This window comes from Cygnus olor, chromosome 23 (genome assembly GCF_009769625.2).
Source record: "Cygnus olor isolate bCygOlo1 chromosome 23, bCygOlo1.pri.v2, whole genome shotgun sequence".
NCBI classification, from domain to species: domain Eukaryota; kingdom Metazoa; phylum Chordata; class Aves; order Anseriformes; family Anatidae; genus Cygnus; species Cygnus olor.
In genome coordinates, this window is record NC_049191.1 from 4,686,965 (window position 1) to 4,808,860 (window position 121,896).

Genomic DNA, 121,896 nt, shown 5'->3' on the forward strand with positions numbered 1-121,896 from the left:
AACGATAGTTGTAGTGCTCCTAGCCTAGGAACTCTATATAGAACAGAGTGATTGAATGTTTGGCCTCTAAAAAGAGGAAAAAAAAAAAAAGCACACAACAAAAAACAGATGAATAATGGAAAACAAATCCTTTCTCTGGTGAAAAGCCAAACCTGTGTTTTGAAAATTAAATGTTTTTTTGGGTTAAGCAGTGAAAAAATGGACTTGATCTTTGCAACAGCTTGGATTTATTATTGGAACCATTTGGCTGTGCCATAGAGGAGAGGAATTTTCTGGTAATTAGAGCAAGAAGCTGGGAGTCAGAAGCGGTAGGGTCTGTTTCTGGCTCGGGCACTAGCACGCTATGTAGCCTTGGGAAACATGCTGCCTCATTTGTACCTTGGCTTTCCCATCTATAAAATGGGGCTAAGGAAATAATTCAAGCTCACAAATTGCATGCACTAATTAAAGAACATTTCTACAGCACCTTGAGGTCTTTACTGCTACAGAATGGATTTGCACAAGCATGCGCTTCAAACGCTTTTGAAAAATCCTGCCCCAAACATTTACAAACCCGATTGCCCAAATTCCTAAACCCATGTGTGGGCATCTAATTGAAAATGGTCCGATTTCCAGAAGTTTGTCTGCTGATGGAAAAGAACGCGCTGGGGAATGTTTCCTATGCAAACAGAGGGATCACGGGACTGCCTCCCAGCGGGATCCTGCCACTCGCCCGAGCCGATTTCACAGCCCCCTGGCTCTCCAGCCCTAACCCGCGGTCCCCGCGGGCTGCTCCTAGAGAGGCAGGTGGGGAACCATCGGCTTGCTCAGCGCCTGCAACTGGTGGTCTCCAGGGGGTGCGGAAAGGCTCCTCGCCCTGCTGGCTTCCTTAGGAAAGCAGCAGTCAGGATTAATTTGAGTAATAGCTGCACATCCTTACAGGAGTTACCACCGGTATCCCTGAGGCCCCGTATCTGATTTGGCTCGGGGATCCCAGCGGTTCAGTTTCTAAACCACCAGCTGTCAGCGTTAGAGCTACTCGGCCGCCCCTGCCTTCGGACGATGCCGTGGTGGGTGAGTAAAAGGAATGCCGTTCGCCTTGGATGCCGTCCCTCCCAAAGGCAGAGGAAATGTGCACTGACAAGGCAGGAAATTCTCGCGAACCACAAGGACCTGGAACTTGCCTCCTGGCTTCCTGTGGGCCTTACCCGACTTTCAGCCTGGGTGTTTAAAGATTATTAATAGCGCTAGTTGCGTTAACAGGTTTATGTTTTTCTCCTTCTGTCAACGAGGTTATTTCTTCATGTGAGACCTGCTGGCTGTTTTTGTTCCAAGCAGCCAGGGGAGGACCCAAGAAAGTGGCGGTGTTGTGGCACAGCGATCCCTCCGAGCTGATGGGCAGCCAGGCGGGGATTTCGCCTCGTGGAAGGCTCTCGGTCACAAGTGGACAGGCTCTGAAGCCTCCTCTGCAAAACAAATAGCTCCAAACTGGGACAGGCTTAGCACAGCGAAGGATTTTGTTTCACAAGTATTCCTTTTCAGCAGCGGTGCGCTTCTGGATGCAGCCACTTTCTCCTCGCTGTGGCTGCTCGTTCCTGTCCCTGCACTGCTCCCTTCTCTCATCCTCTTGTAAACTCTGCATGGCTGCAGGGTGGCCCAGTGAGAGAATTGACCTCAACTTGAAAAGAAAAAAAGCACAAAATCCCTCTTTTAAACTTTTCTTTATTTTTTTCTTCTTTATTTCAGCTCAGTTCCCTAATCCGTATTTGAGCTGCAGAAGCAAGTCTTAGAGACCGTGAGGGGTGGAAATATGGAAGCTGCTTAAGCAAAAAAGCAGCTTGTGCAACTAGAGGCTAAGTTGAAGCTCTCTTTTGCCCTGCCCTTGAGTCATGAGGACCTCAAAGTGAGTCTTGGCTGCAGCAGCGAGCAAGACATATGTGTGTGGTTGGGAGTTTGTGTCCAAGGAGACAGTTTGTGTCTTCAGTGTTTGGTCGCTGGGTAGAAAGCTCTGCTATTTGTTGGGCATGAAAGCTCTGCCATGGTCAACAAGCTCACAGACTGGCTCTAAGTTTGCAGGAAAAAAAGGTTGTAAGGAGACTGGAAAGTGCCAGGTTCTCTACATTTCAGAAGGAATGTGAATTTTTAAACTAAGTCCTGGACGTTCAAAGATCAATGCTTTACTTTTTATTCTTTAAGGCATATCTTTGTGCAACATGGCAATGTGTGCTAGTATAGGAGAAACTGGTCATCGTTCTAGGCAGAGTATAGGACAAATCTGACCACGGTGCCACAGGCGACAATGTTTTGGTGGTTCAGGTTCTCCTGAACTTCCTAATGTCTCTGGGAGACATGCATTCAGACATAGGGAAGAGAAGACGTAGTTTTTAAGTGTGCTCAGTGCTTTCTGTAAACATGATTCCATCTTCTCCTGCTTTCCTCTTCAGCTGCTTGTGCTTGGTGCCTACCACAACACATCTGCAGCTGGCGTATAGGCAGCTATTCTGCTGTGTTTGGAGGAAAGGTGAATTTTACCTAGTGAAGCAAAGGAAGGAGCAGTTGGGAACACTCGTGCAGCTGATAGCACACAGGATGAGGAGAGCAGGCTGTCCTCTGCAATGTCTGCACCGATATTCACAAGGAGTTAAACAGAGGTTATGGAGTGACTGGATGGTGGGCTGGTTCTCTCTTGAGCAGACTTTTTCACATGAAGAAGTACAGAGATGAGTAAGAGTTCAACTTTGTTTATTCCAGACTTATTTTGGAGTGTAAAATGTATTGTAAACAACTTTCTTCACAGAAAAGTATGTGCATGAAGCCTGTTCTGATTTATTTTTTCTGTTGTTCAGATTTAGCCCAAAGTGGTCCTAGTTTTCCCCAAATGTTACTGCTTTTAAAAATAAGCCCAACATGTAATTTCACTTACTGTATGCCGTGTGTTTGTCACACAGAACAATAGCCACAGCAGAACATTAGCTCCGAACGGCCACCCTGAATCTGAGCTAGCAGTGCTTCCAGTGCAGAGTCGGAGCAAGAACCCTTAACCCTGAACAACGCAAACAGATCTGGGATTCCTCTCTTGGTCTGGACCCCCCAATTCCCTTTACTGGGTGCCTGGGACAAGAGCTTGCTTTGTTCATCCTTCCTGTCCATTGTGTGGGGAGTGAGGAGGAGGAGATCAGAGACATTCTTTTCTTATGATCCGGCTGAGTCTCTCTTTTTGTTGACTTCATAACGCATGGCGGAGCAACTGTAGCTCCCTCCTGGGACCAAGCTCGACCCATCAGGCTTCCTTTCTCCTGACACTCTGCTGACCTTCATTTCACTCTTAACTGCTCTGTCAACTCGACAACTCCAGTGTGTTCCCTGACCTTGCAGCATCACTGCAGAAGTCTCTGAGAGTGACTGGGAGCTCTGTTGGTGGTGGACTGGCAGCACCAAGGCCTGAAGCATGTGAGTCTTCCTTAGAGGTCAGATTTTGGATTCATCTGTTGCTTGTTTCGTCCCAATTAACTGCTGAGATCAGCTGAGGTCCCACCCAATGTGATAAGGCTTAGAGGTGCAGAATACTCCTGGTATATATCTACAAGTAGCCAGCCTGCTCATGTGGAGTGATGACAAGTCACTGCTCCCTGCTGGTGCCACACTGAGGCGTGCTGGGGGTGCTTGTCCACCTCTCCTCCCTCAGTCATCTTCCCTGGTAGTTAGGTTCTGCCTCACCCTTCCCTCTGCAGCCTACTGTGACACAAAGAAGAGGTCTTCTCGACCTTCCTGAGTGTTTCTCTGTCCTTCCTTGCCCTCTGCTTTCATGTTGCATTCTCCTCTCCCCAGGAAGGCAGCTCCCAGCCAGCCTTGCTTTGTCTCCGTTTGAAAAGGGTCATGCAGAGCCCTGGCAGTGCCAGGGGATGTCTCCAGTGCTGTTGTTCCCATCACAGAAGTGGCTGAAGGTTATTTGTGTTTCTTTTCCCCTTATTTCTCCTGCAATGTTTCTTACAAAGGTTCCTTGTTTTGCAGATAGGCACTATCCACCTCTTCAACCACTCTCTTGGCCATCTCTTCTATTGCCAGTAATGTGAGCCCTCCTGTCCTGAAACCCTCCTTGGCAATGGCCAGGGTGCCTAAAAAGACCTGGACTTGTGATTTCTGTTGTCAAATGTCATGGAGAGAGAGGGTGTGCAGGTAACTCTTGGCGTGGCCCCTCCAGGAGTGCAGAGCCAGCTAGCAACAAAGTGAGGATGGAACTTTTAATCTCCAGGAATGGCTTTGGTAAGAAAGAGGAAAACCTATTGTGTTTAAATTTTTGTTTTTGTCTAAAGATTGCAAAGCATTTTATTGGATAGCACTTGACTATTTTGCATATATGGGAAAATGAGGCACACAGGAAGATTATTTGACTTATCAGGGGCCAGGTGATGGCTGTTTTAGGGAGGTTAGCCTATGGAGCAAGCCAGAGTCTACCACTTTTTCTGTGCCAGGTCCATGAATCCTATTTGCTTGTGTGAAAGCTGTGAATCACGCTGAAGCATTCACACTCCACAGGTCTAATCAGAGCTGTCCTGAGGCTAAGGGCTAAGTGCATGAGAGAGCGTTGGAGCTGAGTAAAAATATTAAAGAGGAAGATAGGTGGGTGGTTGCTTCTATTGTGTGTTTTCCTCTAGCCAGACAGTCTCGTGTGATCTCCTTGATTCCTGTGGGTGAGTCTTGTCTTACACTGCTGTACGTGAAAGGAGATACGCATCCCGTACTGGACTGCTGAACAGTCCCCAGGGCTGGCAGTCCTGCACACTTCTAAGCCTCCTGCCTATAATTGCCTCTCAGGGATAATATTATCCACACTGTATCGTACGGAAGATCTCGTGAATGTGTTGCAGTGCCTATGCCGAACACCCACCTCCTGTGCAGTGCAGATCCTAGCGCTGGGGCTTCTCCAGTATCCCACAACATCTTTGCCCTCTTTGGCCCACGTAGAAGTTCAGGAGCAGATGAACTCTGAGCACATCCCCTTGGCTCTGTCTGAAACCAATATTTGGGACCTGTGGGACAAACTGGACAGCAGGAGCTCAGTCTTATCCTGTTTTGGTGGCTTTATAAAGGAAACCTTTATCCATCTACCACGGCAGGCTTTGCATGGCTGGCTAGATGCATCTGTGGACCGGGAAATCGCATTCCTCTAACGCATCGAGGACGGGTGGTTGGTGCCAGAAGCAGGATGCTGGGTTTATCAGGCCACTGCTCTGACTCTGGACAACAATCCCTGTGTTCCCCAGCCTGACTGATCAGTGAAATCTTTTGTCTGATCTCAGCATTGCTTTTAGCAGCTGGCTCCAGGGAAAAGGGAGGAACGGCCTCCTGCAGAGCCGGGCCCTACAAAGCAGCCTGTGTGGGATGGAGGGTCCCCTGCTCGAAGGGGTGTGTGTGAGTGTGTGTGTGTGTGTGTGTGTGTGTGTACACGCGTGCAGCGGGGGGAGCACTTCTGGCAAGCACTGAGCTTGTCCAAATAAACAAAGGCTAAAAACAGCCCGTCCTCAGCCTCTTGAGAAACCCTGCAGCAGATGTTGCCAGTGACTGTAGGTCCTTGTTGGGAATCCCATGGATAATAATCATTGACAGCAGGGAAACACATGGCAGCGTATGGCAACGCAGAGAGGGCCCTCTTTGTTCGCTGAAATCACTGGAATATCTGTCTTGTCAGGGCTGATGAAAAAGCACTGGCTGGTTCAGGCTCTGAGCAGGGAGCGAGCAGAGCTGCCTTCGCTCTTGGCTCGCTCGGACACTTGCTGTGTGGCCCCGAGCAAGTTGCCTCTTTCCTCTGTGGTTCCTCCTGTTGCACTCTGAGGTCAGTGATAGAAAGCTGCTTCCCCGGGGGGGTTGTGGCCAAACTTTTAAACTTCGCAAGGTGCTTTGTGGCTGGAAGGCACCGTGTGCACAATTGGTAAATGTTCAATACTAGCATACCATTTACACGTGGCTCAAAAGAGGAGAAGGGGCTGAGAAGTCCAGCTGAAAGGCTAGCTGGTTACAAGGCAGATTGTTTTGCCACCAGTGAAAATGAGAAATGAAGCAAGGAGAAAAAGAGGCCGGCTGGGTACGATGAGAGATTAGACTGGAACACGCTTGGACTCTCTTCCATGAAATGCTTTTCCCTCTTTTTGCAGCACTGTGAGTTCAGTTTTTTGGCTCTGCTACTGGGTGATTTGTGTTTCCCCCTGGGTCTGTGTGCAATAACCACATCAGTCCCGTTACACCTGAACACCACGTAGCAGCCTGGTCGGTGACAAGGACTTCTAACCATTGTCTGAAATGATGTTTTATGGGTCGGGGGCGTCCCAGGGACACAGCAAAACCTTTTGTGTGAGAGGTGAGAGAGAAAGCAGATGTGAATCGGTGTGTTAGTGGAAATTTCTTACAGAGGGGCGTCCACAAAGAAGGATGCATCGTGAACAGGTGCTGCTATAAAAATACACAGCTGCACATATGGGCCTCAGAAACACAACAAGCTGGCACCAGCACCTTTCTCAAAACAGGCTTTTCTCTTTTGCTTCATTTTTTATTCCTTCTTGATGCTTTTCCAGCCTCCCTCACAGGAGCTTATAATCTGTCTACTTTATCATTTATCATGCCTTCTAGTCTCAGACTCGCTGCAACTCACATCCCTCCAAATGAAGCAGTAGCAGATTGTTCCCATCTGATCCCATTCCTGCTAATGCTGAGAAGTTATAATTGAGATAAAAAGTCCCATGAGTGGTAAACACGCCAAGAAGCACCAAAAGGAGAGCATGTGGGGCTAAGGTGAAAAGACAGGACCGTTTTGCGTGATTGGAAATCAAGCTAGGAGTATGCGGTGGGAATTACCTCCTGACAATGACTGTGCCAGTTTTACCATGGCATGGTGCTGTCTTCTGAGGTCTTCTGCTTGGTACCAGCACATGTGGAAGGATGCTTGGAGTCTTCCTGCTCAGCGTGGAAGTCAGTGGTTGAGTGATTCTTCACAAGCTGCTTGTCTAGCATCAACAGAATCATGCATCACAAGGTCGAGAATACCCTGAATCACTGGCTGCTAGTGAGGATGTAGGATTTGGGTCAAACCTTGTCTTCACTGCTGCTTACTGTGTCACCCTGAAAACAGTTGTTTCTCTCTCATCTGTGAAAAGGGGGGCACATACTGCTTTTGGACAGTGCATTGAGAGCTTGGATATGGCCATTCCATGGTTTTTTGGAAAGCCTGGCAGCTCCCTTTAGCTGGGTAGTGCTGGTCACAGAAATCCGTTGATCAGAAACGTGGGGTTAGTGCAGTGGGAGCTAGGCACCTTGGGAGTGGAAGGTCAAATAGCTGCTGCTTTTCTAAATACCTGAACCTTGAAGTTGACAAGGGAACTGTAGGAAAGTGACTGATTCTGCAGAAAATCCTTTTCTTCTCCGACTTCTCACACAAGTTTTTATTGATCAGATCTGAATGACTTCAGTAGTCCAAATAGGCTCCTGCAGTTCTTAAGCACTCTAGAAAGCCTCACCTGTGCCTTGTAAACTCTATTCATGCAGAAGCGCATCAGCAAACAGTCCTTTCTGGTTATCGCACAACACAAACCTTCCTCTCAGAAAGGAGAAATAGGACCTGATTATCTCCTTACCTGCTGTGGTCATGTTACACCACAGATCTGTCGATTCAAGCAAGTTATTCTTTATTTACATTAACCAAAACCACAACTGGCCTACAAAACCTAGAATATGCTTTTTTTTCTGCTAGATCCCCTGCTGTCCTGGTTGTCCCAGTGACTGGTTAGAAGCTTTTCTGGTGGGGTGCTGGGGAGGAGAGATATCACTCCAGTGCAACCCGCGTTTTGAAATATCTTGGCTCTCGTTTGCCTCGGAAGGTTATAAATACTGTTCCCAGGACAAACATTCTCCATGTCTGAGAGCTAATGAGCCAAACAGCTGCTCTGAGGCTGTCCACCTCTGACACCAGTAAACACTAAGCCATGTGAAAAAGATTTTAACATGCCCAGACGCTCCAATATAAGAGGTTGTGTGTGTGTCTAAAACTCAGCTTTCTTGCCACATCCATTTTGCACCTTCAAAGGAAAAGCCCTTTACTGACCATCTTCGACACCTGTAACTGTCAGAACAAAACTGGCACAGACCATAATCTCTTTGACACCGGTGCAAATCCAGCTGTTTTCAATAAAGTGCACTATGTTTACGGAAGGAAGAGAGCATAAAGTGTCACAAACATCTCTCTTAGGAAAGTATGCGCTTTTTGTAAGGGGCCATCTGAAATGTGCCACATGCAGACAGTATTCACCGATATCCTCTGGCTGTCTGAGCAGCTTCAGGTCCAAAGCACCAGTAAATCCACTTTAACTGGCTGACTAAACTGGGCTTATGGCTGCTTTGCACCACCAGAACAATGAAAGGTGTCCTGGCTCATGCTGACGCATCTGAGCTAAAGCATAAAAGAATTTGTAAACAGGATCTGGGAAGAGTTTGAAGAATCAAATAACTTTGTCCGTAAATTTATATCAACACAACACAAATGTCCAGGATTCGCTTCAGAAGTGACATAAACAGGAGACTTAACCATATGTCAAACCTGAATTGGTCAGAAAAAATGTGCAGGTGATGTTACAGTCTATCTTGAAGTCCTGAGGAGCTGGACAAGTGTGCAAATGTGAACATTTTGTGTAGAAGTCTCTGCTTCTCAGCCATCCAGGATCACCAGGACCACCAGGCCTTAATTCCAGGACTTTTTCCCATTAAGTGCTTTCCATCTCCCAGATTCCAACCAGTGGTAAACCTGGCCCACTGAAAATAAGCTAAATGCAGTTGCACCTAATTGTACATAACCAGATCCAGGAGAGCAAGAGCTTTGTTATCGGGTGGATCTCAAAATTACATCTGATTCAGGTTTCAGCAGTAGCTGCATAAGTATAGAAGAAGCTCCTTTGACTCTGCCTGAACTCCTGGCACCAGTGAGAGCAGCAACAGTTGTATTCAGGGGCACCGATTCCTGATCCGGGGCTGTGGGAACCATTCTTTTTGCCTCATGCCTGAGTCATGTTGACTTAAACCCAGATGACTGTTCAGTTCAGGCGATGTCAAGGCAAAGTTGTGAACGAGACCTTTTCATTCATGTTCCCAGTAAGCATGTATCTTCTTAAAATGAAAAAAAAAATAAACTAGGTCAGTTGAGCACATTAAATAGTTTTGCCTCTCTTGTTCTGGGCTTTAAAAAATGTCCCAGTTGCTTAAGTGAAAATTGCTGTGACTTAGAGAAATGCGTCCCAAGGCTCCTCGTTCCTTTGTTTGCCTGTCATTAATCATCGTAAAAGTCTTTCTCTAAGAAATGTAATTGGTCAGTTTGCTTTTAGTAACTTGGGGTTGGATGCTGATCTTAGTTCCTCCGCTTGCATCTGGCATTAGTCTGGTGAAGTAAGTGGAGTGACTCAGGATTTATAGCTGTGTAAATGGGAGCAGAGGCGATCATCTGAAACCTACTTGGTTCTTTAGCATCTGGAGATCATATATTTATTAAAAACAAAAAAAAAAAAACAAAAAAAAACAGAACAAAACAAAACAAAAAAACAAACAGAAAACAAACATCTAGTGATAACTGCTCTTTGAATCCCAGTCATGACATTCTTTCTAACAGGGAGACGGGGTAAGGGTGGGAAGAGAACAAAAGCATTGGGGAGTAAAGGAATTAAGAAGTCTGGCCTTCATATGCTCGTAGACATGGGCAGGATACATTCCCATTCTGGGTTTTCCCTGCTCCTGACCCCTTGGATTCAATGGAATTGCTTCTGATTTACACCCATTTGAGTGGAACAGAATCATTCCCTTTTCTTCAGCAAAACAAACATTTGTTACTTGGAAAGAAAAACAGAGGAATCTTAAAATGTGACCCGCAGCTGAGCGGAAATTCTCAGTAACGCAAGAATTTGGGTTTTTCTAGTTTGTAAACAAAGAAGGAGGGAGCGTGTTGATGGACGCCATGGGGACTGCAGCGGGACAGTTCGTGGGGCTGTGTAACCGGGAGTCATCCTGCCACGGGCACGGTGGTTCCAGCGAGGTGCTGCAGGTATGGGGAGGAGCAGGATGCTCCAACAGAGGAGGGCTTTGAGCTCTGGGGATGCAGAGAGCAGCTTCTCTGCTGGCTCTGAGCCCTCAGTCAGGCCACAACCTTGATCAAAACAGCCCCAGCTGCTAGAAGAAACTGAGATCCAGTGCTGAAGCGAAGGTAGGCAGGGGTCTAAAGATGCAGACAGATGCTTAGGATAATTTCCACAAGCTCCCTATCAGCTCGAGTGCCAAAAGCCTTAGGGGAATTGAAGAGAGATCCTCAACTGGTGGAAACTGGTGTAGCTCCTCCCAGGGCCCACCTCTGGTCAGTCTTTGCTAGCTCTCTCCAGGTCCGAGGTTCCCATAGCTCTCATAAATAAACTCCACGGTCACCTATACTGAACAGTTTTGCCTTGCTTCCCCTCCATAAATACACCAGCACTATCTTGCAATGCCGACTTAACCTAAGCTGAGCCGCAGAGCTCCCTGACTCGGGAGCTGTCAGCGAGGTACGGAGAACCCAGCACAGCTTCCCTCTACCAACAGAAAAGAAATACACATGTACATTCACACGCACACTGCTTGCTTAGCACAGTCCATTAAACTCAGCATGAACTCTGGGCCCAGCCGTAACCCATGATATTTATGAATATCTTCCTGTAAAGGATGTGGAAGAAGAATACAGCTGCTGTGGAGCCCCTACCCTCCCTCCCCTTCGCTCATATCTCACACGTAATCTCAGCACTGTTCCACGTAGCTGGGGCTGGCAGAGCAGGGTCAGCTCCTGGCTGCTTCTCCATTCTGCGTAGGAAAGAAGAGGACAGGACAGGAGAAATGCTTTTGCCCTCCATCCCATGGCCTGGGAAAGGCCCAAGTCCCACTAGGAACATATCAGTAGGACTTTCCCACTGAAGCCTGGCTCCAGCACGGGCTGCGGCCGTGCTAGCTGCTGGCCTAGGAGGTGTTGCTGGATCTGCACAAAGCAGGGGGAGATTTGTGGCTGGACCTGCCGCAGCCCCCAGCAGGATGCTCTTTTTCGGAGCAGTTGCAGGGGCTGCAGCACAGAGGCTGCTGCAAGGGCTGTGGTTGTCCAGTGCCTTTTGCATCCTTCCCTGAGAAAAGGGCAAACATATGATACCGAGGAAGAGTTGTTACAGCTTATCAGCCTGCATGACACAAATATGCTTCTTCCAGTTTAATTTTACAGTATCTGTGTTAAAAGGGACTGTCCCTAGTACCTGGTCCCTCTAGTCGTCTGAGGAGGGAGTGTGATAGAGAAAAAACACGGGGATTGATGGTTGCTGACTGTTCTTACTTCAACTCTTCAGGTGCCACCCAAAATCCAGAGGTTTGCACTGCCCATTTTGCTCTTACCTGGGGCAGAACAACCCAGGATGCTCCCAAATTAGGAGCCCATGTCCTTAAAAGCTGTACATGGAACGGTGTGCCCAGGAGCCCCAGCTGCAGATGTGTCTCTCTCTTGGGAAACAGAAAGGACCTGGTTCTGATCTTGTATTTAGGAGAGGCTTGACTGGTACAGAGACCGTGCTGAGGTGTTGGTGGTGCTGAAGAGATTGGGACCAGACCTGTTGTCCCCTTGTAGCTTCATCCTGCCAGGAACCGATGGGAGATGTTGCTGGAATGTGCGAACAGGAACACCCACATTCATAAAAGAGCTCAACCACCACCAAATGAAACTATCAACCTAGCAAGAAGATGGGAGTTGCCATACCCTGACCTCATTTAGTGGCCTCATCTGAGAGACTCTAGTGACAAGATTATTTTAAGGCGCCTTTTCCTGTGCTGCTGTGTTCTGCCTCCCAGCTACAAAGCAGCCTGCCCGTGCCAAGCACACTTAGCGTGTCCCACACTGCTGCTTCCCTGCCATGCCAGTCACCTGCCTCAAGGGTATTCATAGGGCACAACGGCTTCAGGAGGCAGCTCAAGGAGACAGAAAACCCTTTCAGACCATCTCCTTCCCATCCCTGCTGTGCCCCATGTCACTTTGGAGTTATTGGCACAGACCAAGGGCTCTCCCTTTTGTCTGATAAGTCATTGTGTGGGGTAACACTGAAGGGTCTGCTCTCTCCCCCCCTCCTTTTGAATAAGCTGCAAAGAGCTTCCGAACTGTCCAATTAAAATAACCCTGGGACAAAAATAGGATGAGAGAGTGCTACTTTAAAAACAAAACAATTAAGCAAAGCCTATCCCTTCCCCTTCCCGGAGGCTCCTATGGAAGTGGCGGCTTTTGAGCCAGAAATCACTGCTGGGTTGGGTATTTCTGGCACTCGAACCCAAGGCAAGCGATGACCTCCCAGTGCTGGCTTTGGAGGAGAGGCTGCACCGAGCGATGGCAGCAGATGAGACCAGGCTTGCAGGCACTGACACGTCTCCCCTCAAGGCTAATCTCGCCGTAGCCTGTGGAAGAGCAAAAATAAGATTGAGTGTGGGAAAGAGCTGAGCAGATGTTGGCACGAGCTGCACCAGCAGCCAGCCAAACCTGGTGGGGGGCCGTGCAGCAAGCACCATTTCGGGCCTCAAGATGGCGAAGGGAGAATGGGTTTGGTCTTGGGCTCACGGATCCGGGTCTAACACCAGTTCCCTGAAACCTGGTGCTGACATAGCTCCACGGCTGCGGGACCCCTGGCAGGTAAGGGTTAGGCTGTCTGCCTGCGGATTGCGTGGCTGCACTCCTACCAGGGATCCTCAGGTCGCAGGTTGAAGACCAGCTGCTGCTGCCGAGAATGCACACAACCAGTAGCTACACTGAGCAGTTGTGTCTGGAGTGTAAAAGCCTTGCCGATCACAACAGTGCTGCTATAAATGTGCTTCTGTATTTCAGAACTCTTCGCTTGAGCTGCGGGATGACTGTCCGTAAAGTTACGCTCAAAATGCCCAGGGATCGAGTGCTGGGTACATAATTTCAGAAGCTTATCCTGCAGGGAACACGTTACTTGAGCCCCCCTGCCAGCTGAAATCATTCTCGGGTGAAACCAGGGACTAGCATAATCACTGCGGTTGTCACAGGAATGCCAGGGGTAAACTTCTGGCTTCAGTTACATCAGTGCAGCACCAAATTAACCTCATGCTTCTGTTCCTGAGGTCCCTTTGTTGCGGTTGATTTTCCTGCCACAACATTCTTCCTTTCAACTCTTTTAGCTCATGTGAAAGATGAAAAAGGGTCTTACAGTCTTGTCATGAGGCTGGCTCTTTGGGATTCCCTCTTGACTCAGCACTGCCTGGGCTCTTCCCTTGCCTCTTTGAGTGGTATCCCTATGAAACATACCTAGGGCTTAAAATAGTCTTGCAAGCTCTTCCCCATGTGCGTTCTGGAAAAGCGAATAGCCCTTATGCAAGCATGGGAATTTGTCTTACTCCTTTTGTTTCTCCAAACTCTGGTCACAGGATAGCAATACAGACTAAGCTGACATATTATTCTGAGAAGAATTTGAAAAGCTGGAAATAATTTTGTTTCCTTTGTTCTAGGAAAGGGATCCACATGGCCCTGCCAGCCCTCCTTGTTCGGGGCAGAATGAACGGGTTGCTAGCATTCGAGCCGCGTCCTGGCCCTTGCTGTTTCCTCTGGAGGAAGATGAGCACAGCAGAGGAGGAACTTCACCGGTCAAGGGGGCTTGCACAGGGACAGCATGTTTCAGTGTTTTAGCAGAAAGGCAATGGCATTGGTGAGTCTGTGCAGTCGGTTATTTATTTCCCCACGTGGAACATCAGGGACAAATAGAGCTCTGACGGTTAATGCCAGAGTTGAGAACATTTCTGTGGTTTTTGAAGGTGTTGAGTGCCAAGTGGCCAAGAGCTGCCCTGGCAGGAAAAGTCTTTTTTCCTTACCTCCCTGAAACATAGCCAGGCTCCATAGTTTTCATTTTTCCTATCCCCCCTTTTTTGAGGTCAGGAAACTTTGGGCTCAAAATTTTAATAATTTTAGAATCCCCAATAACTGTTTTTTAACAAAGCCTCTTGACCTAACAGATTGGCCTATCTCTGCCAGGCAGGTCATTAATTTCCAGTCTAATGCACCAGGGAGAACATTGTGAAATGACTGCATAAAGAGGCATTAGAGTAAAGATGATTTGGGGCTATTTGCCTGGCAAAGAAATTGAACTAGCTACGGCTTTTCTTTTACCTGACTCATGACTGTATTGCAGGGGTCAGATTGGAAAAACAAGTGAATATTATTCACCTACAGCCTGCTTTCAGACCCATCTCTGTGCACCTCTGATGCCAGAATGACATCATGCTTCTGGGGGTGAAACAATTTAAACTATAGAGATGAAAATTACTGGTTTCGATGACTTCCTTAAAAAAAACAGCAACAACAACATCAGACTGAGGCTTTGTAAAACTGTTTTGAAAGTGGCTGTTGCTGCATCTCTTGTGTAAAATGGTAAAACCGCTGAGTAGTCTATCAGAGTGGCTGTTTTACCAGCAACAGAGTGTTTTAAAGGCTGTGGCAAAAGCCATACTGCATAAAAAGGCTGTGAACTTAAAGTGCTTTAAGCAGGTTTGTAACAGTAATGCCATTGTGCCTATACATAAAAGCGTATGAAAAAAGCAGCATTTGTAGGCAGAACTAATAGCGTTTCACTGCTAGCTAATAAAACTGTCACCTCTAAATACACCAAGAGGGATTCTAACATTACACGAGTTTCTGGGGGAGGAGCTAGGGAGCAATTGTTTGGGACGGGGCTAGGGGAGGGGAGAAGCGGCAGGTTGTACTGAGAAGTAGCAGGCATCATGCAACATACAGGCAGAGCAGAGGGTGACCACTGCACAGCACTGACTCTGCTCCCATCAAAGTTCCACTAGATGCCTCGTGCAGGTTGCAGCCTGCTGAAAAACATCATCTTCCTCAGCCTGTGTAAGTTCAGGCTGTCTGAAGGCAGCGATGGCTGCAAATACAGCCTCTTTCCTTACCAATTTTTTGTGAAATTATGCCATTTTTTATAACAAGTCTATTCGTGGAGCTTTGGACTCGTGTCTTTTTTAAACATTTGTGATATGAGATTTCTAAAAAATCTACTACTGAGAAAACAAATGAAAAAAAACACAACAAAACACAATTGTGAAAGACCGGCCTCACAGATGAGTGACTGTAGGGAAAGTAAAGAATTAAGAACATGTAAGTGAAAGTCTGACACCACAATTCACAACTTACTTTGCATCATTGTTTTTGTGTCAGCGTATAACTTACAGCAGGCTCCGCAGATCTTTGGAGGAAGATCAAGTTCTGTAATTAGCAGTGAAATAGTTGGCTTAGAGCTAATTGAAAGGTGTCTGCATTCCAAGGCTAACACTCCCTTCAGCTGAGAGAAGTCTCTGCCTCTCTCAAGGTGCGAGACTTGTGTTAACGCTGGCTCACAATTACAGCCCCAAGGGCTAGAAAGCTAATCAGACTTGGTGCTGGGATTCATTTGTGCCATGCGGGAACAGGCTGGGGGGAGCCCTGCCTGGCCTGAACTTGTGGACCCCACTGACCTGTGCCTCCGAAGCCTGCCCCTCTTCTGCGTTGGGATCAGCTGTGAGAGAAACCAAATAACCCAAGGATCCCCTCCAACCTAAACTGATCACCGATTCCCTATAACAGGCTGGAGCTTTTCCAAAGGAAAGGTGTGGGCTGGAATCCCAACCCCTGCCGAGGGAGGCACAGGTCCTGCAGGCCGCTCACCCCTCCAGGCCCTGCCAGCCTGGTGGAGCTCAGGGGCCTGTGGCTGCCTGTCGGGCTGGGTGAGGTGTGCGGCTGGGGGAGGTTTGGGGACACCCGTTCAATTCAGGAGAACTGCTCTGAGGGGCTGAGTCCTGGGTTTTCAGGGCAGAGATCCCTGGGGCTTAGGTGATGCCAGAGCTCTTAGTGTCTATGCTCACTGCACAGTCAGGGAGTTGCAGGCCCGGTGATTAATGCAGTAGCCAAAAAATAGAGAGACCTCTCTTTAGCACCCTCTCTTTCATAAGTCCTATTATTGTGAGCAAGTCCTTTTGTGCCCCATCCGTGGAAGTCCAGTGAGGACCAGATCCTATAAAGGACGGAGTGCTTCTCAGGTACGTCAGAGGTGTGCACCAGAGAAGTCCTCTAGATCAAAAGGCCTCCTTAAATGAGCCTACCCAAGTCTGCCTTAACTATACCCTCCCTCCCTGCATTTTTCCTTCAGGATAATTAAGCATGCAGTAAGTTAAGAAGTGGAAAAACCCCAGGAAGCATCTATTTCACAGGTGGGTGCAGCTGACTCTTTCCTCCTGGGGCCTTTTCCTCCTGCGGATCTGTGCAAGCCAAAAGCCTGGGCACAAACGCTCCTGGCCATGGCTGTGATTCACAACCGTACCCCAGTTTCCCAGGCAGCAGGCGTCTCAGAAGATCACTGGTTATTACGCTACCCAGTGGAGACCTGTGCTCGCCTGCGGGTGATAGGGACGTTGTTATTGCACCCTGCCAAAACGGGGGCACAGAGAGATTGCCCTTGGCTTTGGATTGCCCGTGAGGTCTGGTTTTCTTGGCAGACCATTGACCGGGTTTTTGGGCCCTGGGGCACTGCCTGCATGAGCACACCGTGGTGCTGAGCGTGTCCTGGTGCCCACACTGCCTCCGGGTGTGGGGCTGCAGCCACAGCCGGGGCTGGAGCAGCGTGCCCAGGTTAGGCAGCGAGGCTGCAGCAGGGCTGCCTGTCCTACCAGGGGCTCTAGTCCAGGGCCTGGCTGTGCACAAACTTCTGCCCTCCTGGATGAAGGGAGATGTTCTCTGCTCACAGCTGTAGCTATCAAAAGCTTCACCCCTTCTGTAGCCAGGATCCTTCAAGGAAAATAAAATATGGTAATGTTTGGGAAGGTGTTTTTTTTGCCATGTTTACAGGAGGTTGCAGCCGGCCGGGAGGCAGAGCACACAAGCTGGGCAGAGGAGCCCTTGTTGCAGGATCTTGATCATTATTTGCATTATTTGGGTGAAATCCTCCTGCCTGAGTTATGCAAGAAGTCGGGTCAGCTAGCTGTGGTGGTCCTTGCTGGCCTGAGAGCCTCCCAGCTGGCTGTGTCCTGGCTCGGGGCGAAAGGCCAGATTTCTCACAAGAACAGAAACAGGGCAAAAGGGAGGGAGAGGAATGTCAAGTGCTCCGATTCAAACCCAAGGCCTGCTTTTCTTTTCTTTCTAAGAGCTCAATGCTGTGGTACGCTGCTCTGGGATGACTTCTCGTTGCAGTTACGTCCTTAGAGGTGGTGACTTTCTTACTCTTCACCTGTTCTGAAGCAGGTGAGCAGTATGGTCTGGGTAATGGTGTTATGCATCGATCGATGGGGTTCAGTGTCGTTCCTGGTAGCCCCCCTGGGTGCCCTTGGTTTTGTGCTCCGTGGTAAGCTGCAGAAGTGGCTCTTTGCCTCCCGCTGTGATCAGGCTCTGGGGGTACTTTTTGTCTGGCAAGCTCTGTACCTAAGCACTGTCTCTTTCCAAACTTGTGATGCCAAGAGGCATTATATATTTTCTTCCTTTATAAGGGCATTGAGAGGCACTCCACCCATCCCAAGTTTTGTGACCCTCGATAGGCTTTGATTTCACAGTAAATCCTCAAATAAAAGGAGTGTTCCTCCCAGCACTAAAATAACCAGAGACTTCATCAGTGAACTCTGCAGCCGGGGACAAAATTTGTGCTGTGCTCGGCTCCCATAGAAGATGGGCACAACAGCATGCCCTCGGGCCGTAGGATCTGGTGAGGGAGGCTGAGAGGGGAATCCTAGGTCTGCAGAAGCCACAGGGTGTTGTCTGTGCGGTTGGGATCTCATCCCAAGGCTGTGCTGAAGCGGGGAGGGAAGGCTTTTCCTGCCCTTTCCATCCTCAGGGCAGGGTAACCTTTCCCACCCAGGCTGGAGTCGGATGTGCTGCAGCATTTAGCCTTTCCTGAGCTGTGATGCTGCCTTCGTGTGCTGCTTTCTCATGACAATTCACACTAACATCGTGGTACAGTTGATGCATATGGAGCAAAGGAGCTGGATGGAGCCATCAGAAGGCAGCTCAGGAGCTTTGGTCTTCCTCCACTGATTATAACGAGAGCCTAGAGAGATTAGGCTTCTCTTGTAGATGCCTTAATTAAGTGCTGAAGGATTAGGTGGCACGAATCTGATCCCAGACATCTGTCTAGGCTGGGGCTGAATTAGCACTGAACTTGAACTGCAAGGCAGTTCTGGAAGAGACCACCGCAGCCAGGGGGTCAGAGTGATTACCTCTGATCCACTCCATCAGTGGCTTTTGCTCAGACCGGCCAGCCATGTGAACAGGAACCGTCCTGGAAGGAGCAGTCCTGAGAGCCACCAGCGTGTCCCATGGGTGACTGAAGGGCTGGGAGGCAGGGGACAGTCCTGGCGGACTGAGTGAGCACCATGCCCTTTACCATGCTGCTTGCTCTGTTTTTTAATTTTGGTTTCCGCAGGGAGAGTGCCACTGAGAGAGATCAGAGCCAAAAAAACCCTGTGTGTTTGCCTTATTTTTATTCTTTAAGCTTATGTGATGTTTAGCAATTATCTAAATGTCGCCTTCTTTAATTACCGTGAATTCAGGAGAGCCACTGGCTGGGCAGGGTGAGTGAGCCCAGAACGTAACAAGGTGAATTAAACACCCAGTATTCTTTGCTCGGGGGAGATTTTAAGCAGGGTTGACATCTTCATCCCTTCACCTGAAACAGCTCATGCAAAAAGAAGAGCTGTAAATTGGTGTTAGCTTGGGTTTTTTCTCCCTTTGATCATTTGGAGTCACTCAGCCCTCGTGTTCTTCTTTTGGCTCCTGGCAGGTGACATCCTCGCTGGGGTGAGCAGCTCAGCTGCTAGCACCAGGGTGAGCTTGGGTTGTCCCAGTGCCCTAAGAAAGGATTGGGCCATGAGCACAGGATGCTCCCAGCGATCTCCAGCTAACATTGTCCGTGCCCTGCTGCTCCCTGACCTTTTTTTCAGTTTATAGTAAAAAGGTGCCTTTGTGTTAGACTTGGTCTGGGCTCTGAGAGGCATCGTGGGCTTTTCCATCCCCAGAAATCCTCATTTGGAGGGTTCTGGCACAGCGCCTGGTGCTTTGCAGTGAAGAGCCTGGGGCAAGGTGTTGGTTCTGTAACTCTCTAAAGGTCCACGGGCGTCCAGCCGCTCGTCTCTGAGCAGGGACGGGCACAGCAGGCTGGCAAAGGCAGAGCTAAGGTGGCTTGAAGGCGGAGCAGGGTTGCAGCTCAGGACTCTTTGCTGATGTTACTGTCCTGGGAAAGTGAAAGCAGTCAGGTGGATGATGATGAGTGGCCTGGTAAGGGCGTTTTATAATTTAATTATTCTTTATTTTTGTTGTAGGTTGGAAACTTAATCTGCTGTTGTATTGCTGGTCCAGAGCTGAGTATTCTCCGCAAAGCTCCTGACAGGTGAGTGAGTATTATGGTTTTGCTTGAACAGTTCATTTGAGGTCATGCAGCAGATTTACACCAAAAGCAGAATTTGGAAAATCCCAGCTCAAGGTGAAACTGTTGCTCTTGGGCAAGGAGCAATACATGAATCGATCTATGCATTAAGCACTGTCCTTTCAAAAATACTCAAATATGACGCTTTCAAGTGCCCAGTATGGTTTGGAATTCGGCTGTGGTTTATGTTCTTGCCGTGTGAGATGAGAACAGAGGTGTGTAGCACTTTATCCCTGTCTTATTTATGAGCTGTGGGAGAACATCTTGCAAAATGTGAGCAGCTAATTTTAGGCGGCAACATAGTTTAAGGTGCCAAGCCTTCCAAAAAGGGAAGGAATGTATATCCAGCTAGACAGCCTTCAGCTCCGAGCTGCTCTAGGGCACTGGACATTCCTGCACCCCAAGGACATTAAATCTCCTGCGTGCAGACAGAATCTTTAGTTGTGACATGAGAGGTAGCTGTTAGGGAGGTGATTGTGAAATCCCTCTTCTTACAGAAGAGGAAAAGGAGGTGCATCTGAGGTGTTTTGCACCGTGCTAATGCTTTCCAGCCCCAAATCCCCAGGAGCTTTCCAAGTGTTAATTAATTAAGAGTCAGAGTTGTCTGATTTCAGCAGTGGACGAACAGCAGCATAGGGAGTGGGGAAGCTGAGATGATTTGCACAGAGACCTAAAGGGACTGGAATAAAATGCAGGGCTCGACTGCCAGCTAACATGCTTTATACTTGGAGGGGGGGAAAGAAGGAGGCTGAATGTATAGGACCTGCTACACACTCCCTATAGTTTTCTTTGTCTTCTGTCCTACTTCCCAGCACACTCTGCTTGGATGTGGTAGGGACCCTATGGCACAGCACATTCTATGTATGCTCCTGCCCTCTGCTTTATGTTGGCCCAAAGTAAGGTAATACGCAGTTCTGGCATCACTTCTACCCTGGGAAGGTCCCCGAGCCAAAGGCACGACTCCATCTTCTAAGGCTACTCCGTGCGCAGTGCAGAGGACCACTGTCCGGTACCCAACCTGCTCTGTCCCATCCCAGGCCAGCGAGGACTAAGAGTGCCCTCTGCTGCACTCATTCTCCTCGTCTTTTCATGGCAGCGTTGTGCTTGCTATTTGAGAATAAACAAACCAACTATTTAGTACACAAAGCAGCTCTTTCATATTCTAAAGGTCTTTTTGTGCAGGTGGTGCAGAAGCCAGGTTCTATATTTCAGCGGCAAACAGAAAAGATCATGCCCTGAGATAAGACCGTGTGCTATCCCGTATCAATCCTGAGGCACAAATAAAGTGCTACAGGGAGCTGCTGTCCTTTATCAACAACCTTCACCCTGTAGCTTTTCATTGCCTCGTAAAACAAACTGCTCCTCATTGCAGGAGTCCAGACATCTGTCTTCATAGTCATGAAGCTTTCATTTCTTGGAGCTGGTGGCAGCAAGCACTGGTGATGCGCAGTCAGATGTGGTACCTACTTGCTGCTAACAGTGCTGAACTTTCCATCTCTCACTCCTGTTCAAAGCGGAAAAAAGAAATGCGAGCCATAAAGCTGTCCTTATTCAAGTTCCCAGCTCTTGCAGCCAAAAAAGAATGGATGTAAGTAGGGGGGGAGCTCAAGAAAGCTGTCCCAGGCTTCATACTTTTGGAGTTAGAGGGATAAATTAAAAAATAATAATCCTGCTTTTACTGGGATGTGATTTACCCATGCGGAAAGTAACCGATCTGCAGGCTCCGCCAGCAGCCCCGTAACTGCCAGGGCCACAGGAATCTGCTCGTGTTCCCTGGAATTTGGACATTTTTTGTTGCACCCATTTCGGGTTGCTTTCCAGATTGTCACTCAAGTGCAGGGCACGCCCCCTCCAGGAGGCTATTTAAAGAGAAGCTGATGTGCAACTTTCTCCAGAGAGAGACGAGAAACTCCGAAGGAGAAGGGAGTGAGAGTGAGCGAGTCAGCCGGCAGCCCGAATCCCGGCAGCCCGAATCCCCTCCCTCCCCTTGACTCGGGATGTCCGGCAGCGTGGGGACGGTGACCTGGACCCTGTTCCTTCTCCTCCTCCTCGCACCTGGCTGGGTACGTATTGCCCTGCAGCCGCTCCGTTTGCTCTCTGGGCATTGCAGCTTCTTGCTTTGATGCATGCGAGCGCTTCAGGCTGAGTACCCCTCCGCAGCTGCCACCTGCCTCCGGAGGTTTCCCGGAGCGTGGCTGGTAGCAGGGCAGTGCAAACGCGCGGCGTAACTCATCGCGCTCGGGGCTGCGCCGTGCGTAACGCCCGGCATCTCGGGATCTCTGAGCTCCTGGCAAATGTGGATGGGTTTTGTTTCACTTCACTCCTGGGAGCTAGAAGCCAGCCTTGGTTTACGAGAGGGAAGGATTGGACAGAGAGAGGTGAGATCGCTGGGTTTACAGCACTGCAAGGAGTAGCCTCATCCCAGTTTCTTACCATCATCATCCTCCCCCAGCTGCCACTGAATCTACCCATTTGTCCCTGAAAACAGTGATCCGAGGAGGAAATTAGACTGCAGCCTCTCCAGGGCAGGGCTTGTATCTGTTTTTTGTGTAAAAGTGCTTGCACAGAGCAGCTGATTCTGCTTACGACTTTTGTGTGCTGCTACAGCACCAATAATAGCAGGAACATTGCCGCAGTCATTAATGTCCTCATTACCATGAGATCTAAATTGCAGTAAGGGCCTTTCGGATTGGGGAAGAAGTCAGGTTCACAGGCAGAGCCACTGCTTTGCCAGGCTGGTTGTGCTGATAGCTGCAATAACGTCTGGCTGATAAGCTCTGATTGCTCCTGGCAGCGCTCAGCAACGTGCCAGCCCCTGTCCTTCCGGGAAAGGTGTCCTGGGCACCTGGCACAGCTGAGATCTGAGGGTAATTTCTGCTGTTTGGGGTCGTCATCTTGTTTCTTGCGCTGGCAGCATCGTGCCAGCCATATAAACACCAGCAGTGAATCGCGTGGCTGTGTCACTTCATCGCTGATCAGGGATGCTGTCACTTGCCCTAAACCTTGGAAATGGGGCTTTCGGCTTTCTTCTATTCCAAGCTCTGAGAGTGATGTTCAGTGGACAGAACGAGGGAACGAGAGCTCTTCCTCCTGGATCTGCCTCTCGGGGTGCTCAGAGGTGAGAGCAGAACCAGGGTGCCAGCAGTTAGGTTTGGCTCAGCCTGGGGAAGTCTCTGTGCCTCTGCTCTCTGCCTGCAAAACCAGGGTCGTGGTTCTCACCCCTGGGAAGGGGCTGTGCATGGGGCGCTGCCGCAACCTGGGAAGGTGCCTCGAGCCCTGTGGTACAGGGAAGGCAGGTGTTATCCCTGATAATTGGGTGTTTGCAGTATGTGAATAGCTGTGTTTTGACTGCTAGTTCTATACCAGGCTTGGAGTATGAAAGAGAACCAATTATGTGTTTATTGCATTACTTCTACCTCGCAGCATTAACCCCTGGCTCCCAAGGCGCTTTTCAAGCAGCCAGCTCAGCTTCAGAACGCCGCTTCCCAGCCCTTTGAAGGCAGTCGTGAGCCCAAATGCATTTTATAAATGCTTTTTGGTTTCGCCCTCTGAGCTGGTTCCCTGGGCTCGTACGGACATAGAAGAGGAATGAGAAGCCATCCCTGGCAGTGCCACTGAACTGCTGCAGCGGTGTGGGCTCTTGTCCCCCAACTCACACCTTCACCAGGGTGTAGGGGAGAGGTTTTAGGTGAATGTGAAGCAGGAGGCACGTTCTCACCTCTTTTCCCCCCAGGTAGCTGGGTTCAGCCCGCAGGGCAGGCAGGAAGCTCGTTCTGACTCAGCTGAGCGGACAGGACCCGGGAGGAGTGGTGGGAACACGTGGAGCACAGACACGGGATTTCTCTGGCCAGGATGAGTTTATTCCCACTGGGGCGTGACCATCGCTCAGGGTCCCGTGAGTGGCGGGTTCACACGTGGTGTTTGAGATCAACACGAGAGCTGCCAGCAAAGCCGGGAGCAGCGGGAGTCAGTATTCTGGGCTTTAGCCCTAACTCCATAGCCTTGGTCTGTCATCCTGGTTCCACTGCTCTTCAAGTCCCCTGAAATATGTTAACAGAAACAAGATCGAGGCTGTTGTGAGTCTGAAGTTAGTGGTGGTAAAAGAGTGTAGTTTTAGGGACAGACCCATCAGCAGAGGGGAATGAAATGTCAGGTCTTTAGGTGGAATCCCTCCGCACCCAGGTGCTAGGTTAACAGTTGGACTTGATGATCCTGGAGGTCTTTTCCAACCTGAAAGGTTCCACGATTCCATGAGATGTTGGTCTTTGTGTTTGGGTTGGTAGCAGAGCCTGAATGTGAGCACTTGCAGTTCTTTGGGAGCGTTTGGGTGGTTTCCACGCAGTACTGAAACAACTCCTAGAAGCAGCCCTTGAAAATAATACAGGCTGGAGAGTGCTCCGTGGAAATGCAATATAATCCATCATTTAAGCTCCTTGAAATTGCTGTGAAAGCAAATTAAGTAATGGAGAACTCTAGGAAGTTGGTTCAACGTTGACTTTCTACCAGATGTTCCCAGCTCGAGGAGTTCCCCTCGCCAGCCAGTTATTCAGTGCTCGCAGTCGGGAGCGCATGAGCCAAAAAAGATTTCAGCTCATTCTCTGCTCTCCTGGGCCTGTGAGAGGAGCAGGAGTTATAAATAGCGTGAGCTGACTTTGCTCAGCAATAAAACAAGCAAACAGGAGTCCCAACACACCCTGAGGCCAGGTGGATGGGGTGAGGAAAACAGGCCCAGCTGAGCTGACTGATAGGAAAATCTCTAAATGGTGAAAAAAAACCCTGCAAATGTGGCCAAAATGGGCCTGTTAAGCTGCGCTTTTGTGCCCGGGTGGGGGAAATGAGGCACAGAAGAAACAGGGGTGCAGTCAGCCAGCAGGTCTCTGATCCATTGGGGGGCCTGAACCCAGATGTCCTTGTGCTGAGAGCAGCCGTAATGCAAGGAGGAAGCGGAGCTGATTGCACACAGAAGGTAAAGCCAGGTGGGCTGGTTTCTTTGGGTTACTTCTCAGAGGAAATAAACAGCACCAACAATGATTAATGAAGGCGAGAAAGAAAACTTGGTTGGGTTTAATCCCATTGGATTCTTTGTTGTCCTGAAAGAGGTTGTTTTGGTTTGGCTTTCAGTAGGAGAGATATTTTGAGAGTGCTTCTTTATATGGCCTGTGGCTGACATCGCGCTGGAAAATGCTTGTTGTTGTTTTTTTTCAGTGCATGAATTGCATCTTAATATAGGCCCCGTGTTAGGAATGCTTTGCCTCTCTTATGATCTCATGTGCCCCCCACCCGCTCATTCATGGTTAAATAACACGTCCTCTTGGCAGCTCCGGCAGCCGCATACATGAAGAACAGTAGGAAAGCAGTTCTGTATTTTTAGCGTCTTTTAATGCACTTCAGCAGCTGGGGAGGGCTCCAGATGACATGCCAGCTCGCAGCGAGTGGTCCGAGGACCGCAGTCTGAGAACAGCTGGGCTGCAGGCAGGAGAGGCTTAGTTCCAAAATACTTTGCACCAGGAGTTTTCAGGGAGAATTATGCTGGTTCCCTCTGAGCAGGGTAAGGCTCTGGGAGGTCTTGTGAGCGGAGATTTAGGCTGATCCCTTTCCTATGCCACACTGTGGCGATTGTTGCAGAAGTGTAAAGCAGTTGGCATCTCCTGCCCCGTGTGAGCTAAAGTCAGAACAGCTGCTTTGGGCAGCAGTCAAACAGCTGGAAAAGCTTTACTACTGTTACTGGTGACAAACACAATATCCAAGGAAGCTGTTTCGCAGGCAATGGCTGGATAGGGCATAACAAGTGCAAGCAGAGCTGTACCAAGATGGTTTTGCCTCCTGGCTCTCTCTGACCCAGGTGTCCGTCCTCCCCAGTGGCTGCAGCCCCTTCCTGGCTGGATGTCTCGGTCCTGTTGGGCTCCTTCCTCTCCACCCACCCTGTTTGCAGCTCTGAGCGCAGATGCATGCGTCGTGCAGGAGCTCGCAGCGATGCAGGACCCCAAAATGTCTCGCAGGTGTCAGCTGCCATCTGCACACAAGGGTTGTACCAGCCCTGCGGCAGCTCCCCAGGGCAGCGCTGCGGGTTGGTGCCCTCACATCCCTCTGAAACTACCTGGGGAGCTGTAGCGGGCAGAAGCTGAACAGGGGACCAGGGTCAGTGCCCGGATTTTTCCGAGGAGGTGTAAGAGGATCCCAGAGACCGTATGCTATGCATCTTTCACAGCTGTGGTTTTAGATCTTGCCCAAATCTGGGGACACGCAGAGCTGAGCCTGGTGCATGCACTGCGAGCTGATTCAGGACAAGGAGGCCCCAGAGTGAGGCACTGGAGAGCCCCTGGGATTTCTGCAGAAGGCAGCCCTCCTCCAGCCACAGCCGCGTCTCTGTTCAGTGTCTGGAGTGGCCCAAAAGCCACGGGCGGGCTCCAGCAGGTGGGCAGCCCTTGGGAAATGCTCCAAGCAGGGCAGCCGCCAGGGCCCAGGGTCCCAAGGAGGGTTGCTTGAGTGTGCTCCCTGCAAAGGGGAGGGGAGAGCACTCTTCTGGGAATACCGAAGACAGCGCAGGATCCAGGGGGCAAAATGGGACTCAGGGGTGTTTCATTCAGTTTTCAGCCCTGCTGGTAGACTTTGGGCAAGGCTTTTCTCTCCATGCCTCGCTTTTCTCATCTTTGGGCTGGATCTAATGATGCTACTGCAGAGCGCTTTGATGTCTTTTCCTGAGCAGGGCCGTGTAAGAATTGCTCGCTGCTCGTGCTTACTCTTTTATTGCTTCCAAGGCAGCGGGGGGCTGAGCTGCGCGTGGGACTCCAAGCTACCGCTTGCCTCGTTTGTTCTGGCCCTGCTCCCCAGAGGCTCCTTTTCCTTGAGCTCCAGGTGAGTTAGGGATGAGGAAAAGACTGGCCTCGTGCACCCTCGGGAGCTGCATGTGCTGGCTGCACCCTGGGGCACCCCGGCGAAGCCGATCTGCCCTCCCTGCTGCCGGGGGCTGCGGAGGCGAGGGGGTGGCCGTGCTCGGAGCAGCTTCGTGTTTTGCATTTCTCTGCCTGGCTGGTTTGTGGGAGACTCACTCTCTCCGTGGCTTGTCTGCCCTCCAGGTAGAACCGCAGGCCTGCACGTACCCATGCCAGTGTCCCTCGCAGCCTCTGCAGTGCCCTGCTGGCACCAGCCACGTGTTGGATGCCTGCGGTTGCTGCAAGGTGTGTGCCAGGCAGCTTGGCGAGCTCTGTTCCCTTCAGAAGCCCTGTGATCATCACAAGGGACTCTACTGCGACTTCTCCAAAATCCACAGAGGCAGCGGGATCTGCTTAGGTGAGAGATGTTTGTTCTGTTGTTGTGCAGTTTTCCTGTGGCCCCTGCAGCCCCCCCAGAAAGCCCCTGGCGCTCAGAATTTCCCACAGCGCTTGGGGATTCAGCCAGCGTCACGTTGTGAGACCTGTGCCAGTCCTGCGAGTCCACCGATACGCACCCAAACTACTTCCTTCTGCAACGAAGGCCGTTTCCAAAGGCACGGCTGGGGGCTTGGGGCTCCCCTCTGTCCCTGGGACATTATGGGAAAGCCTCTAACCCTGTAGTGCCTGCGGGTAAATATCAGCCAGCTGGGCCTTTATTGGAAAGTGCTGCTGCTTGTAAAACCTCACCCAAAATCTCACTGCCTTGCGCTGGAGACTGGCATTTTGCACTCGACCGCTTACGTGCAAGAGGCGTAACGCATTTCTGGCTTTAGCACCTGGGTGGAAATAGGTGAACAGGTCATTTGTAAAACGGCGTGCACGTGGAACCTGAGAGTCACCGAGCCAGGTAAACACAAACACAGACCTGTTCTCCCCAGGTTAATCCTGGTGCCTCTTCCCAGCATGGAAAGAATTGTTGCTCTGGTCGTTCAGTAGCTATTTTTAAAGCATGCAGAAATGTATTTTGGTATAGAAGGAAAAAATGTATTCTGTCCGTCTCCTGTTCGTTGTTAAAACCAAGATTTACCTGCCTGTCTCTGCCAGGTGCTGACTATTTTTTTTTTAATTCAAGCTTTTCAAAATAGTCAGGAAGACCTGAGGGCAGGAAGGTCGGTGTGAACGCTTCGGGAAGTGTTCAGCCACTGCACATGGCTTCTGTGGAAGTGCTCAGACTCTGACCTGAGGCAGGGCAGTTGGGAGTTCTGGGGGAACCACACTGTCTTGCAATGCCAGGATCACATACAATTGTTTCTTTTTAGCCTAATTAATGACTATAACTTGTAGAAGGTGTTTTCTCCTTCTTTTTGGGATGTTTCGGTAAGTTATACTTCATTTCTTTCCCCAGTTATTGTGATCTTTAGAAGCCATGTGAGCTTCCTTGTGCTTTCTGTAGGCATTGGTGCACCTAAGAGCTGATGACTGAAGCTCAGTAAGGCCAACGTAGGTCTGATAATACCCAGTGGGTGTAAACTGCCTAATTAAGGCTGGAAATGAAGTGTGCCTTTGCAGTAGGAAAGGTAGCTGAATCATTGGGATGATTTACTCGGGTGTGGAGAAGGCCCCATCTCAAAGACTTTGCATGAAGACTGGATGTTTTTCTTAAAAAAAGAAAAAAAAAGAAAAGAAAAAAGAAGAAAAAAATGCTTCCTATTCACTGTGAGGTACGGGCTTGATGCACAGATCTCAGAGTGAGAGTCACAGCTCTCTGCTCTGTAGAAAATCAGACTTGAAGGTCACAACGGTCTTTCCTGCCTCTAAATGAGAATTTAAAGTCTTCATGGCGAAAACCCCAGGTGAATACAGAGCAGGACATCTCCCTAAATTGGACCGAGGATTTGGGACATGTCCTTGGGCAATGTTTTTGTAACGTCCACGCTGCTTTCTTGGAAGATGGGGAATTCTGGAGGCAGTGAAGGCAGGTGAAGCTGAAGTGATAAATGCAATGAATGGTAGGATCGGGTTGTGTGAGTAGAGAAAAGAGGGCTTAGAGGAATCCAAATAGGAAGATACAGGGGGAGCAGGAGGAGCAGAGAGGTGTTAAAATAGCATGGGGAAAGCTCGTGGGTTGGGTGCCAGTGGTGCCAAATGGAGCTGGTAAATAGCAAAGAGCCCCCTCTGTCCACTGCTGCCATCCCTTTTGGTGCCTTATTGCGTCGGGTCAACGGGAAGGCGAGGTCGCCGTAGGGTAGGAAGAGGCATGACGAAATGATTGGGTTTTGAAAACATCATGAAGTCCCCGAGCAGACTGCCACGCGTTGGGTGGGGAGGGAGCGGCGTCAGCGGCTCCTCGGGGAGGGAGAGGGCTCGGGCTAAACAAGTGAGAGAGGGTTTAAAAATAAGTCTGAATGGCCCCGCAGAGGGAAAGTGGACGGCTTCCACTCTGATGGAAAAAGTGAAGGGGTTGAAACTTCTCAGTAAGAGCACAGGAGTATTTTTATACCAATGGCACTGAAAAGAGCTGCGAGTTGAGATCCAGCGCTGGTGAGAAACGAGGCAGTAGCAAACCAGGAGGATTTGTGTCCCCTCGAGGACGAGGAGGGATGGAAAGAGGCTCATTTTTTGGGCCAAACACTTGGTCGGAGACAACGTTCTGTTCCACGGGCAAGCAGGACTAAGGGGAAAATAGATCAGGTTTCCTGGTAAGCCTCCTCAAGCCGCCAAGAATCCTTCATTTTAGTTACTTCCCAATAAATGTTTGCATGGATTTTTTTTTTTTAGGGATCAGAATCGCAGAAAGCGGCAGCTGACTGTCCAAAAGCAGGATTTCTGTCCTGTGAACAACTTCTGAGATTTCAACATTTCGCTTCAGACTGAAGACAAAAAAAAAAAAAAATTAAAAAATACCAACACTTTCCGTGAATTATTTGGAATACTTGTTTGGCTGTGCCAGAACTTTCTAATTTGGTTATACCAAAATGTTTCATCTTGATATTTATAGTATCTAAAATAATTACCCAAGGAAAACGTTTCCCACGGTGGATACTGTCCAATGAGTATTTTGGTTTAGACATGAGCTATTGTAAGAGCATAAAGGAAATCTTTGGTATCAAGTTGAAATGCTTCAGTTGTTTCTCATTGAAAACATTCACAAAATTGGTCTGTGCTTGCAAAGCTTTTAATCAAATCAGAATTTTCTGCTGGAAAACTTCTACAGGAAAACTTTGGGCTAATACAAATGTAAGAACTCGTGAGCGTTGTTCACACCTGCAGACTGAGGATTGCTCCTGTGTGTACGATATTGTCGTGATTCCCCTTTTTGCTCATTTAAGTTTTATTGGGAAGGAGTGAAAAACTCAGAGGAGGGCTGGCAGGGAGAGGTCTAGAGATCAGAGTGAACTGAGAGAAAGAGAAAAATTGTGGCAGGAAGGAAGACCATCAGAGGAGTGCAAAAGGTCATAAACTCAGTGTGGTGTTTTGTAGGTCACCTTTAGATCTGTGGGAGAGCTGCTCTTAGGAGAAGCCCGTAGCCTTTTGGCCTCTTAAGACAACTAGGAGCAGAGCTGCTGGCTCCTGTGCCTCGAGGAACGCATCTTGCACAATGCCACGGGCTGGGCACTCTGAGCCCCACGGGAAGACCTCTGACTCGACGTGGAGGGCTGTGAAGAGAAAGCGTCACTTGGTGGCTCATCCAAGTGGGGCAGAGGGTCTGGTGGAGCGTTTTGGGAGGTCTGGCGCGGCTGGAGCCACTTCCACAAATCAACGTCAGTAACATCCTGGGGTCAGGGAGCCAAATACTCAACGTGCCAACTTGTGCTGCAGCCAGCCCTGGGATCGCAGAGTCGGGGAGGGTCTGCACGTGGGGCTTGCCCATCGCCAGCAGCCCCTTAGCCCCCGAGGCAGAGGCCGTGCTGCCAGCCCCTACCATCAGCTCAGCTTCTCCTCTTCCTCTTCCTCCAGCTCACGAGGGTGCGACGTGTGACCTGCTGGGCAAGATCTACCACAACGGGGAGAGCTTCCAGCCCACCTGCAAGCTGCAGTGCATCTGCATGGACGGGGCCATCGGTTGCATCCCCCTGTGCTCTGACGACCTGCGGCTGCCGTCCCCCGAGTGCCCCAACCCGCGGCGGGTGAAGTTTCGCAACAAATGCTGCGAGGAGTGGATCTGCGAGGAGGGCAGCGAGGAAAACCGCTTCGAAACAGCCATGGCAGGTGAGAGATGGGGGGGCTGCTGTGACGGGCAGGAGCGGTTTGCTGGGGGATAGAGGCAGAGCTGAGCTGCCTTCACTCACGTCTTGCGTCACTTGAGCTGGTGACAGCTCATCCCCTGGCACAAAGCGAGCAGTCTCCTACTCATCGTCCTCTAGAGCTGCCAGGCATCTGCTGGGGACGCGTGGCTCCTGTAGCACCCTGGCCTGAGTGTCTTGCAGCACCTAGAGCAGCAGAGGGAAAGTCAGGCCTCAGAGGAGCTGTAAGATGGCAGGATTGAACCAACCTCCCTGGACACTGCCCACCCCAGCTGCGTTCCCAGTTAGCTTCATCTGTTCCAGGCTGAGGGACGGAGGTGCAGCCTTCTGGGTGCGTGGCTGTGTTGTGGGCACAACGCGTTGAACTCCAGAGCTGCTGAGGCCTTAACGGCACTGAGTGGAGGCTCACACGCCCCCTGATACTGCAGCAGAACTGGCTGCCATCAGACTGTGGCAGGAGCTGTCCCTGTGCTCGCCTCTGTGCTCCTTCTGCCAAGAGCTGAGCGCCTCGTGGGGTGGGTCAGTGCCAGCTGCTCACCTTTGCTACTGTCCCTGAAGAGCTGGACCAAGCTGGGAGCAGCCACGGTCGTCTGCCCGGCTGTGTGCCACGCTTTGTCCCAAGCCCTGAACCTTGCCTTGTGTCTTTTCCTCTTGGCTCAGTTTTCAGGGAGGATCCAGCACGCAAGCCGGAGCTGAACAATGTGCAGGAGAACTGCTTGGTGCAGACCACCGAGTGGAGCGCCTGCTCCAAGAGCTGCGGCATGGGCATCTCTGCGCGGGTCACCAACAACAACCCCCAGTGCCGCCTGGAGAAGGAGACCCGGCTCTGCATGGTCCGGCCCTGCGACTTCCCCACGGAGAAGACCAAGGTACCGGCTCGGGGAGTGGGGACACGACACCGGGAGTGCCAGGGACCACCTGGTTAGCTGCTCGTAAGGCATAAGCCTCTCTTCTGGGGTTTGCTCCACCGTCTCTGTGCCTTCCTGCCCAGAGACAGACAGTGCACAGGGCTAGGTGGGCATTTGGTTACATTCCTGTTAGCCCATTTGTTGCTGCTCTCTCTCCCTAGAAGGGGAAGAAGTGCGTGCGGACCCCGAAGCCACGCCAGAGCCTCCACTTCGAGTTTTCGGGCTGCACCAGCACCCGTTCCTACCGGCCCAAGTTCTGCGGCAGCTGCACGGACGGCCGCTGCTGCACCCCGTACGTCACCAGCACCGTGGAGGTGGAGTTCCGCTGCCCCGAGGGGGACTTCTTCCAGAGGAAGATGATGTTCATCAAGATGTGCTCCTGCCACTACGACTGCCCCCGAGACAACGACATCTTCCTGGCCACGTACCACCGGAGGATGATCGGAGACCACGTCAAGACGGAGCGGCAGTAGCCCCCTGCGTGCCAGATCCACGGGCCGAGGTGTCAGGGGGGCTCTGCATTGCTTTTGTGGCTGTGTCCCGGGACATCGCAGCCTCTTCCCCCTCTGTGAGGGGCTGTGCTCTTCACGGCAGCGCCGTTCGCCACCAGTGGTCCCGGTGGCCGTGCTGACAAGCCAAGGTGCCTGGGGGAACAGCCCCTCCTGTCCCAGGCTGCTGACCTGCAGCCCGTGGTTGCCCAAAGGTCAGCGAGGGAACTGGAAACAGGCTCGAGCTGCAAACTTGATCCATGTTCCCATAGACGAGACGGGAGAGCGGATCAAAGCCGCATGGCTCCAGCCTGTCTCCAGCTGAGAGCACGCTGGGTACAGTTCCCCGTGGCCGCTGGCCTGCCAAAACCGTGGCAAACCCAGAGAATGAGACGGGGGAAGTCCGGGAGGCCTGAGCTAGCGCAGGGCTCTGCAGCCTCTTTTCCAGCAGAGCGGGGCTCTGGTGGGTGCGGATGCGAAGCGTCTTGGTGAGGAAAGTGGTCCTGGCCCCCTGCTGAGCTCCTGCTGAGCCTTTCATTTATTTTTGGCTAATTGGACCCAACAAGTTGGCAACATCTCTCCCCCATCCCTCTGCCCACCTTTCCCCCTGCCACCTGCTTTCCCACCGGCAGCTTTGTTCCAGACCAGTTTGCTCCCGGAGAGGCCGGATCCTCCACTGGGTGGCTTGTCCTACAGGCAGCTCCAGGCTCTTTTTTTTTTCCTATTCAATTCCTTTTAGCCTCATGTGCCCGTGAGGATGACAGCAAAGAGGCAGAAGGGAGCAGTGAGCTGTGCAGTGTCCTTGCAGGAGCCCCGGTGTGGCTCGCGGCCTCCTTCAGAAGATCCAAGCCCAGGAAGGATTTCCTGTGGAGAAGAAAGGATTCAGCCAGGCTGCAGCTCTGCCTCTGGTGTTGGCTGCGCTCCTCTCCCTGGTGCCTGTTTCAGACCCAGGGAGCTCTTCCAGCATGAGGTGGGGGTGAGCCAGGCTGCCTGTCTGAAGCGTGTCTCCTGTGGGGGCTGCTCATGGCAGATTTTAGCGCAGCGAGGAGCGTTTCTCTGGTCCCAGTCTGCAGTCACTTCAGAAGTGGCCGGGGGAGCCGGGCTTTGCTGGCTCACGCGTGCCCGGCGGGGCTGCGGCTGCGTTTCGGCTCTGGAGTCTGCTGCCTGTGGGTCAGGAACTGGAGGAGCACGGTTCAGCTCATTCATCTCCCTGGGGAGTCTCAGGGGCTGGCGAGAGCAGTGCCTGGGTTTGTAAACGGAGCGGGGCTCTGGCGTTAGGCAGGGCCAGGGCCAGTCCTTGGTGCTGGGGTTCTCCACGTTCCCTGCTCGCCACGGACCCGTGCTGAGCCTCGCAGCCGGTAGCGACCCGGAGCCGGCCACTGGCATCCCCGTGAGCCCCCGGCCAGGCTGAGGCTGCCCCGTGCATCTGGGCAGCTTCGTGTTACCTGCCGAGGCCACCCGACGCATTTAGTCTGCTGATTTCAGCAGAAGCATCCAGGTGAGGGCCTGACCTTGCTCCTTAACCCTTCCCTGCCTTCACCCTTCTATCATCGCTGCAATGAATTCCTGTCCCAGCCGGGCAGGAGCAGGGGCTGCGCTGCGGCACTGAGCCCTGCTCCATCACCGCTCCCGTTTTGGGGCAGAGCTCAGTGTCAGAGGAGAAACCGAGCTGCTCACAAACTTGGCCACCAAAACGCCGCCACGAGGCCAGCGTCCTGCATCCGCCTCTCGCTCTCAGCCTGCGGAAGCTCGCGAGCCTTCAGCCTCCTGTTACGTGTAATCAGTTATAACTGTAAATAATTCACAGGATTATTTCTGAGGTTGTTTCTTTCCTTTGTAAAGCTCTTTGTACAGTTTTTGTACCCTGTTATCGCAACCTTGCTCGGGGCCTCTTCGTGATGGAGATTTTCCCCTTGCCCTCCACTTCGGGTCTTGACTTTTCTCCTGCTGTTTACACGGCTTCTGAGCGTAAAACTAAGCCAAGGCTGCATCTCACTCACCGCTAATAAATCTATTTTGTATATCCCTGGCAGCATCCCTCTGGGCATGGCCCCAGCCCCTGGCCCTGCTGGGATCGGTGCCCTCAGGGCTGGCAGCAGAGGGGTGGGGGGCCCAGGAGGCGTCCTGTTCCCCCTCCCAAAACGCAGTGGTGCTGAGGGCAGGGTCACGGGCACCTTGGGGCACCCAAAGCGTGGGTGCCGCTCTGGGGGTGACGAGCGGAGCCCTCCCTTCGCTGCTTAACGACCTGAAGCCCTTAATACCCGGTTAAAAATAACCCCGGCGGCAGATGTGCGCAGAAGTCGGCGATAACAGGGCCAGAACGCGAGGGGCTTTGTGGCGGCTTAGCGGCTCACGCGGCCGGCCCCTCTTGTGGCTGCCAGCTCTGCCCCCTCCCAGGCTCCCTCTGCTGCTGGGGTGGGCTTGGGGCTCCCTGGGGGCGAGCCCCCGGCACCCCAACTGTGCGCCCTCGCTCCTGCTGCACCCAGCCTTTATGCTTTGGGATCCCAGGGAGGAGTTGCTGCCATGGGGGATTTTTGTAAGGTTTTTTATTACCCCGCTGGGGCCCTGTGCCTCCGCCTCCCTAAGTGCCAGTGGGGACACCAGGGCCCCCTGGGGGCAGCACCCCCAGCCCTGGGGCCGAGCTCCCCGTGGGCAGGGCTGGGAGCGAGGTTCCGGAGGCTGCTGGGGTCGAGGCACCCAACGTGGCCTCCGTCCTCCGCGGCCCAGTGGCAGCACGAGGCCACCTCCGGGGCTGTCCTGGGGCCCCACCGCCCCTTATCGGCCCGTACCGCCCGCCGCCTGCGCGGCCGCGATAACCAGGGCGGGGCCCTGGGCGGCTGCCGGGGGTAAGGCAGGGTTTGGGGGTAAGGCAGGGTTTGGGGGGGTCCTCGCCCTGCCGAGGAATGAGCGGCTGAGGCCGAGCCTCGGCCCCGTGAGAAAACACAGAAATCGCTAAAAATGAGCCCAAAACCTCCCCGAGCCCGGTGCCCTGGCAGAGGCCGGAGCAGGGAGGCCAACGCCGGGCCTCCGCGTGGGGAGGGGCCGGGAGGACCCCGGGGGAGACCCCGGGGGGATCCCCGAGCGCTCCGCTCCTTATATGGTTCGGCGACGTCACGGCGGCGCTCGGAGCCCCTCGCCCCTCTCGGGGACATCCCCCCCCCCGCCCCGTGACGTCACAGCGCCACCTGCACGCCCCGCCCACTGCAGCGCCGCGGCGGCGGCCCCGCCCCCCCGGTGTCGTGGGCGGGGCGTGCGGCGAGGAGGGGGCGTGGTCTGGCGGTGCGGAGGGGCGTGGCCTGGCGGCGCGGGAAGGCGTGGCGCGCCGTGACGTCACGGGGGCGGGGCCGGCGGCGCAGGTGGAGGCAGCGCGGAGCGGAGCGGCCCCGGGCCGGTAACGGCGGGGACCGGGGGGGGGCACCGGGAGGTTCCGGAGCCGGGGGGGGGGGGCGTGGGGTGCTCGGGGGGTGCCCCCCGTAGTGGGGGGGTCCCCGGTGGGGCCGGGCCGGGCGCGGGGTGGGAGCTGCGGGGGGGTCCCGGTGAGCACGGGGGAATCCCGGGGGTACCCCGGGGGTACCGGGGGGCAGCCCCACGATCCCCCTCAAACTCGGGGTCGCCCCCCGAGGGTCCTTCCCCTGCCCGGCTCCGGCTCCCCAGCGCTCCCCCCCCCCGCGCCCTCCCAGCCCCTGCCCGCAGCCGGGTGCCCGGTGCCCCCTCGGTACCCCGGTCTCCGCCGGGCAGCCCTAAAGCCCCGCCGCCCGGTTTGTCCCCGCGCCGGGCGCTTCGCCTCCCCGCTTCTCCTTCCAGGCCGCGCTGTCGCAACCCGGGGAGCGTGCGGCGGCACCGAGCGTCGCGGCCGGTCCCCGTCCTCTCCCCTCGTCCCGCGTCCCGCCGGCCTGCGCGGCCCCGGTGCGGGGCCGGGGCCGTGCCCCGGTGGGGGCTCGCCGGGGCCCGTCGGTATCTTTAGGGCTGTGTTGCAATGGGGGGGGTGTGCCTTGGCTCGCCGCTGCGCCGCAGCCGCCTCCACGCCGCGGGGTTGCCGTACGCCCAGGCTCTCCCCCGGGGCCGAGGGCTCCGAGGCCGGCAGGGCCGGTGTCGGGGCGCCCGGTGCTGCGTGGGGACTGGGTGGTGCTGGGCCCAGCTCGGCACGGGGCTGGTGGCAGGAGACCGGTGCCGTGCCCTGCGTCAGGTCACGCTGCGCGAAGGGGCGCCTTGCCACAGGGCCGTGACTTGGCACGGGGCACGCTCGTGTCCCCTTGTACCAACGTGAGCAGAGCTGGGGGGAACGGCTGGGGGGGAAGGGCTGGGGAGGCCGGAGGGGCAGGAGTCCCTGCCAGCCCTCCGCTTTCCTGCGCTGAAGCAAGTTGGGGTCTTGCAAGGTGCTCCCCAAAACCCTGCCCTCTGCTGTGCCCATCTTGAGGCTTTAGCGGAGGCACAGCTGTGGCTGAGAGCCGGGGCCGGTGCTGCTGCTCTCCTCCGTGTCCTCTTTCTGCTGGGTAACCGGGTTAGTCGTGGGAGTAACTTGCGACCGCGCCAGAGTTTCAGGTGACACGGGGCTGAGGTTCCCTGCGCTGCGTAATCCTGCCTTCACCCTGCGTGTGCCCACGGGTGTGCAGCTCCGCTGCGCCTGCCCCCCCAGGCAGAGCTTGGGTAAGTTGGGAGCGGGGCCCTTTGCCCCCCTCGGGTGCGCAGCTCCTCTCCGAGTGCCGGATCCTGCTCAGACGCGTTCTTCCCCAGCTCAGCTCAGCACCGCGGTCCCTTGTGTTCCTCACCCGATGCGGGGCACGTGCTGCTTCTGCGAGTCGTGATGGAAACGGGGAGTTAGCGGCAGCGAGAAGTTCCTCCGCACATCCAACTCCTTCCCCGTGGCTGGGCTCAAGCTGTTCTGCCTGTGGCACGAGCCTCCCCCGGCTGCGCGCTGTGCCTTCCCTTTCCCTTAAGAGCATCTCCAGGCCTGCTTGAGAGGGTTTGAAACCCTGCCGAGACGGAAAGTGCCTTCTCATCCGCGGCGGGGCCGCTCTGCGACGTGATCGGAGCGGCCGCCGCCTCCCGGTGCGCAGCCTGGCTGCTGCGGGAACTGCCTGCGAGCAGCGGCACCGCGCCACACGTCCCCGGCCGGCGCTGGTTGCTCGTAGGGCGAGCGGTGTCAGTGGTTCTCTGAGACAGAGGTCGCAGATCAAATACCCAACAGCTTTTTTCTGAGCTTCATCTGTGGCCGTTCCCCGGGAGGAGAGCGGGCCGCTGATGGTCCTTACCCCGCAGGGCAGCATCCCGCTTTCGGTGCGGGGCGGTGTTTTAGCTTTGCTGCACGTTCCCAGCTGGCTATGGGAAGAGGCTGGAAGCTGCGGGTTTGGGGTTAAAAGCAGCTCTTGGCCACGCTGGGTGCCGGGGGCTGGAGGTGTGGGAGCTGTCTGCAGCGTGATTCAGGAGGGGGGATGGACTCACCCACCACCACCTGGAGGCTTCCCGTTCAGCGTGCTGCCCAGAAAGGCTCCGGATCCGCCAGCGGTCCCTTCTGTGCGTTTTGCTTCCTCCAGTGACTTGTGCAGGGCTGAGTCAGGCCTCGCAGGGAGGTGCTGCAGCCTGCTTGCTCAGCTGGGACCGGTGCAGGGGCAGCTGGCCCTGGGGATGTCCCCTTGGTGCAGCCTCATGTGCTGGCTGCAAAGCTAAGGCTCAGCTCGCAGACCCCGCGGTCCCTTATGCCCTGAGCATCGGGGCTGAGCCACCCTGTCCCGTCCCATCAGGGTGGGCTCCGTGGGTCTCTGTGCCGCAAGGCTTGCAGGGTCCCTACGAAGCGGCCGGCCCGTCTGCCTGCTTTTCCCCACTAGAGGCTGCTGATGAACAGAACATTTTCTTTCCCTGGCTCTGATGGAGCAGCGGGGGCTTAGTTTGCAGGGCTGAGCGGGTGGCGGCTGCCCGGAGCATCCCGGCCTGGGCTTTCCTGCTGATTCACCATGGAGATGCGGCCAGGTCCAGGGCACATCTGCTCCCCTACCAGGCCCATAATAGATCTCCGCGCTTCATTAGGTCTCAATTAGGCAAATGCATGGGGTACGATGACATTGCCGGGGGGACGCGGAGCCGCAGCTGATGGGATGTGCGGTGCGGGGACGCCAGCTCCGTCCCTCTGCCTCGGGGGTGCCTCCGGGCTTCTTCCAGCTGGTCGTGGCAGGGCGCTGAATGTGCGATGAGCTGAGCCTTTGGGTCGTTTCCCACAGGATGTGTGCAGCGATAACCACTCACCCCTCCAGCATATCCCCGCTGGCGGAAAAGCCGAGGGTTAGCTGCGCGTCGGGAGGAACGCGTCGCCCCGGGCACAGCGCGGCGGAGCTGCCGCGTGGCCACAGAGGAGATTCTTCTTCCAGGGCAGCTGGTTGGGACCTCGTGCTTGGGCAGGCTGCTAGGAAAGCAAACCCAGACCCTGGGAAGGTGATTAACTACGTAACAATTACACGTGAAACGGAAGGTGCTGCTAGCTGCGGTGGAAGGTGCCCGAGCAGGGATCCCGGGGCGGGCGTTGCGCGAGCCCCCGCTGCGGGGTGAGGGCAGTGCGGTGCCAGCTGGCCTCGGCGCCGCTTCCCTGGCAATGGCAAGGCAGCGCTTTACATAATCTGGCACTTGCAAAACAAGCTCGAAGGCCTGGAAAATCCTCCTGCTATTGTTGCTGCTCAGAGTGTGCTAAACTTCCTGGTTTGGTCTGCAGGTCTGATTATTTTCTTTTTTTTTGAGACTGCAGTGGGGAGAACTGCCCGTAGCGAAAAGAAAAGGGCGTTTGTGGCGTTTAATCCGCGCCTTCTCCTTAGATGAAACTATTTTTGTTGCTCACAAGAGGTTTTGAGCAGCTGCTCGCAGCTTTATAGGGCTGCAGAGGACTCTTCGTCTATCCAATTAGCATGGTTTGTCTGCTGTCCCCTCCCGATACCCCTGGAGAAAAGCCTGAACCATCGGCCGTGCCTGCGGAGCGCCGGGAGCGGTGCACGCACACGCACCAGCTGGGCCCCCGTGCCGAGTCTGGTCGGGCGCAGACGGGGCCAGGTGAAATGGGTTTGCGTTGCCCAAGCCTCACCCTGCTGTCCTTGGAGAGGGAAGGCTCTGAAGCTGTCCCTCGCTGGGGGTTTTGAGGCGGAGAGGTTGGAAGGGAGCTTGGAAGGCGACCCAGCCCCGCTCCAGCCCGCGGGCTCGGCGGCGCCTGGCCCCTCAGAAGTGCTTCAGGTTGCAGGGCCTGCCCCTGCTCTTCCATTGGCTCATCCTAAAGCCCTTTGCCAACACAAATAAAGCTTCTGACGTCCTCTGCGCTATTCAATTAAATTAATGAATCCTATTAAAATGTTCTCTGCTCCTGTTTGTAAATGGGTGACTAAGGAACCGGCGTTTCCCTGCAGCTCCTGAGAAAGTCTTGTTTGGTGGCGAGGAATGAGGTTAAGTTCTTGCTGGTCCGCTTAGCAAGAGGCAGCTTTTGGCATCCCAGTAAGCAGCAAAACAGAAGGAACCTAGGCCTGACGGCACAAACACATCCCCTGATCAGAGGCAGCCTCTAGCTCCCCTCGTGTAGGTAATTACATCTGGCCACGCTTGACCTGAGCGGGATTTGAGCAGGGGGCGTGAGGCTGGCCGCGTGCTGCGAGTCTCTGGAGTGACCCCGCTGCCACGGCGGTGGGTTGGAGGTGTTGCAGCCTCCTGGGAGATGCAGAGCAGCTCGGAGCTTGCTCACAGCCTGGCGAACCTGGTATCGGTGCTGAGCCCTGCTCGGCATGGCTGGGAGCCGCAGTGGACCAGTGCCCGGAGCATCGTTGCAGCCCTTAGCTGTTAAAGCAGCTGCATCAAAGCATTTGAAGGCTGCCTCTGCGAGCTGACCCCTGCTTGGTTGCTGCCCCCCAGCTGCAGCGATGGTTTAGCTGCTCGCCAGGCGGCACCGGCCTTTAGGGGCTTGTATTTCTGTACCTGCTCTCTAAAAGTCCTTGGGGATGGGGTAAGCGTTTCTTGGCATTTCAAAACCCAGGAGAGCTCTCCCCCTGCATCAGGAGCTTGTATCAGGGCGAGCGCCCGTCCGGAGTCGCCTCTGTGCATCTGCACGAGCTCAAACACTGAACACGCAAGGAGCAGAGGCAGAAGCCGGCCCGGCCCCGCGCCACGTTGGGCTGGAACGTGACTCGGTGCGGCCGTGTTGGTGCTGTGCTGCAGGCGCGCGTGCCCGCCGTGGGGGTAAGCCGCTCCCGTATGGCGCGGGTCGGCCTCCTCCAATCTGCGGCTGCGAGGCCCCGCTGCGGGCTGGCAGATGGGGTCGGCGCCGCCTGGGGATTTCCTCGGATGCAGAGTGGAGGCTTTTAATAGAAAATGCAGTTGTGTGAGCCGTTGCCTAACCCGAGAGCTGTCCCTGAGAAATACTGCCTGGCGGCTGGGCGAGAAGTCCGCTCCTTCCTGATTTTTCACCTGGTTTTGAAGAAAAATAAAATAGGGTTTGGAGCTGTCGCTGGGAATGGCAGCGGGCTCAGGAGCGGCGTCCCCGCTGGAGGCAGCCTGGCACATGTTACCTGGATCAGGAATGCTGCTCAGCCCCGCGTGCCGGTCCGATCCTCGCCGGCTGTGCAGTGCTGACAGATTCCTTCTAGGAACGGCGGCGGGGCCGGTGTGGGTTTCCCTCGCTGCCTGCTGCCAGCCCGCAGCACCCCGTGTCCCGGCGGCGGGGAAGCCCTCGCGGTCGCATGCGGCTCACGGCGCCCTTTGATCCACCCGAGCTGGCTTTTGGTGGGAAAGTACAAAGAGAGCCAAGCGCAGGATGGGTCCGTGCTCCTTTTTCCTAGTGCCGGTGCTTTTCCCCCACTGCTGCAGCAGGAGGCAGGTGCGGCTCTGCAGCTGCACGGCTCTGGCAGTTTGCATCTCGCTTCCCCTGCAACTGCCTTCGAATTTCCCAGCTCTCTGGCCCCTGTGCTGCTGAATTTGGGGCTGTTGGCGGAGCTCAGCAGGCCTTGGTGACTGTATCCCAGCGCTGTACCTCCAACCACCTGGCAGTGCTGGGCTGGATGAAGGAGCTCATTTGCACGGGGCTGTTAATTCTCTATGTTTTAATCTCCGCGACCATCTGTGTTCTTGCCTGGGCCGGGGAGACGGGAGCTCTTGGGATTTATTCCAGGAGGCGAATGCGGAGAGGACTGTTTATTCTGTGTCTGTTGAAAACTGCCCCGGGTCAAAGCAGGACAGCCTCATTAGCTCTGGGAACAGTTGTTCCCGCACCTTCAGGCAAGGAAGCCTCTGTGTGTCAGCGTCTGTCCCCAAAACGCATTTACTGAAAATGAGGGTCTTCACGAATGCTTTCCAGTGAGGCTCCGTGATGGTGCCTAGAGGGCTGCGAGGTCCCTCCAGGTCAGGCTGTGTTGGTCTGGGGAGAGGCAGCATGCTGAAACGTCTCCTGGCCATCCTAAAAGCCCAGCCCCGGGCTGCAGCAGCCTCTGGGGTGTGAGCCTGCCCCTCCGGCAGGTGCTGCATCCCTTGCCCCGGTGAGCACCACGGCTGGAGCTCAGCTTTGGGCTTTAGGAGCTCCTGCTGAGACCGAGCTCCTCAGACAGGGGTGCTCGCCCGTAGCTGTGAAACCAGGTACCGGTACCTGTAGGTGGGCTGCAGCAGCCTCTCCAAAGAGACCCGTGCAGGCTGCTGCTGCCAGAAGCGTTTTAGCAAGCAACGCCTGAAGTCTTCCTCCTTTTGGGTTCTCAAGTTGTGGGTTGAGGCTCTGCAGCTGCTTGCAAGAGCCCTGGCCAGGCTCCTGGTGACCGCGGGCCCCGCGTGTGGCACGGGCAGAGGCTGCTGCAGGGCCCGGCTCTGTCGAGGAACACCCGTCCCATGGGGCTGCACGGCCTCTGCTGGGGCTGCCGCCCACACAAGAACCCAGAGGGAACAATCCCTGCCCTGTAATTAAGCTCTTCTGCTCCTGCTCACCGTGCTAATGAGCAGTCTCGCGGATGTGCTCCTTGCAGCCACAGCGCTCTGAGTCCCACGTGTGGCTTGGAAACTGGAGGTGGCTTTCGGAGAGACATCTGCAGGGGGCAAACCCAAATCTCCATCCCATCGGGGCAAGTCATGTGGGCTGGGAACCTTGGATTTAAAAGGCTTTTCCCGGAGTGTACCTTAATGGACTGCACCCTTGTGTGCTGTAAATTTCTCTGCCAACGTACACCTTGCCTCTTGCTGCGAGGAAAACCCTTCCTGCTGGCAGGGCTGGGTGAGGTGGAGGTGTTTTCCCAGCCCTCAGTTGAAGGGCCGAGGCTGCCTCTTGACAGGAGAGCTCTTCTTCACCTGCTCGCCAGGCTTTCCACACCAATGGATAACAACTCTTAAAAATAAACCCTTAAAAACAACCAGTGCCCTGGCTCCAAGTCCTCCTGTTCCAGCTGTTGGGGGCTTCAGTCTCGCTGGAGATGACAGCCCAGGGACCTTCAGCATCGTGTGGCGGGTGTGACGTCCCGTGGACACATCCCAAAGGGCAAGCACGAACTTACGCGTGTCCCTCTGGCGTGGCATCATGCTGAGCATCCCATGCATGCCGTGAACTCTGCTGTGTGCGCCCGTGTCAGTGCACTCGTGTCTGAGCAGCTCCCCGGCCGGGCTGTGCTGGGGCTGAGGACCGAGCCACATTTTGGAGCCCCTCGTGGGCCCTGGCGTGTGCCGCCGGAGCACGCAGCCGGGCTGGCTGTGGCTGAGGGACCCGTTGCTCTCTTGGATCTCTTCATTTAGTTAATGAACCTTTTGTTGAGAGGATTAGGGTTTAGAGGCCTCTGGCAGAGCGTTAATTAAATTAGGTCTGTGGGTGTTTTGTTGAGTTTTTAAAGCCCACTAGAGGGCTCAGCTGAAGCCCTTTGGAATTGGGGCCGGAGGCACGCTGTGTGTCCACCCCCTGCCTGGTGAGGTCTAAAAGAGAAGTTATGCAAGGCTGGAGGAACTGGACGGCCCCAGAGAAGCCGGTCTGCAGCCTCGGCCAGAGCTCTCCCCTTCTCCAGCTTGGCGGTGCCGGGGCCGTGCTGTGCCACCTCCTGGGGCTCCCAGGAGGGTGCTGGACGCAGGACGTCAGCGTCACCGCTCGCTGCATTATCAGCGTTAAGTAACGCCAGGCTACTTTTTTTTTTTTTTTCCCCTTCCCTGCTTCGTGTTTACATTTCTAAGAAGTGGCCCAACGTGAACGTCCGGTTCCACCTTCTGTTCTGGGGAAAGTCAGACGCTCAAGTTCGCTTACGCGAACGCTGCCGCGGCGCTCGCATCGAGTACAAGTGTGAGCACTTGCTGGGCGGCTGGAGGGATTTTTCTGGCGTGTTTGGGGGTTTTCGTGTTTGGCTGGAACTGCTTATTAACCGGTGTCTCTTCTTCTTTCTCTTCCATACGCTGCCCCATGATGGATTGTGGTGCCTCGCCTGCGTGGTCTGCCCGGCTGCCTCATCTCTGGGTAAGTACCTGCTTCCTTAGAGCAACGAGGGGAAGCAGCTGAGAGGAATCACTTCGGCTTAAATAACGAGCCCACTTGTTCCTTCCGTCTTAAACTCTACAAATCACTTGGACTTAAATAATGAACCCACTCGTTCCTTCCGTCTTAAACTCCAGAGTGTTGTTTGTTAACAAAGAATGGGGATTATCGTGTGTGTGTACGCGCATGTGTGTTAATGTTTTGGGCACTGAGAAGCGTTTCATATAGCAATTTCCAGGCTCTTTGTAGGATGTAGAAGCCCCCAGCAGCAGTTGTTCTTGCCAGCCTGGCCTGCTGGGCGCTGACCCTGTGCTGGCAGCACGCTAAGCACCAGCAAGCGAGGAAATGGAAGTGAAAATTGTCCTGGTAGTGGAAAGCAGCACTCGCTGTTTCTCCCCAGATTCCTCCTGAGAGCTGTTGATGGTGAATCTGTGCTGTGGTTGTGTAAGAGACTCTCTGAGGGCTGGAGCCCAGCGCTGGGTTGGCTTCCCCTCTGCAAACCTGCAGATGTGCGTGGCTTCGCAGGGTACAGAGAGCAGCCCGAGGCCCTTCTGGCAGGAGAAGAGGGGAAATGCACGTCGAGCTTGGAGCAGTGGGCACTGGTGTTTGCGGCAGGCACTCACGGAGATCTTTCTCTGCATGGGGGAAAATCATCTCGGTGGGGTTGATTCCTGTGGCTTTGCAGCAGGGGGTTGGTGCCTACCCCTGCACCTGGCTGCGAGGTGCTGTTAAAACCTAAAATAACAAAATAAGGTGGGTGTGCGTGGAGGAGGAAAGGAAGGAGCCTCTTTGGGTAAAGCTGGTTCTCTGGACGTGGTGAGATTATCTCTGGAGACTTTCGAAGTTTTTAACTGACTTCTTCTTTCAGAAGTGCAAAATATCCTACTGCTAAGCTTTCCCCTTTCCTGTCTGCCTTCCCCTACCCCTGGTTGTATCGCCTCCTCTCCCAGCAATGGAAAGGACTGCGTGTGTGCAGAGCAGCTCTGCTCCAGCCCTGCCGCTCGGTACGCTGCCAGTCACTGGTGAGACTTGAAGGGAAGGCAGGGAAGGTGCTGGGAACAGATTGCTTTATTCTTAACTCAGCATTATTACACCATGCCTCACAGGGGAGGGCAGGAGATGAATCAAATCCAGGTATAAACCTGTTGTTCTTACCCAGAAGTAAGTGAAGCACTATATTTAGAAGCCGAGCGGCTGTCTCCTGTTCTGAATGAGCTGTTCTTTGCTACCAAGCCTCTGAGAGAAGGATAATTAATTAACCAGAGGATCTGCCTTGATCAGAGGTGCCGAGCTCCCATCCAACCCCCGAGCAGTCATTTGAATGCAGAACAGAACTCCCCCGCACAAAAGGCTTACCTGCAGGCTGGCTTCGTGCTGGCCAGGAGCTGGCATCTGGGGCAACATGCAAGGGCTCGCTCGCGCGGCTGTGACTGCACCAGGGCGCCCTGCACCAGGGGACACCGGGGTCTTCCTCCATCGTGGTCAGACCTTCAGGACACGGTCAGCACAGTGTGACAGCTTGCCAGTACCTCGCAGCTGTGTTTTTTGCTCGGGACTGCCTGGTTTACCTACTTACCTGCAGCAGGACGTGGTGAATGCAGCACCGTGCGTGCATCTCGTCTGCCCTGCGTAAGAAGCGCAGCAGGGACTGTGCGGGACAGTACTGCTACTGCAGAGTTGTTTGAGAAGGCAAAGCTTTGAAAAATACAGTGTCCTTGATGGTTGGTGCGGGGTGAAGCTGATTCTGGTCCTGTTCTGGTGTAGATCTCTGTGTGTGAGTGGTGAAAGACCTTGTCTCTGGTCAGGGGTGAATTTCTTCCCTGGGGACAGCTGGTAACCTGAACAGCCCCTGCTTTGCTCTCCCCGGAGTAGTCTCACAGTGAGTTTTGTCTGTATGAGCAGTCTGTTGCTCACCATGTACGGCACAGAGTGCAGAGGCTTTCAGCGTCCCTGCTGCTTATAAGCTTTTGGGGTTTTGACCCTGATAGTGGATGAAATCTGCTGCTTGGTGAATACTTGGTCTTAATCTTGGTCAGCAAACAAGAAGGCCAAGTGGTACTTTGTTAGAGATGGCAAAGATAAAGGTTGTGTGGTCCAGTTTCACTGGATCAGGGATAGCCCTGACCTTCACCCAGCAGAGGAATCAGCCGGCTCAGGTTGCCTTTCCATCTTTAAGCCTGGCTTACCTCTGAGGTAAAGGTAAAATGCATGGGAGCTGTAGTGAGGGAATCTTCTCTCCTGGCCTGATAGGAGTGTTGGGCATTGGTCCTAAAAGTAACACACCAGCAGCCTCCGTGAAGCTTCTTCCGTGCTGCGAGAAGCTGGAGGGCAGAAACCATGAGAAAAATGCTGAGGATGCAAGTGCAAGAGGAGCCTGCGATGTCTGAGGCTGTGTGCTTGACCTTCAAGCTAAGATTCACATACGTTGCCATCATTTGAAGCCTGTCAGGAAATCTTAAGTGAGGTCAGGGAAGATGCAAGCTGTCTGGGGAAAAAAAAAAAAAACGTTCAGAGCTGTTTGTTGTAAAGGAGGTGATAAGCACAGTGTGGCTGCTAACTGCCTGCTGCTGGGCTGTGTCCTCCTGTACGTTGACACTGGTGATACTGGGAGTTGTATGTTGGGATCTCAATGTTTATCTGTTTAGGAAATTATTTGTCTCTTGCTTAATTACGACGTGGAGCTGCTGAACAGCTGTTGTGTTCGACAAACTTGGGCTTTTCCATAATTCTTAATTTCCAATGTAGCTCGAAGAGGAAGTAAGGTCTGCTGCTTTTCTGCCTTTCAGTGACATTTTCTACTTTGAATCTCTCTAGGAAACGTGGTAGCAGGGTATCCCTTTCCTTGTCCCCCTCTGTCAGAAGAGACTATCAGAATCCAAAGCGGTGTCAGGTTCTGGGGCTGGCTTAGCTCAGTGGTTTTACTTCGTCGCTTTGTAAGGCAGTGAAATCGTTCTCATTGTGGTGTTCAAAATAGCGGTGCTGCCTTCTGAATTACCATCTAATTAAATGAAAGCGAAAACTCAAGGCAAGTGGGCTTTCTGTATGCCTTGTTGCATAAGAAAAGCTGTTTTCGTTGACCTAAAAATCAACATTGAAAACCAGCCGAGACAGAGATGCTTTCCCCCGCTCTGTGGGCAGTGCGTAGCAGTTGCCACTGTTCTTGGAGAGCCATTCATGTGGTGGCAGCTGCAAGCCCTCTTCAAAACAGTTACTCCTTTGAGACTTGCTTCCCTTGTACTGGATGGTTGCAGGAACCCTGCTGTGGAGACAAATAATTAGAAATAAAAGATGGCAGCTTAATGATTATGAGCTCCTTTCTGATGCAGTCCGTGGTGGAGGCAGAACGCAGGGGCGAGGTCTGGCTCCTGTGCATCCCCAAGCTGCTGCTGCATCTCGCCCAGAAGATTTACTGCGTGCCCCGCGTTGACCTGCAGCTGTGCCTCTGTGGACCTGCAGAACGTGCCGAGCTAACGGAGCTGTATTATTTCTTTCAGTAACGAACCTTTTTCACAGAGGACGACTCTCAGCAATTAGCCGCGGCAATGGCAGCGGTCCAAATGAAGCACGGTTCCTGCCCCTTCCTCCGAGTCTCTCCATACGTACCCACAGCTTTCCTCGACTTCCAGGTTCCCCTTTCCCCCTGCCCCCAGTACTTGGGTTCTGCCCACAAATCTGAACAGCTTGGGGTTGTCTTTATAAAGCAAACGTGGAAATACACGACCTTAAATGAAGTCTCAAAACGCCTTATTTTGTAAAGCTCCAGAAAAACTGGCAGCAGCGCGATGCTCTCCTCTGGGATTTTGTCTTATTGATATTAATCTTTTTGAAGCTGGTATCCATGACTGCCAGTTTCAAAGGTTAATATACTGCGTTTCAACCAAGCCGAGAAGTCTTTTTTATTTGTGATATGGAAATGTGCACCAATTAATCACTGCGCACCTGCAGAAATGCCTCTCTCAGCAGACGCTGGCTGTGCTGTATTAGGTCGTGGGATCATCTGTGGAAAGGGCTCGGGGTGACAAATCTGATCCAGTTAGTAGCTTAAGACAAACCCTGCGAGGTCCAAGGAGATGAGATAGGTAAGGGAAGCAGCGCTGGACAAGACGGTGCAGAGCTTTAGCTCGTATTTGTGAGCGGGGAGGCAGCCTGTGCTCTGTTCAGAAGCTGTGTTTGCTCTCCATGGCAAAGTTCTTTAGTTAAATAAATGTTGGGTCTTGCCAGATATCCCTCGCTGTCTGCAGGTCCAGCCCCATCATGAACTGCTGTCAGGTGTCTAGAGCTGGGTTCGCACTAGGAAAAATTCATTGCAGGAATCTGCAACCTGGCCTCCTGATTACAAGGGATGAGTAGTGCAGATGAGGGCTCTAACTTACTGCTAAATAGACGCCGCTCTTACATAAACGCTGATCTAGAAACATCGCTCCCCTCCGCCAGCTGAACCAAAGAGCCCGGAGTATCTGGGAGCCGAGCGATGCTCTGCCCAGGTTGGGAGAGCAGCAGCACGGAGTCAAATCCGCGCTTCAGCAACCTTTTGTGAAAGCTTCACCTACCCTGGTGCCTTCCCGGTGTTATTTAACCAGAGCAGAGCCTCTCCTTGCTGCGGTCTGACTTCTCATCCGTGCGAGGAGTGCATCAGCCGCTGACGTCCTTTGTTTGTGGTGTGGCTCTCCTGTCTCCCTGCCTGAGCTCTGGTCCCTAGGTGGCACTAACTGTTATTTTTGGGTTTATTTCAACAAAGGCTGCATAGCTGAGCTTGTCCCCTGCTGAAGCGACAGCTGCGGCTCCGGCCGAGCTGGCTCTTGGTATTTGGTGGAGGAGGCTGGCGCAGGGGCTCGAACGTCCTCCTGCTGCCCAAACACCGGGGTTTCCAGCAGCATCTCCTGGAATTTATATGGGGCATCGAGCACTGCCTCTGAGCACACTCTATTTTTGGTTGTCTTCTTTCCACTAAGACTGTTGGGCAATGAAAAATTGGTGAATGCTTGAAATGCCGTTGTCTCTCTTGTGCTGGCTCTTTCCACGGGTCAGTTTGTTTCTCAGGCTGTTTCTGGAGTTCACGCTCACGCCACACCAATTCTGCCTTTTCCCGAGCCTGTGCTAGCTGTATTCACAGCATTGCTTGTAATCCATTCCCCAGGGGTTTTAAGCACTTTCTAGATACTCTAAGTGCAGCCTCTTGTATGTTTAACACTTCCTACCCAAACTTAAGGGGAAAAATATTTCTCTCTCAACACAGAAACATTTGTCGTATGAAAACTTGATCCTGCGATCTCCAGCTGACCTCCTCTAATCTTTATGCGGTGCATCTTGGCAGAACCGTGCTTTACACGCTGCCTGTGAGCCCTGGAACAAAGCTGACTTTCCAGGGAGCTGTTCCCTGTCCTGGCACGCAGCCTGGGGAGAGAGAGCTGCTGCTCCTCTTCGTCTGCTTTATTCCTTCTCCTTCTTGACGCTAGGCTGCTGCGTAGCAAGACACCGACTCAAATGAACATCAGCTTCACGCAAATCAATGAAGTCCATGATGGGAGCTTAAATGAACCAGATTCTGGGTGGGATAGGAGTTCCTGGGTGTACAGGCTTTGCTGTCTGCCGTTCCCCTCTGCCCTCCCCATCTCCCCAGAGGGCACCCACATAACCCAGCCTGGTTCCAAGAAGACACAGCGGCTCGGCAACTGGCTTCTCGTCCCCACAAGAAAGAACATGTGCTTTTCGTTTTGCAACAACAGCCTTTAAATGGCACAACTCCTGTAACTGAGAGGGGAAAAAAGGGGGAAAACTCTCCGGTAGGGGACCACACAGAAAAGGCTACGGAGAAGCAGCCTGGATTTAGCAAAACTCTCGGGACTAACTGCTGTAACATTAAGTGGGATCACAATAGCAGACACTTAGTCTGTTTAACTACGGAGGGTGCTGTTTGTCCCTTTAATAGCTTGCTCAACAATGAATTGACTGTTGGTTTTGGAGAGGGAGAGTGCCATGGCAGGCTGGGCGAGATTTAATCTCGGCGGAAATACCTGATACAGAGCGGGATGCACGTGGATGCGCCGGGCTGCCTTCGCTGCGCACACGCGTTGCAGCGGTTTTTGTTTCTTTGGGAGCGTTTCTCGAGTTTGCAATTCAGTCTGTCGGAGGCAAATTGCTACAAGGCTTTTTCTGGCGCTGAATCCTGCTGTGCCTACCGCTTTGCATGCTCAAATCGAGAGGTGAGCACTTGAGAAAGTCAGCGCTAGCTGAAGCGCCCCTTCCTTCTGGGTGAATTATTTACCTGAGCTATCTTTGGTCCCGATCACTGTTTTACAGGAAAACAAAGCTCGTGAAGTTGAAGGCAGATTTCCTTTACACCTCATTCTTGCTGTCTGCTATCGGCCAGATCTGCACTGCTGATGGTGACAGCAAATCTCAGAAGAGGAGCCAAGGGCAGAGGGCCAGTGCTGGCAAAACCGAGCCACCTGCTCTCCTCCCACCTTGTTTGCTCTTGTGAAATGGCCACTGCTGCCTTTGAGACGCTCGCTTGCTAGCAAAGTGTGTGAACGTAGCACGTAAACTGACCGAGCCTATTGTGTGTGTACGCACGGACATACAATATGCACACCACCAGCTCGCTTAGAGCAGTGGTGGATAAATCATTCCCTTGGCCAGCTTAATTTCTTTGTTTTCCTAGGGCTTGGAGTAATCCCGAATGTTTTTCTTCACCCTAAATTCTGCTTGCTTTGGGGGAGGGAAAACCAATACCAGAGTGATGCACGGTTCCTTTGTTCAGACTGGGAATTCCTCATTTAAAGAAGCTCCTCGGGGTAAGGAGAGCTCCGTGCAGTTTATTATTGGTGTCAGTAATGGTTTTAACACAGTGTTCACCGTCACTGGCATAAATCGGGAGCCCCGTTTTATAACTGTGCATTAATGCACAAATCCTACCAGCAGTGCACCCTGCAGGGGCCCTACAGAGTATCGGATCACCTTACAAAGGATTTTTTTTTTATGAAGAACTTAGCTCAGCTGGTGTTAATCTGGTGTCTAGATGCTGCTAAGATGCTAGAGTGCAGATTTAGGAGCCGCTTGCTAGCTGCATGCCCATTAAACAGCCGGAGGGCAGGGTCCCCTGCCTCCTTCTCTGTTGTGACCCTCTGGATTTGCACTGACCAAGTCCATGAGGATCAGAGCACTCGCAAAACGGCCTTTCAGCTTTCAAGGAATGGCTTCTGCCTTAGAGACTACAAATGCATGCCTAAAATGAATATAATTCCTCTCCTGATTCCTATATGCAGCAGCTGAATACCAAGAAATCCTGACTTATTAAAATAATTCTTGGTCTCTAAGTGACTCTTACAAAGTGACCTAAACCAGCTGCAACTGGGAGAGTTCTTTAAATATTTGCAATCCTGGCTTGGCACAGGGCAAACTGTTCTTATAGGGAAGAATTTAAGAAATTTCCATTACTTCCTATGGGATTTCAGAGGTCAGTTTGGGGCTGTGTAGGAAGGAAGAGGCTAGAAGCTAACCCAGAAATTTACAGCACAAGTGTGTTGTTGATGGTGGTATTTCCATATGCAGAAGAGGTTGTGTGTGTGGTTTTATATTTTTTTTATTTTTTTTTTCTGCTCCCAGTGAAAGAACTGCTATGACCTAGGTTCAAATCCCCCTGCCCCAGAAGAAAATTTTGAAGGCACTCTCTTGTCATGGACCAAGTGCTGCTTTTCATGTTTGTGGACTGTACTGCTGTTGAGTTTCTTCTGCCAACGAAGCTCTTGGCCATTAGTTTGGGGTCTGCATGGGTAACAGCATCCTTTGCCCTTTGCCTCTGGACTCAGGCTGGCAGGCAGAGTTGGGGGCATCTGGTGGCCTGAGCACGGCAGATGATGTGCTGCGTGGTGCTAAGTCACTACTTGAATGGGAAGATTTTGGTGCTCTGATCTCTTTGCCACATAATTTGCAATCTGCTGTCGGTCAGCGTGTGTGCATTATGACAGAGCGGTGTGGATTTGTTTGCTTGTTTTTCTTAATTGCGAGAAGCTGTTGCCAACCCCTGGCACCCCAAAATTACAGCTTCTTTGCTTGGCGGTTTTCTCCTTAAAGCCCTTTGGCCTCAAGTTGTGCCAGGGGAGGTTCAGGCTGGAAATGAGGAGACATTTCTTCTCGGAAAGAGCGGTCGGGCGTTGGGACGGGTTGCCCAGGGATGTGGTGGCGTCACCGTCCCTGGGGGTGTTCAAGGAGAGGTTGGACGTGGGGCTTGGGGACATGGTCAGTGGGTGACATTGGTGGTAGGGGGATGTCGGAGGGCTTTTCCAGCCTTAATAACTCTGTGATTCTGTGAACAGAACCTGCTCAGGAGAGGAGGCCTCGGTACCGGCAGGTGAAGGGAGGAGCGGGCAGCCCTGGTGTCACAAACGCTGCCTTTAATTTGTGCGCAGATGAATCAGGTCCCCTCTCCAGGCTGATGATCCCGTTTTTTTTTTTTTTCACATTCCCCATTTTTTTTACACATTCCCCGTTTTTTCTGTGCGGTGTGGCTGTGGGGTATCTCCCTTCAGCGCCGTGCCTCAACTTTCTCCGTGACACAACGAGACGCGATCAAAATGTAGGTCACTGAGGAGAGCGGGGCCCGCTCCCGCCGAGGAATTACGAGGAGACGCCGCCTCCTCCTGCCCCTTGCTGCCCGTTTTGTGCCGTTTCCAGTCAGCTCCAAACGGAAAATCGCCGCCCCCCCGCCGTGTGTGCGCCCCCTGCCCGCTCCTCGCTGGGCTCAGCGCCGGTCCCGCCGCCGTGCGGCCGCTCCGGGGCGTTCGTTGGGGCCGGGCTGAGGCGGGAGCTGCCGGGGAGCGGCCCCCGGGTCCCCGCTCCCTCAGCGCGGCGGGGCCCGGCCTGAGGGGAGAGCGCGCGGGCGGTGGGGGGGGTGGGGGTGGGGGGGGGGGGTGGAGAGGGGGCGCTCCTGCTCCCCCCGCCCTCCCCGCCAGCCGCCCTTTCCCTTCCACCAATCGCAGGGCGCCGCTGGCGTCCCGCCCCCTGGGCTTGGCCAATGGGAACTTACTACAGTGTTGGGGGTGGGGGCGGGGCCGGGGGCAGAGCCACAGGGCGGGCGGGCGAGCGGCTCCCGGCGGGGCTCGGCTGCGTTCGGCTCGGCTCGGTTCGGCAGGACTCGGCTCGGCGGGGCTCGGTTCGGAAGGACTCGGCTCGGCGGGGCTCGGTTCGGCAGGACTCGGCTCGGCGGGGCTCGGTTCGGCGGGGCTCGGCTCGGTTCGGAAGGACTCGGCTCGGTTCGGCGGGGCTCGGGGCGGCCCCGAGGCGCTGCGCGAGAAGCGGCGGGGGCGGCCGCGCGGGCGCGCGCGCTGCCGGCGGGCGGGTAAGTCAGTGCGCGCGGGAGCGCGCGCGCGCGGCGTACCCCGGGTGGCGCGCGCGGGTTTTGCGCGGCGGGCGCGCGCGCGGGCTGCCTGCCGCAACGCCTGCCTGCACGTGCGGGGGCGCGCGCGCGTTCACGTCGCAAAGGTCCCCCGCGTGTGCGCGGGGTTTGGTGCGCGCGTGCACCGAGCGCGCGTCTGGCGTGCACGGGGCGCTTGCACGGCGCGCGCGTACCTTTTCCGCGGGGGCGCGCGTGTCATGGAGGGGGGCGAGGGGCTGGGGGGGGGGTTATTGGGGTCGGGGGCGTTATTGGGGCCGGGGGGTGTCCGTGGGATCGGGGGTAATAGGGGGTGTTCCTAGGGCTGGGGACATTATTGGGGTCAGGGGCGTTACTAGGGCCAGGGGGTGCCAGGGTATGTTATTAGGGCCAGGGGGTGTCATTGGGGTCAGGGGTGTTATTGGGGCTGGAGGTGTCGCTGGGACCGGGGTCCCAGCCCATGGGCAAGCCGCGCTCCCCTGCCCACCCCATTTCCCACCCCATTTCCCACCCCAAGGTCCCTGGGTCGCGTCCTCCAGCACCGCCCGGCTTCGGTGGCAGCGCCTGGAGGGGCTGGGGGCCGGGCGAACCCCCTGGGAGGAGCGTGCCCCCCTCGGGACGAGCGTGTCCCCCCCCCCCAGGCACCCGCTGTCCGCTTCGGGGTTTTCATGGGAAGGGGCAGGCGGCCGCCCCCAGCCCTGGGAGCACCGCGGTGTCCCTGTGAGTTGGATACCGGGGAGGGACGGTGTCGGGGTCTGTCCCAGTCCTGGTTTGTTTATTAGGTTATTCCCTGGGGTATTGGTAAAAACACAGGGCAGCAAAAAAAAAAAACCTATTTGTGAACAGCAGCGCGAAGCTAGCTTTTATATTCCCTTGCTTTTTAGTATTTAGGGTTTTAAGGGTTTCCTAACTGAACAGGTTTTGTTCGTAAGTTATGGGGGATACGTGGGGACGCCGTCCCGTGGAGGCTCCTCCCGATCACTCGCCTCTCATTTCACAGCCCCACTGAAAGAAATAGTGTAAAAAGGTAAAAAGGCTCGCTGCCGTCCTGTAAGGGCTGGCACCGCGGGGCCGAGACCCCTGCAGTGCCGTAACGGGGTCGGGAATTCATTGAAGGTTTTCCTGCGATGTTTTAGGGTGGTGGCTACCGGGGCTGTTCTCCTTGCTGGGCACCCCGTGCACATGACGTTTCTTTTATTTTAACACCCGATGCAGATGGTGCCGACCTGTGGTGCCTTCAGGTGTGTTTCCGTGATGGTTTTGGGGCGTTTGGTGGGATTTGAGCAGCGGCTGACACAGAAACCTTCTGTAATAGGGCTGGGATCCTCCTGGGCAAACCTGACCCGCTCCTGAAGGCAGCACCAGGACGAGTGTACGGATCCTTACCGTTAAACCTAGTCCATGAAACACAGCTCTGAGCTTTGTTCCCTAACGAAAATACCCTGATTGCTTCTCGCGTGAGGCGGGGGGAGAAGAACAGGAGGGACCTGTGCTTAAATCCCCCCCGGCAGCGCGAAGCCCATCCCTGCTGGGGGCGGCGGGCGGCAGACCCCGGCCCGGCACCGCTGCTTGGGCGAGGGGAAGGAGCCTTCGCAGCCCCTTCCTCCTCCGGCACAGAAAAGCTTCGGACAATTCTGCTCCGAACCGACAGCTTACGTCTCCAGGAGGGCGCCTGCCAGCCGCTCGCGTGCGCGGGTGCGGCGTTTCGAGTCGCTTTTCGGAAAGCGGCGCAAAAAAATCCATCCTGCCGCTCTGTTTGCTGCTCGTGGAGCGGATGTTTAAATGCTGGGAGGTAGGGTGGGAGGCACTTCGCTTCCCTTTAAAGCCTTTACAAATCCATTCAGCAGCCGTCGAAGCAGCGCCGTGCCGTGAGGGGCTGGTGGGTTTCGAGCCGTGGGATGCTCGGCGGCTCCGCGATGCCGGATTCGGACGCTGGGGCTGCCCTAACGCTGGGTGTAGGGGCGTGGTGCTGATGGACGGTGCTGGCCCCGTGCTGGGGCTTCTGCCAGGGGCTGCTTAGCGTCCCCGGGGAGCCTTGGGTGGCTGGAGTTGCAGGAATTTGGTAATGTGGCATCTATTTGATGGGAGCCTCTTGGTTTTGGGCGCTGGGTGCGTGCCGTGGAGCAGGTGGGGCTGTAGTGAGGGGTCTGCAGCCGTCCTGTTATAAATTCTTCTGGTTATAAATCCCGTTTTGTGCTTTTAAGCTCAGCTTCAGGTTTACCAGCTTCTTCCTAGCCACGTTTCATCCCGATGCCACCTCCCCAGCATTAAGACATTCCGCCTGTGCGGATCCAGGCTCGGATTTTGTTTTTGTCTCTTGCATCCCCCTGGGGAAGCCGTCAGCCGCGCTTTGTATCCCGAGTGGATCGCCGGCGGGGCTCGGCGATGTCTCGCAGCAGTCGTTCTGCTTCCTCGGGGCTCAGCTTTGGCCATGATCCCGTGTAGACGGACCAGGGGCCGTACGGAGCGGGTCCACCTCGGGCCCCTCACCTCTTGGCCGTCCCGACCAGCGCCGCGGTTCCTTAAGTTGCAGAAATCGGAGGCTGTGGCCCGGCGGGGATTTACCCTCGTCCATCGGGTGGATTAGGTGGGAAGGTCCACGGCTCGCGGTTAATCCAGATTAACATCCCTGGTCTCTTTACGCTCGGTCGGTTGTTTACGCTCGCTGCGTGTTCGTAGGAATCGTTGCTTGTGTAACGCCACCGACGTTACGCGTTAAAACCAAACACTCCTAATTCTGCGTGGATGCACTAAATCCCACTCTTTTTTGCTTTTTTTTTTTTAAATGAAGCAATTTCGTGGTGTGGAAAATTGTTTGGGCATTGGGTGCGTGGCGCAGGCGACGATTCTCATCCGGATCCTGGTGCAGATCCCCGTGTAAACGCGCTCGAGGTGTGCTCGGAGCAGGCACGCGTAGCAGTGCTTCACGTGTCCCGTTGTGCGCAGCACGCGGACTCGGGAGCTTCTGGAGGGCACCGGGCACCCTGCGCCCCTGGGAGGTGCAGGATGAGTCCCAGCCAGCCACGCTGCAAGCCGGCCCCGAATTACAGCCGCAGCCAAACGCACGGAGCCCCGCAGCTTGGGGCACGGTTTGAGCGCAGCGGATTTGGGCTAGTTGGCTGTTTCTGTGAAAAACACAATTCCCGTGAACTCGCGGGTCACCGGTTGTAGGCTGATTACTTCCCCCCGCTTCCCCGCCCCACGTAATGCGTGTGCGTGAGAGAGATAATTAAAAGCTTTTCGTTAAATAAATGGCTAAGCTGCTCACGCGGCTTTGCGGCGGAATCGCGGAGTCGGAGACCCCCGGAGGCAGACGACGGGATGGGGCTGGTCCACGCGGGTGGGTTTTACCCACGGGGCTGCCACCAGTGGGGACAATCCTGGCTCATTTCGTGCGGCGCCCCAAGCTTTATTTATTTCCCACTGTCCCAACTGGGCTCCAAAACCAGGGCTGATAATTCCTGCCCGGGTTCCTCTGCGACGCCGGCGCGCACGTGCATCAAAACCAAGCGTCGATATTTGCAATTTGCTCGTGAGACGGTGCTGTGGGCTGGGGGTCTTTAGGGAGAGGTCACAGCACAAATGTTGAAGGCCGTGGTTCGGTTTTATCCCTTTAACGTGATGGAACATTTTATATTCGTGCCCCAGTTTTCTGCTTCTTTTCCCTCAGAAAATGGGAAGCGTGCGGGCAGCGACCGCTCCTGGCAGCCCCGTTTGTCGCTGGCAGGGCTCGTGGAAGGGTAACATCAAATGGTCAGCTCCACATTCAGCAGCCTGAGCTAGGAAATGTTTTAAACACCGGGCTGTGCACGCGCGTGGCTGTCTAGTCCTGCTCGCGATGCTGGGCACGGAGCTCGTCGGAGAGGGCCTCGGGGTGGGTGAATTTGGGGCAATAAACCCCATATTCACACCCTAAAGGTGCCTCAACGCTGGCAGAAGGCAGAGGACGCGGTCCCAAGCTTCTCGTAGGAGGCAGGACTAGCGTCGCTTGCAAGGAAACGGCAATTTGGGGGTGCTCAGGAGCAAGGGTAGGATTTGAGTGGTGCTGGAGCAGAGGCGGGGGCACCGTCCCCATCCCCTGCCCTGCTGTTGCTTTTAGCTCCGGCTGCCGACTTGAAAACAAGCCTGTGAAGCCAGAAACCAGGAAGGAGACAGGGAATAAATATGTGGAAGGCAACAGCAGAAGGCCCAAGTTATGCTACAGCTGCTGAAATAACTCCTCTTGGGTGCAAATCAGGAGCTTTTGGGGTTTGAGGAGGCGCCTGTCTGCAGGGAAAGCGACTATTTTCAGCAAGACTTTGGATATCTGGCTTCTAAGGAGGGTTTAAGGGCTTCCGTGCTTTCCTGGGGAGGAGGAACAGCCAGGAGGAGAAGATAATTTGGGAGGAAAAAATATAGATTAAATATTTGTTGCTTTTCCCTGGGTTTCCCGGTGCAGCCAGGCCCCACGGTTTGCTCAGACGTGATGGAAAGGGCTCCTGCAGGTACTCGGGGTGCTGAGCCGATCCCGCAGACCGGCTGCCTTCAGTCCTTGGGGGGTTCTGAAAAATAATTCAATGGGAGGCGCTGGAGGGGGTGAAGCCAGGAGGAGTCCCGGGAGCGACTGCACAGAAAGGGGCCGGGGGCTGGAGCTCCCTGGTCACCTTCCTGGCGTGCGTGCCGCGTTGGAGGAAAAAGCTCCTCTGGAGCCGGGTTGTTGTGGAGCTTTTTGTTTTGTCTTGCGTGCGGCTGCTTCCCTCCTGGCCACCGAGATGCTCGCTGCAAGAAACGCTTCCTTTGTTTATTTACGTGCAGTGCTGTCGGCTCTGAGCTCCCGCCTGTCTGCGTCCTGCCCTTCCCCTTCCCTTCCCCTTCCCTTTTCCTTCCCTTCCCCTTCCCCAGGAATTGGCTGAAATCCCCTTGTTGGCCACGGGGACGGGGGCTGCCGGGCGCTTTGCTCTCCTGCTCATCCAAGGACCGACGTTTCTCCCCACCTGCGTGCTGGACCAAGCTTTTTTTGTCTCATTTAGCACCTCAGGTAGGACGGTTCGGGCTCGGTGCCTGTCCCTTTCTGCCAGCCCCAGGGCAGCGATGCAGGGCCGGGTACAGCTTGGCTCCTGAGCTCCACGTGGCTGGGCAGGTGGGCACCAGCTTCGTCTGCTGCTGCTCCATAACTTATCTGAAAACGGTGATTGACTTCACCTGACCCGCTGATGACAAGTGGTGATCCTCCTCCTGTAACGCCGTGGGTTGTTAAACAGGAGGCAAGGCTCTGGCAAGGCGAGGAGGCTTGTGGTTAAAGTGAAATTTAGTATTTTGCTTTTTTCGCAGCTTGATGCCTCCTCTAAGGCTGCTGCTGGGAGCGGTTGTGAGTTGTTTTTTGGCGACGTCTCATCACCCACGGCTGTTACCTGCAAAAACCCCACGGCCCCGATTCTGCTGCGCGTTGTAACCCTTCTAACCAGGGCTTTGTCTTGGGCATGGCGCGCAGGATCGCAAGGAAACAAGGAGCTGCGCCCCTTTGATGCATTACCCATGAAATCAGCTAAAAACCGCGGATAGATCGGCGCTTTGGAAGCGGTTTAGCCTTCTGAAACTTGTGACTCTAGCAAAAAAAACAAGTGGCGGTTGGTTAGTTAGAGTGAAACCGAAGGCTGATCACTCGTAGCTTGTGCAGCACTTCGACTTTACCACTAGAAAAACATCTGGGGGTAGGCGGGGAGCCCTTCCTGCACTAAAACCACCTGTCAATAGACTCCGTGAGTATCCTGCTGGGGTGGAGAGGACGCAGAGCGACGTTGCAGCCGTGCATCCTCCTGGTGCGGGGCCTGGGAGCTCTTTTAGTGCCGCGTTGGGAAATAGGGCTTGGAAGTTGTTGCTCTCTTTAAGCAAAATCTGTCTCTGCTGCTCCAAGCAGTGAATTATATATAATTTTTTAATGCAAATGGGAAACAACTCTGACTCGGAGCGGTGCAGACATTCGACTTCTAAGTGGCTACTTTGTCGTGCACGCGATGAGCCCGTGTGGCACCTTGTGTGGTCCCTTACGGCTTTGCATCGTGTATGCAGGCTGCCTTCCTGCGAGGAGAGGGGGACGGGGCGCTGCGAGGTAGCAGGCAGACTCCTGATATTAAATATATTCTGGGTTAGAAAGGCACCTTGTGCTGTCCTGAGTACTCAGCTGAAGCATCCCAAATGTGTTCCCAAATGTCTTTGATCTGGGCGCGTACCTGGCCATCTCCTGCTACCACCACGTTCCCTGCTGGTGGTCGGGGGGGTCCCCAGGTCCTGGTGCCACCCGGACCCGCAGGGGGATGCGTTTCTTTCTCGAGAAGCCGGTCTCTGAGGCGGGTGGGATGAGGGCCGGCAGCAGGAACGAAGCGCGGAGAGGAGCCCTTTACGTTCCCCATCTTTTTCCCCTTTCCTAGAAGGCTGGCGCTGCCCTGGCCTGGTGTTGTTGGGAGTGAATTTAGCACTGAAAGTGCAAAAAAGCACCACGCAAAGTGAAACAGACGTTTTGCAGGATAATCAACAAAAAAATGAGAAGGTGGCTGTGGCTTGCACAGGTGGCTTGCAGCTGTTCGGCACGGGTGGCGCTGCCTCGGTGCTGCGCGATGGGTGGCTGCCCGTGGAGCTGCTGGAAAAGAGAGCAAAGTTTATGAAATCTTGGCGTCTGCCTTGGAAACGTTTTGTTTTCTCGAGATCCTGCCGAAGAATGTCTTATGCATGGGTGGGTGTTAAGTCTGAGTAAGGCGAGTTGCAAAATCTCTCCTTGCGCTGGTGATGCCGACATGAGCCGCGTGGTCCCCGCGCTCCTTCCCAAGCCTGCTCCGGCTCCGAGCACCTCGGCTGCTGCAGGTCCATGCTGGCAGCTTGGGCTCGGTCCTGGCTGGCCAGGAGGGCTCCGTGCTCGCTTGGTGGCCCGCAAGCCCCTTGGATTTGTCCTGATGTGGGCTTGTTTGAAGCGGTGCCACCGACCGCGTGCAGCGAGCGCTCTCTGTAATTACCGCGGGCTCTTGAGCGCCGAGTAATTGGGAGCAGTAATTGGATGGTAGCTTAAGAGCGGGAGGTTAAATGAAACAAACAGGCTTGGAAGGGGAATGCCAGCAGGTAAAATGGCCAGGAAATGGTAAAAAAAGGTAAATCCTGTCCTGCTGCTGCTGCCCGCAGCCTGGCACTCGCCGTGCGCTCCGACAGCGAGCGCAGCGATGCCACGACGTGCAGCCCCACGGCCTGGCTCTGCCACCCCTGCAGGACAGCACCGGGGAGGAGCCTTTAGGAATCCCCTTCGCTTAGGAATAAGGTAACGGGATATTCTTAACAGGGAGCTTTAATTCATCAGAGCGGTTTCTGCGATCTCTTTAGCGTGAGTGATGGAAACAAGCCGGGGCTGTGCGTGCACGTGCTGAAGTCGCAGCTCCGAAACGAGCCATCAGCACGTCGAGGGAAGCTCGGTTCTACGTTTGTGTGTCTCATCTTTTTACTCCTGTTACGAAGCCACCCTCCTGGCCGCTGTGCCGGCAGAGCAGCCGGCTTCCTGGAGGCAGGGACGTGCCCCGGCGCCCAGACCTCGTTTGCCCGCTCGTTATTTTTGTCTTGTGGAACCGCTGCCGAGGAACAAGTACTGCCCGCCTTCAGCTCCTCTAGCTTATAAAGAGAACCTGAAGCCGTCGCCGGCGAGGAAATGCAAAGGAGGAGGCTTCGGAAGGCGTTTAAAAACAAGAAGGCATCTGGCACGAGCTGGCTGCCTGCTGGCGGCCGGGTGAGCTCACGGTCGCGTTCTGCTCTCTCCACTTTTTCACCCTGGCTACGTTTGAAGGGTCTTCTGAGCGCAGTTTTAGCCCTGACAATGCTATCCACGGAGCTTGCAGAAAAGAGGATTTGGGTGGCATTTGGTTCCCTTGTGCTCCCTGAATGCGGCTTTCAGCGATATTGTTGTGCGGCTCCCGCCGTCAGCAGCTTGCTTGTCTGGCGGGGCACCCGCAGCCCTTCCCCAGCACAATTTGAGCTGCGGCTCTCGGCTCAGCTCCTCTGCTCGGTGCCTTCCCTCTGGACAGGACCGTCGAGTCCAAAATCCTGATGATATTCTTAATTCGCTGGCAGTTTTGGTGCTTGCTGCGTGTCTGAGCCCTCCATGAGTCCGTGGCTCTCAGCTGGATGAAGAAGTGTCAGGCTCAGAAGGGCTTCAGCCGGGCGTGAGGCAATTGCACAACTGGGATTTAAATAGGAAAAAGGGAAAAATAAGCAGAGCTGCTCCAAAAAACAGGCAGCTGTTAATAATGAATTTGCATTGCTGGGTGCATACGTGTGCACGCAAACACGCACACTTTGAGTAGGGTAAGGATTATTGGGGGACCTAACTTGTAAAATAAGCAGCGTTAGGACACTAAGATGCGTACCCAAGATCAGTAGCTTGGCCAGAAAGCAGCGTTGGCCTCAGCTGGCTGCAAACACAACGATTTATTTTAATGAGGAGATATTTAACCTGCCGCGTTCTGTTTTCTCCATCCGCTTTCCCCTACTAAAGGAATATTTTTGTCCTGCACGGCTTGTCGTTATTATTATTTTAATACTGAGGTCTTTAAGAAGTTGTGTGCTATTTGCTGCTGTCTCCTCCGCCGGAGCCTGGCCAGGAGCGTGCCGTGGGCGAGCGTCCCCACACCAGTGGAGCAGGGAAAGCAGCTTTGATCCCCAAAGCTGTGCCCAGGTTTCCCCAGCACACGCCTGTGGTCTGCCTGCAAGCCTCTTTGCTCGCACCGGGGCTCTCTTCGGCGTGTTTGGGGACCTCAGGGTTCTCCTGGTTCAGTGTTTAATGCGAAATGAGAGCGGGGAGAACAAAGCAGGGAACAAATGCCCGAGAGAGGAGCGGTGCAGGAGGCAGAGGAGGTCGAGGGCAGCTGAGTGTGAGGGTGGGAGGTGAGTGCTGGGGCTTCTCGTCTGTAGGGCAGCCCGTGGGCTCCTGGTCGGGTGCTGTTGGGATGAGCAGCAGAATTGAGCGTGGCTGGAGAGGATGCTGCTGCGACATGCTGCTCAGAAACGAGGGGCCAGGAGCACGATGCTCAGTGCTGGTGCTGTCCTCCTGGTGCACTGCATTGCCAAGAGGGGAACTGAAGAAGTAAAAAAGGCTGCTCCAGACCCTCAAACATTGCAGTGCCAGTGTTTGTTTGGTGCTGCCCTGGTTTCAAAACCTCCGTGAGGCTCACTCCTTCCCATGCAAACCCAGCGAGCTCAGAAGGGAAGGCAGCAGCCGACAAGCAGCCCTTGTAACCTGGGTGCAAAATGTGCCTGGGACTCTGTCCCTGCAGTCGCTCAGAGCAAGCAAAGCTTCCTTTTCCTTCCTGCAGCCTCAAGAAAGCATCCTTGGTGCACGTTTGTGCCGACGGCTGCAACGCCTGCGGGCTGCCGGACCGGTGCCGGAGGCGAGCAAAGCGCAGGGGGGCGGGGATGCTCGCTGGGGTCCCCAGCAGTGGCAAACACCTGCAGTACCCCGTTATCCTCCTCCACGTGTCTTTAATCAGTGCTCCCCTCTGCCCCCCAGGTGATATTTAATATCCTGCGTGCTATTTCTCATCGCTGGTAGGACAGGCTGCCTGCTGGAGCCCAGCTGCCGTGTCCCTGGAGCTATTAATGCATCAGGGTACGCATTGGGCGCAGTAATTCAAAGCAGGACCGAAGGCAGGAGCCCCGTGGAATAACGGCCTGATGGCTCCATGGGCAGGCAGAAGGTGTCGGCGTAATTATTTTGGGTTCGGCAGCAGGAGCAGGGTAACAAAGTGCCCTGCCAGGGCATCAAAGGGATTCCTGGCAGCTGAGCAACTGCGATGAAAGCACCGTTGTGCACCTACAGACCGGCTACCAAAAGGCAACGCACCAAAATAACGGAGTTAGACCCCAAAATGTTGTCGCTCCATCCCGAGAGCCAATATTGAGGACGCTGCCTGAAATTGCAGCTTTTTCCCTGCCAACTTGGAACGGCCGCACCCCCGCTGTGCTGCTCGGGGCAGGCTGCTGGGGCTTTTTTAGCGCTGTTTTAGGACTTCAGTCCTGCCCGAAAAAGAGGTGAGTGTTTAAGGACAGCTGCCCGTGGGGCTGCGTGTGCGAGGGTGTCCGGGCTGAGCACCTGGAGAGCTGCCGGCGGCGCCGCGTGTCCGCGTGGGAACCCGGCGGCTCCGATTCAGAGGCTGGAAGCGGCTGTTTGCAAACGCCATGCCTCAGCTGTGGCACTGGATGTAATTAAGGAATGAAAACTGCCGCACACCCCCTAATTAAGGGGATTAAAACCGAAAGCTGCCTGATTTCACTGCTGGCTGGGAAAAAAAAAAAAACAAACAAACAGTGGCGGAGATGGCTGCGAGGCCAAGGCTCCGGCACGGGTCTGCCGCAGCCACGCCGAGTGCCGAAAGGAGAGGCTCCGGGGAGAGGGGCAGGACTGGGCTGCGCTGTGATTTGTGCCTAATTGGTTCTTGAGCACGGGCGAATGCAGTTCATCACTGCTCTGCACGCCCTCTCGGTGGGGTTCTGTTCCCGGTGGGGTTCAGGCGGCGCCAGCTGTGCGTGGAAGGGGCCGGTTGTGGCGTTGGGATTGGGGAGGCTCCGGGCACCTCGAGGGCTCTCGCTCTTCCTTGTGCTATGGAAACACCTCGGTGCCCATTGCCTGACACGTTCTGGAGCACCTTTTTTCCGTTTACATTTCTTTTGGGGATCGGGGAGGTTTGGGCGGCGACGTCTCCTTTGTACCGGCGTGAACCCCAACGCCGCGGTGCAGCCTCGGGGTGGGTGGGCGTCCCGCTGCCTCCCCCAGCCCCAAAACCCATCGCCAGCCCTCGGAGTGGGGACAACCTCAATTTGTCTCGATCAAACCGAATCCACGCCTCGAGGCTTCACAGACAGCTTCTGGCTCCTGAATTCCCCCACCTGGTGCCGAAAGGTGCTTCGCTGCTCCGGGTCTGTCCCTCCTGCGTTCCCCGCTGCCCCGTGCTTGTGGCGCCGCAGCAGTGGGGAACTGCCTGGGGCTTGTGTTTCTGCAGCTGTTTGGGTTTTGCTGGGGAACTCCAAGGAGCTTTTTGGTGTTTTTAAAGCTAAGCTTCCACAGTCGTGGAAGTTTTCAAGTGGCAAGAGTTTGGGGTTCTTTCTGCGATGCTGTGCGGAGCTCACCGCTCAGGGTGTGTGATGGGAACGGCTTTCTCCTCCCTTGTGAGGTTTTCCTGCCCCATGCTGCTGCGTGCGGGGCTGAGCCCTGCAAGAAAAAGACCTCAGAAGAGGTAAAAGGCTGAAGGGTGGCGGCTGCCTGACTCAAAGCCTCTTGCAGCAGCACGGTACCTGCGGTGCTGTGCACCCACCCAGCGAAACTCAGCCAGGTGAATCTCGCTGGGCGCTGACTCGCTCCCTTGGGGCTTGCCACAGCTTTTGTAGCCGTCCCGTTCCCGTCCCCAGAGCTGGGTCGCTCCCCAGCCTCTGGCTCCGGAGCGAAGGTCTTCCTCGGGGCCAGTGCATCCCCTCCGTGCCCCCAAGCATCCCCGGTCCCTGCGTTAAGCTTCACAGGTTAAGCTTCACGGTGTTGGGGGCTTGCTCACGATCGCAGCGAAGCAAATTCTTTGCTGCTCCGTGGTTGTGGTGAACACACCGGGGCAAATTCAGAAATAAACCAAGCCTGGTGGCTTGGGCGCTGCTGCGAGCTGCCAGATTGCTCCGAACAGCAACAAAGCTGCCCCGCTGCTGCTGGTGCTGCCTCTGAGCAGCGCCGGAAGGCCTGGACATGCCTCGCACCGCAGGCTTTCGCTGGGGTAAGGAGCAGCCTCTGCACCAAATGTCTTGGCTCTTTGCAGTGTTGGTGTTGGAAGGAGGAGAAGCAGCGGCTGCTTTACAGGGGAGGAGGTCTCGGAATCAGCTTAGGGTCGCGTCGTGCTGCCTCGCTGAAATACCTTCACGCCCCGTGGCAGGTGTGGAACAGCAGTAGTGTGAAGCCCGTGCCGAGGACGCTTTCGGGTAGCTTTAGCGGGGCTGGGCAGGAGGCGAGCCCAGAGTGACTCAGGACGTGCCAGCCCTGCTTTCATACTTGACATTTCTTCTATTTACTCTTACCATGACCAGTTATTCTCCCTTTTAATAAATTTTGGGCGTTCCACGAGGGCGAGGCTTTGGATGGATGCAAAGCGTGCTGCAGAAGGATGCCCGCAGCTCGGGCTGTCCCTGATGTCCCCAGCGTGCCTAAGCTGGGGCCGCATCCATCGTGTCCCTGGTGCTCAGTGCCTGCGGGCAGGTGCACACCAGGCACTCGTGGGGCTGTGTCAGAGCAGCGTGCGGGTCCCTCTTGGGTTCCAATTATAGCCCCGCTTGGGAAACGACTAAAGGCAAAACGACACAAGCTGAACGTGTTTTTACCCTGTGCTCGAAGCTGTAAGGAAGGAAAATGAGCCCTGTTATGTTAAACCTCGAGTGTAAATGAGGCACAGTGTGAGTAAACACATCTGTGTTCAGGCAGGGAAGAAAAAAAAAACCCTCATGAATAATGCATGCAAAAACCCCTTCTATTCGCTCGATTGAGATGTATTGCTTATTTCTGTTTAACTGGTGCTTTAGGAAGTATCGTGCTGCTGGAGGAGGAGGAGGAGGGCTGCTGCCACGCGTGGAGCCGCCTCGGCTTCGCTGTGCCGTTTCTCCGGTGCAAAGTCTGGCTGGGATGGGGTGGAAGTGGGAACAAGGACATCCTAAACCCAGCTGCCATCACGCACCTCGGTGCTTTTTTTTTGCCGAGATTTCTGGTGCCAGCCCCGTACCATGCGTGCCGGGTCCCCCCCATGGGATGCAGCAGCCTGGGCGCTATCGGCAGGGTGCAGGCGGCGGGTGCTGGAGCTGCCTTGGGTGGGGACGGGTGCTCGGGTCCCTCCCTTCCTCCCCGAGGCCGGGCAGATACCGGCAGCAGCCGCAGAGCCGGGTTTCAGCTCAGTGGCCGCCCTGAGCAGGGCTGGCTGCTTCCTTTGTAGGGTTTGTGACGCAGCTGGGCGGCTCGCAGAATTGTTTCTGCACGGGGTTTCTGCCTCGTGCTTGAGGCACAGTGGGGTCGGTTCTGCTTTGACATCTGTGTAGGGCTGGGAGAGCCCCAAGAGTTGCTCCTACACAATGGGAAGCAATGCTTGCGTTACACTGGTGCCTGTTCCCAGGTCCCTCTGGTTTGGGTCCAATTGTTCCAAGTTCGAGTCAGTTTTAACACCTCCCAAATGGGCATACCCTGCCAAACCCATTGCCGTTGACCTTACTCAAGGACGTGTCTTCGTCTAAATTTCAGGGTTTGCTGATAAACAAGTCCTCTGAATCCCGTGTGACATCCAGGTCTGGAGCATCCCGGAGGGTGTTTGAGGATCCGGGGTCGGTGCTGCGGCTCTGCTCGCTTGTAATGCACTCCTCTAACGCGCCGTTTAGTCAGGTCATTCCGTAAGCCCGCTATTCAGCTTGACAGAAATGATTTGCTTCCAGCAGATGGTAAGCTACTATTTTTTGCCCTCATTTAAATAGGAAAGCTGTACGGCACCAGAAGATGAAAGAGGGGCACGGTGCTGCCGCCATGCAGTAGATTACGAGGGCTGGGCTGGTGAAAATTAAATCCGGGCGGTTATAATGGACCATCTGCATTGTGCCCGTGCCTTCTTCCCCTGCTTGTGGAGCCAGAGCCTGCAGCACCTCGTCCTACTGCTCGGGTGGGAGTGGGGCCAGCCGGGCCATGGCATCCCTTTTGTTAGCACCCAGCATATCGGCACAAGGAGGTGATGCGTGTCAGTTCTGTACAATGCCCGTGCTAATTATTCTCCTAATCAAGTATGATAAAACAAATTTTGCAGACATTTTTTTATTGCTTGGCTTTGCCAGACCTGTTTGTCCCATAGCTTTCAGTGGCAGTTCCTTGGAGGTTCTGGTTCAAATCTCTAGAGGTATTTATTGGGAGGCATCTGAATTTCTTATTTTATTTGGGGAAAAAAAAGCACACTAAGTCCTCTGCTGCGTTTTCTTAATTGTATTAAAAATAATCTATAGGTTGCATTGCTCAAACACGTGTTCTGCTCGTGGTGTCTGCAGTTTCAGTGCACGTCTCCCACCTGAAAACGCCTTTTACACATGTGTGCCTCGCTGCATGTGCACCAGGTCCCCGGGAGCCGCGTGCTCACCCTGAGCCCCGTGTCTCACAGCGTGCAGTTCCACCTATTGAGAAATGGGAAAGAAAGCACTTACAAAAAAGCCTGCTGTTGCTGCAACTATTGGATTTTTTTTTGTCTATTTTTAGCAGAAATTTCTCGCTGAAAATTTATCACTGTCTCCAATTCTCGCCGGAGCAGTAGCGTTCGGTGGAGCCGCACGTTTCTGGGCAGGAAGGTCGAGGCAGCGTGCTCAGGCAGCAGGGGTACGGTTATCTGGTGCGCAGCATTGCTGCGAAACGGTTCGCCTTCTGAGAAAGGAGTGTGCCTGGGGGCAGGCCTTCTTCTTCTCTCTTTGAAAGACAAAAACACCCAGGATTAGGTCACAGTTATGGCGGGAGCTATTTTCTTCTGGGCTTGGGAGCAGGAATAAGTTAGGTGTTACTCTTGGTTGGAACAGCAAGCGTGTTGTAGCTTATTTATGTGCCTAGATGCGGGAGGCTGGAGCGCTCTGTCAGGTAAGGACGGTGATAGACGTGTATCTAACTATTACTGTTTCTCTGAGCCACTGTAACTTGTCACCGAAGGACCCAAACGAGCAGCATCGTTATTTCCAGAGAGCTAACACATCGTCGTTTAATGATGGCTTTCTGGGAACGAAGTAGTAGTTTTGCATCCTTGGGGCTGGAAGGCTTTCTCAGCAGGGATCTGTTGAGCAACTCCAAAACGTGCATGTTAGATAAATTGTCAGCCAGTCGCCTCCAGCAGGTGTGCAGGGTGCTCTCTGTCCTGCGACAAAGACCTGAAGCAGCTGTGAGACCGCAGCTGGACTGTGCTGAGCTAAAATTGTGCTGTAAGGGAGAGCTCTCCTCCCGAGAGATGCCTACGAATTGTGCTGCCTTACGTTGTTGGCCCTGGCCGTAGCCTGACACGTGAGGCCACACTTGCAATCCCACGTGTTTCAGGTCGTTGGGAGACAGCAAACTCTTACGTGACTAATGCTGACTTGGCCAGAAAAAGGGCTGGAGGTGAGGGGAAGAGGAAGAAAGGGGAGGTATGAGAGAGTGTGCCCGTGGAAGGGATGGACCCGAACACCGCCTTTGCTTTGCTGGAAGTTTTCTTCTGACGTCTGCAAGAGCACGGTGTGGGGCTGGAACTGAGCTCTGATATCCTCTGCTCCCCAAACACTGCTTAGCGTGGGCTCAAACCACGGATATTAGGATCAGGATCAGCAGTTAGGCTTTTTACTCACTTTAAGCCTCAAGTTTATTTTGTTTAAAGGAGAAAAGTGACTCTGCAGGTGAAAGCAAGCTTGCAGAGGCACCATGTGCTCCCTCCAGCGATGCTGCAGGGCCTTGGGTAGAAAGAAGGTGAGCTCGGAGGCTGGGGATGTCAGAGGGTGTCTGCGGGCCAGAAGATCTGCTGTGCAGGGGACAGGAGGTTCATAAAACCTGCTCTGAGTGCCTTTAATTACGTTTTCTTCAGATTGCTTCCTGTTGCTGAAGACTTCCTGTCTGAAGGAGGATGTTCTCAAACATCAGAATGCTTACATACAAATGCGCACTTGAACGCTTTTCTGAAGCAATATTTACTCAGAAATCTCCAAAGGCAGCATGTACGTTTTGCTGTGCTTTGCTCATTTCCATAGCATTAAGTGCCTTCTCTCCGTTAGACTTGTGACAACCCCTCTATTTACAGTCTGTCTGGCTTCAAACCCTAGTTCTCTCCCAAAAACATCCCCCAAAACTCGGCAGTGACAGATGTGACAGGGCAGAGCAGCAGGTGAGCAGCGTGGCGATGTGCAATAAGCAGGAGGACCAGGTCCCTCTGCTGCCGGTATCGCAGAGCTCCTGGGGCTCCTGCGTGGTCTGCACAACTGCCTGGTGGAACAGCAATGGAAGAAAATGTATTTTTAAAACCTGCTTTGGGTTTGAGTGGGCATGCCTTATCCAAATAGCGAGCAGAAGAGTAGCAGAGCAGGAACCTGGCTCTTCAGGCCAGCTCTGCTGTGGGTGTCCTGCTACGTAGCGAACATCTCTGTACTACAAAGGTTGAAGGAATAGGTTTCTTAAGTGGTACGGCCCCTTGGTTATGTGCCTTGCTTACAAATTCCATTTCTTTTGGTCGAAAGCTCGAGAAATCCTTTCTGACCATAAAGCTTCAAAGGGAGAGAAGCAGCGGGCAGCACGCTCGGGTCATGCCGCAGGACATTCGGCTGCACCCGATGAGTTCTTGGTGCTGGCGGCTCGCTGCCTCCACAAAATGTTTATTGGGAAGGGAAATGCTCCTACGTGCCCGTCATTGCATCCCCAGCCCAGGGAAGGGGATTTGGCCGAAGGAAGCTGAGCTCTGACGCGATTCCTGGGGGACAGAGGAAAGACGTGGGGATGTTTGTTGGTCCCCAGCGAGTCCCACCTTCCAGTGCCGGGATGAGCGCCGTCCGCAATGCACCGCGGTCACTGCTTTGAAATCCAAGCAAGTAAACAGGCTTGTTCCAGGAATGTTAGTATTTAAAGGGAGCAAACTACATCCAGAGGAAGTGTTTGTTTGTGGGCTGTCCCTTCTGTTTGCCGCAGTTGCTGAGGCCTGCTCTTCCAGGTCCCCTCCCTTTGCTCCGGATTTTGCCTTTTTGTTTTTAAGAGAGCAGCGCGCTTCGAGTGTGTGTTTGGATAACGATTCTTACAAATGCATTTATTCAAAATAAACACAGTGGCAAGTAACTACAAAGCAGGCTGTTTGGGCAGCTGGTGCACAAGAGAGCTCACCATTTATTGCATGCTCGTGCTGGGGCAGTAACGCGGCTGTCCCTACCCATGTGTGCTGGTGCCGCGGGAGCTTTGCCCTCTCCATTGGCCATGGTAAGTGTGTGTGTTGTCCCATGGGCTCAGGGTGACAAACATAGCCTGTTATCCCTTGCACTGCCTTGTGACATCTACCCAGTCGTTTTTGGAGGGCTGTTGAGGGTGTGAATTGAATTCCTGGTGCTGTGATGGCAGTGCGACTGCAGGGTATCGCTGAGCTGGCGGTGAGCAGCGTGCTCGCCAGGTATCCTATGGCACTGGGAGCTGCATGAAGGCCTTCGTGTCTCGTGTGTGATTTGGATGAAATTGCTTTCCCTTCTCGCCGATGTTTCTAGGTTAGTCTCCGCCGTTTCCCCCAGGGGACGAGGCAGCCCACTGCTGTAGGGCTTTGCCTTCCCAGGCAGCGAGCAGCAAGCGTGACGCAGCCGCTCCGAGGGCGGCGGTGGGAGCCGGCTGGATGCTGTGACTGCCGTAGCATTTCATTTGATTTGGATTTCACAGCTTTCTCGGAGAGCCTGTTCTGCGATAATCTTGCAAAAACAAACTCCTGCAAGACTTCCGCGAAGGGTGACATAACGTCACAGCATTTTGGAGAATTACCTGCCTGTGCTCTTGCTACACCACGCTGCCGTTTTCTACCATGCAAAGCGCTGGAGTATGAGAAGTGCTGAAGTGTGGCTTTCCACAGATCTGTGTCTTCGTTCAGCTCAGAGCTGTGGCACGCCTGGGGTTTGGCAGCACCTTTTCCCTTGCAGCATCCCTGGTGCATCAGGTGCACGCGATGTGCTCAACTGGGGCCATGTGCAGGCTGGCTCCTCTCGTGCCATTTTCTCCCTGTGTGTAGAAACTGCTGCTTCAGTGCCTTCCACCTCTCTGGGCTTGGAAAAAATCTCCTTTCTCCCAGGAAAGCTCACCGAGGGGAAGATCATGCGTAGGGTTTGGCGCTGAGAAACTGCAGGAAACCTGCAGGAAAGCAGGCTGGAGATGGCCCTGCAGCTCATCCCCAAAGCTGGCTGGTGTGGCAGGCCCAGGGGAAGGGGCTTCGGAGATCTCAGAGCCCCTGCTCCAAATCTGACGTGGCTCCAAACCACGCTGCTGGGTGCACAGATCCATCACTGCCGCCTCTTGGGCCCCAGCAGGCCTTCCAAAGGTCCTCCTTACAAAAAAAGAATCCCTGCTAAACTCAGGGAATTTACATGTCTGGAGAAGCACAGCCAGAGCAGGTCCCTAATGCTGCTTTTTTTTTATAAACTACAGCTTTAGAAATACTATTAAGCTTTTGCATTAAATGCAGGGGAAGAGTGCTTCGGAAAGCTGAGAAGGTTTTTTCTTCTAAGCGCTCCAGTTATTTTGGCAATTAGTATGAATTAATTTAAAATTGTTGAATGCAATAATTATGTAGGAGGGTGACATCTCAAAACGTTTCTTAAGTGCGTGTTTTGAGCAAATGTTTGTGCGCTGAGGGCTGGGCTGGGGGATTGGGAGGCATATTGGATTATATGCTATTTGCTCTGTGTAAGTAGTGGCAATTTATTGCTGCAGATACATGTGATGCAACGCGCAAAGATTAGTTCTATCCCCTCTAAAGCATGATTATTTTGGGTCCTCTTTATACCTTAAATAGATACTCCTCTCATGTGATTTCCATCTTTTTGTGTCAACAGCCTAGGCTAAAGTTGAAATAAACATTGCATCAGCTTAACAACGCGGCCTCTGAAGAAATCTGCTCTCCATTATGGGGATTGTTTGGAAGCCTTTTAATCTTAAATTTTTCAGATGCTTGACGGTGCAGCGCAAAGGTCTTGTGAATCCCAAAGCCTGCTTGGCTTCGCCGGATCTGTCCCGCGTAGACCAGTGGAGCTGCAGCGGGGCAGCGGTTCTGAGCAGAGCCTTTTCCCTGTTTTGTGTCCCTCTTCTTGGTTCCTTGTGAGGTTCTGTGGCCTGTTTTAGGGACGTTGGGAAGAGAGCAACGGCTTACATTGGTTGAGGTGGGCTACGAAGCTGGTGAAGGGCCTGGAGCACAAGTTCTGTGAGGAGCGGCTGAGGGCACTGGGGGTGTTTGGTCTGGAGAAGAGGAGGCTCAGGGCAGACCTCATTGCGCTCTGCAGCTGCCTGAAAGAGAGGTGTGGGGAGCTGGGGGTCGGCCTCTTTTCGCAGATAACTAGTGATAGGACTAGAGGGAATGGCCTCAAGTTGTGCCAGGGGAGGTTCAGGCTGGAAATGAGGAGACATTTCTTCTCAGCAAGAGCGGTCAGGCGTTGGGACGGGTTGCCCAGGGAGGTGCTGGAGTCACCGTCCCTGGGGGTGTTCAAGGAGAGGTTGGACGCAGTGCTTGGGGACATGGGTTAGTGGGTGATGGTGGTGGTAGGGGGACCGTTGGACCAGCTGATCTTGGAGAGCTTTTCCAATCTTAATGATTCTAGGATTTTTGACCTAATAATGACTCTTCTTGGCTGTGTGGGGTTTGTCTTGAGTAGCGGCTTTTCCCTTCCTGTTGCAGTTGTGGAGAAGGATGCTGTAACCCTGCAAGCACCTATGGGCTGTGTGGGATTTTTGCAGGGCTTGGTAGGAGGAAAATTGTGGGGTCTCATGCGTGTCCTCATCTGCTCCGCTCCAACAGGTGGTGCTGCAATGGGGTGATGGACCTGGAGTGGGAGAGGGCCTTGGGACAGCCAAAGGGTGGAAGATGTGTGGGCACCCGCTGTGTGTGGTGGAGGTGTTTCTGTCAAAGCAAACCTTAGCAGAATGAGGGATTTGCTTATTCCTAATTGCTTAGGGCTGGGGTCGGCAGGACAGGGTGGTGTGACTGGGGAGCGTGGTGTGTCCATGTGTGCTGCTCAGTCTGACTGGCTTTATGCCCGCTCCAATGTCCCTGCTGCTTGACACCTTTGGTGCCTCTCCCACAGCGCCATCATGACAACAGAGAAGAGCCCAGCAGCAGACGCCGAGAGTTCGGAGCAGCAGCAAGCGAAGGAGGAGGAGGAAGGAGCTGCTGAAACACCGAAGGGAGAGGCCTCTCCGGAGGAAGGGGCGCAGCAGACCGCCGAGGGGCAGAAGCAGAAGGCCTCCGGCGGCGATACGCAGGAGGAGCCGGGCAAGAAGGAGCGCCGTGCCGCCGAGGGCCGTGGCCTCTCCCGCCTCTTCTCCTCGTTTCTCAGGAGGCCCAAGTCTCAGGTGTCCGAAGAGGACAAAGACCCCGATGCGCCCAAAGAGGGAGGAGGTGACCAGAAAGACGCGGGGTTAGGAGCCAGCCCTGATGAAGAGATCCTGGTGAAGGCCCCGATTGCAGCTCCTGAGCCTGAGCTGAAAACTGATCCATCGCTCGATCTCCATTCCTTAAGCAGTGCAGAAACACAGGTAAAACACCCTGCTTGGTGTGGCATGCTTCCTTCTGTTCTCGCGAATGTGTCTTTTTAGACAAAAACATAAAAAAAATCTTATCCTCTGATAGTAAGCTAGATTAGAAAATCCCATGAGATGCTGAAAGGGCTTGTCATCTCCTTGTGCTGCATAGCGTGCTCCTGCATCAGACCATACTGCAAAATTCCTATTCCTGAAATTGTAACAGCACTTCAAAGCATACATTAAAGTACCCCGTACTGACTCTTTACCCTGCTGAGCATGGAAATTCCCCCAAGAACTTGGATTTGAGTTTGTTATTCACAACAGAACCGTTTCTCATTTGGATGTGCTTGATGTGTACAGAAGGGAGGTCAGTGTTGTGAGGTGGGGAATGCAAGAGAAAGTGAACCCGGGGAAGGGTTTCGTGAGCTTCGAGGAGTGTAAGCGGGGCATTTCAGGACTTGGTCATCTGCTCAGTCTGGGCTGTTGCTGAGCCTGTCAAATACAAATATTTTCTGCTTATGCATCATGTAGACAGGGATTTTTGCATAGCACGTGTGCTGAGCCCAGCTCTTAGTAGCTTTCTGATTTCTGCTCTTTAAAGCCAGGGTTGTTTTTCATGCAAGATTTAAAGTTTTTAAAGCCAGGTAGAAAGTGAGGCAGAGACACCCGTGGTGAGACATTCCCAAAGCAGCAGCTGGTTATTGATTTGGGGGCCTCTGGTTATTGATTTGACTGGCCTCTCTTACTCCTTGGTGGGCATCTTGGTTAGCTGCAGCCCTGCCATCACTAGTGTGGCTGCATGGAGCTAGAGAACGTGATTGCTACTTCTTGTGAGACGGGGATTTCCTAAAACCCAGCCAACCTGTGTGTATTGCTGGAGTCACGGAGTGACAGCTAGTTTATGGTAAAATCTGCATTATTTTCCTTGCTGCCCTAAGGTTTTGAATGGTCTCCAGTGGGGTGTTAGATTTGAACTGCAAACTCTAGGTTTTTACTGACTTTCTGAGGAATACTGTACAAGTCAGAGTGTTGTCAACTGTAGGCAGTAATTGTAAATCCACTGCCTTAAAACTGCAAAGTCATAGAGAAGGTAGTAGGTAACATGTGTCTGTTTTCCCTCATGTCTGAGTCTTTGAAAAATACAGGCTGATCTTTGCTAGTGCTTTCTACCTGTCAAAGTTGGGACATGGTGGGGAGCTGGAAATGTTCGTGCAATTTCAGCCCTGAAGGGGCCTCTTCAAGAGGAGATGCATGATTTCTTTCTCTGTTTAACTTTGATTTGCTTGCTCTATGCACAAGTGAGCGTGCACAGAGAGAAAACCCACCACCTTCCTTCAGCAAGCGCCGTCTGTTTCAGACGAAGCACTTGTTTTTGTTAGTTCTTATTTTAGATTGACGTTAGTGGCTTTTTGAACTGTGACACTCGGCAGATATTTCTGCCGTGAAAGCATTTGTGAGGTTCTGCCTGTTTGATAAATGCTGACCAGCAGGCATTACGAGCTTTGACTGATTCTCTGCTCCTGATTATCCTGGCCCTGCTGGAACAGAAGTCAGCAGCTTGTGGACATTATTTAGGTTTCAAACACTGGAGCTGGTGCTGGCTGTGTGCAGTTGTGCCTGGGTGTGATTTCATGAGATGCGATGGGCTGAATTAACAGCTCACCGCAGGCTGAAAAGACAGGGTTTTGCTCTCCCTTCCTCTGCCACGGCTGCGTGCTCCGGCTGCATTGAGCCACTTCCAGCACTTGTCAAAGCCTGCTATGAACTCATTTAACCTGCTGAAATGGCAGTAAAAAAAAAAAAAAAAAAAAAAAAAAAAAAAAAAAAAAAAACAAGCTTCCTTCCTCCTTCTGTCCCCAAACTGCGTCTGTTTCTGCAAGTTTAGTGAATTCAGCTGGCTCATAAAGTGCTTCAGTGGGCAAAGGGAGAGGCCGTCAGGGGTATGAAGGCTGCCTTCCCCTTTTGGTGGCCATGAACTCTTTGGTCAGCTCATAGGGCCACGAAATGTCAGTGCCAGTGTCCCTTGTTACCACTGTTACCGTGTTGAGCACCGTGCGTTGGAGCACAGTAAATCTTTCTGGGTGACAGCGGGAGCAGGGGGGTACCCTATGGCTGTTGGCTTTTCTATCAGTGAAGGCATGAGGTCTCTAGCCTAGGACAGAAAACACTTGCTAATCCAAAAGGCACAGTCATTAAGGCCATGAAGATTTGCATGATCTAACCTGCCCTAATTTCTCTAATCAGCCCTTTCTTTTTTTTACGTCTTTTATTAAATGAATATTTGAGAATGACTTGAAGGGCTTTAAAAATTGCCATCACTCCGTGCACTTGTTACCCTGCCCACTCAAGCTGCTGCTCCAGGTCCTGGGCTACACATTTAGGCCAGATAACTAATTCCGGGGTGCGATGCTCGCTTCTTGTGATGGTTTTTTGTGTGACACATCTAATTGGGAACTTGGACATGCTGGGGTTTTCAGCCTGCACAGGAGGAGAGGAGGGAAGACCAGGAGCTGGACAGCAGAGACCTTGAGGGCCAGGAAGGAGGAGAAGCGAAGGAGGAGTGCACCAAGCCGGAGCCCAGACAGGAGACTCCAGAGACCAAAGCCGACAAGGATTTGAAAGCTGCCCAGAGAGCTGTAAAAAGACACAGAAACATGTACTGCAAAGTTGTCTTGCTGGATGACACCATTTTTGAGTGTGCTGTGGATGTAAGTACATTCAGGGGTTGTTTCTTCTCTTTTCCCTCTCCCTTCTCCTTGAAAACCACCACAAGCGCTATTTAATAGGGGTCTAATTTGCTGCCAGTGAATTACATGACAGGCTTTACTGCAGAACAATCTTGCTGTAAGCTATAATAACTTATTTAGCGTGTTGTAAAAATCTCTGTGTGCCTAGGAGCCTTTTTTGTTTATAGCTCTGGAACTTGCAGGGTACTTTGCTTTGTAAAGGTGGAAGTTTTAAAAAAAGTTACTGCACTTGCTGTTCATCTTCTCGCTCATTTTTATCCCAGAGTTCAGTTTATTGCGTTAGGTTGGGATTGTCTAAATATTTTCTGCCCCTTTCATTTGAATAAAATGTGTCGTCATGTTGATTTGTGCTTTCTGTTCACTCAGAGTACCTTTGCCTATCAGGCTGCTGGCTAACATATCTCCTGCAGGTGGATGTAAAGAAAAACAGGCTGCATTTAGCTTGGAGTTGAATATATTTGCAGTAAACAATTTAAAATCATTATGTTGACTTACAGCACCGCAAAACCCTTCATCTGAGAGCTTTCATTTTGCTTTATTTTGTGCATTCCCTCACAGGGCTGTCTTGCTGTCAGGGCAATAAAAAGCTCGCAGAAATCCCCATTTCAGTATCGAAGCACTTGCCCAGAATATTAATAATCTGGTATTTACTACTCGAGCCTGCTTCCAGCTTGTTTTTCTCCATCCCGCTAGCTCTGCGGGCTGCGGGAGGGTATCGGGGCGTGGGGCTCCCTGTGGAAGCGGTTACCTTGGGTGATCCTGGGCAAGTAGGTCAGCAGTTTGTGTAACAGCACGGCTATTGTCGCTGTGCGGGATCGGCGCCCAGCGCTACCAAAGCCTGGGATGTTTACTGGGGATATCAGGCTCAGCCCCCAAAAAGCAAATTGTTCTCCAAAAGGCTGGTGCAGCAGCGGTGGCTCTCGGCCCTGCAGCCCCAGTTGGTTTGTCGTGGTCTTGTGAGTGTTTGGCAGCCCCTCTCCGGCACTGATCCAGTCCTGCCGTGTTCTGGGTGCTGTCACATCACATGCGGTGTCCCTGGTGCACTGCTATGGGTCCGGAGCATCCCATGAGGCACCGAGGAGCAGATGGGCAGGAGCTGCTGTGGCAGCAAGAAGCTCTTGACTTGTCGAGTACCCTTGGCATTAATGCCGATGTAATCCCGTTGTAGCATTTTGAGAAGTAATTTATGAAGATGTAATTGGGAAGGAATTGCAAAGGTGTAGGCAAAGACCAGCACAAATGCCTTTATTCGAGAAGAATGGGTGCTTTCAAACCTTCTTTCCCGTTGACAGCCATAGAAGGCTTTTAATTCCTACATGTCTTTAAGTGCCAGTTCACCGAGAAAGCTCCCAGGCTCACGCATGCAGCGTGTTAACGGGGGAGCTGCAGCGTGTGCGCTGACAGCCTTACAGCTGAAGGAAGGGCCACAGGAAAACACGGCCGTGGGCTTTGATCAGTAGCCATGCAAATACGACTGAAAGGAGAGCTGCCTGCACAAGCGATGCATTAGCAAAGCTTATTTTGCGTCACTGGAACTGCACTTTCCTTTTAGCAAAGCCTCCAATAGAATTAGCTGCTTGTGGTTACCATAGTTTTGTGCCTCAGGGACGTTTTCCTTCACGCTTTGGACTAAAAGGGTATCTGCTCCTAGGGCCAGCTCCTTCACTTCACTTCTGCAGGATTTTGAAAAAAGAGGAGATGAGAAATGCTCAAAGAGTGTGTCTGGAGGCAAGAAGTTGTGTGCTAAGCAGCCAAAGCTGGGGAAGCTGGGTTGCAGCAGCAGCTGGGATTGAGGAGAGGGTGGAAACGAGGGTCTTTTGTTCTGAGCTGCTGATTCTTCTGTGAGCCTGCTTTGCCAGGTTGCCCCCAAAATAAGGACTGTCGCGGTGGGTTGGAGCAGCTGCTTCGTCCCTCACACTCATCATCCTTTGATCAGCTCCTGATTGTCTGAGAGCCTGGGGCTGGGAGGTGCCAGTGCCATGGGTGTGCTTTGGGAGGGGAAAACCACACAAATCCTCTGTTTATCGGGATGTTGGAGAAGCACGGCTTTGGGGGCTTTGGATGTGAAGTTGGTGGGAGCAGGGAGACCTGCTGCAGTTCTCATTGCCTCTCAGTTTGGATTTTGTAAGGAAGAACGCCTTATAGAAAAGAGCATCCAGAAGCAGCAAGGAGATGGGATTTTGAGCTAGTCAGGACTTTTCCCCCTTCTTAGTAGCATCCAGTGTGGTTTTACGTTCCCTTTTTGCAGGCAAAAAGCAGTCTGTGCTATAAAATGCTTTTTGTCTATTTGCAGAAACATGCCAAGGGGCAGGATCTACTCAAGAAAGTCTGTGACCACCTCAATCTCCTGGAAGAAGACTACTTTGGTTTGGCCATATGGGACACACCAACCTCCAGGGTAAGAAGTTGCTGGTTTATGGTTTTCTGCACCTGAGTGGATTCAATTCTGTGCAAGGCTCTTCTCCATGGACGAGGTGGTGCATAAGCTGCTGATGCTCTTCTTCAAACTACTTTGATCCCATCCCCAGGAAAGGACTAAGAGGACTTTAAGAATAGGTTAGCCCTGCTTAGATGGCAGAAGGTGGACCTAAATGTTGACACGCTGCAGGGGGACTTGAGTCCTGGAGCCTGTGTTCACTGAAGGCATGCGGCTTGAGCAGGCAGCAGCAGTAAAACTGTGGTGGTTTGGGCATGGAGCAGTCATTGCACGTGCCTTAGGTGTTCGTTTAAAGTCTCTGCAGACTTGGAGTGTGGTCGCCAAAGAGGCTTTGGGTTTGCTTTCTCTTCCTTCTCTGACTTGCGACTGCCTTCCTCCTGCTTCGGTAACAAATCTGGGACTTGAAATTCATTCTGGATTTATTTTACCCTGGGTGGCCTCCTCCTCCAGTACAGCGCCAGCAAATGTTGCCATTCTTAATAATGACTGGTTTGGGGGATTCTCTGGGTGGTAATACTGCACTGCACTGGTAGCTTTAGCACCTTTATAATGGGAACACAGGCAGGGGAGTGGGAGTGAATCAAGGCTTAAAATGTGCAGCGAGTGAGCTCGTAGCAGCTGCTGGCTCCCAACATGGATTCAGCTTCTGCTGCCTGCGTGCCAGCCAAAGGCAGGCACTCGGAGGACTTCTGGGCTGAGATTTGGGGCTTGGGTTGTTCTTTTTTGTTTTGTTTTGTATAGAAGATTCTCAACTGGAAAACACGAATGTAAGGGCAGTGGTGAGTTTCAGCAGCAAAGTGTACATCCCTTTTCTACGACTATTTTGCCCTTGAAAAGGGAGAGCATGGCAGGAGGAGTGCTGAGTGCCAGCTGACTGCCCTGGCACTGGTGTCAGCGTTTGTAGGGTTTGGTTCTGAACCGAGGCATTGCCCTGCAAAAGCAGAACACGTGCAGCTCTTCATACCAAAACTCTTACTCATAGGGTTTTAGTTTAAGAGCTTTGTTTGGTTAGACCTGAGCAGTGTCTTATCTTTTAAACCCCTGGTTATGCTTTAACTCGAGCAATTACTCAAGCTCTGTTTAATGAAGCTAGCCAAAAGTGTGCGAAATTGAAAACAAGGGGCCACCTTCATCTCCTCTAGACCAGCTGTGTTGGTCCACACTCTGACAATTCACCTATAGCTTCGCTTATGGGCAAGGTTACAGTGGCAGCAATATATATTAGTCGTTAAAAGGCTCAATAATTGAAAGTATGGATTTTTAATTCAGGCAAAACACGGCTCGATTTGTCCTGTTTGTGCTGGGGGCAGCGTGCTGCCGCATCTCCCGGAGCCGTGTGCCTCCGATCGCTTGCAGGAGCGCCGCGATTCTTCTGAAGGCAGACACGTGCACTTCCTTTGCCCCCGCTTGACGTGAGCTGAGAGGCCGTGCAGCTTTTTAACCGTAGAGACTGAAAACAGATAGTTCTGTCAGGTTTGTGTGTCAGAGCCAGGAGAGGAGGAAGGAAAAGAGCTGTGCATGGGGTTAGCTCCAGTGCAGAGTAAGCTGCTCGCCTGGAGACTGTTTTGTTGTGATGGGGGAAAACACTGTGGGGTTTTCTGTTGTTTTTTTTTTTCCTTTTTTTAATCTTTCTGGTTACATGTCATTGAACTTGAAAACCTCAAGCTCCACCTCTCTCTGTAACTTCAAAACCCTGACACTGAATTACCGAGTGGCTGGTAGAAATGATCGTGATAGGAAGTCAACAGAGGAGCTTCTGCAGCTGCGCTGAGCAGGCAGGGAGATGCACGTCTATGTTCATGGGCAGGGAGAGGTTGTGTGCAGGTTTTCCCTTACTTAGGCAATAAACCTTCCTGCGGACAGGCAATCCAAGCAGGAATTACAGAGGGTGAAAGTGGAAAGAGCAGCTGCTTGGCACTGAAGCAGTCGTGGTACCAGTATGTGCATCGAGATGCTCTGCTTAAAAGAGTGGCTGTGACTGGAAAGCAAGCGGGCCTGATACGTCTACCTTTCAGATGGATTTCCTATCACTGGTTTTATAGGTTAGAGGAGCAAGCACATAAAAAGATAAGATTACGTCTAAGTATCGCTGTCTCACTGCCATCAAGCTGAATGTCCTTCTAGTCAGGAAAGATTAGCTGGGAGGATTCAGTGTGTCAGTTCTTTCACCTCAGGAGACCTGGATGTCCAAATCCTGTTCAGACCTCACAAAAATGACCATGATGGTTGCCTGTAGCCTCTCCAGGAGGGCTGAGAGCATCGTTCCAGCCCCTCTTGGGGGGAAATTGTGGCCTCTGCAAAGGACAGGCTCAGCCTTGGTGTGCCAGGAGTTGCTCTGACTGTGCTGGCAAAAACAGGAGTGGTTTTCTGAGGCTTATGTTGCACCAGCATCCCACAGACGCCCAAATTACAGAGGGGGGAAAAAAGGATGCATTTCTAAATTTGTAGCTGAGATAATTACTAGAAACTTGAGTCATACTTAAAAGAGATTAAGTTTATGTCACGCTCCCCAGCTACTGGATGTTTTCACTCCTGTTTCAGCAGTTAGGTTGTTAAAGAACGTAGCTAATAATAGAAAGTCTTGGTTACCCTTGTTCTGAGTAGGGCAAGTATGTGGATAGGGTGCCTAAAATGAAGGCGTATGTCCAATTTGTCTGGTTTTAAAGGTCTTTGAGAAAAAATGTGTTGCACAAGTGCCCCTCTTGGCTGGATGTGGCTGAGACCATGCCCGCTGGTATGTGCTTGCTGCCTTTTATGCTGCAATATTTGTAAAAGTAGGATCTGACAGGGCAGAATATGCTGGGCAGAGTTCCCTTGGATGCTGTTGCTTTGTTGTCAGGAGCCGCCATAAATTCCTTCATTTAAATCCTTTTCTGTAAAGAGCATCCGTGTGGTGTGGGATGCTCATCAGCTGTGTGTGCTGAGCCTCTGAATTAATAGGGTCACCTCGATGGAGAGGACAGCTTCAAATTGGACTCCAGATCCTTGTTCCTCTCCCACGAGTACTTCGTACGTGAGGGATTGGAAATATGCACAGGGACCGCAGACTGGAGTAAAAGTTTCAGAAAATGCTGTATATCTTCAGTTTCCATGGCTGCATTTATGTCAAACGTTGTCGCCTTGCTGTATTTTTAGCAAGTTGCAGTTTGCTGTGGTGTTTCTGTAACGTCTGTTAAACTGTGAATGTTTTTATCCTCTTACAGACATGGCTGGATCCTGCCAAAGAAATAAAAAAACAGGTTCATGGTAAGTAGATCAAATTTATCATGTGGGTGTGTGTGGCTTCTCTCCCTTCCCTGAGTGTGTGTGGTTCTGGGCGCAGTCCTGAGTGCCCAGGGATCGGTGAGGGTTCAAGTCAGGGTGTCTGGCAGGGATCAGCTCAAGTTCAAGCAGTCTGTGCTTCCTTTCTCTTTTTCTTCGGTACTTGGTGATGCTCTAGAATTAAGGAAAAGTGTGATTTCCTTGCAAAAACACAGCCAGGGATGTGTTCGTCCTGTGCAAAGCCATGCTGTCCTCACTACCATGCAGCACTGAAATGGGATGGGAAAGTAGATGTCAGTGGGCACCATTTAAAGCCAAAAGGAGCTGGGGAGAGCCTGAGCAAAGTTGCCTGCTGGAGCAAGGTTTCGTGGACTCCGAGGCTGTTTCGGAGCCCAAATCAGGGTACTGGAATGATAAACAAAGGGCTCGAGTAGTATCAGGACAAATGCCAGATGCTCTCTGGAGTATTTTAAGTTCTGCTACCACTGAATTAGTTCAAGACGAGGGCAGTGTCAAAGTTAAATAAACTCCAGAGGCTTTTGTTTTGTTTCAGGAACAAGTCTAAGGTCTGACAGCCTCACGAGTCAAACGCTGCTCTCTGTACGCGTGGTGGGGGCGCAGGACGAGGCGTGTCAGCACTGCCCGGGGGGGAAATGGTGCAGGGCTGTGGAGTAGGAAAAGTTCCTGCTTTTATCAGCTTCTCTTTGAGTCAATAACAGGATGTGTGTAAAGGGCAGGAGCTGCTCCTGCCTTGCAGTGCAGTGCAGGTAAAATTCAGCAAATATGGGTAACAAACAACCTGCTGTACGATCCATCCCTGTGAGATGCTTTAAATGGCACGTTACTGGAGTTTACTTGAAGAAGTCGTGTTGGTGTACATGTACAGGGAGCCAGTCTCTGCGTCTCCCTTGCAATGCACAGGAAAACTCTGCTACCTAAGCTGTCTTCTTGAAATAACTTGTGTTGAACTCTGTATAATGAAGGCAAGGTGCCTTGTGTTCAATGCCATTTGCGGTGTTGCCTAAGAAGTAAATCCATAAATGGTGTGGTTGCGATTTTGATAAATCCCTTAGCAAGTTAACAGCAAGGGTATCTTGGCTTTCTGACATAAATATTTTGAACTACACTGCTAAAGGACACAGCAGGGGAGAGCTGCGACTGAAAATTAGTTCTGGAGTGCTTAATGGGTCTGCCAGGATGATTTTCTGTGGCTAAACATGATTATTCTTTTCGAGGAAGAGAGGGAGCCTTGGCTCGAACTCTTCAGAAAGAGTTAAGGATTAACTGTTAAGAAAGATAAAAAATTTGGTAGCTTTACTGTCCTGCTTAAAAGAGGAGGCAGGGGGCATTTCCACCGTAGGCAAGCAATTCTCATCTGGCTGTTCCTACACCAGCATGCGATGTACACGCACACTATTAAATATTAGTCCCAAAGCTGCACTTGTGTGGTTGCTGTGTGGGGTGATGGAGAGCTGCATTTTAGGTACGCATGACAGTGTACACAAGTAAGTCGTGCGGTGTCTTACATAGCTAGGCAGAGGCTAACCATACCACAAATAATGTCTATTGTAGATACAATTAAGGGAGCCCTCGCTCCATTTAAAGTGTGCAGCATTGCTGCACGAGGTTTGCAGCAAGCTTCATTGGAGTATTTAGGTCTCGACTTGTCAAGCTCTTCCTGTCGCAGCGCTCACTGTTTCTTCCAGAGACTGATGCTTGCATTGTGCTGAGGTTCAGCTGTGGTCCAACCACACGACCACAGCGCATTAGGCTGTTGAGTGGATTAGCACATCTGTTCCTTACGAGAAATTTGAAAATTGGGTCAAGTGATAAAATACCAATTCATTAACCTATGGCACATGTCCGACCTCTCTTCGTGAATCTTTTTTTTTAATCAGTGAAAAAATATTTGAGTGAGTTAGCCTCTTAGCAATGAATTTATTTCTTTTTCCACAAGTTGTGACATCTTTCACGTGTACTTGTCTGCCCTGCTTTGTTTGTTCGTGCGTGTTTCCTAGCTCTTGTAAATGAAATCATGTCTTACACCGCCTGCTTAAGCAGCAGCGAGCAGTGTGAGTGAGCAGCATTAAAAATCGTATTATCATCTCATAGCTGCCTATCGTGAAGCTGTTCTGGTGGGCTTATTTTTCTCCAAATTTTCTTTGTAATTTCAGGAGGCCCCTGGGATTTTACCTTCAATGTCAAGTTTTATCCACCAGATCCCGCACAACTGACAGAGGATATAACGAGGTGAGTTCCCTGCTAATTGTGCTACCAGATAGTGAGCTTACCGAGCAAAGCAGTGAGCAGTTTTGGGAAACCACAGGAACTGGATGATTGAGTAGAAATTGTTAATACTGAAGTGTTATTTTGTCCTTCAACAAGATGATCAATGTCTTGAGGAACTGTCGGGAGGGGTTACTGTTGTTTGGTTTTAGTGGTCCTGTGTGTGGGAATATTCCCTCTCTTCACTGAAGTCCACATGCATAAAGCAGTGCCGTTGATGATCCTGGCACATGTATATTTGAATAGAAAAGTACACTTCTATTCTAAAATAATTTCTTCTGATAGTAAGTGTCCTCTGCTTCTTTTCCAGAGCAGAGGTGACCTTAGGTCCTTCTATCCTCCATGCTCTTGACTGTGTGAATGTTGCCCCATAATTAAAAATACATGTTAGAAACAAACATCATGCTTCATTCATTAGTAGTATAAAAAAAGATGTTCAGTGCTCGGGAACAAGTTTCTTAAGGTCATTATATTCTCTGTTAATAGCGTTTTTGTTTTATTCCCCAAAGGTATTACTTGTGTCTTCAGCTTCGACAAGACATCGTTACGGGGCGGCTGCCTTGTTCCTTTGCGACTTTGGCTCTGCTGGGCTCGTACACAGTCCAGTCCGAGTTGGGAGACTATGACCCTGATCTACACAGCGCAGATTATATCAGTGAATTTAAACTGGCCCCAAACCAGACTAAAGAGCTTGAAGAGAAGGTTATGGAACTTCATAAAACATACAGGTAAGGTACAGTGGCTGGTGAATTCATTTGTGCATGGCAGCATGAAGGCAGCAGGTGGAATAATGGGACTTTCTGGTATTTTTCCTACCTCTGCTCTATGGTTTTGGTTTCATGCTGCACCAATTTTTATGGCAGCAACAGAAGCTTTAGCAGTAAGGTGTGAATTTTCAGTTACTGAAAAAATCAGCTAATCTAAAAAGATCTAATATTTTAAAGTTACAGCAGAATCCTTCCAGTGTATGGGATTCTTTCTTCCTGCTTGAAGAAGAAACTATGCTTTTCATTTAGTTTTTTTTAACAGGTGCCCCATGTGGGTGCTTCTTCTCAACAATATCCATGAAAGTGGGCTTTACTTCATGTGAAAAGTTTGCTTCTTTCAACCTTGTTCTTTGTCTTTTTTTTTCTGCTTTGGGATTTATTTTGGATTTTTTTTTTTGGATTTTTGAAATTATATTTTTTTTGGATTGTAGTCTGGTTGGAACAGATCCTGTCTCTCTGTGTAGCCTGCAGCATGTTTGGGGTTTTCTGCCGCCTGTTATTAAGTAGTGTGTTATAATGTGGAAGTATTCCAGATAATGCTTGAGGTATAAAGCTGCAGCTAGGCTCTCCTCCTCATGTTTCTGAGTGCAGCAGTGATCTGGGCAGATGTGTCTTGTTCTGGTGAGGTTGGAAGATTCCTGTGAGTCCTTCTGATACGAGATTTGAGAGTCATAACAGCAGAACCTCTTCGTCATCTTATTTTGAGCTTGTTTTTCTAGATGCTCTCTAGATGCTTTGATCGCAGAAGCTCTGCAGAGCGCTGTGCTTAGTGACATGGAGAGCATCCGTGGCCAGCAAGCAGCTTCTGCACAGTTCAGAGTTCACAGTTCAGATCAGTACGTTTGGGCTTTGGGGGAAAAAAGCCCATAAAACTGCTCCCAGATACTGAGGCCTTGTGGAGCCCCTTGACCTGTGGAAAGCTGCTGGCTAATAACGAGAGCAGAGCAGAGCAGAGACCTTCTTGCAGGCACATGGAAGCTAATAACCTAAGTGCAGCACTAGAGGGTGGACGGACGCCCCTGGCTGTTACCAAAGCTACAATTAACACCTCACTCAACCCCGCAAATCGATACTCTAAATTGATTCCCCTCCATTTGCACTGAGAGGAGAGGAAATGAGGGAAAATAAGTACTGGGCCACTGACAGGCTTCATGACTTGAAGTCAAAGGCCGTCAGCTGTCCTGGAAGTGGCAGATCGCATTGCTGAATTATTCATGGCTGCATTACAAGGCTGCTTCACAGTATGGGATGTAGATTTATTTAATGAACTGGTGTGTGCAGGAGGAAGGTTATAATCTGTCCCCGTTTCATTTCTCATCCATATTCTAACGTTAAACTGTCCAGTGGAAAACTTACCTGCTGAGCTATGCTCTGTCTCTTGCTGCTTTATTTGCAAAGCACAAAGCGTGTGCTGGAGATGGTCACTGCTCTCAGGTCTTGCACAGGGGATCGTCCTCACTGTGCTCATTGTCCAGCACCACTAAATACCTCTATTTACATTGCCCACGAGATGTATGCGGGTGTTCAGTAAGAAAGATATCAAAGCAGCGAACAAAATGAAATGTATGCAACTGAATACTCCCCCAGCAGAGCTGTTAGAGGCACCTTGCACAACAGAAACTTATTAACAAGGGCGCTTCAATAACACCGATAATAGCCTCCATTATCGGGATGTTTCTCTTAAGGGAGGTTCTGATGTGTTGCCTCTCCTGCAGACAGGGTACCATCTGTTCCCAGAAAACGTCTCATTCATCTAGTCTGCCCCAGCAGGGATCTCTGCTAAGTGATTTCAGCTGTCCTTGCCTTTCGTTTGGAGAACAATAGCTGGGTTTGGGAAGGTCTCAAGGCGGTACTTCTAGGTGCACAGTATGTGTCACCCTTTGCCTTCAGCTTAATTGGTGTTTCTTCCACAGCATCAAGTTTTGTACCCTGCACTTCCTCGCCACATAGCTTGCTTTCAAGTTTGGTGTCTGTAGTGCTCCGCAGAAACACAGTGCATCTGTTCATGAGGATGTCTCAAAGCACAAATTTGTGCATTCTGAGTAACTTAATAATTAATCATCTGGGCACAGATTTGTTTGTGTTCAAAGCAAAAGATCTAACAAGTAAATGGTTCTGTGAAGTCTGATGTGTCCCCTCTTAACTCTCCATTTGTGAGAATACCAAGCCCTTCCTCTCTTTCCCCAGATCCATGACTCCAGCCCAAGCAGATCTGGAATTTCTTGAGAATGCAAAAAAGCTGTCCATGTACGGAGTTGACCTTCACCAAGCCAAGGTGAGAATCAGTGTGTGTGCACCAACTGTAGATCTTGTAAATTGACTGTTCTTCCCTTGTTAGGAGCAAGTTTACCCATTTCAGGAAGCTCCCTTTGAAGGATATAGGAAGTAAGCTGGCTACTGTTACAAAAGCATAGACACACAAAAGAAATGCTCCAGGCATTGTTGCAAGCATTGTAAGAGAAATGATTCTTCCTGATTACTCATTATTTAAATATTATAGGAAGCTTAACAAAGCTGCTGATGTACACGGGTCCTTGCTCTGAGGAGCCTGCAAGGTGAGCTGCTCCCTGTGAGGTGAGCTGCTGCTCTCAGAGAAATGCAGGGTAGGCTCTAGGCACAGCCCCTTGAGCAAACAGCATCGCAGAAGGGAGGAGGCCGTAAGAAGAAACGTGAAGGAAAAGCAAGTCTGGCCCTGGCTGCATAAGGAGCTGAAAATGGAAGTCTGGGAGGTGGGGGGATGAATTAAGAGCCTCAAGGAAAGACAAAATAATTTGGAGTAATTTGGAGGATAGACATTGACCTGAAACTTGTAACCCTGACACTGGTCTCCGCTTAAATCTTCACTTTCTTTCTCAGGACTTGGAAGGAGTGGATATCACTCTGGGAGTCTGTTCCAGTGGCCTTCTTGTTTACAAAGATAAGCTGAGAATCAACCGCTTTCCTTGGCCCAAAGTCCTGAAGATTTCCTACAAACGCAGCAGCTTCTTTATTAAGATTCGGCCAGGGGAGGTACGTTGTGACTTCCTTGGGCTGTTTTGTTCAACTACTTTCTGATTATCGCCAACTAAAAAAACTGGAAGGTAGCAAGCTTTCTGCTGAGTGGGCATTTTACACTCTCCTGTGTTTCTGATCTTGACTTGGTTGTAAGTTCTGCTCTTCAAGTAGAGTGCAGTGACTTTGCTGAAGCGCTAAAAGAAACGGTGGAAGCTTTAAGGTGTCATCCAGCACCACCTCCTGGCACAGTGTGGTATTCCCACATCCAGGCTGAAAGCAGTTCCCAGCTGAAATTGATAGAGGACTTCCTCCTTTTTTGGAAACCTGGCAATTCAAAGGCTTTTTGTCTCACATTCACTTAAAAACAACAACAACAAGGAAGCAAATACACATCCCTTTTCCCTTAGCCTGCCTCAGACAGAGGAGAGGGGAGGTGGCTGAGAGGCAGCCATGGCAAAGCAGCCAGGCTGCTGCTGGAAGTGCTTCCTGGAGGCTGGGGCCATGGCTCTCTGCTCACGCCTCCTGCAGCAGGTGCCTGGGTCTGTAGTACAGCAGTGGAGAGTGCGCAAATTTGTGCCTGGGCGCTTGGAGAGAGGCTGCAGTGTGGGTCTGCCTCTTTCCTCCTTCCCTTCCTCCTCGTGCTTCAACTGCCACAGCCCATGGAGCGAGCACAGGGCTCTTGGCCAAGAGCTGCAGGCAGGGCAGGTCAGTGGGCTGGGGACCTTGCTTCTTGCCACATTTACTTCTTGCTAAACCTAAATAACTTGTGTTTCCTGCAGCAAGAACAGTATGAAAGTACAATTGGATTCAAGCTACCGAGTTACCGGGCAGCAAAGAAGCTGTGGAAAGTTTGTGTTGAGCATCACACGTTTTTCAGGTGAGTTTTCTAAACAGCAGGCTTGTCTTTGTCAGTGTTGACTAACTAATGCTGTAGTGGAGCAGCTGAAAATGAACACTCCTTCAGTGTTCTTAGGGTTCAGCAACAAGTGGAGTGAAATGATTGCAGGGAAATTGTTTGTTGCAATAAATTTCTAGGCAGCTTCCACGTGAGGTCTTCTGTCTTACATAGATGTGGTGTTTATTGTTAGTATGTGTTGTTTCGTTAATTGAGCATATGCAGAGACTGCTTTAAAATTAAAATAATACAAATGTATTTTAATTTCCCTTTACGTGCTGCTTCCTAGATCTGGAGGCATGCTTTTAAAACATGTGTATGTGGTTTTCAGGCTGACTTCCACCGAGGCGATCCCCAAGAGCAGGTTCCTGGCACTGGGCTCCAAGTTCCGCTACAGCGGCCGGACGCAGGCGCAGACCAGGCAGGCGAGCGCCATGATCGACAGACCCGCGCCCCAGTTTGAGAGGACAGCGAGCAAGCGGGCCTCCAGGAGCCTCGATGGAGGTTGGTGCCTGGCGCTTCGTCGCTTTCCAGCAGCATCCTGGCTGGATCCAGCACGATGCTGTTCACTTGCTGTGTGTCTGACTCTTGCTTTGATGAGAGGTGAAAGGTGATTTAGTGGATTTAGAGTTTTGACTACTTTGAAAACTCTTAGGTACTATTTAAATACTACTAGATTCCCTTCTTTATTTAAAAAAGAAAAAAAGCGTAACTTTTCACTTTAATACCTGGATATAAAAGATAAACCAAATAGTAGTACCACCAAGAAGTGGCTGACAAAAAAGATGCATGGATGTAGGTGGGTGTTGAAGGCTTATTGCAAAGTTCTGGTATTTCCTCGTTCAACCTCAGCACGTTTTCCTCTTAGCAAATGAGGAATTATCCTATACTAGGATGTTTGTTTAATGTAGCTTCTTAAATTACATTATTTGCCTCGATGGGGAGAGTTTTGCCACTGCTGTTTGAAACTTTGTTGGTGTCTGTTAAAGGGATGCTAATACTGGAGTTTGTGGCACATCGATTAGGTGGGCTCTTCCCTGACATTTCCAAACAGTAGCAGCAGACTAGAGGAGGTGGGGTGTGAAAGGGGGAGTGCGTGAGTTTGTTGCCCGTGAGCTGGGTTGTGGGGTGCTTGTAAAATCAGGACCCGGGGCTGCACTCCCATACCTGAATGTCAGAGCATGGAAAGAGCAACCTGTGAATGTAACGCTTCTGTCCCGGTTGAAGTCTGCAGCCTTTCTCCATCTGCTGTGTGGGCAGTTGTTAACATGTGCGCCATTTCTTCAGCTAAACGTGCGACTCAAAAAGTTGAGTTCAGAGCCGTAGAGGAAGAGAAGCAGGAGGAGGTGGTGGTGGTTGAGGTTCCTGAACCAAAACCCGCGGATCAGTTCCCAGAGAAGCCAGGTATAGCGGTGGTGGCTACAAATCTCTGCAGCGCCTTTCCTATCCTTTCCCCACTGAGACGCCTTTACATGCTTGTTCCTGACAACTCTGAAAAGTTTCACCAAACCTGGCGGCTTTCTTTTTCGTTTCTTTGCAAGAAGAGTTTCGCAGTCAGAGGATGGGCAGCTCTGGGAGTCTGGAGACTTGTTAAATTTCTGCCTTGCACCTGGCTGGACAGTAATTTGGGGAGGTGGGGGAATGTTTAGGATGTACTGGCACTTAAGACCTGTCTCCTTATTAAATTTTGGTAGTTTTATAAATGTGGATTAGAAAACTTCAAAGTTCTTTACCTGTGATCCTGAAACTTCTTGTAAAGCTTCTGAAAGACTTCATCCCTGGAACTGCTTGCAATTTTTAAGCCTATTTTGGTTTCTGTTGGTGGTTTTGAGAAATGCCTTCCATTTTGCTACATGGAGCCTAGATTTCTCTTAAGATAGGTATTACTATAAATATTAATGCCCTCTAAACAGAGGTTTGTAGGTACAACAGTATATTTGAATATTAATGAGTGTATCATAGCAGTAGTGGTGTCAAATACTTACTTTCTTCCTCACATAAATAGGGAATGCCTGTGCTGCGTTAGGACTGGAGATAATTCATATGCAAATGCATTGTGTGCTTTTCTACTTCCCTTCTTCTACCTTGAAGATTTTACAGTGTGCTTTTGACATCACTGCTTTTCTGGTCTGAAATCTAGATCAAGGTTTCCTCGAGTGACGTGACTGACTCCTCTACCTCTGTCTCCCTCTCTATTCCTACTAGTCAGCATAGCCTGGCAGTGAAAACCCATTGCTGTAAAAGCAGAAGACGGAGAGTTAAGATTTAAGACCCCAGGACAGATGGCTGCATGTTCTTAACTTTCAGATTTGAGAGCTGGGAGCGAGCGAGGTGCTCGAGACCAGTTTTCCTGTCCCCCCATAGCTCAGCTCTGTCCCTGCCTAGGAAAGAAGCTCACAAAGCTTTTTCACGTTGCTTTTAACTCTCACCTAATCCACTGTTGGGACTGGCAGTGCTAGAAGGACTGACAGACAGTTGCACTGTGGAGAATTATTTCTAATCAACCTGGTTTAGAAACTCGTTGCTGTTCTCAGGTGCTGCCTGGTTGAGGAATCTGAGCTGTGTCCTGTGCTGCGGTGACTGTTGTGTCCGCGCCGGTCTCCAGACGCTTTACTAATGCATGCAAAACTCTTTCTAGCCAAGCACATGCTTGAAAATTTTGAAATGAAACCCATTGCAGAGGAGGAAGAGGAGGAGGAGGAGAAGGTAGAGGTGGCTCAGGTTCCCGTTGCCAAGCCAAAGCCGCCAGAACCGTTGCAGAAGCGGTCAGGTACAGCCGCAGCAGCGCGGTGTCGGCTGCCCGCGCCGCAGCCTGCGGGGTTGAAGTGGTTGAAGTGCTGTAGGACAGAGGCTGCGTTGTTTGCAGTGGTGTTAATGCCATTAAAATCGCAGGGTAGCTTTTGCAGGTGTGCTGGACCCTGCCGCTGTAACCCTCGAGTGTTTCTTACCAGGGTTTGCCTCTGCGTGAAATGCGAGTGGAGTGTCGTGCGGTGGCTTGGCTGTGTGCTGGAATTAATGGCAGCTGTGTGTGTTGGCCTTCTAATGCTCCCGTGTCACTGTCCCTAAAAATCAGGCTGTGGGGGTTACCTCCATGCTGCTCCTCCCCAGCTGGGTTTTCTTTCAGCAGCTTCACAGCTACGCCCCCGTCATAACTCGAAGCAGGGTCGGTCGTTTCAGAAAGAGGAGACTGAAGGTGTGGAGGGGGTAACTGCGAACTTCACCTGGTTTTGTGAATATTACAGCAAATACCGAACCAGTCCTCGCACTTTGTACTTGCTACAGCAGAGCAAACAGCAGCGACTGTGTTAGCCCTGAACCTGAGCACGTCTAAGAGTCTCCTACTGCTGCCACCCCTTCTTCTTACTCACCTCCTTCACCCTTTTTCCTCCTCTTGACGCTTCCCTTCCAATATGTACCATTTTCTTGGCCAGGATGATAAAGATCAATATTTTAAGTCGTGTACTTTGGAGTAGTGCTTTGTACCATGTTTAAATCCAGAGCAGCATATCAGAAGAGCTAGAGGCAGTTAATCAGGTAAACCTAACCAGAGTAACGCAGTTCTGGACAGACACAGCTCATCGTTGAATGGCAAAGGAAAAGCCCGGTGCCTTTTATCATTTTTGCTGTGTCTCGATGCTCTGAAGCACTGTGAAAGAAGCACAAGTCCCTAAAGAGAGGCGGCCGTGCAGATTTACTGCTGGCAGTATTTCCCTTTCTGTTTGGTCTTCAAGGTGCCATTTTAACATACACAAAACATTTTTAGCCAAATGTGTTCTTGGCAATGTTGAGATAAGCCCAGTTGAAGAAGAAGAAGAAAAATTGGTGGTGATGAGAGAATTAGAGCAGGTCCTGCAGGAGCCGGATACCACCGCGACGGCTCTTCCCACCCGTATGGTTTGTGTGTCGTCGTTCTAAGCCTGACCGTGTCTGCCATGTCACAGCCCCTGCGTACAACCTCTCCGGCAGCTGTCACCGCTTCTGGGGCATAAATAACACCAAGACACTGGGCCATTTGCCTTTGAAAGGATAACAAAATACCTGGCGCATGGAAATGAGCTGTCGTGCTGAAGAATGGCAGAGAGGGTGCAGGGAGTGGCGGTGGCTTGGGCTTCTAGTGTGGATTTGCAGCAAGACCCAGTCTCCAGGAGTTTGTTTTAGAAGTGGAATTTTGGTCTCTGACAAATCAGGGTCTTGCTTTTTTGACTGTCTTGCAAGTTTTTGACCACATGGATACCTGATTCCGTACACTTTTTAGACACCCAGATGAGATGCAGTTATCTGCTCAGTGAAAGGTGAAATGGCAACTCTCATCGAGGAGTTACTTAAAATTATAATTTCTTTTTTATTGCCAATTTTTCTGGTGTCTTTGACTAGCTGGATGGACACTTGTAACCTAGTATTGGCTGCAGTAATTCACACATTGTGACTTTTCTTTTATAAACTATGACTTTTAAAATATGACTAGGTATATTTTTATTGGAACAGCCAAAAAAGCAGCATCAGGAGAACTAAATAGCTCATCGTGTCTACAGATAAGCACCGTGAATTACTTGCAGGCTGGCTTTGTTGCCCAGGATTAGATTGAATATTGCTGGAAGTGTCAGCTCTCAGAGATCAGGAGTGTGTCCGGGAAGTCAGAACTCAAGGAAAGAAGGAGGCAGTTGATTTTGTGCATACCTAGTGCTCTTGTTTAAGACAGTCATCCTCTTCAAAGACGATTTCTTTGAAGCATGTTGTTAATTTCTGCACTTTCACCGATTTGGAGGTAATGGATATCTTCTCAGGGCGGTGTCTTGTGCTGCAGCAGGAGTTATCCATCTCAGACCACATTGTGAGTCTGCTTTGAAGGCCACCTGGATGTTGCTGTAAAGTTTTATGGAGAAATGCTTGTAGGGTTTGTTTGGTTTTATCTTCATTGGATTGATGAGAAGTTTGGGGAAATGGGGGAAAAAGCAGTGTCGCTCTTCCAGAGATGATCTGTTTCTGGTTGAGGACATCCAAAGGAGGTCAGGAATTCACCACAGCTCTTAAGTGTTTCTATTTTAAAGGTTGCATCGTAATGGACTTCTGTTTCGCTTGTATCTGAAAGACCCAGGAATCAATGGCACAACGTCAGAAATAGATTAGCCTTTCTGGCGTGGCTTCTCTGCAGAGTGCAAGCTTGCTTTTAGTAAACCATCTCGTGTGGGGTTTTATTTTATTTTATTTCAACCATAAGGAAAATAATCTCAACTTTCCCATACTAAACGCACAAGCTGCTTTGCTCAACATCTTCTTTCTTTTCCCCCTTTCCCCCCTTCTCCTCCTCCCTTTCTCTTGAAACTACAGCACTGTAATTCGGGAAGACTTTGCCCGGAGCTTTGCCTGCTCTGAACCTTGTTGCTGTCTGTCTCTCCCACCCTCAGCAGTGGCAGTGATAACACCCGAGAGGAGCCCCCGGCCCACCTCTGCCCCGGCCATCGCCCAGAGCCACCTCACTGAAGCTGTCCCAGCTAAGCCCGATGTGAAGGAAGCCATCGCTGTGTCCAAAGCAGAAAAGGAAGCAGTGAAAGCTGAGACCAAGCGCGAAGAGATCCCACCAGAGAGAGCCAAGGCAGAGCCAGCTGATGCATCCAAGGTATGGCAGTCCGGGCTCTCTTTGGAAGAGGCTGGTGCCAGGCTGGAGCCGCAGCTCAAAACCAGCCCGAGCAGCAGCTCTGGGCACCTTCCCTTCCTCAGTGATGATGAAGGGGATTCCTCACCCAGGCAGTGGATGGGAGGGATGTACGGGGATGTGGGGCCGAGAGAATTCCCAGCTCTGCCCCTCAGGATACAAGGAGGAGGATGTCCATGTGAAGGCAGGGTAGTTCTGCCTTTGGTAGTTCCAGCCTAAACCCGTCTTGCTGATACATCAATTAAAAAATGGGCAAGAATTGCACACATTAATATTTGAGTTCATGGTACTTGAATTTTGGGGCTCACCCTTTGCTAAGCTGTGTCTGCTGTTTGGTGGTATGACAGCAGGAGGGATTCCAGTGAAAGCAGCGACACAGACCAGGTCTGCAGCCAAGTGTCTAAATGCAAAGGTTTTTTAAATTGATGTGCTTTCCCTGGGTGTTTCTGAAAACTAGGCAGAAACTTTTATTGTTAACGGTGCTGTTCAGACCTTGAAGGGGGATTATTTAAATGAAATTTTTTAGAGAATGCTCACGCTTTCCACAGATGTCTGAGACCTCTGCTGGTGTTGATATGATACTGATATATGCGTATTGGTATTTTAAGTCAAAATGATGTGTAAAAAAAAAAATTTGTTCATATTACAGTGTCCTTAATATTCTGCAAATCTTATTGACTGGAAGCTTTCAGTGTTGCAGCAGAGGTGCATGCCTTGAGTTACAATTTCCACATTACCCTGATGTTCAGTTGTTCTCTGCATTTCTGGAACCACATTTTTCCTGTGACATGTTACGCATGTGGTCTTGTATGTATAAAAGCCACTAGATATATAGTCTCGTGTGCCATACTCCCTGGGAGATCACTGTCAGTTAGGGTTGGGAAGTGGAGGTGAACAAAGGACAGCTGCTTTAAAAAAAAATCTTGGTCTGTATGGCCAGTAAGTTCTAAATGAAAATGCTAAAGGAGATCTTCAGGATGTTGCTTTGAGTATCCCTGTTCCTGCACGGCTGCTGACCCTCTCTAGCATTAAACTGAGAATAAGTACGTTTTATTCATCCCATTTCCCTTATTACAGGTTTGTGGGTTTCTTTTTTCTTAAATGCTTAAATTGTGTGGTTTTTTTTTTCCTTTAAATGTAGATGTGGGGGGAAATTGTGGATTTGAATGTGCCAAATTTACCCTGTTTCTCAAATGTAGCTGTATCACTTCTTTTAACACCCACCAATGCTTTCACCTTCAGAGTATTTGGCAATCCAGTTTCCCTAAAATGCATTCCTTAAAATGTTAAGACAATCTGGGCTCTCTACTCATGGTCAGTAAAGAACTTAATTTGTGCTGCTGGATTCGTTTTAAAGATAGGTCTCTTCTTACTGACTGTATGACCATATTACAGTATCCGTGCGTAACATCTCATTTGCTGGTTTTGAGAAGTTCTGTGTTGATCTGAACATGTTGCTTTGGGTACTGATCTCCCTGGGAGATCCAGCTCTAAATGGGGTTTTAAAACATCGACTGACAAATCTAACGCACGTGGGAAGCCAGCCTTCAGGAGCGCTAGAGAGCACTAGCTGCAAATGCAAATACTTCTCAAGCTGAAAGAATTATTTCGACTGTGCTGTTGAACTAACAGACTGACGGAGAGCTGCGGTGTTATTAACTCTTTCTGGCAGGCTGCATGTTGGTTTTTGCATGTTCACCCAGCATCTCAAAACCAACTTGATGCAGCTGTGTTTTGAAACTAAATTGTCTCTTGAAAAAAAAGTCTACTAACAAGAAATGTTTTTACCAATTTATTTCTTAAATGTAGGTGAGGAAAACGCACACTGAGGTCACAGTACCCACTACGAATGGTGACCAGCCCCAGGTTTGTGCCGATAATTCAGTTAGGTTGCTCACATTTTTGAAGGTTCAACACGGTTAAATGAACCAACAATTTTTGTTTTTTTTTTTTTTTTTTGTTTTATCACTGCCACACAGCAGCAGCCTGCAGAAAAGAGGAAGAACTGATAAGAATGAGGAAGGTTAGCCATTTTCCACTTTCACCAAACAAATTTGCCATATCATTCATGCATACGTAACCGATTTAAAAAGACAGTGCTCCAATTTCTTCATGTGCTTTGGGTTGGGTTTTTGGTTTTTGTTGTGTTTAAACTGCAACTATCAAATACTTGATTTCAAAGAGAATGGCTTTTTCCCATAGACAGTCTGATCGCTAAAATTTGCATGTTGAATGTTAGAGAGAAACATATACCTATAACTCTATATGACCTATAAAATTTATCTTTGCTTCTCTGTAACAAATTTAGTTAGAAACCAAAGAAAACCGTATAGTGTGCATTCCAGGAAATGCAAAAAAAAGTTTAATACTTTTTTGTACTGATTGAGTAATAGGGGAAAAATTCGAGATGGGAAAGGTGATTTAAGTATAGTTACTATGCACATTGAGGCCATGTAAAAATTACATGTAGAGCACCAAACCAGCGTAGTACATTGTGGCAGGCATGCATCACTATCAGGAATATGAAGTTATTACCTCGTGCAAGGCTTCCACAGCAGCACGGTAAGCTGTCTCTTTGTGGAGAGCAGTGTAAATCAACGCAAAAGCCGATGAAACACTGGGAGCTGTCTCTTTAAAGGACCCATTGCATTTTCCCATTCTCATGAGCCCGAACTTCCATTTCCTGGTGGTGACTCGGTGCAGGCGTTCTTGTGGCTCCGTGGCCCATCCCACACCGGCACAGCGCTGCGCTCCAAACGTTGAGTTAACTTTTTAATTTGCCAATTTGAATCCCGCAAAAACAACATTTTAATTTTTGTGCTTTTCTTTTTTTTTGTTCCCCCTTTTCTTTCATTTTCACAGAAAAGATCAAAGAGACTAGATGGTGAAAACATTTATATCAGGCATAGCAATTTAATGTTGGAGGTTTGTATGAACTTGAAGCTTTTTTCAGTTGCGTTTGCCTAGACCTTCTGCATTTTGTGCTGATCTTTTTCTTCCTCTTCTGCTGCTGCCGCCTTTGTTTTTGCATGCTGTTGCATGAAAGACTTTTTTTTAAGTACGCTTTTGCATGCTGACAGTAAACATGACGATGCGCAGGCATTCTTCCTTCTACCTCTTCTGACTTTCATTCTCTCATACTTACCCAAAATGTATGATCGGCAGAGCCGTGTGCTCAGCCCGCTCTGTTCTTGGACCCACGGGTGGTGAGCTGGGTGCTCATATCGGCACGAATCGTGGTGGGAGTGCTTGTTTGCAGGTCTCTCCTAGCCTGAAATAAATGATTTTCTTGCGAGCAAAGACAGCCTATGAGAAAGTAAAGTAAATTTCAGTGACCACCATGGCCTTCAGGCCACTGGGACAGCCACGTTGCTTAAAGCAGAGGCACGAAGCCAGCCCATCTTTCAGATGGGGCCATGTGGGATGGTTGCCGTGATCCTCCTGCGACCTCCCTCTTGCCTTGCAGCATCTCCAGCAATGCCTTGGTGCTGAGCCCCTGGGGCTGGCCTGGTGGCTCGAAGCGATGTTTGGCTGCAAAGCTGTTCCCTTTGGCTTGGGAGCCCTTCACCCTTGGTTTCACCCAAGCACAGTCTCAGAACAGAACGTGCCAATCATATATTTTCCTACACACCGTGTTACAGAAGATGTTTGTGGCTTCTGGTACTCTGTTCCTGCCTTACGTGTTTCTACTCAACCTTGCAGCACCAGCTGGTAGGGTTTCCCTGTTGGTATCTCTTGAAAGTTGAAGTGTACTAACTGCCTTCTCCTAATCTGAATTTTAAACATTTTGCAGCTTTGGGGTTTTTTTTGACTGCTACAATTTAAGCTTCCGGACACGAGTGAGCGGTCAGCAGACGGGCAGAGTTCGGCCACCGCCGGCGCGCTGCGAAGACTGTGCCTGTCGCTTTCTTTAGGCCAACGCGAGCGGCTCCTTCTCCCCTCCTCCAAGCAGAGCTTTTACCTACACGTTGCTCCTAAATGGCTTTTTCCTATCAGTGTGGTATGGTGCTCTGCTCCCCTCGCCCGCCTCCACCCGGTTCTGTTGCAGTGCTCCAGCCCTACGGCCTAGAGGAGGGCTGGCCCCGGCGCTCACCCCTTTGCTTCCTTTTTACTCCCTGCGTTTGGCAGATCGGGTGACTTCCAGCACAACCGCGTGCGGAGAAATACTCCAGAATCTGCTGCTTGGTTTTATGAAAGCCGTTTAACGCTCAGTGCTCAGCAAACCTGCGCTCTGTGGTCTTAGGAAAAGGCAAAAAGACGAGGAGAGCTTAATGCTCCGAGGGCTTGTTCCTTAAGATGCTTTTGAGATCAGTTGTGGCTTCACGTGTCGCTCTGGGGCTTTAGCTTCTCTGCAGGCTCTCAGGACCAGCTCGTGGCAGGCAGGCGAGGGGCTTTCTCTTCTCTCAGCCAGGGGCAGCTGAGGGCTCCTGGACCCACGCAGAGGTTCCGACTTTACCATGGTGTCCTCAGCAGACCTATTCGTGCTTCTTCTAATGAGCAAGCACTTGCCTCGTGCTTTTATCTGGGACAGATGCCAAAGCTGTTGTTCCCCAGAACCGTACCGAAAAGAGCAAATGTTGTTAATGAGGCGGTTGGGGCTATAACCCCGTAAACCGAAAGGTTGGTGTGTCCTGGGTACGCTGCAGGAACGCTGATATCGGGTGGTGGGGTGGAGGGGGGCTTCCTTTAGGGATGCATTTGCTTCCAGAAGCACTTGCTCTCCCATCTTCTAAAATCTATGGGCTGAGTCACAACTAAAAGCATAAAAAGAGCAAAATCTGCCAGTGATGCTTCTACTGACCTTACTTTCCTCCTTTTTCTAATGAGTGAGGCTTTGCTGCTTTTTGGCACTGTCCAGAAAAGTTGTTGTTTGGCTTAAGCCTATTTTATTGCAAAAGCTTCGTTTTAAACCAACTGTTTTGCTTGCAAGGAAAGGCTATTTCTGAACACATTAGTTGAACTGAGCTGACTTGCCTTGAAGTCTGGGCATTTATGCTGTAAACTGGCATCACAGAGTAGAAATCTGGCTCTTTCAAGATCAATAATTTTAGTAGGAGTTTCCTGATTGATCCAGCATAAAGTAAATTCTCAGTTCAATTTTAGAGGTCTGCCCTCTTATCTTCAGTCTGAAGTCTAAAGCTCCTATGGTAGCTCTTGGAGATGAGAGGAGAAAAAAAAAGTGATGGGGGTATTCTGGGACCACAGATAACTTCTGATAAGATGACAGAATAGATACAAAGAGAATGAGTGAAACTGGAAAAAGTTCTTAAACATTAACTGCATTTATACCCTTGAAAAGTCAGGCTAGCAGAGGGAAAGAAAGCAAACCCACCCAATTTAGAGGCATGAAATTGAAGAACCCAAACAAACTTAGTCTTGCAATTCAGTAAATCCACGTGCAGAAATCCCACGAGCTCACAACTTGGCTGTCATCTGTTTCGGTGTAGCTTGAGATGAAGTGAACGGCAAGTCTCGCTCCTGGCAGACACCCCGCTGTGCTGGTTGCAGATTTGCTCAATACAAGATGAGAAAGAAAGGAGAGAGGGACGTTCCCTTGGTGTGTTACAGTGTGAGCACAATTGATGGAAGTCGGCAACATCTCTGCTGAGTGCAGCTTGCTATGTGGCAGCGTAGGCAACTGTAGGTGCCTGTCTCTGTGCCTCCTCATTCATTCTGTCCTTTCACTACTAGGATCTAGATAAGACCCAGAAGAAATAAAGAAGCACCACGCCAACATCAGCGAGTTGAAGAAGAACTTCATGGAGTCTGTCCCGGAGCCTCGGCCGAGTGAATGGGACAAACGTTTGTCCACTCACTCCCCCTTCCGAACACTTAACGTCAACGGGCAGATTCCACGGGAGTGGATGGAGTGAGTACCCTGACGCCGCGTGGGTGGTGGCTTGCTGCGTGCCGCTTCCAGGGACGGCCTCGCGAGCTCAAATCGAGCCTCAGCTCCCTGGAGCTTTGGTTCCATTTGAGAAGACTTTAACATGCATAATGGTCTCTAAGAGAATGGGTGCTTTAGTTTTAGTACCATAAAAATGTGATTTATTTTTGTGAATTGCATAAAAGCGTAGGAATTTGTCCACCTGGTTTTGATACTCCTTTTCCTAGCGTTGCTGTCATCCATGCTGATAGCATATTTCGCAGGGTTTGACTTATTCCTGGTGCCCACCCAACCCCCCAAAGCCCTAAATTGAACGGAACATTGCAGGTAATCCAGTGCAGGAACACTCGCATGCCATCCATTTCAAATGTCACTGCAATCCCAGTTAATCCAGTCACTGGGTTTAGTCTTGCACTGGAATCTGCTAGTGCATACAGGTGTGCTGTGATGAGAGCAGGGCTGTCATACCTGATGGAAGGCTTTCTCCTTGCAGAAGCAGTGTCTATATGTCAGTAGCCATGTACATTCACAGGCCCCTCACTAATTGCCTCCAAAAAAAAAAACCTTTTCAAAGAAACCGAGATGGAACAGCAGAGATGTCCTGCCAGCTTGTTTCTTCTTTGATAATAGGCAGCTTCTCTCTTATATTAATACTGGCACTTCCTGGCTCAGATTTGAAGCTTGTGAGTGAAAGCGGTAATCAGTCCCTTAAATAATGAATGAGATTTTCATTAAAACTGAAAAATTGAATCCTGGCTGCAGCGAAGGCAGTCGCAGAATCTCTCCTGCTTTAAACCCTAGCTTCTCCCCTTCCTGCCCACAGCTCTGCAGATAAACTTCCGTTTGCTCTTCATCCCACTGCAAGGGGATTGTTAAACGAAATATGTTTGATTGAAACAGAAAATTGTTTGATTGTTAAACAGAAATAATCTTGCAGAGGATGGAGGGTTATCAGAATGGATGCCAGGGCTTTAGTGGCTGAGTTACTACAGGCTCCTCAAAGCATGGAGAAAGGGCCATGAAAATTATAGGGCTTTTTTCCTGTTAGAAAAACAATTTCCCTCCCACACCTCCCACAATGCACTTGTTGTCATTCTTGGAATTAGCCTGTATAGCACCTGGATGAACTTCACCCTTTGGTTGCTGTCTTTTAGTGCAAATTGCACAGGAATTTGGGAGCAGGGCACAGCAGAGCGACACAGAGCTCTGCCTGCTATACCGAGTGTTTTAATGGAGTGCAGGTGGAACAGGGCAGGGGCTCTCAAGCTCAGCAGCTGCAGTTCAAAAATTAAATTCTTGGTTATTCAGGAGAAGTTCTTGCGTGGTGATGGCATGTGAGGTCTTAGGGGGCTGCTGTGCACAATACTGGATGATGTGGGCTTTGCAGGCTGCGGTGCACCACAGTGACATGAAGATTGGGGTCAGCCCTTGATTTGCATTTCTGGACATTCACGCTACCTCTTAATATGCTCCTCTCTGAAGCAGCCTCACCTCTGAGATGGAGGTGGACACATTATGCTGTGAACTTTCCAGAAATGTGTCTCTGATATGGCACCTACCGGGGAGGAAGTTTTACTTGACCTGCACATCAGTGCACAATGTTTAGGGTTGGTGAATAATGCAAAGCAATCCTGTTTCTACTGCTCATGGTGGTATCTTAACCCTGCTGTGGTGGCAAAGGGGTTATTCTGCCAGGGGCTTGCTTTTCTGCTGTTCCTGTATGTTTTACTGCAAGACAACTGAACCTTACACGCTTTGTGTGTCCAGGTCAAGAAAGTCACTGTCCTATCTTCTGAGAGACAGGTTGGTGGGCTTGAGGTAAAGCTGCTGTTCGGATATGTGCTGCTGAACCAGATTTTGCTATTGCAATGGCACCAAGCAAAAACTTGAGAGCAGCTGCTGGATACATTTTTCTTTTGGCTACATGGAGTAGTTTCATAACTCACAGCCTAACACTTGAGAGGACTTTTTGCACTGCTGCAGCTTTTGCAGCTTTCGATTTGCTTCTTTTGGTGCATGGCTGGTTGGAAAAAGCTGCATGAAAGATGTAACCGTATATTCGGAGAGAAAAGCAATTATGAAAGATTAACTGTACCCTGTTCTTTTTATGTTGTCTTTCTTTCCGTTTTGTTTAATGATCATGTTACTCTTGCATTTTATATTTTCTTTTGCTGCCAGTCTCCCAGCTACTTTCTCCCTGATAGTCAGCACTTAGGGGTGTGCAAAGAACCAGTCCCAAATACCGCACTGACCAGAGGAGGCTAGCTCAGCTGAGAGAGCTTAGAGCCAAGTTCTTTCTTTATTAGGTGTGCTTGGGTTTGACCACGGCTGCCGACCTGAAGAGGCTGGAGAGCTACTGGACAGGTTGCAGCAACACTTCCCACAATCTTGTCTTTCTTCAGCGGAAGTGCTAGAGCCCTTGCATGATCCCGTGTGATGATTTATCATTCTGGGTTTTCACATTCCTGAGCTCCAGAAACAAAAGTGCTAAAACGCAGAGCAAGATTTCAGGGGTTTGGAGCACTCATACTGGCAGCCTGCCTGTTCCACACTCGGGATTTCTAAGATGTAAAAGTTTTTCACTTGTTCTGGTAGAATTTTCAAAATGATCAAAATTTTGATACTCTTGTCAGAACTTTCAAAAAATAATTTTGTACCTGCACTGAAGTCTAAATGTTATTTAACAAAAGCTATTTTTTAAGGGCACTGTAGAATAGGAAGTTGTCAGAGACCACGTTTTGTACTACACCATTTCTCTTGGTAATGCCACAAAGCTCCCTTTCTCCTGAACCATTCCAATTCCAAACACCCGTTAGTAGGCTTCAACCATGCGCTTTTCTTGGAGGGCAGCTGCAAAACACACGTGGATTGTGATGCAGGGATCCACAAGCTCTGTAAGAGAACCATATTTTGCAGCTCAGGTGGCAGGGTGATTTGAGCTCTAAATAATAATGAATAAATAAAAAAAACACTCTCTGCTTTTAAGAGCAGTCGATTAGCACATTGACAGGAAGACTGTCCGAAAACTTTGCACACCTCCAAGTGTCACTTTGGGCACTTTCCATCTGTCATTTTTGTTCATCTCTCTCTGTCTTCTTATCTTCTACCACGAAAGCAGACACAGGAACGTCCTCTGTTAGTACAGGATGAAGACAAACTAAAAAAGCAGGAGATACCTACTGAGACAGCCTTTCCCCCGGCAAGCAAGTGAAGAAACTCTTCCAAGGTTTCTATTCCAATTCCTGAAGAGCAGAAATCCCTCAAAAAGTGTCAGCTGTACTCTAGTATTTTTCCTTCTGTGCGCATTCCCTTTATGATGTCTTTTCTTGTGGTGTTAGCACTGACTGTTTGGTGGCTGCTCTTTCTCTGAGTGGGAACAGGGTCACACTGAAACCTCAAGACCAAAGCTCCTGAATCTCTTGGCCGTAGCCTCTGCTGCATCTTCCTTGTCCTGGTCTTTGATCTCCGTAGTTCGCAGTCCCGGGGAGGGACGCCCTGCAACGCTAGTGTTAATCCCTCTGTTTTATTGTGTAGCTGTGATCCGGGGCCTGGCAGGAGTGGTAATGGATTGCCAGATCTATTTTGACGTTTCCTAGAGCTGTGCACAAAAAGGAATTCTCTAAATCGTGTCCCCAGTTTCAGAGGCTTCAGCTGTAAGAGGGCAGACTGAGAACATAAATACGTGGCAGGAGGTGTTTGCCTCTGTAGCCCTTTTTGACTTCATGTACCAATTGCTGAAGAATTGCTTTTAAGCTCGTTGCTTTGAACGTAAGATGTTCACAAGCAGAGGAACATTTGATAGTGATCCAAAAGCCTGAAGAGGCTTCACAGCAATGTGCTGAATCTAATCCATAACCACTCCTTTTCTAGGAACTGAGATTGGCATTTAAATAAAAGTGTTGATTGTTAGTGCTGCTATTAGTGTTAACTTATAGACAGGAACAGGCAACTTTTGATTTTCCCAGTGGGAAGCCTTCTGCAAAGCATCAGCTTCCCTCTCACACCCGCGTTCTCATTTCAAAGAAAATCCATTGCGTTGTAGGAGAAAATCCATTAGAAGGAACTACTTATTGTAAACATAGATTAATAATTTTTCTGAACCTGGTGGTCTTGGTGCACTTCAGATGTGTTTTTTAACTCGTGTTGAGCTAACTGAAGCATGTTGCTTAGGTCACAGGAATGGAATAACCTGTTACACGTCGCCTTGTTAGCATGTTGACTTTCCGACTGTTTAGTTTACCCCAACGTGTAAAAAGACGATTGTGCTCAGGACACGGTTCTAAGGTTCTAACGTTAAAGCCATCAATTGTTTTGACTTCCTTAACAAACCCGTTGCATGCTGCTTGTTGTTTATTGCTTACAAATGTAAATGTCTGGAAAATGCTCTTGTTTATCCAAGTTAACTTGATAGTGAATGCAATCGAGCTGCGAAAGATGCGAGAGGAGTTGCTCTGCCAGGCTGAGTACAACAGGTTTGCGAGCTGGAGGGCAGATGGGACTTTGTGTCTAAGGGGTTTCTTTTCTGTATATAATAATTATGGGACTGAGCTGAGCCAACTGCTTCTCCTTCCAGTAGTGATGTGCTTTCTGTTGCTTTCTCTAGAGTAGTGGTGTAGAAGCAGTTACTTCTGAGAACAGCCACCAGTGCCATCAGTGTTGGCAGCTGCTCCAACAGCATAGAAGAGAAAGGAGTAGAACTCTATTACAGGGACTAAAAAGTGTGAATATATATAAATATGTGTATTTATAACCCTTTATAGATCTGTATCTGTGTGAACAGTGTACTTTAGGAAGCTAGCAAATATGCTTACAGGAAAAAGATGCAAGGCAATTAAGGTATGTGTGCAACTTGGCATGTGCTGCCTGGTTGGAAGGATCCTAGCATATCACGGACTATTTGAGCTGTCTCTTACTCTCAGTGTATAGGCTGAGGCTTTTGAAACTCTGTCTCAGAAATTTAGGTTGCAAGTGGAACCCTTCATTTTGATCTCCCAGGAATCTTTCTGATCTGACCGCTCTGTCCCCAGATCTTGTAACGTGCTCCGATGAGTTCACCAGTTTGTGCCTTTAGGACTTCGTTTTCTCTGAATGCTGATTTTCCTCGGAAAGTATTCTGCCCTTTTTAATACACTGCCTTTAATACACAGTCTTCCTCTTTCAGCGGTAGAAATAGCAGAAGGAAATGGGTTTTTTGGTGCTGTACAGCTACAGGTGTAGTGCAGCTAGATGGAGAGCTGCCTGCCTCCTGCCTGCGCAGCAGCCGTGGCCACTCGGTGCGATGCGGGGTTCCAGCACTGCTCAGGATGCCCATGGATGAGATTCAGGAAGATTATTTTGAGAAAGTGGCCCTTGAAGAGGAGAGGTAGGAAAGCTAAGGAAGGATGCCGAGGTGCTGCGTGCGATGCAGAAGATGCAGGATGGAAGAAGCTTTCCAGAAAGTTTTCCCTTCAAAAATTGGAGCAGACATAATGAAAAGTGGGGACCATTCATCCTCCACAGCATGACATGGGGAGGGAAGGGACAGGGGATGTTCAATCCTTCTCTGTCCATTTTCTGTCCATATTTCATGGAGAAAAACAGCTTAAACATGCACCTTTAAAAAAGCCATTGCTCAGGTTAGCTGTCACGGTGCTGGTTGAGGATTGCTGCATCGAGCACTCTTTGGGTTATTGCGCACCATCCTTGAACCAATGACAAATTCCTTCAAGCCATAACGGTGGCTTTTGCAAAGCCCTGGTTTCTGCAGCTCCCTCTACCATTTCCAAAGGACCTGAAGTCTAAAATCTTTGCCCAGAGCAATGTTTGAACATAAGCATTTCTCAGGATAATCTTATCCCAGAGTGATGAGAGACGCACTCTGTTGGTCACTTCAACACAATTATTTAATTAATTAACATTGTCTCTCTCTCTCTCACTTTTCCTTTTTTTTTATCTTGAGATAAGGCTGGTTGTCAGCAAAAAAAAAAAAATAATTAAACTTCATATTCTGAGAATGCTCAGGAACATTTTTGGAATTTATAGAGCAGTTATCACCGAAGGGTATAAGAAGCTGAACAAACTCTTTATATTTCTGTGGCAGTGTAGAGGCCAGTTACCTATATTCATTCAGGTGGATATGATCTTTTATGGCAGGGAAAGGTTGTAGCTTATCAGGAACAGAAACCTCATCTTGCCCGTGGCAGCCTGCATAGGGTCTCATTTTTGTGCATTAGGTATCTCGTGCACGTTTGTGCTGTGCTGGTTGATTCCCAGTTTCACTGCTTTTGCCTGACGTCCGCTCAGGTTGCTGGGTGTCGTGCAGGGGAGACTTGACACGATCTGGCTTAGTTTAAGGGCAGAGGTCTCAGGTTTTCGTAAAGGAACTAACGTGTACTTTGCTCCCTTCTTCCTCAGGAACAAACACACTGCAAGGTGCTGGCAGCTCACCTTGCCCCTAGCACCGCCCTGAAGTGCTCGCGGGTGGTAGGATTAAAGCCCCCTGGTTGTGCGTGCTGCAGTTCCACCCTGTTGCACTGACAGTGAGTGGTGGAGAACTCGGTTATTTCTTCCAAGGGAAGCTGAAAATGGCTGTAGCACATAACCTCCTCCAGATTTGCATGGGAAATCCTGATCCTTCGGTGTGACCTGCTGCAGAAATGACATCTCAGTGGCTCTGGCATGCCAGTGACGTAGCTGCTAGAAGACTGCCAGCAGTTTTGGTGTTAATTAGACTTCCCCAGTGCTTTGCAGTCTGACTGCTCTGCTGCAGGGACACTTTGGTGCTTCCACCTGGATTCCAGCCAGCAGCTGGAGTAAGGGACCAGTCGAGGTTCAGTCCCTTCAGCTTTTTCCGTCGCGGAGCCTGTGGTTGGCTCTGCACTTACTCTCTATTCTGAATCTTCTTACGCTGATAGCAGCTTTTCTGATCTCCAGAGAAAATGCAGAATGGTTTCTTATGCTTTCATGCTTTGGGAAAAGGTGGGCGTGAGTATTTGGAAGCAGCAAGTGCACGTGAGCCTGACCGATTGCTTCAAACTCAGTTTCAACTCTGAGGCTGCATTAGGTATTGGGCTCTGTATATGATGTTGCGCTGGTGATATTGAAGAGGTATGCATTACCGTAAAACAAAATCCACTTTTCTTTCCATTATTAGAAGTAAACAGATAAATTAGGGTAGACTGCTGGTATTGTCTGCATCCCCTGTCATGTGCTGCTTTGCTTTGCAACCCAGTGGGTTGATCAAAGATGACTGAGTCTCTGTGGGAAGGTTGTGTTAGGATTCGGAGTTGAGCATAAGACCAGGTTTTCCTCCCATACCGTTTGTGCAGTAACTGGTGATGGCCCTAAAGAGGAGGAATTCAGTATTTGTGTCCAGTCCTGAAATAAGGAGAGGTGGGTTTCCTTGGCATTCCTCGTTTGCAGGACTGGCCTTGCGCTGTTTGCACCTCGGGGCTCCTCAGGAAGGTTTTAGGTGAAGCCTCTCTATGTAAGCGGTGGTAATTTGTCACTCTGAGATTATCCCACTGTTTTACTGGTTTTTCTTTTTCTTTTCTGATCATGAGTTGATCACACCTGTTCTGACATAACCAGCTGAGGTAGGATGCTTTCCAGAAAAGGTTATCCCAAGGAAGAGTTACTGATTCATTTCGAAACATTTTGGTCCATGCTCACTAGTGCTGGTGACGTGGGAGACCCTGCCCGTGGTGTTTTCCCTTGTGTCCCTATTTGCATCTCTTGGTTTGTAAAGCTGGAGGGAAGGACTCGCAGGCTTTGGGTAAAGGCTGTCCTAGGAGCCTTGGTTTGTGCCACCTTGTGACCAGTGGTACATGCTTGTGTTGGATCAGTTTGTGGGGACTAAAATACTTTCTTTTTTAACGACAATGCTCTCTTTTGGAACACTTTTTGGCTTTGTATTTTTTCTCAGATTTTTCTTTGTAAATATGTACATTTATCATTAATAAATGTTATTGCAAATCAGATTCTTCTTTCCACTGCTTATTAACAAAAAAGGCTTATGACCCGTGCTGTGACTTGTCGGACTAACTCTCGTATTGCTTTCTCAAGCCAGGCACCGTCAGACCCTGAGCCGTTAGCAGCTGCCCGGTGCAGTGGGATTCAGGTGGGGTCTGAGAGCCAGCCCCCAGCTTGCAGCTCAACACAGCTGGTGCGGGCTTCACCCTGATATGCAGAGGAGCGTGCAGGCTCAGGAAGCGGCCAGAATAATTCGATTCAGGATTAAATCCGGCTCGGTTAAGAATAGCTTTGTTTTGCAGAGGAGCCAAAAGGTTCAGCCATCTACTAAATACGTAATATAACACTAACTTCTCACTTTGGAGACTGAATGATAGGTAAAATAGTTTGCAGAAAGTCTTCAGAGAGCAGCAGCGTCGCAGGTCCTGTGTTTCGGCGCTTCTCCTGCGCCAGTAGCTGCAGTAACGCCGAGGGGTTTCATGCGCTGCTGTTTGGTGAGGATCGTCCTGTGCCATTGTGCAACTGTGAATTCCCTGTGCTACATATGGCACAGTGCAACTTTGAGAGCCTTTCCCCCCGGCATTGTATTAATTTGAAGAGAAAAATGCTTCCTTCTGGTTTTGTGAGCGAAGAAACCACGTTCCTAATTAACCCCTGCCTTTCTCCTTGGCGGCCCAATGCAAGTCTCGCATGAATTTTAGCTGGTTGAAGCTGCCCAGGTTGTTTCCATGGCTAGAGGCCATAGAGAGAGGCGTTTTTAATCTTAGCTCCCAAATTTTCTTCTGTGAGATTATTTACTTTTGGCTGAACTGTTCGGCTTACTCTCTTTTGCCATGAGCAGTCATGGGGAAGCGAGCCTGGCCGTGTCGGAGCAGCACCCAGCTCTGCTGCGCTCTCCCGATGAGCCTGCATCAGAGCAGAGCCCAAACGTTGCCAAACGAGGCAGGCAAAATGCAGCAGCACAGGAGTGGTGTCAGTGATAAGCCCTGACAGTGTCCCTGCTCTGTTTTCCATTGCTGCAGCTAAACCAAATCCGAGGCAGCGTTTGGAATGCCACCCGCAGCTTTTTCTCTGTTGAGGGAATTTGAGCCAAGCAAAACACAGCTCTGTGCGAGGGGAGCTGGCACCCAGAGGGATGGGAAGGGTGGAGGGAAGAGGGAAGGGCTTTTGGAAGCATCTTCCTCAGCAGCTGGATTTTGGAAACTTAGGCGTCGATCTGGAGGTTGCTTCGTGTTGCAAAGTAGTTGATGCAGTGCATTGGAAGGGGCTGCTGTGTGTTGTGTAATTTCCTGGGATTCTTGTTCATGACAGCAATATAACCCTTTCATTAAGCTTGTAGCATGCTGTGTATTTTGTAGCCTTACCTTTAACTTCAGTTAAATTCTCTTTTCTCTTTCTGCTGTCTGACCAGGCTGGTCAGGATGTTGCAATCAGATCAATGGCAATTGAAAAACCTGCCCAAAAATGCAAATCCATAGGTAATGGCAATCGTTTTCCAATGCCAAGTTTTGTTGAATGGCTTCTAAACTTTTTTGCTTCTATGTTTAAGGCAAAGAAATTCTCTGAGACGTAGCAGGTACTGTAAAATAAGGATATCTTGTTTTCTGCTTTATAATACTTTTTACTCAAGTACTTTGACAGCTGTGAGATTGAGCATTCACCATTTGATCTGGGATTTCTTACTGGTGAGTGTGGCTTGCTGCAAAAGCAACTTCATCTACTCGTGCATCTGTAGACGTCACACTGAGCCTGTTAGCTTATGTGCATACTTGTTTGGGGATAACCTAATAACATGCACCAGCATTAGCTGCTGCAGTGCCCTGCTGAAGAAGGCGGCAATGGGAAATACTAATTAGGATTTATAGCATTAAATGTGGTTGTTGTATGGAGTTAGCACACATTGCCATTTAATATTTTTAATAATTTTTATGACATGTCTTTGGTAATTGACAGGTTGACTTCATTTTGGCAACCCTTAAGTTTCCTGCGAGATAGGAATCTGTTTTGGGATGAGGATAATACATGTGTTACAGGGTGAGGGGCAGCAGAGCAGCATGCTAGCATGGGCTGCAGCAACAGTCCTGCAGGAGTTCTTCTGAAAGGGGAAAGATGCAGAGCAAGGAAATGGAAATCGTCCCTGGCAGTGCGAGGAGCGTGGTCAGGGCAGCTGGTTCATGTGGTTATATCCCGATCCAAAATAGCAGGATCTCTAAAAAAAAAAAAATAATAATAATAATGAAATAAAATAAATACAGGCAACCATAACTTTATCCAAAAACACTTCAAAACCAATCCTTTCAGTATCTGGTATCAAAGCCTGTTATTAATTTATCCCCAGTCTGAGTTACCGTGTGTCACTTTTTACACTGCAACTTTTAAATAAGCTATATCCTCAGTATTTGCCAACATCGGGTGCACCAAGATTTATATTTAGCAGGGTAAAGTTTTAGTTGCATTCGTGTCTGGTTGATTTTTTTTCTTCTGGGGCACTGCATCCTGTCCTGTATTTTCTTTACACTGTGTATGGCTTATGCAAATAGTCTGCTTCACGTTTGATTTAGGTGTACCTGGTTTGGTTTTGTTTCTCTGGAAATGAGTAGTTTGCAGCCCAGGCACTCCCAGGTTTCATTGGTCTCAAGGAGAACTTGGAACTCTGCAAATCTGAGCCCTGAAAGTAGGAATGCTTTTGCATTTGCAAATAAATTTAAAAAATCTTGATAAGATCAGAATTCGTAACAGATGTTGAAATTCCTAGAGAGTTGGGTTGGTGGTTTGGTTTTGGTGTGCAATGATCTTTTTTAGCCTATGTGTAAACTGCATTTTGAAATACAGGTACAAATATAGTAGTATTTTAAAAAAAAGGGGAGGGGGAGAAAAAACGTGTATTAATAGATAATTATCTGTAGAAAGGAATAGCTTCTAATTAGTCTGTCTTCTTAATGGTGGCATAGGAAGGCAAGAAAAAAAGTGCTTCTGGTCAGTTGATCTTATCAGGATTTCCTTCTGTATTTATAGTTTGCATGTTTATTGCTGCACTGTGCTCTACTGAAGACCAGTACATCCACACCATAGACTTCATTCAAGCTTTTCTGCTCTTCCGTGCTTTTACTATGCAAGATGCTTCTCAAATGCAAATTATTTTCTGTGTACGAAAGGGAGTTGGGAGGTTGTTTTTATTGTATGCAAATGTTTGTCTCTTAAACAGACCTGTGTTTTTGTAGCTGCTTAATCTGCTTTGTTTTAACTGTGGATTTCATTCTGCCTCTTGGCCGAAGTAGTGCCCTAGTTGGTAAGGAAATCTTGCTTCTAAGGCATTTGTTTGCCATTAAACTGCAGAAGATACACTACATCTTCTCAAGATGCCCTGCTTACTTTGCAAGCTGTGACATACAGAATTAGGAGACATCAGACACATTGTCAAAGACATTGACAGCATATAAATCCAGGTTTTAAAGCAATATTAAGACATGGGCATTCGAACTCGATAACCTCAGTTCATTCGCTGTTCTGGGAAACTTTGCAGTATAGTATCTTGTGTCAGGCAAAATGATGGTAGGATCTGTGTATACCTTATGGAGGAGAACATATGGAAGTGGTTTTCATTCAGAAATAGCACTTCCATATGTGTGTAGTCTGATCTGATCATCGCAGTGCTGATTACTGTAACTTCACTCCTGTTAAATGCATTTTCCTAAGTAATAACCCAAGAACTTAACAGAAGCCAAAGAGGCTGGAAATCCTAAAGGACAGAAATCTTACAGGTAATATATCATAACTTAAGGAACATAACATAACGTACAGAAGCTGGGCACTGAAAAAAGTTCCTGGAGGAATGTTGGAAGAGTCCTTACTTGAAATGATACTAAAATAAGCATCTGTTTGTTCCTACGTAAAGCCGTTACAATTCCTAAAATACTAGTGAACTGTGTCACTAGATGAGGACAGTCAGGGTGAAAGCTTCTGGTGTACAGAAGATGCATTGTACCAAATAACCCACAGGCTTCAGATCTCGTATTTTAAGTGCATGTTACAGTTTTTTGGTTGCCTGGAGAATCTTTGTAATAGAAAATGATGCAACAGTTTTTGTTCATCTTAATACCACCACAGAATTAGGATAAAAGTTGACAACGACAGACTTGCCATACTTTAATGAAAATTTAATCACTGTTTTTGGACGTACAGATATATGTGGCTGTTTTTATACAAAGTTACCAGAAATCATCCATGAGGCTGTCAATTATTGATAAGAAGCAGTAATTAGCATTGATTTAAGTGGCATCCCTCTGTTTTTTTTCCTCCTCGTTGCCTGATGCTGGATGAGGCAGCAATTTTGGTATGTCTAAAATAGTTCGTGTCAATAACTGCGTATTCTGCCCTTCTTAAAGGCAGCTTTCCATGTCAATAAGGAGAGAAACACAGTTTCTAGGGTATGGCAGGATTGTAGCCGTCATTCACAGCTTGTGCCAAAAATGCTGCTTCTCTCTGAGAACTAGTGTGTATTAAGTACTCATCACTTGGGCAAACAGCTGATTTTTGCTAAAGCTTTCTGTCTTGTTCATGTTTTAACCCTTCTCTTCTCTTTTGTCACTGTTGCTTCCCTTCTGGCTAGAGGGCTCCCAGAGATGTGCGAAGACCTAGTTGAGAACTTGCTAAGGAGCTGAATGGAAGGCAGCATAGCACCAGCCTTTGCTAAACCCTCGGGTTTGGCACTCTTCTAAAATACCTCAGGTGCTATAGACATGCTTGCTTGCTTCTCGGAAGGCTGGGTTGCTTTATTACTTATCTTCTCAACCGTGCCCCATCACAAATGCCAATTGTGTTGTACCTTCAGGAGGTTTAGCTACTGCAAAGGTTTCTGTGCACCAACTGCTTTGCGATAAAGTATGTCACAAATATTTCAGTAGCCCCAAATAAATGGTTAAGTGCAGCTATGAACTGCACGCTCAGTGGTGATGGGGTCAGGACACATCAGTGTCAACGTCTGGCTTTCCAGTTTAAAGCCCCAATTCTTTATTCCTCACTTGAAAACTTTTGTGCTAAGCTGTGCAGGTTAATGGAGCTGGTTTGTCTAGAAGAAGCAGTACCGTTTCTTTCAGCTGACCAGGCTGCATCACCGGCTCAGGAGCCTTTTGGTAACCAAATCAGTTGATTTCAATACCAATTCTTACAATAATTTTACCGATGCCATTATGACTTTTTGCAGGCATGGCTGTGTAATCCTAGAGACTGCAGCAGCAAACAGGGTGCTCGGAGGTGTGTTCCCAGGTGACAGGAAGACGGCAAAGCACAGGCTCTGCAGACTGGTTGTGCACAATGATTCTGGGTTTATTCTCTTAATCTCCGTGTGCAAATTAAAAACACAACATGAAATATTTCAAAGAGTTGAAAGCAGCATTGGTGTATGGTTTTAGTGTAGCTGGTGGGTTTTGTTGCACATGTGAATTTTGGATGTGCACGGAGGCCCCCACTTGCTACACTGACATTATTCCTGTTTCCAAACCAGACAAAAAGTTGAAGTGGTGGTTCTTCATTTAGGCGCAGAGCGTTGTTTTAATGTTAATTCCTTAAACCTTTAGACCATGGGTTACTAATCCACCAGGAGGGCTGTGGCAGTAAATTCACCGGATACATCGTGTATCACAAAGGTTGTCAAGCTCTGAAACCTTCAAGATCCGCTGCTGTTGCATGCATTACTGGAGATGTGATGTATTACAAGAGACCGATGTTTTGTCTTGATGCTTCTTCACCTTCTGTTCTCCCTAACTCTCTCTTTCTCTCTCTCTCTCTCTCTGGCCTTTTTGTGTATTCGTTTCTTTTTAGAATATGAGTGACTTTCTCTCCAGAGAGGATGTGGCTGCAGTGCCAGAGAGGAAAAGTCTTAACACTGGCTTTGAATGGGAGGGCCCAAAGCAGTCGGTAGCTTTTAGTGAGACCCAAATGCCACCCGCCTCAGAGCCTTCTCCGAGCCGTGACTTTGGCGCTTCCTCCGTAAGCAGCGAGGAGGAGGAGGAGGAGAAGGAGGAGGAGGAGGAGGAGGCTGCCCCCAGCCTCCTCGAGGGCCAGGAGGACCCGAGCTGCGCCGAGGGGCTTTGTGCAGCCGTGGAAAAGCAGACGGCTGACTCAGAGCTGCCTGAGCTGGAGCCCGCAGCAGTCCCTGCTGCCCCTCCGCCGCAGCCCTGGGGAAGAGAGGAGGTGACAGAGGATGGCGAAGACAATTTTGCGGGAGAGCCGCTTAGAAAGCTAAATGGCGAGCGGCCCGACTCGAGCATTAATAACGGGCTCCCGGCGGTCATTCGCTGCTTCCAGGTAGTGAGCCCTGACGCCTGCTCTCTCCCAAACCTCCCCGTTTGGCTTTGGGCTGGGACCCCAAACAAACACTGCAGCAAGCAGATGCCACGCAACCACAAAGAGGAGTTTCGCTTACTTGGACTCTTTCTTGGAGCTAATTACCCGGTTAACCTCCTGCAGTCGCTGCACACGAGCCCCTCTCAATTTATTTTTGCATTAAATACAAGGCTTGCCTTGGCGCAATGCCGTTTGCCTTTCTTTGATGAAAATGTCCTGGTACATCCCCCAAAAGTGAATCGTTTAGGCTCCAGGGGCATGTAATTTTAGCTCCTTAAGGATTTTGCTGTCTCCTGCTGTACTGCAAGGCTGAGCCGTAGTGCAGCAGAGCAAATTTGAAGCGCTGTCAAGCGTGCTTTTACATCGCAACTGTGGGCTTTTGACGTCCCTTTCTGCTTCCCACCGTGGGAGATATTTTTGCCTGCTTCAGTGTTCCTGATGGTTAATCGCTTACGTTCGATAGACGTGTCCGTTCACCCCGCTAACAATCACGGTGGCATCTGTCAGGTTTGGGTCGGTGAGCAGAAATGGAGTGATCCGGGAAAGCACAGTGGGTCTGAACTAACTCTGTCTTCCTTTGGATGATTATCAGGTGGTGGAACAACTGATTTCTCTCCCCCCTGTTTCTCTTCCGAGATGTCACGTTTCTGTTTTGTCTGACATTGATTTAATAAAAGTTAAAGACCTAGGATGCGATGAGGGTTTTTAATAAATAGGGTTTCACTTGTGGCCAGGATAAAGCTTCTCAGCTGTGATCAAGTCTTCATTTGTCCAGGGTTTGTGATAATCTTGACATACCAGTAAACGAGGGTCATCTCTTACTGGCAGCTGGCAATGGGCTTCTAGTAATTAGAAAGTTAATAATCAGTGGAGACAGTTTCTTCATGGTATTGTGGCACACGGCTTAAAGCCTTAATGCCTTTGTTGGGCTGACTTCAGGCCCACGGCATTTGGGAGGGTCCAGAGGATTTCTGTCTGTTTAATCCTCACACGTGATCTTCGACTTCTGGAAGTGTGTCGTACCAGAGGCTTAAAAATAAAGACTCCGGGCTGACCTGGGTTCCCGCAGTGCTTTTATCAGATCAGTGTCAGAACATTTGCCAGCCACACAGTTATGTGGAAACGCTACCTGGGTGTTCACTGAGCTGTTTTTCAACCTGTTCCATAGCCACCTCTAGTGAAGACACAGACAGTCACCATCTCCGACGTGTCCAATGCTGCCAAAAGCGAAATTCCAACAAAAGAAGTCCCCATCGTTCACACGGAGACTAAGACCATCACCTACGAAGCTGCACAGGTAAGGTGTGTTCAGATTAATTTTCCAGGGGCTTAATTAAACTCATCCAAACGTATCCCAACCCTTTGGGTGAGACAGCAGCCCCGTCTGTTACCGCCTGCCTTTCTCTGAACATACGAGTCGCAGCACAGAGGTGAACAAATCTTGTGGACAACATTACCAGGTGCCTCTGATGTTTTTAGAGTGGCGGTGTTTTTACTGTCCCTGGAGAGTAATTACTTTTTCAAGATGTGTAATTACTTTTTCAAGAGCTGCAATTACTTTTTCGAGGTGTGTGTTTGCAAACAGAATTTATCTTCAGCCACTGGTCGCTTTGGGATGTGGATTAGGCTCTACAGAGCTGGCCTGAGTTGGCCTTTTCTCTGCAAGAGATGGTTTGGCTTGTTTACCCCAGCTCTCCTTGCTGTTTATGCCTGTTCAGAACTTTGTTTATAAATGATTTTGAAAATGTTTGAAGATTGTCCCTGAGGCTTCAGCACTGAAAAAGGTGTTGAAAAACAAAATTACCGTAAAAAGTGATAATTGGAGTGGGTATCTCTGCAGTGAGTGGAAACTGGAAATGCTAGTGAAGCAATAGCAGCATATGCAGGTATGGTTTCACTGCTAAGGTTAATTTTAATCTTCAGTATAAAATAGATTTTATTTGTGTATTGAGAATTTGGATCCTTTATTAGCTTGGTTTTGACTGAACTGTGGTTGTTAAAAGCAGCCCATGGTGCTGGAATGTAGCGACAGTAGGACATGGTGATTAGGTTCGGGTTTGGATACCCCATGGCCCACTTTCGTATAATTTGGGATTCCTGAGGAGGGCGTAATACTCTCAGGGCACTGAGGAATAGAACAAGGCTGGGCACCAACATTTCTGCTGCCTATGGTGTGCACTGGACATAGCAGCTGGCCCTGTGGAAGGGTCTAGCTCTCGCTGGGTGCCTAGAGATGTGTCTCCAAAATTGTGCTCTTAATGGTTTAAAAGAAAAAAGACATTGGTACTTGGAGATACTGTTTATGCTTCTGCGTAGCTCAGATGGTCCTGTGGTGTCTGTCTGCCGCGCTTTGCATTGTCCCCAAGCCCAGGAGCACAGCAGGCTTTTGGGCGTCTGTGTGGGGCAGCAGCGTGTTGCCCGATTTCTCAGCAGGTGAACAGAGGGGTAGAGGAGCTTTGCTCTGGTTACTGCTTTTAGTCCAGGGAAAAGACAACTAAAAGGGAGTTTCCATGGCTCAGAGAAGTCAGCTGTGCATGGGTTGTGGTGTGCTGTTAGCTTTCTCCTGGCCCGTGGAGAATGGTCCCACCTTGTGGTAACTCCAGGTACCGCCTGCCCAGCGCTCGTGGACGTTGTTCCTTCCCTCCTAGGAAGGGAGACATGGACAGCAGAGCCAGGGCAGATGAGCTAAGAGGACTTCGGGATTTTTAGGCAGATCTCAAGAGGTTGAGGCGTGCAAGTCGGGAACCAAGTAACCAGCTACAAAACCAATTGTTTGTAGTTCAGCAGTAGCTGGACTTCCAGTGCTTCTGCAGAGCTTGAAGTAAGTGATGTACAAGGTGGTGTCAGGAAGGAGAAACGGTGAGAAAAAAGATCCTTCCAAATCAAATGTTGCTTGGAAGTACAACCCAGTGGGAAGTAGCTCCTCCTGCACCACTGCTGGTGGGTCCAAGAGGCTGAGTCTCCAGAGACCCAAGAGGGGTCCTGTGCAGCTGAGAGCAGTGCAGCCAGCTGCAGATAAAGTCCCTTCATCTCATAAATCCTGTGGTCTGCTTTTGAGATGAGTTTTTATCCTCAGGTTGCACCCTGCTCTGTTGACGTGAAGCCTTGTTTCTGTCCGTGCTGCCTATGGAGGCTGATGGCCTCTTCTTTTGTCTCCCACAGACGGATGGTGGCAATGGAGATTTAGACCCTGGCATCCTGCTCACTGCTCAAACCATCACTTCAGAAACCACCAGCAGCACCACCACCACGCAGATCACTAAGGTAACAGCCAGGGAATGCGATACAACAGCGACGACAAAAATAAAACAATAAAGTAAAACAACATGATAGAGCGCTGGGTTGAGTAATAGGAAAAAAAATTAAACTCCAGTTCCTTAAAAAAAATAAAAAAGAGATTAATATCTAAAAAAAGCCCAGGGGTCCCCGAACTGCCTGTGTTGCATTAAGACTGGAGATTGTATATTAAGTGAAGTCAGGTCTGGACATGGCTCTTGCCATCCTGTGGGACAGCAGGAGAGAAATGTACTGAGTCAAAGCTCCTCACTGGCTCAGTTACGAGAGAAGATCATTGAATACCTGACAGTTTTTCTTTATGAGTGGTGGCAGTTTTCCTCTGTGATGCTGATACTGTGGTATGACAGCAGTATTTGGTAATTCTATTTTTGGATACCATCTTTAGACAGGCAGCCCCAGCGCACTTGTATTCCTTTTCACTTCTCGACTAACAGTAGTATTCCCTCTGTACTAGACTGTAAAAGGTGGCATTTCAGAGACGCGGATTGAAAAGAGGATTGTCATCACAGGAGATGCAGATGTAGACCATGACCAGGTAGGAGCTTGGACGCAGCCCAAAAGAGCTTTTCAGAGTTGGCACAAACCAGACAGCCAGGCTGCCTTTCTGAAGATAACTTTAACAGAAAACAAGCTAGGGAAATTTTTCTGGAGTAGAAATAAAGCTTCAAAACTGATTTCAATAATAAATTCCTTTTTGACAGCATGTAGTTTCAAAGCTGGACCAGCAAGGGTTAATTCTGCTCTGAAGCTGGTATTGGCACAATTTTTAAATACAAGAGTTGTTTTGGAAAAATGCGATTTAAAAATATCTGCAAGAATGTGAAATAAAAGTTTTCCTTGACATCTGGATTATCTGCATACATTTTCTAATACTTTGAAGCAGGATTGCTGCAGTGTAGTGCCAGACGTCACTGCATAGCTCTCAGCACCACCCATGTTTAGCACTGGGTAGGAGATGCCTGCATTAAATCTCGTAGGCTTTGTATGAAAGCCTTTGTGATGAGTCAGCCTCACCGGCCTCTAGCATGTGTTGGAAGTGATGATTTTGTCATCAGAGAATCATACTTTGAATTTAATTTTAGTTGCAAGTATCACGGGCCTGGGAAATATTTGTACGACAAGAACTAGTTAATTAATTCTGACAGAAAATGTCTGAGAACATCCTCAATGTGCTAGTCACACTTGCTGGAAGAATAAACAGTTGGCTTAATTGCTCCCATCCATCTTCTAAGATGGGGCAGCTGAGAGATGTGATGTATTCTTAGAAAACCATCCTGCCTTTCACAAATAACCCAGTGCCACTGCAAGTTGTCCTCTCCGCAGGACCCAGCTCGTGCTGCGGTGGCACATTGCCCACTGCAAGCCAGGACTCCCCAGCACAGCCCGATGGCACGGTTCCTCTGCCTGAAGTTCATGGCCAGGCTTTAATTCCCATAGTGTCTGTGTGGATTCAAAATTACCCAACTATTGCAGCAGTTTCCTGCTCGCCTTGTGTTCCCACTGGGACCAGGAGTCTTCAGGACCTGTTAATTCTCAGCTCGGTGCAATGCGCAGCAGTTATTCCTGCCGTGCCTTTACTCCTAGGAGGAATTAAGTATTTGCAGCCTGTTTAAGCAGAAAACCACGTTTCCTTCCAAACTGTGCAGCACAAGTGGTTTCACTTCTCTTTTTCTCTCCCCAAAGTTAGAAAGTGTCCCATGAGCTTGAGCACCCTTGCTGGCGTGCAGGTCCTGGCACCTCGCTGACGTGTGGTCTCTTGTAGGTGCTAGCGCAGGCCATAAAAGCAGCGAAGGAGCAGCACCCGGACATGTCGGTGACCAAAGTGGTTGTGCACCAGGAGACCGAGATTGCAGAGGAGTAGCAAGGCTGTGTAAGTAGGGGACGACACACAAAGAAAGGGCAGGTGCTGTTTTCTCCTTGGGGCAGGTAGCTGGAGCTCCGTGCAAGTGATGTTTGGCTCAATGTGGTCAAAATTTACTTAAAATTATTATTGTTCAGTGATGACTCCTGCTCAGACTGTTCCTACTAAATCATTTAAGGCTGATGTAGCAGTCACAAATGCAGACTAATCCTGCAGTGGAAGTCAGCCAAAAAAAAAAAGGTCTAAAAGAAGCTACGTGCGTGATGAGGCTGCTGGATCTCACCGGCCACCTCCAATACCTCAGGAGCATCCTGACTTTCACAGAGACCCCTGCCTATGTCAGCTCCGTGCAGTGGGGCCACCCCATCCTGCTGCTCCTGACATGCTCTAAAGGTCATTTTGCAGTTCGGTGGTTGGGGGAAAGAGTCTGGGGACTCCAGCTCCATCTGTGTGCCGGTGGTGTTGGTGCCCTCGTGCAGACAAAGCTGGTGCTCGCAGACTTGGGAGGTAGAACGGGAACAAGTTAGGCGAGAGGAAAGAGCGAGTCATTTAACAGGCACTGTGGTTTCACCTTTTAACTCTCTACAAACTCTAACAAAAACGAGAGGGGTTTTCTAAGGGCTCCCGGAGCTGCAGCTCTCAACGTTGGCCCTTTAGGGAAAGGCGCTGAGCCTGGCCTCTGTGCCACTGGCAATAGCCCATCTTTTGTTCTCAGCTCTCCGATGGCTTCAGGGAAGCATGTTCTGCTCTTTCACAGAGAGCTGGTTGCTAGTAGCTGTAACTTGCTGTGCTTCTCTTCCTAGGAAGTGTTCCTTCCAGACAACACCAGGAAAAACAAACCCAGCAAAACTACAGAAAAACTACCTGGAGCACAAAGACCTCGGATTTACAAGACTTTACACTCAGAGAACATTCATATCATTTATTAGGAGTTGCGCTTTGACATTTTACTTGTGATTTTCCAGAATCCACTGGATCCTCTTCGATATAGTTCTTTTTTATATATATATTGTGACAAACAGTATGCCATATTTCTAACTGTACTGAATATTTTTTACAAGTTTTCAATTTTGCATTCCCTCTCACGCATAGCCTCTTCAGATACAGGCCCAAACACAAACCGCAGGGCTCAAAGGGTTGGTTTTGTGTTCCTTTTGTTTTTAAGTCTTATTCCCTCAGCCTTGTCAGGTATAATGGAGATAAGCCACACCAACGCATATCCCGAGTGCAGAATCTGTGCTCGTGTTCATAAAGCAATGGGTCCTTCTGCCAGAAGAGTCAGTTTAAAAGGTCGGACTTGAGTTTGTGCAGCATTTCCACTTGCCTCTTGATTTTTAGCTCTAGGGAGTTTGAGACTCCAGGCGGGATACGGGGGCACCCAGAGCTTCTACCTTCACTTTGAGTTTCCTTACCTTCGGGTTTCAGACCCCGATGTTTGAACGCAGTAGGGTTGTGTGGTGTAGCATATGCACACAAATTAATAGTTGGCTAGATTTAAGGCATACTGGAAGTTGCTTCGAGTATCTTATACTGTGAATTCTAGAGCTTTAAGGGGACTGTGATAGGCACCTCACCTTCTTCCTGTGCATCTCTGCCTGTTTGTGTTTTCTAGATGCCATTAAATTAAAAAGCCCTTAGAAGTGTGTGTTTAAGATGTTTGGACTCTGAATGCTATTAAGGTAGGCTTATGCAGCATTCACAGTAACTGATTTTTTTCAGTGTCATAGTTTTTCACTTGTTGGTGTTAATTTTGTTGATTTTTAAATGTTTTTTTTGTAAGTCATGGGTTGGGTGTTTTTTTTTCTCCCCCTTGCCAGTGCTTATTTAAAGCTAAACACATTACCCATGTATCAGGGCAAGGAGTTATATCCTACTATCATTTAATTTAAAATCCTTTAGACAATCCTTCCCTAGGCCTGCAAGCTGTATGTGGAGAGGCTGAACAAGCAGCTGGGAGGTGTCAGGTGTTGCTGGTTGTGATAAAGCCAATCCAGCACACGTGGGAAGTGCTGACACCCCCTCCTGGTTTAAGGGTCTGTACTTTGGATTTGTGGCCGCCTTGCTGGAATGAAATACCAGGGCTAGCATCTGTGTCTTTGGGCTTAGCTTACAGACCACATATAAAATGTCTTCTTTTTTTTTTTTTTTTTAAAGGGAAAAAAAAAAGTGCATAGTGCTTGTTTGTAGACACTCCAGCCATCTGAACCACACAAATTCACCTTATGGCCTCTTCCTGCAGTCACTGCTGGAGTGTCCTGCAGGGGCTGTCGCCAGCCAGGTGGCGATGACCCCAAAACTCACCGCTTCTCCCCGCCTGCCCCTTGGGCTGGGTACACTTCCCTCCACGGCGCCGGGGCTGAGCACTCGCTGCTGCTTCCTGAGCTTCGTGGGCATGCCCTGGTTTCTCCTTCCAGCACTTAAAAAGGAAAAGAAAAAAGAAAAAAAAAATGTAAAGTCTGCCCAGACACTTGTGAACACTTTAGTAA

At 50.7% G+C, this 121,896-nt stretch overlaps 2 protein-coding genes and 1 long non-coding RNA gene across 3 annotated transcripts; 2 read left to right on the top strand and 1 right to left on the bottom strand.

The window, feature by feature from the left end:
* The first annotated feature begins 9,937 nt into the window (after positions 1-9,937).
* LOC121058813 (CCN family member 2-like) lies at positions 9,938-32,796 on the top strand. The gene is made up of 8 exons (XM_040534827.1): positions 9,938-10,051; positions 13,519-13,715; positions 19,351-19,418; positions 21,350-21,517; positions 26,531-26,744; positions 30,284-30,535; positions 31,231-31,439; positions 31,640-32,796. The coding sequence occupies exons 4-8, from the start codon at positions 21,452-21,454 to the stop codon at positions 31,949-31,951; spliced, it is 1,053 nt and encodes a 350-aa protein (XP_040390761.1). The 5' UTR covers positions 9,938-10,051; positions 13,519-13,715; positions 19,351-19,418; positions 21,350-21,451; the 3' UTR covers positions 31,952-32,796.
* Positions 32,797-38,691: 5,895 nt separating this feature from the next.
* On the bottom strand, positions 38,692-68,220 carry LOC121058980. The gene is made up of 4 exons (XR_005814407.1): positions 68,209-68,220; positions 44,986-51,199; positions 44,766-44,897; positions 38,692-44,144 (listed from the first exon to the last, which is right to left on the bottom strand). It is a non-coding gene; the product is annotated as an uncharacterized LOC121058980 (long non-coding RNA).
* EPB41 (erythrocyte membrane protein band 4.1) lies at positions 59,686-121,552 on the top strand. The gene is given in 27 exon segments (XM_040535205.1): positions 59,686-60,061; positions 72,592-73,042; positions 75,508-75,738; positions 78,071-78,175; positions 81,418-81,460; positions 83,650-83,725; positions 84,271-84,489; positions 86,716-86,803; positions 87,385-87,537; positions 88,302-88,399; positions 88,749-88,921; positions 89,705-89,821; positions 91,056-91,187; positions 92,181-92,276; positions 93,820-94,034; positions 95,880-95,940; positions 96,053-96,093; positions 96,933-96,995; positions 99,762-99,774; positions 99,777-99,930; positions 112,855-112,864; positions 113,728-114,213; positions 115,421-115,549; positions 117,415-117,516; positions 118,004-118,084; positions 119,312-119,419; positions 120,214-121,552. Coding segments are annotated over 26 exon segments (3,531 nt in total). The 5' UTR covers positions 59,686-59,966; the 3' UTR covers positions 119,411-119,419; positions 120,214-121,552.
* The last annotated feature ends 344 nt before the right edge of the window (positions 121,553-121,896 follow it).

Coding starts and splice junctions, on each gene's coding strand:
- LOC121058813 (XM_040534827.1), top strand. CDS start 21,452: ATGTCCGGCAGCGTGGGGACGGTGACCTGGACCCTGTTCCTTCTCCTC. Junction 26,745..30,283: donor AGGCAGCGGGATCTGCTTAG/GTGAGAGATGTT, acceptor CTCTTCCTCCAG/CTCACGAGGGTGCGACGTGT. Junction 31,440..31,639: donor TCCCCACGGAGAAGACCAAG/GTACCGGCTCGG, acceptor CTCTCTCCCTAG/AAGGGGAAGAAGTGCGTGCG.